This window comes from Ailuropoda melanoleuca, chromosome X (genome assembly GCF_002007445.2).
Source record: "Ailuropoda melanoleuca isolate Jingjing chromosome X, ASM200744v2, whole genome shotgun sequence".
NCBI classification, from domain to species: domain Eukaryota; kingdom Metazoa; phylum Chordata; class Mammalia; order Carnivora; family Ursidae; genus Ailuropoda; species Ailuropoda melanoleuca.
The window spans coordinates 45,940,237-46,084,415 of record NC_048238.1 but is presented as its reverse complement, the minus strand read 5'-3'; the positions used below and the strand labels follow the sequence as shown (position 1 = coordinate 46,084,415).

Sequence of the window (144,179 nt, the reverse complement as noted above, 5' to 3'; positions counted from 1 at the left end):
TGATCACAGCTTTGTAGTACAGCTCGAAATCCGGCATTGTGATGCCCCCAGCTTTGTTTTTCCTTTTCAACAGTTCCTTGGAGATTCGGGGCCTTTTCTGGTTCCATACAAATTTAAGGACTATTTGTTCCAGTTCTTTGAAAAATGTCCTCGGTATTTTGATCGGGATAGCATTGAAAGTGTAGATTGCTCTGGGTAGTATGGACATTTTAACTATGTTAATTCTTCCAATCCATGAGCATGGAATATTTTTCCATCTTTTTATGTCTTCCTCAATATCTTTCAAAAGTGATCTATAGTTTCTAGGATATAGGTCCTTTACGTCTCTGGTTAAGTTAATTCCAAGGTAACGTATGGTTTTTGGTGTTATTGTAAATGGGATGGATTCCCTAATTTCTCTTTCTTCAGTCTCGTTATTCGTGTATAGAAATGCAACTGATTTCTGGGCATTGATTTTGTATCCTGCCACCTTACTGAATTGTTCTATAACTTCTAATAGTTTGGGAGTGGATTCCTTTGGGTTTTCCATATAGAGTATCATGTCATCTGCAAAGAGAGACAGTTTGACTTCTTCTTTGCCGATTTGGATACCTTTGATCCCTTTTTGTCTTCTGATTGCTGTTGCAAGGACTTCTAGTACTATGTTGAATAATAGTGGCGAGAGTGGGCATCCTTGTCGTGTTCCTGATCTTAAGGGAAAGGCTTCCAGCTTTTCCCCATTGAGAATAATGCTTGCAGTAGGCTTTTCATAGATGGCTTTTATGAGATTGAGAAATGTACCCTCTATTCCTACACTCTGAAGGGTTTTAATCAGGAAAGGATGCTGTATTTTGTCAAATGCTTTTTCTGCATCAATTGAGAGGATCATATGGTTCTTGAGTCTTTTCTTGTTGATATGATGTATCACATTGATTGATTTGCGAGTGTTGAACCATGCTTGCATCCCAGGTATGAATCCCACTTGGTCATGATGGATAATCCTTTTAATGTACTGTTGGATTCTATTAGCAAGGATCTTGTTGAGGATTTTGGCATCCATATTCATTAGAGAAATCGGTCTGTAATTCTCCTTTTTGAGGGGGTCTTTGCCTGGTTTGGGGATCAAGGTAATATTAGCCTCATAGAATGAGTTTGGTAGCTTTCCTTCTGTTTCTATTTTTTGAAATAGCTTTAGGAGAATAGGTATTATTTCTTCTTTGAATGTTTGGTAGAATTCCCCAGGAAAACCGTCTGGGCCTGGAGTTTTATTATTTGGAAGGTTGTTTATCACTGACTCAATTTCTTCATAGTTAATTGGCCTATTTAAGAAATCTATTTCTTCCTGTTTCAGTCTTGGTAGTTTATAGGTTTCCAGGAAGGCCTCCATCTCTTCCAGATTGTTTAGTTTTTTGGCATATAGCTGTTGATAAAAGTTTCTAATAATCCTTGCAATTTCAATGGTGCTGGTCGTGACCTCTCCCTTTTCAGTCATAATTTTAATAATCTCAGTCCTTTCTCTTTGTTTTTGGACAAGTTTTGCCAGTGGTCTATCAATTTTATGGATTCTCTCAAAGAACCAGCTTCTAGTCCTGTTGATCTGCTCTACTGTGGTTCTGGTCTCTAATTCATTGATTTCTGCTCTAATCTTGGTCAACTCCTTCCTTGTCAGTGGGTTAGGCCTGTCCCTCTGTTGCTGTTCCAGTTTCTTGAGGTGAGAATATAGAAACTGCATTTTAGATTTTTCTATTCTTTTGAGTGAGGCTTGGATGGCTATGTATTTCCCCCTTAGGACTGCCTTTGCAGTATCCCATAGGTTTTGGACCGTTGTGTATTCATTCTCGTTGGTCTCCATAAATTGTTTAATTTGTTTTTTGATTTCCTGGTTTATCGAGTCATTCTTGAGCAGGATGGTTCTTAGCCTCCAAGTGTTTGAGTTTCTTCCAGGTTTTTCCTTGTGGTTGAGTTCCAATTTCAGAGCGTTGTGGTCTGAGAATATGCAGGGGATAATTTCAATCTTTTGGTATTGGCTGAGACCTGTTTTGTGTCCCAGAGCATGATCTATTCTTGAGAATGTTCCATGGGCATTTGAATAGAATGAGTATTCTTTGGTTCTGGGGTGTAGTGTTCTATATATATCTATGAGGTCCAACTCGTCGAGTATGGCATTCAAAGCCTTTGATTCTTTGCTTAGTTTTTGCCAGGGTGTTCTGTCTATTTCTGATAGTGGGGTGTTGAGGTCCCCTACTATTACTGTGTTCTTATCTATATGTCTCTTTATTTTGGTTAAGAGTTGGCTTGTGTATCTTGCTGCTCCCCTGTTGGGGGCATATATATTAATAATTGTCATATCCACTTGTTGAATACTTCCTTTAAGAATAATATAGTGCCCTTCTGTATCTCTCTCTATGGCCTCTAGTTTAAAATCCAGTCTATCTGATATGAGAATTGCTACTCCAGCTTTCTTTTGAGGTCCATTTGCGTGGAAGATGGTACTCCATCCCCTTACTCTAAGTCTGAATGCATCTTTGGGTTCAAAATGAGTCTCTTGTAGACAGCAAATGGATGGGTCATGTCTTTTTATCCAATCTGCAACCCTGTGGCGTTTTATGGGAGAGTTTAAGCCATTTAGATTGATAGAGATTATTGACAGATATGATTTTAATGATGCCATTTCTCTTTAAAGTCTTTGTATCGGTTGTGACTTGCTGCTCTGTATCACTCTTGGGGCCTTTTTACCTTTATAGAGCCCCCCTTAATATCTCCTGTAGGGCTGGTTTCGTGGTTACGAAATTGGTTAATGATTGGCGATTTTGGAACGTCTTTATTTCTCCATCAATTCTGAATGACAGCTTTGCTGGATAAAGGATCCTTGGCTGCATGTTTTTCTCTGAAAGAGCTTTAAAAATGCCCCCCCAAGCCTTTCTCTCATTCCAGGTCTCTGTAGACAGGTCTGACGTAATCCTGATACCTTTGCCTTGGTACGTGAGAAATTTCTTTGCCCTGGCCGCTTTCAATACTGTATCCTTGGATCTAATATTTGCGAATTGCACTATGACATGCCGTGGCGTAGGTTTGTCCTGGTTGAGCTTGGATGGGGTCCTCTCTGCCTCTTGGACACGAATGCTTGTTTCCCTTGCTAGATTAGGGAAGTTTTCAGCTACAATTTGTTCAAATATCTCTTCTAGACCTCTGTTTTTCTCCACCCCTTCAGGGATGCCGATGATTCTGACATTGGATCGTTTCATAGAGTCAGTAATCTCCCGTAATCTACATTCGTGGGCGTGGATTTTTTTAAGACCAGCTTCTATTTTCGTTTTTTCTTCTACTAACCCATCCTCCAATTCGCTAACGCGTTCCTCTGCCTCGGTGACCCTGGCCGTCAGAGCCTCTAGTTTTGACTGTATTTGGCCCACTGAGTTTTTAATTTCTGTCAGATTCGCTCTCATTTCTGCCCTTAGGGATTCTATATTCTCAGCAACGCTTTCTCTGATGCTTTTTTCAAGTTTACTCATCATCTTGACCATTGTTGCTCTGAATTCCATTTCTGATAATTGGGATACATCCATATGTATTAATTCTGTGGCCGAGGCCAATTCTGTGGCAGAGGCCACAGACTCATTATCTTTTCTTTGCTGGGGGGGACTTCTCCTTCTCGTCATTCTGATGAAGAGAGATTGCAGGGTTGTCCAGAGCCCAAGTGTTGACTGGGACCCAGGCCGTGCGCCCTTGTTTTATAGAGATCTTAGGGATGTGGGCTTCTTCCTTAAAGAGTTTATTTATTTATTTGAGAGAGAGAGAGACAGTCAGCAAGAAAGGGAACCCAAGCAGAGGAGTGGGAGAGGAAGAAGCAGGTTCCCGGTGGAGAAGCCCGATGAAGGACTCCTTACGGAGCGTTGTGATCACACCCTAATCCGAAGACAGGTGCTTGGTGACTGCGCCACTCAGGCGCTCCGGGTTGTGGGCTTCTTGATTTTTCAGCCTGCCTTCTGGGGGAGGGGCCTGCCTGCCAGTACTCAGAAAACCCTGTTTGGGTAGAGTCTCCATGTCCCCTGCGAGGGGGGATGGGGATGGGCACCCTGTGAGCCAGTATTTCCGGGCTTTTGTTCTCTGGCGGCTTTCCCTGGCGGTTTGCTATGCCTCTTCTGAAAATCAGAGCAGCAGTGGCTGAAATTCAGCCTCTGTCTCAGAACAGAGGGATCGCGGATCGTTCTCCACTGATGATCTGGTCACTTTAACTCTGTTTCTCTTGGTGCTGCTCAACTCTGCAGCATCCCGGGCTGTGCGCCCCACACCCGGCATCCCAGCCCTCACTTCCAGGGCCGGCGCGTCTCTGTCCTTTGTGTTTCCAACCCCGCCAGCCACCAGTCGCCAGCCGCCCCGTGCGGGCTCCCGGAGCTCCCCGTCTCAGTCTGGTGTCTCGCGGGTGCTGACCGCGAGTCCGCCTGCTCCCCCGTGCAGGTGGCCCTCCAGCCGCCATCCGCCCCGCGCACGTTCCCAGAGCTCCCGGTCTCAGCCTCGATCCAGTGAGCACACCGGAGCTCCGGCGCTCCGTGAGATGCTTGGTGGCGCACGCTCCCGGCTCACGGACTCAGCCTGCTGTTTCCAGAGTGCGGGTCCGCGGTCCACCTGCTCCCCGGTGTAGGTGGCCCGCCAGCCGCCCTGCGCCGTGCGCTCCTGGAGCTCGCGTTCTAAGTCTGCTGTCTTGCAGGTGCCGTCTGCAAGTCTGCCTGCTCCCCCATGCTGGTGGCCCGCCAACCGCCAGCCGTCCCGAGTGCGCCCCCGGAGCTCCCGTTCTTAGTCTGCTGTCTCAAGCTTGCGGGTCCGCGGTCTGTCCGCTCTCCCGTGCAGGTGGCTACCACTTCCCGGCACCCTGACACGTCGGCTCCCTCCCCCTTCTGTTTAGCTTCCAATATCTGTGCGCGGTTTCACGGCTCCCCGCTCGTACCTCGATACTCAGCGCTGGAGATGTTCATTTGTAGAGATCCAGATGTATCTTCCTGCATCTCAGGCTTATTCCGTGGATGTTCCTGCTGGTCTGGTACCTATCCATCTCAACTCAGGGGACCGGCTGGAAAAGGGGTCTCCTACTCGTCCGCCATCTTAACCTCCTCCCTGGGAGGCACTGTTTTGCTCCATGAAGACTATCCCCCTTTCTGGGCAAGATGAACAAGGCTGAGCCATGCTCTCTAGTCCTGGAGCTGAAAATTTGCACCCCTCACTTTTCATTGAGCCCTCACAGAAAAGCAATAACTCTTGTCTCCCAGTTTCTGTTAGAACTTTGAGTTCACATAAAAAAGACGGTGGTGGAGTAGGGGACCCCTTTTTCAGCTGGTCCCCTGAGTCGAGTTGGATTTGTACCAGATCATTCTGAAAACCCACGGAATCAGCCTGAGACACAGGAAGATACATCTGGATCTCTACAAATGAACATCTCCAGCGCTGAGTACTGAGGTATGAACTGAGGAGCCGTGAATCCACGCACAGATATCAGAAGATAAACAGAAGGGGGAGGGAGCCGACTCACTCGAGCTCTGGGAAGCAGTAGCCACCTGCACTGGGGAGTGGGCCAGACTCCCGGACCAGCACCTGTGAGAGAGCAGACTGAGACCGTGAGCCTGGGAACATACACAACCAGACTGAAAACTGGAGCTCCGGAGTGCTGACTGGAACCAGAATAAAACTGGGAACCTGGGAGCGGGCGTCCAAACTGAAAACCGGAACTCTGAGGCATGCACTCGAACTAGACTGAAACCAGGAGCCCAGGAGTGCACGTGACTAGACTGAAAATCGGTGCTCCAGAGCGCTCACTGGAACCAGATTGCTACGGGAGGCTCAGGAGCCCGTGTGCAACCAGACTGAAAACCGGACTCCAGACTGTTCACTAGAACCAGAATATATCCAGGATTTCAGGAGCGGGTGTGTGTCCAGACTGACAACCGGAGCTCTGGTGCACACAGTCAAAATAGATATCAAACTAGACTGGAACCAGACTAAATCCAAGAACTCAGGAGCTGGCACGTGACCTGACTGAAAACCGGTGCTCTGGAGTGCTCACTGGAACCACACTGAAACAGGGAGCTCGGGAGTGTGCACAGGAACTGGGGGCAGCTAGTGATATTAGAAGCACGAAGGACAGAGACATGCTGGCCGTGGAAGTGAGGGCTGGGAGAGCAGCTGTGGGCGCAAAACACAGGACGCTGCAGGGTTTTTGGCAGCACTGACAGAAACAGAGTTAAAGTGGCCAAGAGAGCTCAGTGGAGAGGGGACTGCGATCTCTCTGTTCTGAGACTGAGGCTAGGATATGGTCACTGCTGCTCTGACTCTCAGAAGAGGCACAGAAAACCACCAGGGAAAGCCACCAGAGAACAAAAGCCCGGAAATAGAAGCTCCCATTGTGCCCATCCTCCTCCCCCCTCACAGGGGACAGGGCGACTCTACCCAAACAGGGTAGCCTGAATATCAGCATGGCAGGCCCCTACCCCAGAAGGCAAGCTGAAAAATCAAGAAGCCCACATCCCAAAGGTCCCTATAAAACAAGAGCACACTGCCTGGGTCCTGGTCAATAACTTGGACTCTGGGCAACCCCGCAACCTCTCCCCATCAGAATGACAAGGAGGAGAAATCCCACCCAATAAAGAAAAGATAATGAGTCTGTGGCCTCTGCCACAGAACTGATGGATATGGATATAACCAAATTGTCAGAAATGGAGTTCAGAGTAACAATGCTCAAGATGATGTGTAGGCTTGAAAAAAATATTAACGATGGGCACCTGGGTGGCTCAGTCGTTAAGCGTCTCCCTTCAGCTCGGGATGTGATCCCTGAGTCCTGGGATTGAGACCCGAATCGGGCTTTGCTGGGAGCCTGCTTCTTCCTCTCCCACTCCCCCTGCTTGTGTTCCCTCTCTAGCTGGCTGTCTCTCTCTGTGTCAAATAAATAAATAATATCTTAAAAAATATATTAACAAAAATATTAATGATAAAATAGAATCTGTAGGGGCGGAAATGAGAGAGAATCTGGCAGAAATTAAAAATGCTATGAAAAATGCAGTCAAACTAGATGCTCTGACGGCCAGGCTAAATGAGGCAGAAGAACGAATTAGTGTATTGGACGATGGGATGGTAGAAGAGAAAGTTAAAACAGAAACTTGGCTCAAACAAATCCAATCTCAACAATGTAGATTACGGGAGATTACTGACTCAACGGTACACTCCAATGTCAGAATTATAGGCATCCGGAAGGAGGTGGAGAAAGACAAAGGTCTGGAAGAGATATTTCAACAAATTGCAGCTGAAAACTTCCCTAATCTGGCAAAAGACAAGCATTCGTGTCCAAGAGGCAGAGAGGACCCCTCCCAAGGTCAACCATGGCAAACCTACACCACGTCACGTCATAGTGCAATTTGCCAATATTAGATCCAAGGATATAGTATTGAAGGCGGCCAGGGCGAGGAGATTTCTCACGTACAGAGGCAAAAATAGCAGAAAAACATCAGACCTGTCTACACAGACCTGGAAAGAGAGGAAGAGTGGGCAGGGTATTTTTAAAGCTCTATCCAAGAAGAACATGCACCCAAGGATCCTTTATCCAGCAAGGCTATCATTCAGAATTGATGGAGACATAAGGAACTTCCAGGATCGGCAGAAACTGACGGAATTCGTAACCACGAAACCAACCCTACAGGAGATATTAAGGGTGGTTTTATAAAAATAAAAAGGCCCCAAGAGTGATATAGAACAGAAATTTACAATCTATAGAAACAAAGACTTCACAGGCAACATGACATTATTAAAATCATATCTCTCAATAATCGCTCTCAATTTGAATGGCCTAAATGCTCCCATAAAATGCCAAGGGTTGCAGTTTGGATAAAAAGACATGACACATCCATTTGCTGTCTACAAGAGACTAATTTTGAACCTACAGATACAACCGGACTGAAACTGGAGGGATGGAAAACCATTTTTCATGCCAATGGACCTCAAAGAAAGCTGGGGTAGCAATTCTCATATCAGACAGATTAGATTTTAAACTAAAGACTGTAGTTAGAGTTACATAAGGACACTATATTTTTCTTAAAGGATGTATCCAACAAGTGGATATGACAATTATAAATATCTACGCCCCCAACAGGGGATCACCTAGATATACAAGCCAACTCTTAACTGCAATAAAGAGACATATAGATAAAAATATGTTAAGAATAGGGGACCTCAACACTCCACTATCAGCAATAGATAGATCACCTAAGCAGAAAATCAAAAAAGAAACAAGAGCTTTGAATGACGTGCTAGACCAGATGGACCTCATAGATATATACAGAACACTACACCCCAGAACAACAGAATACTTATTCTTTTCGAATGCACATGGAACTTTTTCCAGAATAGACCATATACTGGGTCACAAAACAGGTCTCAAACAATATGTAAAGACTGAGATTATTCCCTGCACATTCTCAGACCACATTGCTTTGAAATTGGAACTCAATCACAAGTAAAAATTTCAATGAAACTCAAACACTTGGAAACTAAGAACCATCCTGCTCAAGAAGGATTGGGTAAACCAGGGAATTAAAAATCAATTTAAACAATTTACGGAGACCAACAAGAATGAAAACACAGCAGTTCAAAACCTATGGGACACTGCAAAAGTGGACCTAAGGTGAAAACACATAGCCATCCAAGCCTCACTCAAAAGAATAGAAAAATTTTAAATGCAGTTTTTATATTCTCACCTCAAGAAGCTGGAGCTGGAACAGAAGAACAGGTCTAACCCACGCATGAGAAAGCAGTTGATCAAGATTAGAGCAGAGATCAATGAATTAGAAATCAGGAGCAAAGTAGAGCAGATCAACAGAACTGGAAGCTGGTTCTTTGAAGGAATAAAGAAGATCCATAAGCCACTGGTGAGACCTATGCAAAAGAATACAGAAAGGACCGAAATTAATGAAATTATGAATGAAAGGGGCGAGGTCACAACCAACACCAATGAAATAGGAAGGATCATTAGAAATTTTTATCAACAGCTTTATGCCAATAAATGAAACAACGTGGAAGAAAGGGATGCCTTCCTGGAAACCTATAAACAACCAAGACTGAACCAGGAAGAAATTGATTTTTTAACCAGACTGATTAATTATGAAGAGATTGAAGCAGTGATCAAAAACCTCCTCAAGAACAAGAGTCCAGGCCCTGACGGATTCCCCCAGGGAATTCTACCAAACATTCATAAAAGAAATAATACCTATTCTCCTGAAGCTGTTTCAAAAAATAGAGACAGAAGGAAAACTACCAAACTCATTCTATAAGGCCAGTATTACCTTGATCCCCAAACCAGGCAAAGACCCCATCAAAAAGGAGAATTACGGACTGATATCCCTGATGAATATGGACACTAAAATTCTCAACAAGATCCTAGGTAATAGGATCCAACAGTACATTGAAAGGATTATCCATCATGACCAAGTGGGATTCATCCCTGGGATGTAAGCATGGTTCAACATTCGCAAATCGAGCAGTGTGACAGATCATATCTACTAGAAAAGAGTCAAGAACTATATGATACTCTCAATTGATGCAGAAAAAGCATTTGACAAAATACAGCATCCTTTCCTGAGTAAAACCCTTCAGAGTGTAGGGATAGAGGGTACATTCGTCAATTTCATAAAATCCATCTATGAAAATCTACAGTGAATATCATTCTTATGGGTCATAAATTCCCACAAACATACAATCTTCTAAAACTGAATCAGGAAGAAATAGAAAATCCAAATGGACCAATTACTAGTAACAGAATTGAATCAGTAATCAGAAAACTTCCAAGATCCAATAGTCCAGGGCTAGAAGGATTCACTGGTGAAATCTACCAAACATTTAAAGAAGTGTTAATACTTATTCTCTTTATTCCAAGAAAATTAAGAGGAAGGAAGCTTTCAAATACTATGTACAAGGCTAGAATTGTCCTGATACCAAAGCCAAACAAGAACACCATGAAAAAGAAAATTACAGGTTAACATTCCTGATAAACATGTATACAAAAATTCTTGACAATACATTAACAAACTGCATTCAGTAATTGAACATTAAACATTAAAAGGATTGTTCACCATGATCAAGTTGGAGGTATTCTGGGATGCAAGGAAGGTTCAACAACCACAAATAAATGAACTTGATACACCACATTAACATGAGAAAAAGTAAAAATTATACAATCATCTTGAAATGTGCAGTTAAAGTATTTCACAAAATTCATCACCCATTTATTATAAAAATTCTCTAGGAAACATACCTCTGCATAATGAAGGCCATATTTAAAAAACCCACAGCTAGCATCATACTCAATGATGAAAAAAAGAGAACATTTCCTCTAAGATCAGAACAAGAATAAGGATGTCCACTCTTTCCACTTTTATTCAACACAGTAATGGAAGACCTAGCCCTGGCAATCAAACAAGAAAAAGAAATAGAAAGCGTCCAAATTGGCAGGACATAGAATTGTCACTATTTTCAGATAACATGATAATAAATACAGAAAACCCTAAAGTGTCTGTCAAAACACTACTAGAAATAATAAATGAACCAATAATTTTGTTGGATACAAAATTAATATACAGATATCTGCTGCATTTCTATACACTAATCACAAATTAGTAGAAAAATAAATTAAGAAAGCAATTCTATTTACAATTGCCCCTAAAAGAATAAAATACCTAAGAATAAGCTTAATTAAGGAAGCGAAAGACCTATACTCTGAAAACTATACAACATTGGTCAAAAAATTGAAGACAACATAAACAAACACAACCACATTCCAGGTTCATGAATTGGAAAAAAAATTAATGTTGTCAAATGTTCATACTACTCAAAGCAACCTACAGATTCAATGCAATCCCTATCAAAATACAAATAGTATTTATCACAGAACTAGAACAAATACACCTAAAATTTGTATGGAACCATTAAAGATCCTGAATAGCCAATGCAATCTTGAGAAAGAAGAACAAAGTTGAGGGTATCACAATTCCAAATATCAAGATATACTATAAAGTTATAATAATTAAAGCTGTATTGTACTGGCATAAAAGTAGACACATAGATCAATGGAACAGAGTACAGAACCCCAAAACAAACCCAATATGGTCAACTCAAATATGATAAAAGACAGTAATATAAAGGGGAAAAGACAGTTTCTTCCATAAATGGTGCTGGGGAGACTGGTCACCTACATGCAAAAGAATGAAGCTGGACCACTTTCTTACACAATAGACAAAAGTAAACTCAAAATGGATGAAGTCCTAAACGTGAGGCAGAAAACCATAAAACTCCAAGAAGGAAACAGGCTGTAATCACATTTACATGCCCTTAGCAACATTTTTCTATGCATGTCTCTTCAGGCATCAAAAACAAAAGCAAATATAAACCATTGGGACTACACCAAAATAAAAATCTTTGGTACAGTGAAGGAAGCCATCAACAAAACAAAAAGGTAACCTACTTAATGGGAAATGATACTTGCAAACGATATATCTGATAAGGGGTTAATATCCAAAATATATAAAGAACTTATACAAAACAACACCAAAAAACAAACAAACAAACCAAGAAACAAAAAACAAAACCAAATTATCTGATTTAAAAAAAAATGGGCAGAGGACCTGAATAGACATTTTTCCAAAGACATACAAATAGCCAACAGATGCACAAAAAGATGTTCAACATCACCAATCATCAGGGAATGTAAATCAAAACCAAAATGAGCTATCACCTTATACCTGTCAGAATAGCTACAACAAAAAAAATTCTAAGAATTAACAAGTGTTTGGGAGGATGTGGGGAAAAAGGAATCCTCCTGCACTATTGGTGGGAATGTAAATTGATGCAGCCACTAGAAAACAGTATGGAGATTCCTCAATAAGTTTTAAAAAGGAAAAAAAAAAGCAGAAGAAATGATCCAGTAATTTCACTACTGATTATGTACCCAAAGAAAATAAAAACAATAATTTTAAAAAATATAAGCACCCCTATGTTATTTGGAGCATTATATGCAGTAGCAAGGATATGGAACAAACCCAAGTGCCAATTGATAGATGAGTAGATAGAGAGGTGGTGATACACACACACACACACACACACACACACACACAGAAGAATAGACGAGATTCTGCCACAAAAAAGATGAGATTCTGCCATCTGTGACATGAGTGGACTTAGAAGATATTATACTAAGTGAGATATGCCACACAAAACAAGATAAATACTATTTGATTTCACTTATATGTGGATTTAAAAAAAACCCAGAAAAAATGGACAAGCAAACAAAAAACATAAATACACCCATAAATACATAGAACAAATTGATGGTTGCCAGAGGAGAGGAGGAGAAGGGGATGGTTAAAATGTTTCAAGGGGATTGTGAAGTACAGGTATCCAGTTATGTAATGAATAAATTATGGGGATGAAAGGTACAATATAGGGTATAGTGTCAATGATACTTTAATGGTGTTGTATAGTAACATATGGTAGCTACACTTGTGTTGAGCATAGCATAACATAAAGTTGTCCCATTACTAAATAGTATATCTGAAACTAATGTAACATTGTGTGTCAAACATACTTCAATAAAAAAGGTATTTATCTTTCTCTGACTTATTCTAATTAACATTATATACTCTAGATCCAGTCTTGTTGTTGCAAATGGAAAGAATTGATTCTTTTTTATGGGTTGGGTAATATTAAATTCTATGTATATATACAACATCTCTTTATCCATTCATCTATGGATGGACACAGGTTGCCTACATATCCTTGCTATTGTAGATAATGCTGCAATAAACATAGGAGTACATACATCTCTTTGAATTAATGTTTTTGCTTTCCCACCAACAGTGCATGGGGTTATTTTTCTCCATGTCCACGCCAACACTTGTTGTTTCTCATGTTTTTATATTATACATTCTGACAGGTGAGAGGTAATATCTCATTGTGGTTTTGATTTGAAGTTCGCTGATGTTTAGTGATATTGAGCATCTTTCTATATGAAGGGATTACAAGTACACTTACCACCAGAGAAGGTAAGATGGCAGTGGAGTAGAAGACCCTTGCCTGGCCTTATCCTACAAATACAACAAAGATAACTATAAAATCATCCTAAATACCCCAGAAATTGATCTGAAGACCGGCAGAACAAACTTCACATCTAAAGGTAGAGAAGAGGCCACATTGAAGAAGACAGGTACTGTGGAGACATGCTTTAGGGGACAAATGGATCCTGGCTGCTGTGGAGTGGAGGGAGCCATGGTCATGGAGAAAGTTGAGAAAGAGAGAAGTACACAGGGGAATGCACTAGGAGAATGATTCCCATTAGACATTGGCTTGCAAAGTGAGAGGGACTGACTTTCATGAGTTCTTGCAACCAGAGGGGCTTGAAGACTGAAGTTTTAACCGTCAGCAGGCTGGGCTCTGGGAGAGTCCAGACGCATCGAGGCTACTCTTGGAGAGGAAGCAGGCAAACAACCTGGGGACATGCAGTGTGGAAACAGAAATATGAAGAGCACCTGGGGCACACAGTTGGAAGATTCTTCTTCTCAAAGCATGCCCCTGAGAGGCAGCATTCATGGAGAGACCTCTATGGGAACAAAGGAGCTGGGCAGTGCATTTACCTCCACTGCCCCTCAGCATAAACACAGAGCCACCTGAGGAAAGCACAACATAAACTGGCTGCCTAACTTGATTACATTAAGCCAACCCTGCTGCAAGAAAGTGGAACTGCCCTACTCAGTCACAGTTACCTCAGTTCCAGCACAGTGGGCCCCTCCCCCAGATCAGCATAAACCTCTGCCCACACTTCTTCCAACCAGAGAGTTTTGCAGAACCTCAGTTCCACTAGAGGTGGTGACAGGTCTCATTGAACACCCCACTCACAGCAATAGACATCATCTAAGCAGAAAATCAATAAGGAAACAATGGCTTTGAATGACACTGGACAAGATGGACTTAACATATATTCAGAACATTTCATCCTAAAACAGAATACTCATTCTTTTCAAGTGCACATATGCCATTCTCCAGGATAGATCACATACTATGTCACAAGTCAGGGCTCAACAAATACAAAAAAACCAGAGATCATACATACCATGCATATTTTCTGACCACGACACTAAGAAACTAAAAGTCCATCATAAGAAAAAATCTGTAGACCACAAATACATGGAGGATAATTAACATGCTACTAAACACGAGTGGGTCAATGAGGGGGAAAAAGAAATTAAAAAAAATACATGGAAACAAATAAAAATCCTATGTGGGGAAAACTGAGAGCTTTTCCTCTATGGTCAGGAACAAGACAGGGATGTTTACTCTCACCAATTTTATTCAACATTTCATTGGAAGGTCTAGCCATAACAGTCAGGCAACAAAAAGGAAATAAAGGGCATTCAAATCAGCTAGGAAGAAGCAAACCTTCCACTATTTACAGAAGACATGATACTTTATAAAGAAAACGTGAAAGACTCCACCAAAAAAAAAAAAAAACAGAACCAAAAACCTGGCAGAACTGGTGAAGAAATTTAGTAAAGTCAAAGGATTCAAAATCAACATACAGAAATCTGTTGCATGACTATACATCAATAACAAAGCAGCAGAAAGAGAAATCAAGTAATTGATCACATTTATAATTTCACCAAAACCATAAGATACCTAGGAATAAACCTAACCAAAGAGGTGAAAGACATGTACCCTGAAAACAATAAGACCCTGATGAAAGAAATTGAAGATGACACAAAGAAATGGGATAAAAATATGTGCTCATGAATTGGAAGAACAAATATTGTTAAAATGTCTGTATTACTCAAGGCAATCTACACGTTTAAAGAAATCTCTGTCAAAATGCCACCAGCATTTTTCACAGAGCTGGAACAAACAATCCTAAAATTTGTACGGAACCATAAAAGACCCTGAATACCAAATCAACTTTGAAAAACAAAAGCAAAGCTGAAGGAATCACAATTCCAGTCTTCAAGTTATACTACAAAGCCATGATGATTAAGATAGTATCATACAAAAGATAGATACATAGATCAGTGGAACAGAATGGAGAACCCAGAAATGAACCCAAACTACATGGGAAATTAATCTTTGACAAAGAAAGAAAAGAATATCCAATGAGAAAAAGACAGTCTCTTCAACAAATGATTTTGGGTAAACTGGGTGGCTACATGCATGAAACTGGGCCACTTTCTTACATCATACACAAAAATAAATACAAAATGGTTTAAAGACCTAAATGTGAGACAGTAATCCATCAAAATCCTTGAGGAGAATACTCCTCAAGGCAGTAAACCCTTTGACCTGGGCTATAACATTTTCTCACTTGTTATGTCCTCTGAGGCAAGGGAAACAAAAGCAAAGATAAACTATTGGGATTACATCAAAATAAAAAGCTTCTGCACAGTGAAGGAAACAATCAACAAAACTAAAAAGTAAAAGGCAGCCTATGAAATGGGAGAAGATATTTGCAAATGACATATCTGATAAAGGGTTAGTATCCAAAATCTATAACAAATTTATCAAATAACACCTAAAAACAAATAATCCAGTTAAAAAATGTGTGGAAGACATGAATAGACATTTTTCAAAAAGAATATATACAGATGGCCAACAGAAACATGAAAAGATTCCCAACATCAGTCATCATCAGGGAAATACAAATCAAAACTACAATGAGATATCACCTCACACCAGTCAGAATGGCTAAAGTTAATAACATAAAAAACAATAGGTGCTGGCAAGGATAGGAGAAAGGGGACCTTCTTGCACTGTTGGTGGGAACACAAACTGGTGCAGCCAATGTGGAAAAGAGTATGGAAGTTCCTAAAAAGTTAAAAATAGAACTACCCTATGACCCAGCAATTGTAGTATTTGGTATTTATCCAAAATATACAAAGTAATAATTTGCACCCCAATGTTTATAACAGCATTATCAACAATAGCCAAATTATAGAGAGTGCCCAAATGTCTTTGATGAATGGATAAAGAAGATGTGATATATACATACAATGGAATATTACTGAGCCATAAAAATAATGAAATCTTATCATTTGCAAGGACATGAATGGAGCTAGAGAGTATTATACAGTGCAATATAAGTCATTCAATGTAAGATAAATACCATCTGCTTTTACATATGTGGAATTAAGAAATACAACAAATGATCATAGAGGAGAAAAGAAGACAGCCAAGAAACAGGCTCTTAATTAGAACAAACTAATGGTTACCAGAGGGGAGGTGGGCAGAGGGATGGGTTTAATAGGTGATGGAGATTAAGGAGTGAACTTGTGATGAGCACTGGGTATTGTATGTAATTGTTGAATCACTAAATGGTACACCTTAAACTAACATTACACTGTATGTTTAGTAACTGGAATTTAAATAAAAACTAAAAAAGGGAAAAAAAACAGAGAAAGCAGTAGAAATATTAAATTCAGAGAATTTTTAAAATAATACAGAAATGTTATATCTTCCCGATTTTGCAAATTGTTTTCTCATTACCAATCTCACCCAAACTAAAATCAGAATACTACATAAAATTTAATGTGCTTAGGATACATACAACACTGCAATTTATTCTAATGGAATGTTTGTATTTGAATATCTGTTTACTATTTCTAGTTCAAAGTCATGTAAGGTAGTCATTAACTTTACAGAGATTTGATAAGTGGAAGGATATATTTCCAGGTTATTTTGTGGTGGCAAGAAAATAAAAGCTGTATTAGCAATTAATGGACTAAAGCAAAATGAACTTTAAGAAAAAAAAGAAATGAAACAAATAAACAAAGGGAAAAAAGTGAGAGAAGCAAACTAAGAAATAGACTCTTCACTAAAGAGAACACACTGATTCTACCAGCTGGGAAGTGGGTTGGGGAATTTGTTAAATAGGTGATGGGGATTAAGGAGTGCACTTCTGATGAGCACTGGGTATCATATGAAAGTACTGAATCATTACGTTGTACACCTGAAACTAATGTTACACTCTATATCACCTAACTGGAATTAAAATAAAAATTATTTAAAAAGTTAAAAATATAAACACCCTATGATCCAGCAATCACACTACCATGTATATACCCAAAGAATACAAAGAGGGGGTAATCAGAAGGGGGAATGAAGCATGAGAGACTATGGACTCTGAGAAACAAACTGAGGGCTTCAGAGGGGAGGGGGGTGGGGGAATGGGATAGACTGGTGATGGGTAGTAAGGAGGGCACATATTACATGGTGCACTGGGTGTTATATGCAACTAATGAATCATCTAACTTTACATCAGAAACCAGGGATGGGATGTACTGTATGGTGACTAACATAATATAATAAAAAAAATTAAAAAATGAATTTAAAGGGATACATGCAATTTGCTGTTTGTAGCACCATTATTTACAATAGCCAATTTAGGGAAACCACCCAAGTACAAGTGTCTATCAATTGGTGAATGGATAAAGAAGATGTAAAATACATATATATATATGCACAATAGAATATTACTCAGCCATAAAAAGAATGAAATCTGCCATTTGCAACAACATGGATGGAATTAGAGAGGATTATGCTAAGCAAAATCAGTCAAAGACAAATACCATATGTTTTCACTCATATGTGGAATTTAAGAAACAAAATGAATGAGCAAAAGGAAAAAAAAAAGAGAGAGAGAGAGTGCGAGGCAAACCAAGAAACAGACTCAACTATAGAGAACAAACTGGTGGTTACCAGAAGGGAGATTAGTGGGTGAATGGGTGAAAAAGGTGACAGGCAGGGGCGTCTGGGTGGCTCAGTCAGTTAAGCGTCTGCCTTCTGCACAGGTCATGATGTCAGGGTCCTGGGATCGTGCCCCACCCTGGGCTTCCTGCTCATCAGGGAGCCTGCTTCTCCCACTCCCTCTGCCTGCTGCTCTGCCTTCTTGCTCTCTCTCTCTCTCTCTCTCTCTGTGTCAAATAAATAAATAAGATCTTTTTAAAAAGGTGATGGGCATTAAGTAGTGCACTTGTTTTGATGAGTACCAGTATTGTATGGAAGTTTTGAATAACTATGTTGTACGCCTGAAAGTAACATTATACTGTATGTTAACTAACTAGAATACAAATAAAAACTTAAAAAATAAAAATAAATAGATTCAGTATGACATGTACAATATGATATCATTTATGGAACTTAAAGTATAATACACATTTTTATTCTATATTGCTTATGAATATGTATGTAAATGTATAAAAATGGACCAGGTAAAGATATACACTAAAGCTGAAGCAGTGATTTCTACTTGGGTAGTGAGATGTCAGGGATAGAGAATGACATAGTGGACAACTAGTTATTTCCTAAATACCTTACACCTTCTCATTTCTTTGTACAAGTTGTTCTTTATTCCTGGAATACTTTCTCTATGAGTCTATTTGTCAAAAGACTATCCAATTGCAGGCCAGAAGGAGTATGATGATATATTTGTAGTAGACAGGAGGAAAAACACACACCCTGCCAAACAAGAATACTATACCTTGCCAAACTGTCTTTTCAAAGATGAAAAGGAAATAAATATTTTCCAGAAATGCTAAAGGGATTTCTTAAAATCCCTGGTAAAGGAAAATATGAAGACAAATACAAAATATTGTAACACTGCATAAGTGGCAAGTAATTCACTTTTAATTTTAGTATAATTTTTAAGATCTTATATATTTATTTGAGAGAGAGAGAAAGCATGAGCAGAGGAGAGTGGCAGAGGGAGAGAGAGAAGCAGGCTCCCCACTGCGCAGGGAGACTGACACAGAGCTCAATCTCAGGACCCTGAGATCATGACCTGAGCCAAAGGCAGATGCCTAACCAACTGAGCCATTCGGGCACCCCTAGTATAAAAGTTATAGGAAAAAATTATTAAAAATAATATAATTACAAAATATGTTAATTGATACACAATATAAAAAGATGTAAATTGTAGCATTAGTAAGAATGTGTGGAGTGAGAAGTAAAAGTGTACTCTTTTTATGTTTTTTTATTATATTATGTTAGTCACTATACAGTACATCCCTGGTTTCTGATGTAAAGTTCGATGATTCATTAGTTGCGTATACACCCAGTGCACCATGCAATACGTGCCCTCCTTACTACCCATCACCAGCCTATCCCATTCCCCCACCCCCTCCCTTCTGAAGCCCTCAGTTTGTTTCTCAGAGTCCATAGTCTCTCATGCTTCATTCCCCCTTCTGATTACCCCCCTTTCTTTATCCCTTTCTTCCCCTACTGATCTTCCTAGTTCTTATGTTCCATAGATGAGAGAAACCATATGATAATTGTTTTTGTTTTTTTAAAGATTCATTTATTTATTTTGAGAGAGAGAGTGTGAACAGGGGGAGGGGTAGAGGGAGAGGGATAGGGAAAATCTCCAGCAGACTCCCTGCTGAGCATGGACCCTCCCCCTACATGGGGGCTCAATCCAATGACCCCAAGATCATGATCTGAGCCAAAATTAAGGGTCTGACTCTCAACCTACTGAGCCATCCAGGTGCTCCAAAAGTGTACTGTTTTGTATGGAATTGAAGCTATCATTAGTTTAAAATGGATTTTCATAACTATGACATATTTATGTAAACCCCACAGTAATTACAAAGAAAATACCTATAAAAGATACACAAAGAAAGAGTGAGGAACCAAACTATATCAACGTACACTGGAAAAAAATTAATGAAACACAAAGAAAGACAATAGATGAAAAAACTTGGAAAAGAACTATAAAACAGATGAAAATTAACAAAATGGTGACAGTAAGTTCTTTCCTATCAATGATTACTTTAAATATAAGTAAACGCCCCCAGTCAAAAGACACTGAGTAGCTGAGTGGACTAAAATAATATATCCAACTAGATGATATCTACAAGAGACTCACAATAGATTTATGGATACACAAAGGCCAAAATTAAAGAGATGGGAAAAGATACTCCATGCATACATATATAATCCAACAAAATGACAATAAATATACAAAGCAAGGATTCATAGAACTGAAGGGAGAAATACGCAACAATACAAAAATGGTATGGGATTTCAATACTACATTTAAAAAAATTAAACAAGTTATTCTATTTTAATATCTTTTTTTACAATATGTCAATATGCTTATATTTTCCAACAGTTTTTATTATCGTTTAAAAATATTTTCAGTTGAAACAAAAGCAAGTTACAGAAGAACAAAGGGTATGATTCCATTTATGCAAAGTTCAAATACAGCTACCTATGTTGTTCAGGGAAGCTTTCATAGGTAGTAAAACTATTTTTAGAGTATTGAAGATGGCGGAGGAGTAGGGGACCCCTTTTTCAGCCGGTCCCCTGAGTTGAGCTGGATAGGTACCAGACCAGCAGGATTATCCACGGGAATCAGCCTGAGACGCAGGAAGACACATCTGGATCTCTACAAATGAACATCTCCAGCGCTGAGTATCGAGGTACGAAGCGGGGAGCCGTGAAACCGCGCACAGATATCCGAAGCTAAACAGAAGGGGGAGGGAGCCGCCGTGTCAGGGCGCCGGGAAGCGGTAGCCACCTGCAAGGGGGAGTGGACAGACCGCGGACCCGCACGCTTGAGACAGCAGGCTGAGAAGGGAGCTCCGGGAGCGCACGCGGGACGGCTGGCGGTTGGCGGGCCACCTGCACGGGGGAGCAGGCGGACTCGCGGACGGCACCCGCGAGACAACAGACTTAGAACGCGAGCTCCAGGAGCGCGCGCGCAGGGCGGCTGGCGGGCCACCTGCACCGGGGAGCGGGCGGACCGCGGACCCGCACTCTGGAAACGGCAGACTGAGTCCGTGAGCCGGGAGCGTGCACCACCAAGCATCTCACGGAGCTCCGGAGCTCCGGTGTGCTCACTGGATCGAGGCTGAGACCGGGAGCTCCGGGAGCGTCCGCGGGGCGGCTGGCGGCTGGAGGGCCACCTGCACGGGGGAGCAGGCGGACTCGCGGTCAGCACCCGTGAGACACCAGACTGAGACGGGGAGCTCCGGGAGCCCGCGCGGGGCGGCTGGCGGCGGGCGGGGTTGGAAACACAAAGGACAGAGACGTGCCGGCCCTGGAAGTGAGGGCTGGGACGCCGGGTGTGGGGCGCACAGCCCGGGATGCTGCAGGGTTGAGCAGCACCAACAGAAACAGAGTTAAAGTGGCCAGAACATCAGTGGAGAACGATCCGCGATCCCTCTGTTCTGAGACAGAGGCTGAATTTCAGCCGCTGCTGCTCTCTCAGAAGAGGCATAGCAAACCGCCAGGGAAAGCCGCCAGAGAACAAAAGCCCGGAAATACCGGCTCACAGGGTGCCCATCCCCATCCCCCCTCGCAAGGGACACAGAGACTCTACCCAAACAGGGTTTTCTGAGTACCTGCAGGCAGGCCCCTCCCCCAGAAGGCAGGCTGAAAAATCAAGAAGCCCACAACCCGGAGCGCCTGAGTGGCGCAGTCACCAAGCACCTGTCTTCGGATTAGGGTGTGATCACAACGCTCCGTAAGGAGTCCTTCATCGGGCTTCTCCACCGGGAACCTGCTTCTTCCTCTCCCACTCCTCTGCTTGGGTTCCCTTTCTTGCTGACTGTCTCTCTCTCTCTCAAATAAATAAATAAACTCTTTAAGGAAGAAGCCCACATCCCTAAGATCTCTATAAAACAAGGGCGCACGGCCTGGGTCCCAGTCAACACTTGGGCTCTGGACAACCCTGCAATCTCTCTTCATCAGAATGACGAGAAGGAGAAGTCCCCCCCAGCAAAGAAAAGATAATGAGTCTGTGGCCTCTGCCACAGAATTGGCCTCGGCCACAGAATTAATACATATGGATGTATCCCAATTATCAGAAATGGAATTCAGAGCAACAATGGTCAAGATGATGAGTAAACTTGAAAAAAGCATCAGAGAAAGCGTTGCTGAGAATATAGAATCCCTAAGGGCAGAAATGAGAGCGAATCTGACAGAAATTAAAAATTCTATGAGCCAAATGCAGTCAAAACTAGAGGCTCTGACGGCCAGGGTCACCGAGGCAGAGGAACGCGTTAGCGAATTGGAGGATGGGTTAGTAGAAGAAAAAACGAAAATAGAAGCTGGTCTTAAAAAAATCCACGCCCACGAATGTAGATTACGGGAGATTACTGACTCTATGAAACGATCCAATGTCAGAATCATCGGCATCCCTGAAGGGGTGGAGAAAAACAGAGGTCTAGAAGAGATATTTGAACAAATTGTAGCTGAAAACTTCCCTAATCTAGCAAGGGAAACAAGCATTCGTGTCCAAGAGGCAGAGAGGACCCCATCCAAGCTCAACCAGGACAAACCTACGCCACGGCATGTCATAGTGCAATTCGCAAATATTAGATCCAAGGATACAGTATTGAAAGCGGCCAGGGCAAAGAAATTTCTCACGTACCAAGGCAAAGGTATCAGGATTACGTCAGACCTGTCTACAGAGACCTGGAATGAGAGAAAGGCTTGGGGGGGCATTTTTAAAGCTCTTTCAGAGAAAAACATGCAGCCAAGGATCCTTTATCCAGCAAAGCTGTCATTCAGAATTGATGGAGAAATAAAGACGTTCCAAAATCGCCAATCATTAACCAATTTCGTAACCACGAAACCAGCCCTACAGGAGATATTAAGGGGGGCTCTATAAAGGTAAAAAGGCCCCAAGAGTGATACAGAGCAGCAAGTCACAACCGATACAAAGACTTTAAAGAGAAATGGCATCATTAAAATCATATCTGTCAATAATCTCTATCAATCTAAATGGCTTAAACTCTCCCATAAAACGCCACAGGGTTGCAGATTGGATAAAAAGACATGACCCATCCATTTGCTGTCTACAAGAGACTCATTTTGAACCCAAAGATGCATTCAGACTTAGAGTAAGGGGATGGAGTACCATCTTCCACGCAAATGGACCTCAAAAGAAAGCTGGAGTAGCAATTCTCATATCAGATAGACTGGATTTTAAACTAGAGGCCATAGAGAGAGATACAGAAGGGCACTATATTATTCTTAAAGGAAGTATTCAACAAGTGGATATGACAATTATTAATATATATGCCCCCAACAGGGGAGCAGCAAGATACACAAGCCAACTCTTAACCAAAATAAAGAGACATATAGATAAGAACACAGTAATAGTAGGGGACCTCAACACCCCACTATCAGAAATAGACAGAACACCCTGGCAAAAACTAAGCAAAGAATCAAAGGCTTTGAATGCCATACTCGACGAGTTGGACCTCATAGATATATATAGAACACTACACCCCAGAACCAAAGAATACTCATTCTATTCAAATGCCCATGGAACATTCTCAAGAATAGATCATGCTCTGGGACACAAAACAGGTCTCAGCCAATACCAAAAGATTGAAATTATCCCCTGCATATTCTCAGACCACAACGCTCTGAAATTGGAACTCAACCACAAGGAAAAACCTGGAAGAAACTCAAACACTTGGAGGCTAAGAACCATCCTGCTCAAGAATGACTCGATAAACCAGGAAATCAAAAAACAAATTAAACAATTTATGGAGACCAACGAGAATGAATACACAACGGTCCAAAACCTATGGGATACTGCAAAGGCAGTCCTAAGGGGGAAATACATAGCCATCCAAGCCTCACTCAAAAGAATAGAAAAATCTAAAATGCAGTTTCTATATTCTCACCTCAAGAAACTGGAACAGCAACAGAGGGACAGGCCTAACCCACTGACAAGGAAGGAGTTGACCAAGATTAGAGCAGAAATCAATGAATTAGAAACCAGGAGCACAGTACAGCAGATCAACAGGACTAGAAGCTGGTTCTTTGAGAGAATCCATAAAATTGACAGACCACTGGCAAAACTTGTCCAAAAACAAAGAGAAAGGACTGAGATTATTAAAATTATGACTGAAAAGGGAGAGGTCACGACCAGCACCATTGAAATTGCAAGGATTATTAGAAACTTTTATCAACAGCTATATGCCAAAAAACTAAACAATCTGGAAGAGATGGAGGCCTTCCTGGAAACCTATAAACTACCAAGACTGAAACAGGAAGAAATAGATTTCTTAAATAGGCCAATTAACTATGAAGAAATTGAGTCAGTGATAAACAACCTTCCAAATAATAAAACTCCAGGCCCAGACGGTTTTCCTGGGGAATTCTACCAAACATTCAAAGAAGAAATAATACCTATTCTCCTAAAGCTATTTCAAAAAATAGAAACAGAAGGAAAGCTACCAAACTCATTCTATGAGGCTAATATTACCTTGATCCCCAAACCAGGCAAAGACCCCCTCAAAAAGGAGAATTACAGACCGATTTCTCTAATGAATATGGATGCCAAAATCCTCAACAAGATCCTTGCTAATAGAATCCAACAGTACATTAAAAGGATTATCCATCATGACCAAGTGGGATTCATACCTGGGATGCAAGCATGGTTCAACACTCGCAAATCAATCAATGTGATACATCATATCAACAAGAAAAGACTCAAGAACCATATGATCCTCTCAATTGATGCAGAAAAAGCATTTGACAAAATACAGCATCCTTTCCTGATTAAAACCCTTCAGAGTGTAGGAATAGAGGGTACATTTCTCAATCTCATAAAAGCCATCTATGAAAAGCCTACTGCAAGCATTATTCTCAATGGGGAAAAGCTGGAAGCCTTTCCCTTAAGATCAGGAACACGACAAGGATGCCCACTCTCGCCACTATTATTCAACATAGTACTAGAAGTCCTTGCAACAGCAATCAGAAGACAAAAAGGGATCAAAGGTATCCAAATCGGCAAAGAAGAAGTCAAACTGTCTCTCTTTGCAGATGACATGATACTCTATATGGAAAACCCAAAGGAATCCACTCCCAAACTATTAGAAGTTATAGAACAATTCAGTAAGGTGGCAGGATACAAAATCAATGCCCAGAAATCAGTTGCATTTCTATACACGAATAACGAGACTGAAGAAAGAGAAATTAGGGAATCCATCCCATTTACAATAACACCAAAAACCATACGTTACCTTGGAATTAACTTAACCAGAGACGTAAAGGACCTATATCCTAGAAACTATAGATCACTTTTGAAAGATATTGAGGAAGACATAAAAAGATGGAAAAATATTCCATGCTCATGGATTGGAAGAATTAACATAGTTAAAATGTCCATACTACCCAGAGCAATCTACACTTTCAATGCTATCCCGATCAAAATACCGAGGACATTTTTCAAAGAACTGGAACAAATAGTCCTTAAATTTGTATGGAACCAGAAAAGGCCCCGAATCTCCAAGGAACTGTTGAAAAGGAAAAACAAAGCTGGGGGCATCACAATGCCGGATTTCGAGCTGTACTACAAAGCTGTGATCACAAAGACAGCATGGTACTGGCACAAAAACAGACACATCGACCAATGGAACAGAATAGAGAACCCAGAAATGGACCCTCGGCTCTTTGGGCAACTAATCTTTGATAAAGCAGGAAAAAACATCCGGTGGAAAAAAGACAGTCTCTTCAATAAATGGTGCTGGGAAAATTGGACAGCTACATGCAAAAGAATGAAACTTGACCACTCTCTCACACCATACACAAAAATAAACTCCAAATGGATGAAAGACCTCAATGTGAGACAGGAATCCATCAAAATTCTAGAGGAGAACATAGGCAACAACTTCTATGACATCGGCCAGAGCAACCTTTTTCACGACACATCGCCAAAGGCAAGAGAAATAAAAGATAAAATGAACTTATGGGACTTTATCAGGATAAAGAGCTTCTGCACAGCCAAGGAAACAGTCAAAAAAACTAAGAGACAGCCCACGGAATGGGAGAATATATTTGCAAAGGACACCACAGATAAAGGACTGGTATCCAAGATCTACAAAGAACTTCTCAAACTCAATACACGAGAAACAAATAAACAAATCATAAAATGGGCAGAAGATATGAACAGACACTTTTCCAATGAAGACATACAAATGGCTAACAGACACATGAAAAAATGTTCAAAATCATTAGCCATCAGGGAAATTCAAATCAAAACCACACTGAGATACCACCTTACGCCAGTTAGAATGGCAAAGATAGACAAGGCAAGAAACAACAATTGTTGGAGAGGATGTGGAGAAAGGGGATCCCTCCTACATTGTTGGTGGGAATGCAAGTTGGTACAGCCACTCTGGAAAACAGTGTGGAGGTCCCTTAAAAAGTTAAAAATTGAACTACCCTATGACCCAGCCATTGCACTACTGGGTGTTTACCCCAAAGATACAGACGTAGTAAAGAGAAGGGCCATATGCACCCCAATGTTCATAGCTGCATTGTCCACAATAGCCAAATCATGGAAGGAGCCGAGATGCCCTTCAACAGATGACTGGATTAAGAAGCTGTGGTCCATATATACAATGGAATATTACTCAGCTATCAGAAAGAACGAATTCTCAACATTTGCTGCAACATGGACGGCACTGGAGGAGATAATGCTAAGTGAAATAAGTCAAGCAGAGAAAGACAATTATCATATGATTTCTCTCATCTATGGAACATAAGAACTAGGATGATCGGTAGGGGAAGAAAGGGATAAAGAAAAGGGGGGTAATCAGAAGGGGGAATGAAACATGAGAGACTATGGACTATGAGAAACAAACTGAAGACTTCAGAGGGGAGGGGGTGGGGGAATGGGATAGACTGGTGATGGGTAGTAAGGAGGGCACGTATTGCATGGTGCACTGGGTGTTATACGCAACTAATGAAGTCAAACTTTGCATCGGAATCTGGGGATGTACTGTATGGTGATTAACACAATATAATAAAATAAAATTTAAAAAAAAAAAAACTTTACATCAGAATCAGGGGATGTACTGTATGGTGATTAATATAATATAATAAAATAAAATTAATTATAAAAAAAAATAAAATCCAACTCCCTGTAAATATTAAAAAAAAACTATTTTTAAAAAGAGAGAAAGAGAAAAACAAGAAAATTATGCCACAGAAGTCAAGGCAATGTCTACCTTATGGTAGAGGTTAATCGATCTGGATGTGTTTTTCGGCATTTGTAATCAGGAGGGGATATATGGGGAAACTTCTAGAGAGGTAGAAATGTTCTATTTCTCAATCTGATGACAGAAATCTTCACTTTATAAATATTTATTAGATTATTCACTTATGCTTTTGGTACTTTTCTCTATGCATACATTCTTCCTATTTTAATAAAAGATTAAAAAATAAAATTGCCTTAGCAATTAAAATACATAGGACAAATACTTGTGTTCAACAAAATTAAGAGAATGTCTACAGTAGAAATAGAATACATAGAGGAATTTTGTCTCTAAAATTTAAAATCACAAATGTACTATGTGATAATAGAAATTTAAAGCCATATGCATAGTCATTTAAAACAAGAGCAGTGGGAACAATTTATGGAACAAATATAAATATGCCCATCACAATCTAAAGTTCCAAGGACACTTCATGACTATAGGGAATAAATTAATTTACTAGTCAATAATGGTTTTTGTCCTTTCATTTGTAATAATGGCCATTAAAGTTTGTAATACTAGTGACATGAATAATAAAATGCAACTCATATAGAACACCAGAAAGAACTGTGCTAGCACTACTCACTCAAACCCTAGATTCCCCATGTACAATATTTAATACCGGAAATATTTTTTGGATACAGAAAAAACAATTTAAGAAATACAGACTGGTTCTCTCATACTCACTGAGAGTCTTATTATAATAGGAAAAACTTGCATGATTTAAATGTCATGAAATAATGGGAAATATAACTAGGTGAAACAGAGAAATGTAATCATGTTCTAGGATAGAAAGACCAAGTCTACTAAAGATCTAAATCACTTTCCAAATTACACCGCACATTTCCATTTATTTTTATAACATTTTTAAAAATTTTTAAATTCAAATTCAATTTAATTAACAAATACTGTATTATTAGTTTCAGGAGTACAGTTTAGTGATTCATCAGTTGCATACAACACCCAGTGCTCATTACTTCAGAACTTAGTCAAATGACTATCATCTTAATGAATAACATGCAATTTTTTTAAAATTTAAAGAAAAATGTAATAAAATTTATCCTATCATCTATTAAATCAAACTAAATATTGCTCTACTCCCTTCAAATTTCAAACTGATTAACTATGTCTCATACCTATTTTCATATCTTTATTTAGAGTATTTTCACAGGAATTGTAACAATCATTCAGGTATGATAATTTTCACCTATGAATGAATCTCTTAATGCCTGAGTGAGTTTACTTGCTCTGAAAGGAGTAAGATGTTTATTTCTACCTAAGGCTTTGATGTACTCCTTGAGTGCTAAAAGGCTAAAAATTTCAGCACCTTCAAGCTTGGTTTGCCTGTCTACAGTGGAAGTATCAGCTTCTCATTCATGTTCAGCAAAATCAATGAGAGCAAAATTGCCATGTAGTTTTCCTTTCTTTCTATGAATAATTTGAAAAACGGCATGGCTTTAAGATGAATGTGCATTTGCAGATGTTTGACCAGATGTTCTTCAACTCTTGCCTATGGCAAGGAGTTTCAGTACATCTTCAACACATTTGACCTCCTGTTCCTGTAATCCCACCACTTGAACCTGCTGTTCAACATCTTCTAGCACTCTTAATTTTGTTTTCCTGTTTAGCAAGTCAAACATGTTCCTACCGTAAATTTCAAAAAAATTTGCATATGCTCAAAGTTCTAACTTCTTATAGTTTGGCTTCCTTAACATTAAAAAGACACCTTGACATTTTTTCTATCCATTTATCTGTTGATGTATAGCTGGGCTCTTTCCGTATTTTGGCTATTGTGGACGTTGCTGCTATAAACATTGGGGTGCATGTGTCCCTTCAAATCATTCTGTTTGTCTACTTTGGATAAATACATAGTAGTGCACTTGCTGGGTCATAGGGTAGTTGTATTATTAACTTTTTGAGGAATATCAAAAATAGTAAAATCTTGCCATTTACAATGATGTGGTTGGAACTAGAGGGTATTATGCTAAGTGAAATAAGTCAGTCAGAGAAAGACAAATACTATACAATTTCACCATTATGTGGAATTGAAGAAACAAAAAAAGATAACATTGGGGAAGAGAAGGAAAAATAAAATAAGATAAAAAGAAAGAGGGGGGGCAAACCATAACAGACTCTTGACTGTAGGAAACAATCTGAGGGTTGCTGGAGGACACGTGGGTGGGAGGATGGGGTAATTGGGTGATGGTCATTAAGGAAGGCACTTGATGTAGTGAGCCACTGGGTGTTTTTTTAATTATTATTATGATGTCTTAGTCACCATACAGTACCTCATTAGCTTTTGATGTAGTGTTCCATGATTCATTGTTGCATACAACACACAGAGCTCCATGCAATATGTGCCCTTCTTAATGCCCATCACTGGGTTAGCCCATCCCGCCCCACCTTCCCCTTAAAACCCTCAGTTTGTTTCTTGGAGTCCATAATCTCTCATGGCTTGTCTCCTCCTCTGATTTCCGCCCCTTCATTTTTCCCTTCCTTCTCCTAATGATCTCCCTGCTATTCCTTAGGTGGCACAAATAAGTGAAACCATATGATAATTGGATTTCTCTGCTTCATTTAATTCACTTAGCATATTTCCTACAGTTCCATCCATGTTGATGCAAAAGTTGGGTAATTATCCTTTCTGATGCTTGAGTAATATTCCATTGTATATATGGACCACATCTTCTTTATCCATTCATCTGTTGAAGGGCATCTTGGCTCCTTCCACAATTTGGCTATTGTGCACATTGCTGCTATGAACATTGGGGTGCATATGGCCCTTCACTTCACTACATTTGTATCTTTGGGGTAAATACCCAGTAGTGCAATTGCTGGGTCACAGGGTAACTATATTTTTTAACTTATTGAGGAACCTCCATACTGTTTTCCAAAGAAGCTGTACCAACTTGCATTCCCACCAACAGAGCAAGAAGGTTCCCCTTTCTCCACATCTTCTCCAACATTTGTTGTTTCTTTTTTTTTTTTTTTAAGATTTTTTTTATTTATTTTGACAGAGATAGAGACAGCCAGCGAGAGAGGGAACACAAGCAGGGGGAGTGGGAGAGGAAGAAGCAGGCTCACAGCAGAGGAGCCTGATGTGGGGCTCTCCCAGAACGCCAGGATCACGCCCTGAGCCGAAGGCAGACGCTTAACCGCTGTGCCACCCAGGCGCCCCCAACATTTGTTGTTTCTTGATGTGTCAATTTTTGCCATTCTAACTGGCGTAAGGTAGTATCTCAATGTGGTTTTGATTTGAACTTCCCTGATGGTTAATGATGTTGAACATTTTTTTTTCATATATCTCTTAGCCATTCATATGTCTTCTATGGTGAAGTATCTGTTCATGTCTTCTTTTTAAAAATTTTTTATTACGGTATGGTAGTCACCATACAGTACATATTAGTTTTTGATGTAGTGTTGCATTATTCATTGTTTGTGTGTAACACACAGTGCTCCATGCAATACGTGTCCTCCTTAATAACCATCACCATTCTAGCCCAATCCCCCAACCCCCTTCCCTTTGAAGCCCTCAGTTTGTTTCCCAGAGTCCATAGTCTCTTGAGGTTCATTCCCCCTTCTCCTCACCCCCACTTCATTCTTCCCTTCATTCTCCTACAGATCTCCCTGCTATTTCTTATGTTCCATAAATGAGTGAAACCATACGATAATTGTCTTTCTCTGCTTGACTTATTTCACTTAGCATAATCTCCTCCAGTCCCATCCATGTTGCTGCAAGTGTTGGATAATTGTTCGTTCTAATGGCTGAGTAATATTCCATTGTATATATGGACCACAGCTTCTTTATCCATTCATCTGTTGAAGAGCATCTCAGCTCCTTCCACAATTTAGCTATTGTGGACAATACTGCTATGATCATTGGGGTGCATATGGCCCTTCTCTTCACTACATCTGTATCTTTGGGGTAAATACCCAGTAGTGCAATTGCGGGATCATAGGGTAGCTCTATTTTTAACTTTTTGAGGGACCTCCACAGTTGTCCAGAGTGGCTGTACCAACTTGCACTCTCTCCAAAAGTGTAAGAGGGTTCCCCTTTCTCCACATCCTCTCCAACAGTTGTTGTTTCTTGCCTTGTCAATTTTTACCATTCTCAGTGGTGTAAGGTGGTATTTCAATGTGGTTTTGATTTGAATTTCCCTAATGGCTAATGATGTTGAACATTTTTCATGTGTATGTTAGCCACTCATATGTCTTCTTTGGAAAAGTATCTGTTCATGTCTTCTGCCCATTTTTTGACTTGATTGTTTTTTGGGTGTTGAGTATGAGTTCTTTATAGATATTGGATACCAGCTCTTTATCTGTAGTGTCATTTGCAAATATCTTCTCCCATTCCGTGGGTTGCCTCTTTGTTTTGTTAAGTGTTTCTTTTGCTGTGCAGAAGCTTTTTATCTTGATGAAGTCCCAAAAAACATTTTGGTTTTGTTTCCCTTGCCTTTGGAGACATGTCTTGAAAGAAGTTGCTGTGGCCGATGTCAAAGAGATTGCTGCCTATGTTCTCCTCTAGGATTTTGATGGATTCCTGTCTCACATCGAGATCTTTCATCCATTTAGAGTTTTTCTTTGTGTATGGTGTGAGAGAATGGTCAAGTTTCATTCTTCTGTATATAGCTGTCCAATTTTCCCATCACCATTTATTGAAAAGAATGTCTTTTTTCATCAGGTGTTTTTTCCTACTTTGTCAAAAATTAGTTGACAACAGAGTTGAGGGGCCATGTCTGGAGTTTCTATTCTGTTCTATTGATCCATGTGTCTGTTTTTGTGCCAGTACCATGCTGTCTTGATTATCACAGCTTGTAGTATAGCTTGATTTCAGGAAATGTGATGCCCCCACCTTTCTTTTTTTTTCTCAACATTTCCTTGGTGTTTCGAGGTCTTTTCTGATTCCGCATGAATTTTAGGATTGTTTGTTCCAGCACATTGAAAAATGGCACTAGTATTTTGATCAGGATGGCATTGAAAGTATAGATTGCTCTATAGCATAGACATTTTAACTATGTTTATTCTTCTGATCCATGAGCATGGAATGTTTTTCCATCTTTTTGTGTCTTCTTCAATGTCTTTCATCAGTGTTCTGTAGTTTCTAGGGCATAGATCCTTCACCTCTTTGGTTAGGTTTATTCCTAGATATCTTATGAGTTTTGGTGCTATTGTAAATGCAATTGATTCCTTAATTTCTTTCTTCACTCTCCTTGTTAGTGTATAGAAGTGCAACTGATTTATGTGCGCTGATTTTGTATCTTGCCACATTACTGAATTGCTGTGTGAGTTCTAGTAATTTGGGGGTGGAGTCTTTTGGGTTTCCACATAACGTATCATGTCACTGAGAAGAGAGAGAGAGAGTTTCACTTCTTCTTTGCCAATTTGAATGCATTTTATTTTTTATGTTGTCTGATTGCTGAAGCTAGGACTTCTTGTACTATGTTCAAAAATTGAGGCATGAGTAGGCATCCCTGTTATGTCCCTGGCCTTAAAGGAAAAGCTCTAAATTTTTCCCCATTGAGAATGATACTTGCTGTGGGCTTTTCAGAGATGGTTTTTATGAAATTGAGGAATGTACCCTCTATCCCTACATTCTGAAGGGTTTTAACCAGGAAAGGATGCTGTATTTTGTCAAATGCTTTTTCTGCATCAATTGAGAGGACCATAGGATTCTTGTCTCCTCTCTTATTAATGTGTTCTCTCACATTGATTGATTTGCGAATATTAAACCACCCTTGCATCCAAGGGATGAATCCTACCTGGTCGTGATGGATAATCCTTTTAAAGCATTTTGGATCCTATTAGATAGGACCTTGTTGACAATGTTGGCATCCATATTTATCAGGGATACCGGACTGTAATTCTCCTTTTGATGGGGTCTTTGCCTGGTTTTGGGATCCAGGTAATGGTGGCCTCATAGAATGATTATAGAAGTTTTCCTTCTGTTTCTATTTTTTGAAACAGCTCCAGGAAAATAGGCATTATTTCTTCTTTGAATGTTTGGTAGAATTATCCAGGGAATACATCAGGCCTTGGACTCTTGTTTTTTGGGAGGTTTTTGATCATGGCTTCAATCTCATTACTGGTTATTGGTCTATTTAGGATGTCAATTTCTTCTTGTTTCAGTCTTGGTGGATTATAGGTTTCCAGGAAGGCATCCATTTCTTCCAGGTTGCTTAATTTATTGGCATATGCTTGTTGATAATAGTTTCTCATGATTGTTTATATTTCCTTGGCGTTAGTCATGATCTCTCCTATTTCATTCATAATTTTATTAATTTGGGTGTTTTCTCTTTTCTTTTGGATAAGTCTGGCCAGTGGTTTATTGATCATATTAATTCTTTCAAAGAACCAGCTTCTAGTTTCATTGATCTGCTCTACTATATTTCTGATTTCTAATCCATTGATTTCTACTCTATGATTAATCAGTTCTCTTTTTGTGTATGTTAGGTCTGTTCTTTTGTTGCATCTCTAGCTGTGTAAGGTGTGAGTATAGGGTCTGTATTTTAGATTTTTCTATTCTTTTGAGTGAGGCTTGGATGGGTATGTAATTCCCCATTAGGACTACCTTTGCAGTGTCCCATAGGTTTTATACTGATGTGTTTTCATTCTCATTGGTGTCCATGAATTGCTTAAGTTCTTCTTTAATTTCCTGGCTTACCTAAAAATTCTTAAACAGGATGGTCTTTAGCTTCCAAGTGTTTGAGTTTCTTCCAATTTTTTTCCTGTGAGTGAGTTCCATTTTCAAATCATAGTGGTCTGAGAATAAGCAGGAAATGATCCCAGTCTTTTGGTATCAGTTGAGACCTGTTTTATGTCCCACTATATGGTCTATCTGGAGAAAGTTCCATGTTAATTCAAAAGGAATGAGTATTATGCTGTTTTAGGGTGGAATGTTCTGTATATATATATCTATGAGGTCCCTCTCGTCCAGTATGTCATTCAATTATCTTATTTTTTTCTTTTTATTTTTTTATTTTAATGTTATTTTTTATTATTTTATGTTAGGCACCATACAATACATCCCTGGTTTCTGATATAAAGTTCGATGATTCATAGTTGCGTATACCACCCAGTGCACAATGCAATACATGCCCTCCTTACTACCAATCACTAGTCTATCCCATTCCCCCACCACCTTCCCCTCTGAAGCCCTCAGTTGTTTCTCAGAGTCCATAGTCTCTCATGCTTCATTCCCCATTCTGATTACCCCCCTTTCTTTATCCCTTTCTTCCCCTACCGATCTTCCTAGTTCTTATGGGCCAGAGATGAGAGAAATCATATGATAATTGTCTTTCTCTACTTGATTTATTTTACTTAGCATTATCTCCTCCAGTGTCATCCATGTTGCAGCAAATGTTGTGAAATTGTTCTTTCTGATACTTGAGTAATAGTCCATTGTATATATAGGGACCACAACTTCTTAATCCAGTCATCTGTTGAAGGGCATCTCGGTTCCTTCCACGATTTAGCTATTGTGGACAATGCTGCTATGAACATTGGGGTGCATATGGCCCTTCTCTTCACTACGTCTGTATCTTTGGGGTAAATACCCAGTAGTGCAATGGCTGGGTCATAGGGTAGTTCAACTTTTAACATTATAAGGGACCTCCACACTGTTTTCCAGAGTGGCTGTACCAACTTGCATTCCCACCAACAATGTAGGAGGGATCCCCTTTCTCCACATCCTCTCCACAATTGTTGTTTTTTGCCATGTCAATTTTTGCCATACTAACAGGCGTAAGGTGGTATCTTATTGTGGTTTTGATTTGAATTTCCCTGATGGGTAATGATTTTGAACATTTTTTCATGTGTCTGTTAGCCATTTGTGTGTCATCATTGGAAAAGTGTTTGTTCATATCCACTGCCCATTTCATGATTTGTATATTTGCTTCTCATGTATTGAGTTTGAGTTCTTTGTAGATCTTGGATACCAGTCTGTTATCTGTAGCATCATTTACAAATATATTCTCCCATTCTGTGGGCTGCCTCTTAGTTTTTTGGACTGTTTCCTTGGATGTGCAGAAGCTTTTTATCTTCATGAAATCCCACAAGTTCATTTTATCTTTTGTTTCTCTTGCTTTGAAGATGTGTCATGAAAAAGTTTGCATTGGCCAATGTCGTAGAGGTTGCTGCCTATGTCCTCCTCTAGGATTTTGATGGATTCCTGTCCTACATCAAGGTCTGTCATCCATTTGGAGTTTAACTTTGTGTATGGTGTGAGAGAGTGGTAAAGTTTCATTCCTTTGCATGTAGCTGTCCAATTTTCCCAGCACCATTTATTGAAGAGACTGTCTTTTTTCCACCGGGATGTGTTCTCCTGCTTTCTCAAATATTAGTTGCCCAAAGAGCCGAGGGTCCATTTCTGGGTTCTCTTCTGTTCTATTGGTCTATGTGTCTGTTTTTGTGCCAGTACCATGCTGTCTTTGTGATCACAGCTTTGTAGTAGAGCTCGAAATCCGGTATTGTGATGCCCCAGCTTTGTTTTCCCATTCAACAGTTCCTTGGCAATTCGGGGCCTTTTCTGGTTCCATAAAAATTTAAGGACTATTTGTTCCAGTTCTTTGAAAAATATCCTCGGTATTTTGATCAGGATAGCATTGAAAGTGTAGATTGCTCTGGGTAGCATGGACATTTAAACTTAGAAAATTCTTCTGATCCATGAGCATGGAATATTTTCCCATCTTTTTGTCTCTTCTTCAATCTCTTTCAAGAGTGAATTGTAGTTTCTAGAATATAGATCTTTACGTCTCTGGATAAGTTAATTCCAAGGTAATGTATGGTTTTTGGTGCTATTGTAAATGGGATGGATTCCCTAATTTCTCTTTTTTCAGTCTCATTGTTCGTGTATAGAAATGCAACTGATTTCTGAGCATTGATTTTGTATCCCACCTCATTACTGAATTGCTCTATAACTTCTAATAGTTTGGGAGTGGATTCGTTTGGGTTTTCCGTATAGAGTACCATGTCATCTGCGAAGAGAGAGATTTTGACTTCTTCTTTGCCGATTTGGATACCTTTGATCCCTTTTTGTCTTCTGATTGCTGTTGCAAGGACTTCTAGTACTATGTTGAAAAATAGTGGCGAGAGTGGGCATCCTTGTCGTGTTCCTGATCTTAAGGGAAAGGAAAGGCTTCCAGCTTTTTCCAATTGAGAATGATATTTGCTGTAGGCTTTTCATAGATGGTTTTTTATGAGGTTGAGGACTGTACCCTCAATCCCTACACTCTGAAGGGTTTTAATCAGGAAAGGATGCTGTATTTTGTCACATGCTTTTTCTGCATCTATTGAGAGAATCATATGATTTTTGAATTTTTACTTCTGGTTAAAATCTAAGACACTGATATATTTGTGAATGTTGAACCACCCTTGCATCCCAGGGATGAATCCCACTTGGTCATGATGGATAATCCTTTTAATGTACTGTTGGATTCTATTAGCCAGGATCTAGTTGAGGATTTTGGCATCCATTTCATTAGGGAAATCAGTCTGTAATTCTCCTTTTTGATGGGGTTTTTGCCTGGTTTGGGGATCAAGGTAATATTGGCCTCATAATGAGTTTGGTAGCTTTCCTTCTTTTTCTATTTTTTGAAATAGCTTTAGGAGAATAGGTATTATTTCTTCTTTGAATGGTCATAGAATTCCCCTGGAAAACCATCCGGGCCTGGAGTTTTGTTATTTGGAAGGTTGTTTATCACTGATTCAAACTCTTCATAATTAATTGGCCTGTTTAAAAAAATCAATTTCTTCCTGTTTCAGTCTTGGTAGTTTATAGGTTTCCTAGAAGTCCTCCATCTCTTCCAGGTTGCTTAATTTATTGGCATAATGGTGTTGATTAAAGTTTGTAATGATCCTTCCAGTTTCCTTGGTGTTGGTTGTGACCTCTCCTTTTTCATTCATAATTTTATTAATTTGGGTCCTTTCTCTATTCTATTGGATAAGCCTTCCAGTGGTCTGTCAATGTTATTAATTCTCTCAAAGAACCAGCTTCTAGTCCTGTTGATCTGGTCTACTGTACTCCTCATTTCTAATTCACTGATTCCTGCTCTAATCTTGGTCAACTGCTTCCTTGTGCGTGGATTAGGCCTGTCTCCCTGTTGCTGTTCCAGCTTATTGAGGTGAGAATATAAAAACTTGATTTTATATTTTTCTATTCTTTGAGTGAGCTTGGATGGCTATGTATTTCCCTCTTAGGACTGCCTTTGCAGTATCCCATAGGTTTTGGAACATTGTGTTTTCATTTCATTAGTCTCCATGAATTGTTTAAATTGATTTTTGATTTCCTGGTTTATCTAGTCATTCCTGAGCAGGATGTTCCTTAGTATCCAAGTGTGACTTCCAAATTTTTCCTTGTGGTTGAGTTCCAATTTCAAACCGTTGTGGTCTGAGAATATGCAGGAAATAATTTCAGTCTTTTGGTATCCGTTGAGACTTGTTTTGTGACCCACGACATGGTCTGTTCATGAGAATGTTTCATGGGCATTAGAATAGAATCAGTATTCTTTTGTTCTGGGGTGTAGTGTTCTATATATATCTATGAGGTTCAACTCGACGAGTATGGCATTCAAAGCCCTTGTTTCTTTGTCGATTTTCTGCATGGGTGCTCTGTCTATTTCTGAGAGTGGAGTGTTGAGGTCCCCTACTATTAATATACTTTTATCTATATGTCTCTTTATTCTGGTTAAGAGTTGGCTTGTGTATCTTCCTGCTCCCCTATTGGGGGCATGTATAATTAGAATTGTCATATTCACTTGTTGGATACACCCTTTAAGAGTAATGTAGTATCCTTCTGTATCTCTAACTACAGTCTTTAGTTTAAAATCCAATCCGTCTGATATGAGAAATGCTACCCCAGCCTTCTTTTGAGGTCCATTGGCATGAAAGATGGTATTCCATCCCTTCACTTTCAGTCTGAATGTATCTTTGGGTTCAAAATGAGTCTCTTGTAGACAGCAAATGGATGGGTCATGTCTTTTTATCCAATCTGCAATGCTGTGGTGCTTTATGGGAGCATTTAGGCCATTTACATTGAGACTGATTATTGAAAGACATGAGTTTAATGATGCCATGTTTCCTGTAAAGTCTTTGTTCCTATAGATTGTGACTTTCTGTTCCGTATCACTCTTGGGGCCTTTTTACTTTTATAGAATCCCCCCTTAATATCTCCTGTAGGGCTAGTTTCGTGGTTGCACAATTGGTCAATGACTGGCGATTCTGGAAAGTCTTTATTTCTCCATCAATTCTGAATGACACCCTTGCTGGATAAAGGATCCTTGGTTGCATGTTTTTCTCTGAAAGGGCTTTAAAAATGCCCCCCCCCAACCCTTTCTCCCTTTCCAGGTCTGTGTAAACAGGTCTGATGTAATTCTAATACCTTTGCCTTGGTACGTGAGAAATTTCTTTGCCCTGGCCGCTTTCAATACTATACCCTTGGATCCAATATTTGCGAATTGCACTATGACGTGTGGTGGCATAGGCTTGTCGTGGTTGAGCTTGGCAGGGGTTCTCTCTGCCTCTTGGACATGAATGTTTGTTTCCCTTGCTAGATTAAGGAAGTTTTCAACTACAATTTGTTCAAATATCTCTTCTAGACCTCTGTTTTTCTCCACCCTCTCGGGGATGATGATGATTCTGATATAGGAACATTTTATTGAGTCAGTAATCTCTCGTAACCTACATTTCTGTGCATGGAATTTTTTGAGTCCAGATTCTATTTTAGTTTTTTCTTCTACTAACCCATTCTCCAATTCGCTGATTCATTCTGCCTCTTTCACCCTGGCATAGAACCTCTAGTTTTGACTGCATTTGGCTCATAGAATTTTTAATTTCTGCCAGATTCACTATCATTTCTGCCCTTAGAGATTCTATATTCTCATTAACATTTTCATTAATACTTTTTTCAAGTCTACATATCATCTTGACCTTTGTTATTCTGAACTCCATTTCTGATAATTTGGTTATATCCATATCCATTAGTTCTGTGGCAGAGGCCACAGACTCATTGTCTTTTCTTTGCTGGGCGGGATTTCTGCTTCTCGTCATTCTGATGAGGAGAGCTTGCGGGGTTGTCCAGATCCCAAATTATTGACCGGTACCCAGGCCGTCATCCTTGTTTTATAGGGATCTTAGGGATGTGGGCTTTGTGATTTTTCAGCCTGCCTTCTGGGGGAGGGGCCTGCCATGCCCATAGTCAGGCAACGCTGTTTGGGTAGATTCTCTGTGTCCCCTGAGAGGGGGGATGGGGATCGGCACACTGTGAGCCGGTATTTCCAGGCTTTTGTTCTCTGGCGGCTTTCCCTGTGTTTTGCTGTGCCTCTTCGGAGAGTCGGAGCAGCAGTCTCCAAATCTCAGCCTCTGTCTCAGAACAGAGGGATTGCGGACTCTTCTGCACTGATGTTCTGGCCACTTTAACTCTGTTTGTGTTGGTGCTGCTCAACCCTGCAGCATCCCGGGATGTGCGCCCCACACCGGTGTCACAGCCCTCACTTCCTGGGCTGGCGCATCTCTGTCCTTTCTGTTTCTAATACCGCCAGCCGCCAGCTGCCAGCTGCCCCCGTGCGCTCCCGGTCTTAGTCTGGTCCAGTGAGCGCACCAGAGCTCCGTGAGAGGTCTGGTGGCAAGCGCTCCCCACTCATGGTCCCAGTCTGTTCTCTCACGGGTGCCGGTCGGCAAATCTGCCTGCTCCCCTGTGCAGGTGGCTACCGCTTCCCGGAGCCTGAACTCGGAGGCTCCTTCCTTCTTCCGTTTATCTTCTGATATCTGTGTGCGGTTTCACGGATCCCCGTTTCGTACCTCAATACTCAGGGCTGGAGATGTTCATTTGTATAAATCCAGATGTATCTTCCTGCGTCTCAGGCTGATTCCATGGATGTTCAGGCTAGTCTGGGACCTATCCAACTCGACTCAGGGGACTGGCTGAAAAAGGGGTCCCCTACTCTTCTGCCATCTTAACTCCGAGGATCAAAGCTCTTTTTTCTTTGTTGATTTTCCGCTTAGATGATCTGTCTATTGTGGAGAGTGGAGCGTTTATTATTAACATATTATCTGTATGTTTCTTTACTTTGGTTATATGTTGGCTTATGTAGTTGGCTGCTCCCTTGTTGGGGGCATAGATATTTATAATTGTTAGATCCTCTTGTTGGATATACCCTTTAAGAATAATATAGTGTCTCTCTGTATGTCACATTTCAGTCTTTAGCTTAAAATCTAATTTGTCTGATCTGAGAATTGCTACTCACCTTTCTTTTGAGGTCCATTGGCATGAAAAATCGTTCTCCATTCCTTCACTTCCAGTCTGGATGTATCCTTAGGTTCAAAGTGCGTAGATGACATATAGATGGGTCATGTCTTTGTATTCAATCTGCAACCTTGTGGCATTTTATGGGAGCATTTAGGCCATTCACATTCAGCGTGATTACTGAGAGATACGATTTTAATGTCCTCATGTTGTCTGTGAAGTCATTGTTTCTATAGATTGTCTCTGTTAATTTCTGTTCTGTATCACTCTTGGGGTCCCTCTTCTTTTATGGAACACCCCTTAATATTTCTTGCAGGGCCAGCTTGGTGGTCACATATTCTTTCAGTTTCTGTTGGTCTTGGAAGCTTCTTGTCTCTCCATCCATTCTGAATGACAGCCTTGCTGAATACAGTATCCTTGGCTTCATGTTCTTCTTATTTAGCACTCTGAATATGTCTTGCCAGCCCTTCTGGCTTGCCAGGTCTCTGTGGACAGGTCTGACATTATTCTGATAGTCCTCCCACTGTACATAAGAAATCTCTTCCCCTCACTGCTTTCAAGATCTTTTCCTTGGATCTAAGATTTGCAAATTTTACTACTATAAGTCATAGTGTTGGTCCATTCTCATTGATCTTGGGAGCGGTCCTCTCTTTCTCTTGGACACGAATGCTTGTTTCCTTCTCCAGATTAGGGAAGTTCTCAGGTATGATTTGCTCAAAAATATCTTCTTGACCTCTCTTTCCCCACCCCCATGGGGATCCCAATAATTCTAATACTGGAATATTTCATTGAGTCAGTAATCTCCCTCAGCTTAGTTTTTTGAAATTGGATTCATTTATCCCATGCCACCTCATTTTCCTTCTTTTCCATCATGTTATCCTCTAACTCACTAATTCATTCTTCTGCCTCATTTTCCCTTGCAGTCAGAGCATCCAGTTTAAACTGCATTTCATTCATAGCATTTGTAAGTTCTGCCAGATTCATTCTCATTTCAGCCCTTAAGGAGTCCATATTTTTCTTAATATTTTTCTCAAGGCTATACATCATTTTGATAATTGTTACTCTGAAATCCATTTCTGACATTGTGGTTATATCCATACCCATTAGTTCTGTGGCAGAGGCTACAGTCTCTCTTTCTTCCCTTTTTGGGTGTTCCTCTACTTTGTTATTCTTATGAGGTGCAGTTGTGGGAATGTACAGGGTCCAAATTATTGACCAGGACCCAAGCAAGATGCACCTGTTTTATAGGGACCCTAGGGATATGGGCTTCTTGTTCTTCCAGCCTGCCATCTGGAGGAGCAGCCTGCTGCGCTGATACTCAGGCAACTCTGAGCAGAGTTGCCTTCCCCCGTGTGTGGGGGATGCACTCAGTGAGTACTGGTTTTGGGGGTCTTTTGTTCTCTGGTGGTTTTCCCTGGAAGCTTTTGTGTCTCTTCTGGGAGTCAGAGCAGAAGTGTCCACATCCAAATCTCTGTCTCAGAACACAGAGATCACAGCCTCCTCCTCATTGAGGTCTCCAGGCCACACTGACTCTGTTTCTGTCATTGCTGCTAAAAACCCATAGCATCCTGGGTTGTGCTCGCCACAGCTGCTTTCCTAGTCCTCGTACCCAGGGCTGGGCACATCTCTGCCCTTTGTGCTTCTAAAACCACCAGTCACCCCTGGTTCACATGTGAGGAGCTCCAGGTTTCAGTCTGGGGGGCGGTGTCCTAAAGATCTTTCCGTGCTGCTACTGGTCTGCGAGTCTATGTCTGCTCCCCAGGGCGGGAGGCTTTTACCTTCCTGGCACAAGTTCACAGATGCTCCCTCCCCCTTCTGTTTGTCTTCCGATATCTGACCGTAGACTCTCTCCTCCCCACTTCATACCTCGAGACCAAGCACTGGAGAAGTTCTGTTTGTAAGGATCCATATATCTTTTTACATCTCAGCCTGATTCCATGGGTATTTAGAATGGTCTGATAGATATCCAGTTCGATTCAGGAGACCAGTTGAAATAGGGTCCCCTACTCTTCTGCCATCTTTCCCCTATCATTGCCACCAAGTATTATATGCAACTGATGAATCACTAAATTCTACCCCTGAAACTAATAGTACACTACATGTTAACTAAATTGAGTTTAAATTTTAAAAAAATTAAAAAGACATCTCAAGCTGCTAATGCATAAAAATTTCTTTAGAATAATCTTATTTTGTTCCTGAAAAGTCACCTCCCAAGGTGTCAGTTTTTCCACTTTCAGTTTGCCTATAAGCAAAGCATGTAGCCATTCCACTTCAAATATAGATTCCACTAGTGGCCTAGCTGTAAACCTGTAAAACATTTCATTAGGAGCTGAGTCATCAAAGGTTTAATAAAATGAAATGTTTGGTTCTCTAGGTACCTTGTTAAATCTACTTTTTGTTTTGGCTCATGTATCATCACAACATCTTTACTAGGGATTTTGATTACATCAAGATCTTTCATTGAAGTTCCTTTTTTATTGAGTAGTCATTTTCTTACACAAACACGTATCCTATGTTCGTCAGTAGGGTCTGTGGTTGTTAACGGTCTATAATCCTAACTTCCTCCATAATCTCTGATCATTCACGTAAGTTCATTATTTGCCTTTGTAGCATCAACAACCCAGTCTCACTCTCTTTCTCCCACTCTTATTTTTCCCCCTAAGTTCTTACCATTGTAGTCTCTTTTCTTTCCTTTTTTTTTCCTTTTCTTTTCTTTGTAAGTTTTCCTACTTTTCTCACACAATTAGATATTCTAGGTTGAGGGGGTCCGAATTCCTTTTTTTGGCAGCATGGACTGGATATATATGTGAAATACTGCCATCATGCTGTGCAGAGGAAGACTGCTCAGGAAGCTAACTAGGCTGTGCATGTGTGGAACCAACCACTCTGTTATCTCTTGGAGGAGGGTCATTAGTAATAGAAACCACAGTCTGACGATTCTTAAGAATTTTGTTTAATTTGGCTGATGGTGGTGGAGGTGGAGATGTTCTGTAAAGGGTTCAATTTCTTCATCAGTTACAAGGTTAGGGTTAAATGGAAAGACTTCCTCTCACACCATACACAAAGATAAACTCCAAATGGATGAAAGACATTGATGTGGGGCAGGAATCCATCAAAATCCTAGAGGAGAACATAGGCAACAACCTCTGCGACATTGGCCACAGCAACGTTTTTCATGACACACCTCCAAAAGCAAGAGAAACAAAAGATAAAATGAACTTGTGGAACTTCATCAAGATCAAAAGCTTCTGCACAGCCAAGGAAACAGTCAAAAAAACTAAGAGGCAGCTCACGGAATGGGAGCAGATATTTGCAAATGACACAACAGATAAAAGACTGGTATCCAAGATCTACAAAGAACTTCTCAAACTCAATACACAAGAAACAAAATATACAAATCATAAAATAGGCAGCAGACATGACGAACACTTTTCAAAAGAAGACATACAACTGTCTAACAGACACATGAAAAAAATGTACAAAATCATTAGCCATCAGGGAATTTCAAATCAAAAACACATCAAGATACAACCTTACGCCAGTTAGAATGGCAAAAATTGACAAGGCAAGAAACAACAATTGCTGGAGAGAATGTGGAGAAAGGGGATCCCTCCTACATTGTTGGTGGGAATGCAAGTTGGTACAGCCACTCTGGAAAACAGTGTAGAGGTCCCTTAAAAAGATAAAAAAATGAGCTATCCTATGACCCAGCTATTGCACTACTGGGTATTTACCCCAAAGATACAGACGTAGTGAAGAGAAGGCCATATGCACCCCAATGTTCATAGCAGCATTGTCCACAATAGCTAAATCGTGGAAGGAGCCAAGATGCCCTTTAACAGATGACTGGATTAAGAAGATGTGGTCCAGGGAGGAGTAGGGGTCCCCTTTTTCAGCTGGTTCCCTGAGTCGAGCTGGATAGGTACTGGACCATCCTGAAAACAAATGGAATCAGCCTGAAACATAGGAAGATACACCTGGATCTACACAAATGAACATCTCCAGCACTGATTACTGAGGTAAGAAGTGGGGAGCCGTGAATCCACGAACAGATATCAGAAGATAAACAGAAGGAGGAGGGAGCCTCCTTGCTTGGGAGCTGGGAAGTGGTAGTCACCTGCACTGGGGAGCAGGCGGACTCGTGGACCGACACCCATGAGAGAGCAGCCTGAGACTGGGAGCCTGGGAATGCGCGCTACCAGTCTGAAAATCAGAGCTCCATATTGTGCGCAAATCACACTGAAACGGAGCTCTGGAGCATTCACGGGGTAGGCTGGTGGCTGGCAGTGTTAGAAACACAAAAGACATAGATGTGCTGGCCTTGGAAGTGAGGGCTGGGACGCCGGGTGTGGGGCGCACATCCAGGGATGCTAGAAGGTTTAGCACCACCAAAGAAACAGAGGCCAGAAGAGCTCAGTGGCGAGCAGACTGTGATCTCGATGCTCTCAGACAGAGGCTGGGATTCGGCCGCTGCTGCTCTCTCAGAAGCTGCACAGAAAATTGCCAGGGAAGGCCTCCAGAGAACAAAAGCCCGGAAATACAGGCTCACATTGCGCCCATCCCTATTCCCCCTTGCAGCAGATGGCGCAATTCTACCCAAACAGGGTTGCCTGAGTATCAGTGTGGCAGGCCCCTCCCCCAGAAGGCAGGGTGAAAAATCAAGAAGCCCACACCCCTAAGGTGCCTATAAAACAAGAGCACACAGCCTGGGTCCTGGTCAATAATTTGGGCTCTGGACAACACCGCAACCACTCCTCATCAGAATGACGAGAAGGAGAAATCCCCCCAGCAAAGAAAAGACAAGGAGTCTGTGGCCTCTGCCACAGAACTGATGGATATGGATATAACCAAATTATCAGAAATGGAGTTCAGACTAACAATGGTCAAGACGATGTGTAGACTTGAAGAAACTATTAACAAAAATATTAACGAGAATATAGAATCTCTAAGGGTGGAAATGAGAGCAAATCTGGCAGAAATTAAAAATGCTATGATTCGAATGCAGTCAAAACTGGATGCTGTGACGGCCAGGGTAAATGAGGCAGAAAAACGAATTAGCGAATTGGAGGATGGGATGGTAGAAGAGAAAGCTAAAAGAGAAACTTGGGCAACTAATCTTTGATAAAGCAGGAAAAAACATCCGGTGGAAAAAAGACAGTCTTCAAAAAATGGTGCTGGGAAAATTAGACAGCTACATGCAAAACAATGAAAATTGACCACTCTCTCACACCATACACAAAGATAAACTCCAAATGGATGAAAGACCTCGATGTGAGACAGGAATCCATCAAAATTCTAGAGGAGAATATAGGCAGCAATCTCTATGACATCGGCCAAAGCAACCTTGTTCATGACACATCTCCAAAGGCAAGAGAAACAAAAGATAAAATGAACTTGTGGGAATTCATCAAGATCAAAAGCTTCTGCACAGCCAAGGAAACAGTCAAAAAAACTAAGAAACAGCCCACGGAATGGGAGAATATATTTGAAAATGATGCTGCAGATAACAGACTGGTATCCAAGATCTACAAAAACTTCTCAAACTCAATACACGAGAAACAAATAAACAAATCATAAAATGGGCAGAAGATATGAACAGACACTTTATGAAGACATACAAATGGCTAAGAGACACATGAAAAAAATGTTCAAAATCTTTAAACATCAGGGAAATTCAAATCAAAACCACACTGAGATACCACCTTACACCAGTTAGAATGGCAAAAATAGACAAGGCAAGAAACAATTGTTGGAGAGGATGTGGAGAAAGGGGATCCCTCCCTCCTACATTGTTGGTGGGAATGCAAGTTGGTACAGCCACTCTGGAAAACAGTGTGGAGGTCCCTTAAGAAGTTAAAAAATGAGCTACCCTATGACCTAGCCATTGCACTACTGGGTATTTACCCCAAAGGTACAGACGTAGTTGAAGAGAAGGGCCATATGCACCCGTGTTCATAGCAGCATTGTCCACAATAGATAAATCGTGGAAGGAACCAAGACGCCCTTCAACAGATGACTGGATTAAGAAGCTGTGGTCCCTATATACAATGGAATATTACTCAGCTATCAAAAAGAACGATTTGTCAACATTTGCTCCAACATGGATGGCACTGGAGGAGATAATGCTAAGCGAAATAAGTCAAGCAGAGAAAGACAATTATCATATGGTTTCACTAATTTATGGAACATAAGAAGTAGGAAAGCTATCAAAAAGAACGATTTGTAAAGAAAGGGGGGGTAATCAGAAGGGGGAATGAAACATGAGAGACTATGGACTCTGGGAAACAAACTGAGGACTTCAGAGGGGCAGTGGGTGGGGGAATGGGATAGGCTGGTGGTGGGTAGTAAGGCAGGCACGTATTGCATGGTGCACTGGGTGTTATATGCAACGAATGAATCATGGAACTTTACATCAAAAACCAGGGATGTACTGTATGGTGACTAACATAATATAATAAAAAATATTATTATTAAAAAAATAAGAAAATCAATAAGGAAAAAATGGACTTGAAAACACCATAGAACAAATGGAGCTAATTGACATAAATCATTCGATCCAAAAGCAGTAGAATATATATTATTTTCAAGTGAGCACATAATATTTTCCAAGAGAACTCACATGTTATTTCACAAAACAAGTATTGCGCAACTAATGAATCATTGGACTTTACATCAAAAACCAGGGATGTATTGTCTGGTGACTAACATAATATAATAAAAAAAACATTAAAAAAAGCAAACTCTAGAAGATTGACATCATAACAAGTGTCTGACAACAGCTGAATACTAGAAATCGACAGAAGAAAAACTGAAAAATTAAAAAACATGTGGAAATTAGACAACACACTCCTGAATAATCAATGGATCAGAGAAGAAATCAAAGGAATGTAGAATATACAGGAGTTATAAAATTAAAAATGTGATATATCAAAACTCACAGGATCAGCAAAGGCAACACTAATAGTGAAATTTATACAGATAAAAACCTACATAAAGAAAAAAAAAGGTCTCAATAAAACAACCTAATATTATAACTCGAAGAACAAGAAAGGGAACAAAACCCAAAATTAACAGAAGTAAGGAAATAATAAAAAAGAGAACATAGGTAAAAGAAATAGAGAATAGAAAAAAGACCAACAAAAATAAGTTTTTTTAAGGAAAATTGACAGACCATTAGGTAAATTATGAAAAAAAGGACTTAAATAAATAAAGCAGAAATGAAATAGGAGACACTACAATTACATTATAGAAATTTAAAAAAGCAATTATAAGACAATACGATGAACACTTGTACAATAATAAACTGTAAAACCTAGAAGAAATGGATGAACTCCTAGATATACACAATCTACCAAATCTTAATCATGAAGAAATAATAAATTAAAGCATATCTATGTCTAGTAAGGAGTTTGAATCATTAATTAAAAATCTTGTAATCAAGAAAAGCTCAGAACAAGACGCCTTCTCTGGAAAATTCTATCAAACATTTAAATAAGAATTAATGCCAACCTTCCTCAAGCTTGGAAAACTTGGAAGATATGAGAATGCTTCCAAACTCACTTTGAATGCCAGCATTACCCTAATACTAAAGTCAAAGACACTGTAAGAAAAGGAAATTATAAGCCAATTACCCTGCTGTATGTAGATGGAAAAGCCTTCCATAAAATCCTGGCATAGCAAATTCAACAGCATATTAGAAAGGAACAAACAACTATGACCAAGTGGAATTTAACCTTGGGTATGAGGATGGTTCAATACAAAAACAAATTATTGTAATACACCACATTAACAGAATGAGAAATAAAAACACAGGACCATTTCAACAGATGCAGAAAATGCTTCTGATAAAATTTAACTTTCTTCCATGATAAAAACTCTTAACAAACTGGGAATTTAAGAAAATTGCCACAACATAATAAAAACCATGTAGAAAAAGCTGGCAGCTGACATCATAAACAATGGTTAAAAGTAAGAAACAAACAAACAAACAAAACGAAACAAAAAACTGAAAGCTTTTCCTCTAAGTCCAGGTACAATAAAAGGATTCCCACTCTCACCAATTCTATTCAACATAGTACAAGAGGTTGTAACCCATACAATTGTGCAAGAGAAGAAAAGACATCCAAATAGTAAAGAAGTTAAATTATTTCTGTTTGTAAATTACGTGATCCAACGCATAAAAAATTCTAAGATTCCAGAAACAACACACACACACACTGTTAGAATTAAAAACAAATTCAGCAAAGGTGCAGGATACAAAATCAATATACAAAAATCGCTTGTGTTTATATACACTAATCATGAACCATCGAAAGAGGAAATTAAGAAACATTCTCATTTACAATAGAATCAGTATGAATAAAATACTTAGGAACAAACTTAATTGAAAGAAGTGAAAAACTTGTATACTAAAAAGTATAAAGCATTGATGAAATAAAGAAGACAAAAAAATCAATAAAAGGACATCCCATGTTCATGGAACAAAAGAAAATATCATTAAAATGATGATACTACTTAAAGTGATTTATAAATTCAGTACAATCCCTATCAAATCCCAATGACATTTTTTGTACAGAAATAGAAAAAAATTCATACATTCATATGGAACAACAAAGGACACTGAATAGCCAAAGCAAGTTTGAATAATAACAGCAAATATGAAGACACCACACTGTTTGATTTCAAAATATATTATGAATCTACAGGAAATAAAATAGTAAATTACTGATATAACAGATGTATAGAACAATGGAACAGAAAGAGAGCACAATAAAGCCATGCATACACAACCAACTGATCTTCAACAAGGACCTCAAGAATACACAATAGGGAAAAGATAGTCTCGTCAACAAATGATGTTGGAAAACTGGATATCCACATGCAATATAATAAAACTGAACATTTATCTTATGCCATAAAGAAAAAATCAACTCACAATTGATTGAAGACTTAAAATGTGAGACTTGAAACTGTAATACTCCTAGAAAAACTTAAGGAAAAATATCCATGACATTGATCTCAAAAATGATGTTTTGGACATAACACCAAAGCACAGGAAATAAAAGCAAAATTAGACAAGTGAGATTACATCAAACTAAATGTTCTGCACAATAAAGAAAATTAACAGAATGAAAAGGCAATCTAAAGAATGGAAGAAAATATTTGGAAACCATATATTTGATGAGATGCTAATATCCAAAATATAGAAGAATTTTTTTCAACTTATTAACAATAAACAGCAACTGCAAATGCAATTACACAATTTTTAAAAAGGCAAGGGTTTGAATGCACATTTCTCCAAAGAAGACATACAAATAGCCAACAGGTATATAAAACGGTGCTCAACGTCACCAAGCATCAGGGAAATGCCAATCAAAACCATAAGATATCATCTCATAGTTGTTATAGTGGCTATTACTTTAAAAAGAGAGAGAGAGATGGCTACTTTTGGCAAGGATATGGAGAAATTAGAACCTTCTTTTTCTAAGGTGAGAATGTAAAATTGTGCAGCCACTATGAAAAAAGCATCCACAGAAAGTTCCACAGAAAGTTAAATATAGACCTACCATAAAGTCTAGCAATGCTACTTCTGGATATTTATTTAAAAGAACTGAAATCAGGATGACAGATATTTGCACTCCTATGTTCATTGCAGCATTATTCACAATAGCCAAGAAGTGGTAACAACCTAAATATCCACTGAGGCATAAATGGATAAAGATAATGTGGTAAGTAGGTGTACATATATACTGAGGAACATTATTCATCCTTCAAATTGTAAGGAAATCCTGCCTTATGCAGTAAAATGGATGAACCATAAGGACATTAAGCTATGATAATTAACATGAGGATAGATCTCATGTTAAGTGATTTTACTTAAATTAAAAAAAAATACAAGGAGACATGACTACAATACAAGGTTACAGCCACCACAATATTGGAAAATTTATGAAAACCAGATATAAAGGCTTAAAAATAGAATGTGAACCTGAAGTACAGTCTTCATATGAAATATTCCACTTTGTAACAAAAAATAATATAAATGGGTTAATATATCTAATAGAGTAGTGGAACAGAGAGTCAAGTCAGTGTTAGTAAAATGACAGATTTCACGTCATCAAAGTTGTATTGAAAAAGCTTCTGTGCTTAATGATGTCTAAACAAAATATGAAATTCCTTCCAATGCATGAAGGGCAGTGTTATGACAGTCAAATCAGACTGCAAAATATAAATATCATATGATTCCTCTCACATGTAGAATCTAAAAATAATGAATAAGCAAAAAGAAGAACCATAGCTATAAAAACAGAGCAAACTGATGGTTGCCAGATTGGCATAGGGTGGGAGGATGGGCAAAATGGGTGAAGATGAGTAGGAGATGTAAGATTCCAGTTATGGAATAAGTAAGTCATGGGAATAAAAGGCACAGCATAAACAACATAGTCAATGATATTGTAATAGCATTGTATGTTGACAGATGGTAGCTAAATTTGTAGTTAGCATAGCATAATGTATAAACTTTTCAAATTACTATGGGGTACACCTAAAACTAATGTAATATTGTGTGAAAACTATACATCAAACAATTTAAAAATAAAAATGATTCTGACACACACACACACACACCATATGAATTCAGCAGTATTCATTTTCCACATCAGTAATGTTCTTGATATGTCTTACAAACCCCCAAAGTACTAGAAAGCAAACTCCCATTAAAAAGTAGTGTACTGGGGCACCTGGGTGGCTGAGTCAGTTAAGCATCTGCCTTCGGCTCAACTCATGATCCCAGGGTCCTGGGACTGACCCTGCTTCTCCCGCTCCTCCCCTCTCATTCTCTCTCTCGCTATCTCTGCCTCTCTGTCTCTCTCTCAAATAAATAAAATCTTTTTAAAAAAGTGGTGTACCCTTAAAATATTGTGAATGCTATTAATTTTGAATCCATTTGAAATATATGTTCTAATAATAAAAACAGAGAAGAAGATGGCAGTGGAGTAGGAGAACCCTAAGTTTGCCTTGAGCCACAAACACAACTAGATTACTATCAAATCATCCAAAATACCCTAGAAATTGACCTGAAGACTGATGGAACAAACTCCATAATTAATGGGGCAGAAGAGGCCACACTGAAGAATGTAGGAAGTGCAGAGATGTGCCTTAGGGTAGAAAGGGATTGCAGGTGCTGCAGAGGGGAGGAAGCCATGGTCAAGTAGAAGGGCAAGAGAGAGAGGAACACACAGGGGAACACACAATGACAACGTTTCCCAAAGCCATTAGTTTGGGAAATGAGGGGGGCTGAATTTCATAAGTTCTCACAACCAGCAAGGCTTAAAGCCTTGAGTTTTAAAGGTTAGTGGACTTGGCTGGGATAAAGCACTGCGGGCACTGTGTTGCTCCTGTAGAGTAGGTAGGCAAACAAGATGGGGGCAGACAGCATGGAAACAACAATCTGAAGAGTGTCTGGTACACGGAGTAGAAAGATTATTTGCCTTCTCAGAGTGTATCCCAGAGAGTCAGCATTCATGGAGACAGTGTTCTGGGAACAAAGGGGCTGGCCAGAACCATTTCCTTCCCCACCCCTCAGCATAAACAGAGAAACCGGCAAGGAAGCAGTGAAGCACCCACACTGGCTACCTACCATGCATACACCAAGACCCAGCACCCCCCACACTCTGGTGAGACTTCCCTAATCAGTCAGATTTGCCTTTGTCTCAGATAGGCAGGCCCCTCCCACCTAAGACCAACACAAGGCCCTGCCCACACCATGTCCCTGGACCAGAAGTACTACAGAGCCTCGGTTCTGGTGAAGGTGCAATCAGTGTTCATTTCAAAGGCAGACCTGAGCACACCCAGCTAAAACTCACCACATGCAGTCTGGGGACCAAACACTGCCCACAGCAGGCAAGGAGAGCCTCTGCAGATGACTGGGCTGAAGGATAGAGCAGCCAGAACATAAGAGCAGAGCACATGTAGCACACCAGAGACACTCCGTGGAGTACCAGGCCCTGGGATCTAAATGTCCTCTTTTTCATAAGGCCATTACTTTCAGGGGCAGGATACATAACTGAATTTTCTTTTAAAAAATTTTAAGTTTTTATTTAAATTCTAGTTAGTTAACATATAGTGGAATATTAGTTTTGGGAGTAAAATTTACTGATTCATCCCTTACATATAATAATCAGTGCTAATCACAAGTGCCTTCCTTAATTGTAATAGCCCCTTTACCCCAGCCCCCAACCACCTCACCTTGAGCAATCCTCTTTGTTCTCTATAGTTCAGAGCCTCTATTATGATTTGCCTCACTTCCTTATTTTTTCTTTCTCCTACGTTGATCTGTTTTGTTCCCAAAATTTCACACGTGAGTGAAATCATATGGCATTCGTCTTTCTCTGGCTAATTCCACCTAGCAAAATGTACTCAAGCTCCATCCATATCATTGCAAATGGCAAGATTTCATTCTTTTTATGGCTGAGTAATATTCCATTGTATAGAATCCATATTTTTTCTTACAATATTTTATTTAAATTCAAGTTAGTTAACATAAAGTATACTACTAGTTTCAAGTGCGTTTACTGATTCATCACTTGCATAAAACACACAGTGTTCATTACAAGTGCCTTCCTTAATGCCCATTACCCATTTACCCCATTCCCTAACCCACACCACTCTAACAACCCTCAGTTTGTTTCCTATTGTTAAGAGTTTCTTATGGATTGCCTCCATATTTTTTAATGATTTTTTATTATGTTACTCACCATACAGTAAATCCCCGATTCCGATGTAAAGTTTGATGCTTCATTAGTTGTTATAACACCCAGTGCACAATGCAATACATGCCCTCCTTACTACCCATCACCAGTCTATCCCATTCCCCCACCCCCCTCCCCTCTGATGTCTTCAGTTTGTTTCTCATAGTCCATAGTCTCTTATGTTTCATTCCCCCTTCTGATTACCCCCCTTTCTTTATCCCTTTCTTCAANATCCCTTTCTTCCCCTACCGATCCTCCTAGTTCTTATGTTCCATAGATGAGAGAAATCATATGATAATTGTCTTTCTCTGCTTGACTTATTTCACTTAGCATTATCTCCTCCAGTGCCGTCCATGTTGCAGCAAATGTTGAGAATTCGTTCTTTCTGATAGCTGAGTAATATTCCATTGTATATATGGACCACAGCTTCTTAATCCAGTCATCTGTTGAAGGGCATCTCGGCTCCTTCCAGGATTTAGCTATTGTGGACAATGCTCAGTTTGTTTCCTATTGTTAAGAGTTTCTTATGGATTGCCTCCATATTTTTTTAATGATTTTTTATTATGTTACTCACCATACAGTACATCCCCGATTCCTATGTAAAGTTTGATGCTTCATTAGTTGCGTATAACACCCAGTGCACCATGCAATACGTGCCCTCCTTACTACCCATCACCAGTCTATCCCATTCCCCCACCCCCTCCCCTCTGAAGTCTTCAGTTTGTTTCTCATAGTCCATAGTCTCTCATGTTTCATTCCCCCTTCTGATTACCCCCCTTTTCTTTATCCCTTTCTTCCCCTACCGATCCTCCTAGTTCTTATGTTCCATAGATGAGAGAAATCATATGATAATTGTCTTTCTCTGCTTGACTTATTTCACTTAGCATTATCTCCTCCAGTGCCGTCCATGTTGCAGCAAATGTTGAGAATTCGTTCTTTCTGATAGCTGAGTAATATTCCATTGTATATATGGACCACAGCTTCTTAATCCAGTCATCTGTTGAAGGGCATCTCGGCTCCTTCCACGATTTAGCTATTGTGGACAATGCTGCTATGAACATTAGGGTGCATATGGCCCTTCTCTTCACTACATCTGTATCACTGGGGTAAATACCCAGTATTACAATGGCTGGGTCAGAGGGTCNAGTGCTGTCCATGTTGCAGCAAAAGTTGAGAATTCGTTCTTTCTGATAGTTGAGTAATATTCCATTGTATATATGGACCACAGATTCTTAATCCAGTCGTCTGTTGAAGGGCATCTCGGCTCCTTCCATGATTTGGCTATTGTGGACAATGCAGCTATGAACATTGGGGTGCATATGGCCCTTCTCTTTACTACGTCTGTATCTTTGGGGTAAACACCCAGTAGTGCAATGGCTGGGTCATAGGGTAGTTCAATTTTTAACTTTTTAAGGGACCTCCACACTGTTTTCCAGAGTGGCTGTACCAACTTGCATTCCCACCAACAATGTAGGAGGGATCCCCTTTCTCCACATCCTCTCCAACAATTGTTGTTTCTTGCCTTGTCTATCTTTGCCATTCTAACTGGCGTAAGGTGGTATCTCAGTGTGGTTTTGATTTGAATTTCCCTGATGGCTAATGATTTTGAACATTTTTTCATGTGTCTGTTAGCCATTTGTATGTCTTCATTGGAAAAGTGTCTGTTCATATCTTCTGCCCATTTTATGATTTGTTTATTTGTTTCTCGTGTATTGAGTTTGAGAAGTTCTTTGTAGATCTTGGATACCAGTCCTTTATCTGTAGTGTCCTTTGCAAATATATTCTCCCATTATGTGGGCTTCCTCTTAGTTTTTTTGACTGTTTCCTTGGCTGTGCAGAAGCTCTTTATCCTGATAAAGTCCCATAAGTTCATTTTATCTTTTATTTCTCTTGCCTTTGGAGATGTGTCGTGAAAAAGGTTGCTCTGGCCGATGTCATAGAAGTTGTTGCCTATGTTCTCCTCTAGAATTTTGATGGATTCCTGTCTCACATCGAGGTCTTTCATCCATTTGGAGTTTATTTTTGTGTATGGAGTGAGAGAGCGGTCAAGTTTCATTCTTTTGCTTGTAGCTGTCCAATTTTCCCAGCACCATTTATTGAAGAGACTGTCTTTTTTCCACCGGATGTTTTTTCCTGCTTTATCAAAGATTAGTTGCCCAAAGAGCCGAGGGTCCATTTCTGGGTTCTCTATTCTGTTCCATTGCTCTATGTGTCTGTTTTTGTGCCAGTACCATGCTGTCTTCGCTTTGTAGTACAGCTCAAAATCCGGCATTGTGATGCCCCCAGCTTTGTTCTTCCTTTTCAACAGTTCCTTGGAGATTCGGGGCTTTTTCTGGTTCCATAAAAATTTAAGGACTATTTGTTCCGGCGGCTTGAAAAATGTTATCAGTATTTAGATCGGGATAGCATTGAAAGTGTAGATTGCTCTGGGAAGCATGGACATTTTAACTATGTTAATTTTTCCGATCCATGAGCATGGAATATTTTTCCATCTTTTTGTGCCTTCCTCAATGTCTTTCAAGAGTGATTTATGGTTTCTAGAATATAGATCCTATACGTCTCTGGTTAAGTTAATTCCAAGGTAACGTATGGTTTTTGGTGTTATTGTAAATGGGATGGATTCCCTAATTTCTCTTTCTTCAGTCTCATTATTCGTGTATAGAAATGCAACTGATTTCTGAGCATTGATTTTGTATCCCACCACATTACTGAATCGCTCTATATCCTTTTTTTTTAAAGATATTTTTTATTTATTTGACAGAGATAGTGACAGCCAGCGAGAGAGGGAACAGAAGCAGGGGGAGTGGGAGAGGAAGAAGGAGGCTCACAGCAGAGGGCCTGATGTGGGGCTCGATCTCATAATGCCAGAATCACGCCCTGAGCCAAAGGCAGATGCTTAACCANGGGCATTGATTTTGTATCCTGCCACCTTACTGAATTGTTCTATAACTTCTAATAGTTTGGGAGTGGATTCTTTTGGGTTTTCCATATAGAGTATCATGTCATCTGCGACGAGAGACATTTTGACTTCTTCTTTTCCGATTTGGATACATTTTATACCTTTTTGTTGCCTAATTACTGATGCAAGGACTTCTAGGACTATGTTGAAAAATAGTGCNGTGGGCATCCTTGTCGTGTTCCTGATCTTAAGGGAAAGGCTTCCAGCTTTTCCCCATTGAGAATAATATTTGCTGTAGGTTTTACATAGATGGCTTTTATGATCTTGAGAAATGTACCACCTATANGAGATTGAGAAATGTACCCTCTATTCCTACACTCTGAAGGGTTTTAATCAGGAAAGGATGCTGTATTTTGTCAAATGCTTTTTCTGCATCAATTGAGAGGATCATATGGTTCTTGAGTCTTTTCTTGTTGATATGATGTATCACATTGATTGATTTGCGAGTGTTGAACCATGCTTGCATCCCAGGTATGAATCCCACTTGGGTCATGATGGATAATCCTTTTAATGTACTGTTGGATTCTATTAGCAGGATCTTGTTGAGGATTTTGGCATGCATATTCATTAGGGAAATCGGTCTATAGNTTTGGCATCCATATTCATTAGAGAAATCGGTCTGTAATTCTCCTTTTTGAGGGGGTCTTTGCCTGGTTTGGGGATCAAGGTAATATTGGCCTCATAGAATGAGTTTGGTAGCTTTCCTTCTCTTTCTATTTTTTGAAATAGCTTTAGGAGAATAGGTACTGTTTCTTCTTTGAATGTTTGGTAGAATTCCCCAGGAAAACCATCCGAGCCTGGAGTTTTATTTTTTGGAAGATTCTTTATCCCTGACTCAATCTCTTTAAAATTAATTGGTCTTTTTAAAAATCAATTTCTTCTTGTTTCAGTCTTGGTAGTTTATGAGTTTCCAGGAAGGCCTAGATCTCTTCCAGATTTCTTAATTTATTGGCATAAAGCTGTTGATAAAAGTTTCAAATAATCCTTCCGATTTCATTGGTGTTGGTTGTGACCTCTCCTTTTTCATTCATCATTTTATTAATTTGGGTACTTTCTCTATTCTTTTGGATAAGTCTTGCCAGTGGTTTGTCAATTTTATTGATTCTTTCAAAGAACCAGCTTCTAGTTCTGTTGATCTGCTGTACTGTACTCCTGGTTTCTAATTTGTTGATCTCTGCTCTAATCTTGGTCAACTGCTTCCTCATGCGTGGATTAGGCCTGTCANTTCCTTGTCAGTGGGTTAGGCCTGTCCCTCTGTTGCTGTTCCAGTTTCTTGAGGTGAGAATATAGAAACTGCATTTTAGATTTTTCTATTCTTTTGAGTGAGGCTTGGATGGCTATGTATTTCCCCCTTAGGACTGCCTTTGCAGTATCCCATAGGTTTTGGACCGTTGTGTTTTCATTCTCGTTGGTCTCCATAAATTGTTTAAATTGATTTTGGATTTCCTGGTGTATTGAATCATTCTTGAGCATGATGGTTCTTAGTATCCATGTGTGACTTTCTTCCAAATTTTTCCTCGTGGCTGAGTTCCACTTTCAAAGAGTTGTGGTCTGAGAATATGCAGGAAATAATTTCAGTCTTTTGCCATCGGTTGAGACCTGTTTTGTTTCCCAGAACATGGTGTATTCTTGAGAATGTGCCATGAGCATTAGAATAGAATGAGTATTCTTTGGTCTGGGGTGTAGTGTTCTATATATATCTATGAGGTCCAACTCTTCGAGTATGGCATTCAAAGCCTTTGTTTCCTTTGCTTAGTTTTTGCCAGGGTGTTCTGNAAAGATTTTATTTATTTATTTGACAGAGATAGAGACAGCCAGCGAGAGAGGGAACACAAGCAGGGGGAGTGGGAGAGGAAGAAGCAGGCTCATAGCGGAGGAGCCTGATGTGGGGCTCGATCACATAATGCTGGGATCACGCCTTGAGCAAAAGGCAGACATTTAACCGCTGTGCCACCCAGGCGCCCCTCAAAGCCTTTGTTTNCTCGTCGAGTATGGCATTCAAAGCCTTTGATTCTTTGCTTAGTTTTTGCCAGGGTGTTCTGTCTATTTCTGATAGTGGGGTGTTGAGGTCCCCTACTATTAATGTATTTTTATCTATATGTCTCTTTATTCTGGTTAAGAGTTGGCTTGTGTATCTTGCTGCTCCCCTGTTGGGGGCATATATATTTATAATTGTCATCTTCACTTATTGGATACATCCTTTAAGAATAATATAGTGCCCTTCTGTGTCTCTAACTATAGTCGTTAGTTTACAATCCAATCGTTCTGATATAATAATTGCTACCCCAGCTTTCTTTTGAGGTCCATTTGTGTGAAAGATGGTATTCCGTCCTTTTACTTTCAATCTGAATATATCTTTGGGTTCAAAATGAATCTCTTGTAGACAGCAAATGGATGGGTTATTTCTTTTTATACAATCTGCAACCCTGTGGCGTTTATTGGAGCATTAAGGCCATTTACGTTGAGACTGAGTATTGAGAGATATGCGTTTAATGATGCCATGTTTCCAGTAAAGACTTTGTTTCTATAGATTGTGACTTTCTGTTCTGTATCACTCTTGGGGCTTTGTACCCTTATAGAACCCCCCTTAATATCTCCTATAGGGCTGGTTTCATGGTTACAAAATTGGTCAATGACTAGCGATCTGGAAGGTCTTTATTTCTCCATCCATTCTGAATGACAGCTTAGCTGGATAAAGGACACTTGGCTGCATGTTTTTCTCTGAAAGAGCTTTAAAAATGCCCCCCCCCAACCCTTTCTCTCATTCCAAGTCTGTGTAGACAGGTCTGACGTAATTCTGATACCTTTGCCTCGGTACGTGAGAGATTTCTTTGCCCTGGCCTCTTTCAATACTGTATCCTTGGATCTAATATTTGTGAATTGCACTATGACGTTATGTCATGTAGATTTTTCGTGGTTGAGTTTGGAGGGGTCCTCTCTGCCTCTTGGACATGAATGTTTGTTTCCCCTGCTAGATTAGGGAAGTTTTCAGCTACAATTTTTTCAAATATCTCTTCTAGACCTCTGTTTTTCTCCACTCCATCGGGGATGCTGATGATTCTAACATTGGATCGTTTCATTGAGTCAGTGATCTCCCGTAACCTACATTTGTGTGCGTGGATTTTTTTAAGTCTAGATTCTATTTGAGCTTTGTCTTCTACTAAACCATCCTCCAATTCACTAATACGTTCTTCTGCCTCAGTGACCCTGGCCGTCAGAGCCTCCAGTTTTGACTGCTTGTGGCTCATAGAATTTTTAATTTCTGCCAGATTCACTCTCATTTCCGCCCTTTGAGATTCTATATTCTCAGTAATATTTTCGTTAATACTTTTTTCAAGTCTACATATCATCTTGACCATTGTTACTCTGAATTCCATTTCTGATAATTTGGTTATATCCATACCCATTCGTTCTGTGGCAGAGGCCACAGACTCATTGTCTTTTCTTTGCTGGGCGGGATTTCTCCTTCTCGTCATTCTGATGAGGAGAGGTTGCGGGGTTGTCCAGAGCCCAAATTATTGACCAGGACCCAGGTCGTGCACCCTTGTTTTATAGGGATCTTAGGGATGTGGGCTTCTTGATTTTTCAGCCTGCCTTCTGGGGGAGGGCCCTTCCATGCCGATACTCAGAGAACCCTGTTTGGGTAGAGTCTCTGTGTCCCCTGCAAGGGGGGGTGGGGATGGGCACACTGTGAGCCAGTATTTCCAGGCTTTTGTTCTCTGGCGGCTTTCCCTGGCAGTTTGCTGTGCCTCTTCTGAGAGTCAGAGCAGCCGTCGCCAAATCTTAGCATCTGTCTCAGAACAGAGGGATTGCAGACCATTGTCAACTGATGTTCTGGCCACTTTAACTCAGTTTCTGTTGGTGCTGCTCAGCCCTGCAGCATCCAGGGGTGTGCGCCCCACACCCAGCATCCCAGCCCTCACTTCCAGGGCCGGCACATTCTGTCCTTTGTGTTTCTAATGCTGCCAGCCGCCAGCCGCCCCCGCACGCTCCAGTGTTCCTGGTCTCAGTCTGGTTCCAGTGAGCACACCGGAGGTCTGTGAAAAGTCTGGTGGCACGCGCTCCCCGCTCACAGTCCCAGTCTGTTCTCTCATGGGTGCCGGTCTGCCAGTCCGCCCACTCCCCCGTGCAGGTGGCTACTGCTTCCCAGCGCCCGAACTCGGCGGCTCCCTCCCCCTTCTGTTTATCTTCCGATATCTCTGCGTGGTTTCACGGCTCCCCGCTTTGTACCTCAAAACTCAGCACTGGAGATGTTCATTTGTAGAGATCCAGATGTATCTTCTTGCGTCTCAGGCTGATTCCGTGGATGTTCAGGCTGGTCTGGTACCTCTCCAACTCGACTCAGGGGAACGGCTGTAAAAGTGGTCCCCTACTCCTCTGCCATCTTCCTATTGTCCCAAGATTTCATTCTTTTTGATGGCTGAGTAATATTTCATCGTATATAGATACCACATCTTTATGCATTGATTAGTTGATGGACATCTGTGCTCTTTCCATAATTTGGCTATTGTTGATAATGCTACCATAAACACTGGGGTGGATGTGCCCCTTCAAATCAGTATTTTTGAATCCTTTGCATGAATACCTAGTAGTACATATTGGGGTTAATATAGAGCATGAAATCAGCCATAATTCCTGGCTTGCTAAAATGTAACACAGAGGCTGCTGGGGGCGAGGGAGGGTTTCAGAGAAGGGTGTAGGCCTTTGGAATGCTGAGGCCTGTGTGACCACTCTGCCATTGGAATGCTGCAGGGAGTTGCATTCCCCAAAGCTTTCTTGGCCCAAACAGAGGCCCTGTGATCTAAGATGCATGCATTGTCCCTTATGCTATGTTTAGCAGAACTCATAGAACACACAGATTAGCATATCTTATCTTTCACATAAACAGATACTCCCAGTTTCAGTAAGACCCCTTGTCACACATCATGTGCTTAAGAAACAGTGGTAAGTATTTGTGATTATCCTGAAGGACCAACAAAAGTGTTAGTAAAGGGTCTTTGTCTCTGAGAGTTGACCCCCTTGCCTTCTCCTCTTTTTCACAGCAACGTTTGGAGTAATCTTTCACCCATTGGTATAGGGATTGCTGGCCATATCCAGCAGTACAAATGCTGGGTAGCTCTATATTTAACATTCTGATGAAACTCCATACTGTTTTCCAGAGTGACTGCAACAATTTGCACTCCCACCAACACTGGAAGAGGGTTCCCCTTTCTCTGCATCCTCACCAACTTCTGTTGTTTCCTGTGTTATTAATTTTAGCCATTCTGACAGGTATAAGGCTGTATTTCATTGTAGGTTTAATTTGTATTTCCCTGATGATAAGTGATGTTGAGTATCCATGTGTCTCAGCCATCTGGATGCCTTCTTTGGATAAATGTCTGTTCATGTTTTCTGCCCATTTCTTAACTGGATTGTTTTGTGGGTGTTGAATTTGACAAGTTCTTTACAGATTTTTGATAGTAACCCTTTATTAGATATATCATATGCAAATATCTTCTCCCATTCTGAAGGTTGCCTTTTACTTTTGTTGATTGTATATATCTATCTTGTTGATTGTATGCAGAGACTTTTAATCTTGATGAAGTCCTAATAGTTAACTTTGCTTTTGTTTCCCTTGCCTCCTGAGATGTGTCTACTAAGTTACTAGGGCTGATGTCAAAGATGTTGCTGTCTATGTTCTCCTCCAGGATTTTGATGGATTTCTGTCTCACATTTAGATCTTTCATCCATGTTGAATTTATTTTTGTGTATGGTGTAAGAAAGTGATCCAGTTTCATTCTTCTGTATGTTCTTATCCAGTTTTCCCAACACCATTTGTTGAGACTCTTTTTGAAGGTGGATACTCTTTCTTGCTTTCCTGAAGATTAGTTGACAATAGTTATGGGTCCATTTCTGGGTTTTCTATTCTTTTGCATTGATCTATGTGTCTGTTTTTGTGCCAGTACCATACTGTCTTGATGACTACAGCTTTGCAATACAGCTTGAAGTTACAAATTGTGATGCCTTCATCATTTCTTTTCTTTTTTTAAAATTTTTTATTATGTTATGTAACTCACAACTTTGCTTTTCTTTTTCAAGATTGCTTTGGCTCTTCAGCATTTTTTGTGGTTCCATACAAATTTTAGGATTGCTTGTTCTAGTTCTGTGAAAAATGCTGGTGGTATTTTGATAGGGATTGCACTTAATGTGTAGATTATTTTGAACAGAAATTTACAGAGACACTCTATAGAAAAAAGGACTTCACAGGCAACATGATGACAATTTATCCTTTTTCCATATCTTTCAATAATCATTCTTAATGTGAATGGCCTAAATACTCCTATGAAAAGGTGCAGGGTTACAGATCAGATAAAAAGACATGACCCATTCATATGCTGTCTATAAGAGACTCATTTTTTTAACAATAATATTTTTATTATATTATGTTAGTCACCATACAGTACATCCCTGGTTTTTGATGTAAAGTTCGATGATTCATTAGTTGCATATAACACCCAGTGCACCATGCAATATGTGCCCTCCTGACTACCCATCACCAGCCTATCCCATTCCCCCACCCCTCTCCCATCTGAAGCCCTCAGTTTCTCAGAGTCCATAGTCTATTTTGAACCTAAAGATACATCCAGAGTGAAAGTGAGGGGATGGATAACCATTCTTTCTTGCCAACAGATCTCAAAAGAAAGCTGGGGTAGCAATTCTCATATTGGACAGTTAGATTTTAAGCTGAAGACTGTAGTATGAGATGTAGAAGGACACTATGGCATTATTAAAGGGTCTATCCAACAAGAGGATCTAACAATTGTATATATCTATGGCAGCAACATGGGAGCAACAAACTACATAAACCAACTGATAACAAAAATAAAGAGACATATGGATAAAAATACATTAATAGTAGGAGACCGCCACACTCCACTCAGCAATAGACAGATCATCTAAGCAGAAAATCAACAAAGAAACAAGAGCTTTCAATGACACACTGGACCAGATGGACTTCATTGATACACACAGAGCATTCCACCATAAAACAACAGAATACCCATTCTTCTTGAATGCACATGGAACTTTCTCCAGAAGAGACCACATACTGGGGCAAAAATAAGGTCTCAACCAATACCAAAAGTTTGAGATTATTCCCTGCATATTCTCAGATCACAATATTTTGAAACTGGAACTCAATCACAAGAAAAAAAATGGAAGGAATTCCAACACTTGGAAGGTAAAGACCATCCTTCTTACCAATGTTTGGGTCAGAAGGAAAAAAAAAAGAGGTCGGAGGAGTAGGGTACCCTTTTTCAGCTGGTCCCCTGAATCGAGCTGGAAAACTACCAGACCATCCTGAACACCTGTGAAATCAGCCTGAGACGTAAGAAGATACATCTGGATCTCTACAAACAAACACCTCTAGCGCTGGGCATTGAGGTACCAAGTGGGGAGCGATGAATCTGTGCACAGATATCAGAAGATAAATGGAAGAGGGAAGATACTGCTGCCCTCAGGTGCTGGGAAGCAGTAGCCTCCTCTGCTGGGGAGTGGGATGGACTCACGATTCAGTAGCCACGAGGAAACCAGACTGAAACCAGGAGTTCAGGAGTGCATGTGGGAGCTGGGGGCGGTTGGTGATGTTACAAGCACAAAAGGCAGAGATGTGCTGGCCCTGGGACCAAGGACTCGGAGAAGGGCTGTGGGGCGCACAACCCAGGATGCTGCAGGGTTTTTAGCAGCATCGACAGAAATGGAATTAGAGTGACCAGGAGAGCTCAGTGAAGAGCAGAATGCAATCTGCCTGTTCTGAGACAGAGGCTTGAATACAGTCACTGTTGCTCTGACCCTCTGAAGAGTCACAGAACGCCACCAGGGAAAGCTGCCAGAGAACAAAACCCTGGAAAAACCCGTTCTCACTGTGACCATCCCCCCTCCCCCACAGGGGACAGGGAATCTATACCCAAACAGGGTTGCCTGAATATCAGCACAACAGGGCCCTCTCCCAGAAGGCAGGCTGAAAAAAGAAGAAGCCCACATCCATAAGGTCTGTCTAAAACAAGTGCATCTTGCTTGGGTCCTGGTCAATAATTTGGGATCTGTACATCCCTGCAACCACACCTCACCAGAATGAGAAGGAGGAGGAACCCCAACAAAGGAAAGAAACAGAGACTGAGGCCTCTGCCACAGAACTAATGGATATGGATATAACCAAATTGTCAGAAATGGATTTCAGAGTAACAATGGTCAAGATGATGTGTAGGCTTGAAAAAAAATTAACAAAAATATTAACGAGAATATAGACTCCCTACAGGCAGAACTGAGAGTGAATCTGGTGGAAATTAAGAATGCTATGAATCAAAAGCAGTCTAAACTGGATGTTCTGACAGCCATGGTAAATGAGGCAGAAGAACAAATTAGTGAGTTAGAGGATGAGATGATAGAAAAGAGAGAAAGAGAAGAAATATCACTTAAGAAACTCCACCTTCAAGAAATAAGACTACAGGAGATTACTGACTCAGTGAAACATTCCAATGTCAGTATCATCGGCATCCCCAAGGGGGTGGAGAAAGAGAGAGGTCTAGAAGAGATATTTGAACAAATTGTAGCTGAGAACTTCCTTAATCTGGTGACAGAAACAAGCATTCATGTCCAAGAGGCAGAGAGGACACATCTCAAGATCAATGAGAACAGACTGACACGCCACATACAATTCACAAATCTTAGATCCAAGGAAACAATCTTTTTTTTTTTAAAGATTTTATTTATTTATTCGACAGAGATAGAGACAGCCAGCGAGAGAGGGAACACAAGCAGAGGGAGTGGGAGAGGAAGAAGCAGGCTCATAGCGGAGGAGCCTGATGTGGGGCTCGATCCCATAACGCCGGGATCACGCCCTGAGCCGAAGGCAGACGCTTAAACCACTGTGCCACCCAGGCGCCCCCCAAGGAAACAATCTTGAAAGCAGCCAGGGGGAAGAGAATCCTCACGTACAGAGGAAGGAACATCAGAATAATTTCAGACCTGTCTACAGAGACCTGGCTAACTAGAAAAAGTTGGCAAGACATATTCAGAGCACTAAGTAAGAAGAGCATGCAGCCAGGGATTCTTTATCCAGCAAGGCTGTCATTCAGAATGGATGGACACAAAGGGAGCTTCCACAACCAGTAGAAATTGAAAGAATATGTGACCACCAAGCCAACCCTACAAGGAATATTAGGGGGGGTTCTATAAAAGGAAAAAGGCCCCGAGAGTGATACAGAACAGGAATTTACAATCTATAGAAACAAAGACTTCACAGGCAGCATGACATCGTAAAAATCATATCTCTCAATCATCACTCTCAGTGAGAATGGCCTAAATGCTCCCATAAAATGCCACAGGGTTGCAGATTGGATAAAAAGATATGACCCATCCATATGCTATCTACAAGAGACTCATTTTGAACCTAAAGATACATCCAGACTGAAAGTGAAGGGATGGAAAACCATTTTTTCATGCCAATGGACCTCAAAAGAAAGCTGGGGTAGCAATTCTCATATCAGACAGATTCTATAATAAACTAAAGACTGTAGTTAGAGATACAGAAGGACACTATATTATTCTTAAAGGGTGTATTAAACAAGTGGATATGACAATTTTAAATATCTATACCCATAAAAGGGGAGCAGCTAGACACACAAGCCAACTTTAATCAGAATAAAGAGACATATAGATAATACGTTAACAGTAGGGGACCTCAACACTCTGCTCTCAGGAATAGACAGATCACCAACAGAAAACCAACAAAGAAACAAGAGCTTTGAATGACATACTGGACCAGATGGACCTCATAGATATATACAGAACACTACACCCCAGAACAACAGAATACTCATTCTTTTTGAATGCACATGGAACTTTCTCCAGAATAGACCATATACTGGGTCACAAAACAGGTCTCAACCAATAACAAAAGACTGAGATTATTCTCTGCACATTCTCAGACCACAGTGTTTGGAAACTGGAACTCAATCACAAGGAAAGGTTTGGAAGAAATTCAAAACACTTGGAAACTAAGAACCATCCTGCTCAAGAATGATTAGTTAAACCAGGAAATTAAAAATCAGATTAAACAATTTTTGGAGACCAATGAGAATGAAAACACATCGGTCCAAAACCTAAGGGACACTGCAAAGGCAGACCTAAGGGGACAATACATAGCCATCCAAGCCTCACTGAAAAGAATAGAACAATCTAAAATGAAGTCCTTATATTTTCACCCTTGAGAAGCTCGGGATAATATGGTGATGGGTATTAAGGAAGGCACATACTGCATGGTGCACTGGGTGTTATATGCAAGTAATGAATCCTGGAACTTTACATCAAAAACATGGGATGTACTGCATGGTGACTAACATAACATAATAAAAAAATTTTTAAAAAAGAAGCTGGAGATGGAACAGAAGAACAGGACTAACCCATGTACAAGAAGAAAATCGATTAAGATTAGAGCAGAGATGAATGAATAAGAAACCTGGAGCACAGTACAGCAAATCAACAAAACCGGAAGCTTGTTCTTTGAAAGAGTTAATAAGATCAATAAGCCACTGGCCAGACTTATTCAGAAGAATAGAGAAAGGACCCTAATTAATAAAATTATGAATGAAAGGGGAGAGATCATGACCAACACCAAGGAAATAGAAACTATTAACAACAACTATATGCCAATAAATTAAACAACCTGGATGAAATGGATGCCTTCCTGGAAACCTATAAACTACCGACTGAAACACAAAGAAATTGATGATCTAAACAGACCAATTAATCATGAAGAGATTGAATTAGTGATCAAGCACCTCCCAAAAAACAAGAGTCCAGGGCCTGACGGATTCCCTGGGGAATTCTACCAAAGAGTCAATGAAGAAATAACACCTATTTTCCTGAAGGTGTTTCAAAAAATAGACACAGAAGGAAAACTACCAAACTCATTCTATGAGGCCAGTATTGCCTTGATCCCCAAACCAGGCAAAGACCCCATCAAAAAGAATTACACACTGATATCCCTGATGAATATGGATGCCAAAATTTTCAACAGGATCATAGCTAATAGGATTGAACAGTACACTAAAAGGATTATTCATCACGACCAAATGGGACTCATCCCTGGGATGCAAGGGTGGTTCAACATTCACAAACTGATCAGTGTGATATATCACATTAATAAGAGAAGAGACAAGAACCATATGATCCTGTCAATTGATGCAGAAAAAGCATTTGACAAAACACAGCATCCTTTCCTGATTAAAACCCTTCAGAGTGTAGGGATAGAGGGTACATTCCTCAATTTCATAAAAACCATCTATCAAAAGCCTACAGCAAATATCATTCTCAATGGGGAAAAGCTGACAGCCTTTCCCTTAGGATCAGGAACACAATAAGGATGCCCACTCTCACCATTATTGTTCAACATAGTATTAGAAGTCCTAGCAACAGCAATCAGACAACAAAAAGAATAAAATGTATTTAAATTGTCAAAGAAGAAGTCAAACTCTCTCTCTTCACATATGACAAACTCTGTCTCTTTGCATATACATTATATGGGAAACTCAGAAGACTCCACCCACAAATTACTAGATCTCATACAAGAATTCAAATGTGGCAGGATACAAAATCAATGCTCAGAAATCAGTTGCATTTCTATACACAAACAATGAGACTGAAGACAAAGCATTAGGGAATCGATTCCATTTACGGTAGGACCAAAAACCATAAGACATCTCAGAATAATCTTAACCAGAGACGTAAAGGATCTATACTCTAGAATGTACAGAACACTTATGAAAGACATTGAAGAAGGCACAAAAAGATGAAAAAAACATTCCATGCTCATAGATCAGAAGAATAAACATAGATAAAATGTCTACACTACCCAGAGCAATCTACACTTTCAATGCCATCTCGATCAAAATACCAATGACATTTTTCAAAGAGCTGGAACAAACAAGTCTAAAATCTATGTGGAACCAGAAAAGACCCTGAATTACCAAGGAAACAATGCTGAAGGTATCACGTTGACTGATTTCAAGCTATACTACAAAGCTATGATTACCAAGATAGCATAGTACTGGCACAAAAACAGACACATTGACCAATGGAACGGAATACAGACTCCAGAAATGGACCCTAGGCTTTATGGTCAACTAATGTTTGACAAAGTAGCAAAAAACATCCAGTGGGAAAAAGACAGTCTCTTCAATAAAAGGTGCTGGGAAAATTGACAGCTATATACAAAATAATGAAACTTGACCACTCTCTCGCACCATACACAAAGATAAACTCCAAATGGATGAAAGACCTCAATGTGAGACAGGAATCCATTAAAGTTAGAGGAGAACATTAGTTATAATTTCATCGACATCAGCCAGAGTTACTTCTTTCATGACACGTCTCCAAAGGCAAAGAAAATAAAAGAAAAATGAACTTTTGCGACTTCATCAAGATAAAAATCTTCTGCACAGCAATGGAAACAGTCCAGAGAACAATGAGGCAACCCACAGAATGGGAGAAGACATTTGCAAATGAAAATACAGATAAAAGACTAGTATCTAAGGTCTACAAAGAACTTCTCAAACTCAATACATGAGAAACAAATAATCAAACTAAGAAATGGGCAGAACCTATGAACAGACACTTTTCCAATGATGGCATACAAATGGCTAACAGACACATGAAAAAATGTTTAACATCATTAGCCATCAGGGAAATTCAAATCAAAACCACATTGAGATACCATTTTATGCCAGTTAGAATACCAAACATTGACAAGGAAAGAAACAACAAATGTTGGAGAGGATGTGGAGAAGGGGCACCCTCTTACACTGTTAGTGGGAATGCAGGTTGGTACAGCCACTTTGGAAAACAGTGTGGAGGTACCTCAAAAAGTTAAAAATAGAGCTACCCTATGATCCATCAATTGCACTATTGGGTTTTTACCCCAAAGATAAAGATATAGTGAAGAGAAGGGCCATATGCACCCCAATGTTCATAGCAGCATTGTCCACAACAGCTAAACTGTGGAAGGAGCCAAGATGCCCTTCTCAGATGACTGGATTAAGAAGATGTGGTCCATATGTACAATGGAATATTACTCAGCCTTCAGAAAGAATGATTACCAAACATTTGCAGCAACATGAATAGGGCTGGAGGATATTATGCTAAGTGAATTAAATTAAGCAGAGAAAGACAAGCATCAGATATTTTCACTCATTTGTGGAATTTAAAGAATAGCAGGGAGATTGGTAGGAGAAGGAAGGGAAGAATGAAAGAAGGTAAAGAGAAGGAAGAATGAAACACAAGAGACTATGGACTCTGAGAAAAAAGTGAGGGTTTCAGAGAGGAGGGGGGTGGGGAATGGGGATAGGCCAGTGATGGGTATTAAGGAGGGCAAGTATTGCATGGCGCACTGGGTGTTATATGCAAATAATGAATCATGGAACATTACATCAAAAACTAAGGATATACTGTATGGTGACTAACATAACATAATAAAAAAATTATTATAAAAATACACTAAGATGTACTGTATAGTGACTAACATAATAAAAATTAAATAAATAAAATAAAAATAAAGATGAGGACAAAAAAATATTTGGGCCAACCAGGAAATCAAAGAAGAACTTAAGCAATTTATGGAAACAAATGGGAACAAAAACTCATCAGTCTGATACCTATGGGATACTGCAAAGGCAGTCCTGAGGGGTAAATACATAGTCATCTAAGCCTCACTCAAAAAAACTGAAAAATCCTAAATACACAGACTAACTTTACACCTTAAAGAACTGGAGAACGAACAACAAATAAAGTCTAAGCCATGCAGGAGAAGAGAAATAATAAAGGTTAGAGCAGAGATCAAAGAATTAGAAACCAAAAATACAGTAGAACCAAAAAATGGAATTAGAAGCTGGTTCTTTGAACCAACTAATAATATCAATAAACCACTGGCCAGACTTATCCAAAAGAAAAGAGAAGGGACCCACATTGATAAAATTATGAATGAAAGGGGCAGGATCACAACTAACATTAAGGATATAGAAACAATTCTTAGAAACTATTATCAATGACTATATGCTTATAAATTAAGCAACCTGGAAGAAATCGGTGCCTCCCTGGAAATCTATAAACTACCAAGACTGAAACAAGAAGAAACTGACAACCTAAATAGACCAATAACCAGTAACAAAATAGAAGCAGCAATCAAAACCCTCCCAAAAAACAAGAGTCTAGGGCCTGATTGATTCCCAGGGGAATTCTACCAAACATTCAAAGAAGAAGTAATACCTATTCTCCTGATGCAGTCTCAAAAAATAAAAATAGAAGGAAAACTTCCAAACTCATTCTATGAGGCAAGCATTACCTTGATCCCTAAACCAGGCAAAGACCCCATTCAAAAAGGAGAATTACAGACCAATATCCCTGATGAATATAGGTCTCAAAATTCTCAACTGCAAGTTGGTACAGCCACCCTGGAAAACAGTGTGGAGGTCCCTTAAAAAGTTAAAAATTGAGCTACCCTATTACCCAGCCATTGCACTACTGGGTATTTACCCCAAAGAATACATTCGTAGTGAAGAGAAGGGTCATATGCACCCCAATGTTCATAGCGGCATTGTCCACAATAGCTAAATCGTGGAAGGAACCGAGGTGCCCTTCAACAGATGACTGGATTAAGAAGTTGTGGTCCATATGTACAATGGAATATTACTCAGCTATCAGAAAGAATGAGCTCTCAACATTTGCTGGAACATGGATGGCACTGGAGGAGATAATGCTAAGTGAAATAAGTCAAGCAGAGAAAGACAATCATCATATAGTTTCTCTCATCTATGGAACATAAGAACTAGGAAGATCAGTAGGAGAAGAAAGGGATAAAGAAAGGGGGGGGTAATCAGAAGGGGTAATGAAGCATGAGACACTATGGACTCTGAGAAACTAACTAAGGGCTTCAGAGGGGACGGGGTGGGGGAATGGGATAGACTGGTGATGGGTAGTAAGGAGGGCACTTATTGCATGGTGCACTGGGCGTTATACGCAACTAATGAATCATCAAACTTTACATCAGAAACCAGTGATGTACTATATGGTGACTAACATAATATAATAAAAAAACATTAAAATAAAAAAAAATTCTCAACAGATCCTAGCAAATAGGATCCAACAGTACATTAAAGGATTATCCACCAGGAACTGGTGGGATTTATTACTTGGATGCAAGGGTGGTTCAACATTCCCAATCAATCACTGTGATAGAATACATTAATAAGAAAAGAGACAAGAACCCTATGATCCTCTTGATGCAGAAAAAGCATTTGATAAATTTTATTATCCCTTCCTCAGAAGATTAAAAGTCTTCAGAGTATAGAGATAGAGGGACCATTCCTTAGATTCATAAAAACCGTCTATGAAAAGCCCACAGCAAATATCATTCTCAACGAGGAAAATATTTTCCCCTAAGATCAGGAACATGACAAGGATGCCCATTCTCGCCATTATTATTCAACACAGTACTAGAAGTCCTTGCAACAGCAATCAGACAACAAAAAGATATAAGAGGCATTCAAATTAGCAAAGAAGAAGTCAAACTCTCTCTCTTCACAGATGACATGATATTTTATGTGGAAAACCCAAAGACTCTACCCCCAAATTACTAGAACTTGTATAGCAATTCAGTAATGTGGCAGGATACAAAATCAATGCAGAAAAATCAGTTGCTTTCTTATACAGTAACAGTGTAACTGTAGAAAGAAATTAGGGAATTGATTCCATTTACAATAGCACTGAAAAAACATAAGATATCTTGGAATAAATGTAACCAAAGAGATAAAGGATCTATACTCTAGATACTGCAGAACACTATGAAAGTAATTGAAGAAGAAACAAAAAGATGGAAAACCATCCATGCTCATGGATTGGATGAATAAACATTGTTAAAATGTCTATCCTGCCCAGAGCAATCTATACTTTCAACACTGCCCTGATCAATATACCAATGTCATTTTTCAAAGTGCTGGAACAAACAATCCTAAAATTTGTATGGTACCAGAAAAGACACCAAATCGCAAAGGAATTGTTGAAAAAGAAAAACAAACCTGGGTCCATCACATTGCCTGGTTTCATGCTATATTACAAAGGTGTGGCCACCAAGACAGCATGGTAATGGCACAAAAACAGACACATAGATCAATGGAAGAGAATACAGAGCCCAGATATTGACCCTCAACTCTAAGATCAGCTAATCTTTGACAAAGCAGAAAAAATACCTTGGAAAAAAGATAGCTCTTCAATAACTGGTGCTGGGAAAATTGGACAGGTATATACAGAAGAATGAAACTCAACCATTCCCTTACCCCATACACAAAGATAAAATCTAAATGGATGAAAGTCCTCAATGTGAGACAGGAATCTATCAAAATCTTAGAGGAGAACATAGGTCATAACCTCTTTGACATGGGCCACAGCAACGTCTTTCAAGACACATCTCCAAAGGCAAGGGAAACAAAAGGGAACATGAACTTTTGGGACTTCATCAAGATAAAAAGCTTCTTCACATCAAAGGAAACAGTCAACAAAACAAAGAGGTAACCCACGGAATGGGAGAATATATTTGCAAATGACACTACAGGTAAAAGGCTGGTATCCAAGATCTATAAAGAACTTCTCAAACTCAACACGCAAAACACAAAAAATCAAGTAAAAAAATTGGCAGAAGATATGAACAGATAATGTTCCAAAGAAGACATAGGAATGGCTAATGGACACATGAAAAAATGTTCAACATCATTAGCCATCAGGGAAATTCAAATCAAAACCACATTGAGATACCACCTTACACCAGTTAGAATTGTAAAAATTGACAAGGCAGGATACAACAAATGTTGGAGAGGATGTGGAGAAGGGGCACTCTCTTATATTGTTGGTGGGAATGCAAGTTGGTACAGCCACTATGAAAGACAGTGTAGAGGTTACTCCAAAAGGTAAAAATAGAGCTACCTTACAGCCCAGCAATTGCACTACTGGGTATTTACGCCAAAGATACAGATGTACTGAAAGAAGGGTCACATGCACCCCAATGTTCATAGCAGCAATGTCCACAATAGCCAAACTGTGGAAGGAGCCAAGATGTCCAACAAACAAATGGATAAAGATGATATGGTCCATATATACAATGGAATATTATTCAGCCATCAGAAAGGATGAATACCCACAATTTGCATCACCATGGATGACAATGGAGGGGATTATGCTAAGTGGTATAAGTCAAGGAGAGAAAGACATTTATCATATAGTTTCACTTATATGTGGAGTATAAGGAATAGTATGGAGGATATTAGGAGAAGGAAGGGAAAACTGAACGGGGAATCAGAGGGAGAGATGCACCATGAAAGACCATGGACTCCAGGAAACAATTTGAGTCTTTTGGGGGGGGGTATGGATTAGCCTGGTGATGTATTAAGGAGGGCATATTTTGTATGGTGCACTGGGTGTTATATGCAAAGAATGAATCATGGAACACTACATCAAAAACTAAGGAAGTACTGTATGGTGACTAACATAGTAAAATAAAAAAATAAATAAATACTCCAAATAATTAACAATAAAAAGTCCAAAAAGCAAATTAAGGAAATAGTTCCATTTACAGTGGCATAAAAAGTATTTTGGAAGAAACTTAACCAAGGAGGAGAAAGACTTATAATCTGAAAACCACAAAACACTGCTAAAGAAATGAAAGAGGACATAATTAAATGGAACGATACTTGTTGTTCATTGACTGGGAAACTGTATTATTATTTTAATTTTTTTATTGAAATATAGTTCACGTATCATACAATTCACCCATTTTTAAAAGTTTTTATTTAAATTCCAGTTAGTTAACATAGAGTGCAATATTAATTTCTGGTGTACAATTCAGTGAGTCAACACTTCCAAACAGCACCCAGTGGGGTGACAATATTATTAAGATGTCAACACTATCCAAAGATAATTTAGAGATTCAACACAACCGCCTATTAAAATCACAATGGAAATTTTGGAAAAAACAGAAAATTTATCCTAAAACTCATGTAATATTATGGGACCACCAATAAAGATAGCAATTTTGAAAAAAAAAAAGAATACATTTGGAAGCTTCATATTTCCTGATTTAAAAACTTCCTACAAGGTTGCAGAAATCAAAACAGTGTGGCACTGACATATAGACAAATAGATCAGTGGAATTCAATAGAGAGCCCAGAAATAAAGTTACCTATATTGTCAAATGTTTTTAAATTAGAGTACAAAGACCATTCAATAGGGACAGGACAGTTTCTTCAGCAAATGATTTTGGAAGCCTGGTTATCCACATACAAAAGAATAAAATTGGACACTTATCTTACACGGTATACAAAAATTTAAATCAAAATGGATTAATGTCTGAAACATAATACCTATAACTTAAAAACTATATTTATTTATTTGAGATAGAGAGTGAGTGAGAGAGAGCACAAGCGGGGGGGGGGGGAAGACAGAGGGAGAAAGAGAAGCAGGCTGTCTGCTGAGCAGGAAGCCCAATGCAGGGTTCAATTCCAGGACTCCAGGATCATGACCTGAGCTGAAGGCAGATGCTGAACCAACAGAGCCACTCAGGTGCCCTTATTCTGCTGCTTTTAGATGGAATATTCTACATATATCTATTAAGTACATCTTGTCTAATATGTCATATAAGGCCAATATTTCCTTATTGACTCTCTGCCTTGATAATCTATCCATTGATGTAAGTGGGGTATAAAAGCCCATTACTGTTATTGTATTGCTGTCAAATTTCCCTGTAGGAATGTTAGTCTTTGCTTTATATATTTTGGTGCTCCTATGTTGGGTGTATATATATTTATAAATGTTATATCTTCAGGATGGATTGAGTTTTTTATTATTTGTAATTTCCTCCCTTGTCTTCTACTACACACTGTTTTAAAATATATTTTATCTTTTTTTACAATAATTTTTTACTGTTATGTTAGTCACCATACAGTACATCCCTAGCTTTTGATGTAAAGTCCCATGATTCATTACTTGCGTATAACACCCAGTGCACCATGCAATATGTGCCCTCCTTAATACCCATCACTGGCCTATCCCGATCGCCCAGCCCCCTCCCCTCTAAAGCCCTCAGTTTATTTCCCAGAGTCCATAGTCTCCAATGGTTCATTCCCCCTTCTTTTTAGCCCCCTTCCTTCTTCCCTTTCTTCTCCTACCGATCTTCCTACTTCTTCCTACCGATCTTCCTACTTCTTATGTTCCATAAATGAGTGAAACCATATGATAATTGTCTTTCTTTGCTTGACTTATTATCTCCTCCAGTCCTGTCCATGTTGCCTCAAATGTTGTGAAATAGTTCTTTTTGATGGCTGAGTAATATTCCATTGTATATATGGACCACAAAGATACAGACGTAGTGAAGAGAAGGGCCATATGCACCCCAATGTTCATAGCAGCATTGTCCACAATAGCCAAATTGTGGAAGGAGCCGAGATGCCCTTCAACAGATGACTGGATTAAGAAGATGTGGTCTAAAATATATTTTATCTAATATGAGTAGAGCTAAACAAGTTTCACCTTCATTTACATTTGCATGAAATATATGTTTCTGTCCTCTCACTTTCGGTCTATGTGTAGCCTTATGCCTGAAGTGAGTCTCTTGTAGGTAGTATATAGTTGAGTCTTTTTTTTTTAATTTACCCAGTTACTCTATAAGTTTTAATTGGAAAATTGAGTCCATTTACATTTAAAGTAAATATTGATAAGCATGTACTTATTTACATTCTGTTAATTATTTTCTGGCTATTCTTATAATTCCTCTCTTTTTTTCTTTTTCTCTTCCTTGGTGGTATAATGCATTTCTTTAGTGTTACGGTTAGATTCTTTTCTCAATTATGTTTGTTTACTTACTGTAATGTTTTGCTTTGGACTTACCACGAGGGTCACCTATATCAATCTATGTATAAAACAGTATATTTTAGGATGATAAAAACTTAAACTTGAACACATTCCAAAATTCTACATTTTTACTCCCCAGGAATTCCAGAGAGATTCAAATAAAATAAACCAAAAGAGACCCACACCAAGACACATTATTATTAAAATGTCAAGAGTTAAAGCTAAAGAGGAAACCTAAAAGCAGCAAGAGAAAAGCAACTTCTTGCATACAAGGGAAACCCTATAAGGTATCAGAAGATTTTTCAGCAGAAATTTTGCAGGACAGATGGAGTGGCATGACATATCAAAGTACTGAAAGGAATAAACTTCCTACCAAGAATACTCTACATGGCAAGCTTATCAATCAGAATTGAAGGAGAGGTAAAGAGATTTCCAGATAAACAAAAGCTAAAGGAATTAATCACCACTAAACATGCCTTACAAGAAATGTTAAAGGGACTTTCTCTAAGCTGAGAAGGAATGGCACTAATTAAGTACATAACGAAAACATGAAAGTAAAAATCTGACTGGAAAAGGCAAATATATAGTAACGGTAGTGGACAGATTATTTATAAAGCTACTATGAAGGTTAAAGGACAAACATAGTAAAATTAAAATTAAAATAGTAAATGGATTCATAAAATTTTTAAAAAGGTAAAATGTGACAACAAAAATCAAAGATTAAAAAAAAAAGAATCCTGGGGTGCCTGGGTGGCTCTGTCAGTTAAGCGTCCAACTCTTGATTTTGGCTCAGGTCATGATCTCAGGATTGTGAGATAGAGCCCTGCGTAGGGCCCCATGCTGAGCACGGAGTTTCTCTCTCTCTCTCTCTCTCTCTCTCTCTTGCTCTGAGCCTCCCCCAGCTCATGCTCTTTCTCTCTCTCTCTCTAAAATAAGTAAACAAATAAAAATATTTTTTTAAAAAAGGAATCTTAAAGACTGCCAAGAAAAAAAAAGTAAAAAAAATAGATTGTAATCACCATTAGGTTATCAGTAGATTTCTCAGCAGAAACCACACAGATTAGGAGAGAGTGGAGTGGAATATTAAAAATACTGAAAGATAAAAATGCCAGCCAGGAATATTCTATGGCAGAGTTAACCTTCATAAATGAAAGAGAAATACTTTCCTAGGTAAACAAAAGCTAAGGGAATTCATCACTACTAGTTTTGACTTGTAAGAAATATAGAAAGGAATTATTCAAGCTGAAATGAAAAAACATTAATCAGTGACATGTAACCATTCAAAAGAATACAACACACTGGCACATGTAAAAAACATAGTCCAATTTAGAAAACTCTATTTTATAAGAGGGTGTGTTAACCACTTGACTATTGTATAAACATTAAAGGAAACAAGTATTAAAAATAACTATAGCTACTGTGATTTGTTAACAATTATACAATATAAAAAAGAGGTGAAATGATATAAAAATATAAAAGGAAAAAAGGGTGGAACCACTGTATGTGATAGAATATAAGTTGCTATGAGCATAAAATGGATATGTCATAAAATCTGATATGCGTAATGTAAATTTCATGGTAACAAATAAAAAATCTAGAATAGATGTAGGAGAGATTTTTTAAAAAGAGGAAACAGAGCATATCTGAATGCAAAATCACCAATTTATAAGGATAGTAAGAAATACAGAGAAAAAAATAGAAAAACAAAATGGGAGAGCTATGATGGCAGCATTTTAAGAAGACCCTAGGCTTATCCCTCAAACACATCCCTCAAACACAACTAGATAGCTATCAAATCATTCGGAATAACAGAGAAGTCAACCCAAGGACTGACAGAGCAAACTCTACAACTAGAGGGAGAGAAGAGGCCACATTGAGGAAGGTAGGAAGTGCAGAGACATGGTTTGGGGGAGAAGTAGATCGTGGGTGCTGTAGAGGGGAGGGATCATGGTCAAGGAGAAAGGCAAGAGAGAGAGGAGCACACAGGGGAATGCACAAAGATAACACTTCCCAAAGCCAATACCTGGGAAAATGAGAGGGGCTGATATTCATGAGTTCTTGCAACCAGTGGGGCTTAAAGACTGGAGTTTTAAAGGGTGACTGGCTTGGCTGGGAGAGAATGCTGAGAGTGCTTCCCTATGCTTGGAGAGAAGGAAGACAATCAACTTGGGGGGAAATGGCATGGAAACAGTGACCTGAGGAATTCTAGGGGCACTCGAGTGGGATTTTATTTGCTCTTCTTGGATCTCATCCCTGAGAGGCAGTGTTCCCAGAGATGATTCTACAGGGAAAAAGGAGCTGGGTGACACCATTTCCTTCCCCTGCAGCTCAGCACAAACACAGAGCCACCTGTGGGAAGCAGCCCAGGGCTCACAGAGGCTGCCTAACTTACTTGCACCAAGTCCCTTGCCCCTGCGCCCTGGCATGACTACCCTTCTTGAAAAAACCTTTCTCAGTCCCAGTGCAGTGAGACCCTCCTCCAGAAGACCAGTGCAGGGCTCTGCCCACACCATGTCCTAAAGTCTAGAGTTTTAAAAGTAAGCAGGCTTGGCTGGAATGGAGCCCTGGAGGGCACTGTGCTGCTCCTGGAGAGAAGGCAGACAAACAACCTGGAGGCAGACAGTGTGGAAACAGTGATCTGAAAAACTCCTGGGGCACACAGTAGAGAGATAATTAGCTCTTCTTGGACTGCTTCCCTGAGAGTAGCAAGCATGGACACCCTTCAAGGGGACAAAAGAGCTGGCTGGCATCATTTACTCCCCAGCCCTTCAACATAAACACAGAGCCACCTGAGATAAACAGCACAGTGCCTACATTGGTTGCCTAACCTGCCTGTGCAAGTCCCACACACCAGTAGTCTGGCAGTACTGCCCTTCTTAGTCAAGTTTGCCTCAGTCCCTGCACAGCAGGCCCCTTCCCCGAGAAACAACTTCCCACACCATGTTTCAAGAACAGAGTTCTGCAGGGCTTCAGTTCTAGTGGAAGTTGTATCAGGTCTCATTTAACAAACAGACCAGAGCACACATAGTTAAAACTCACCACATTCTGTCCAAGGGCCAAATACTGACTATTTGAAGAAAAGGAAAGCCTCTGTAGGAGATGGGCATTAAGAATACCAGCCAAAACACAAAAGCAGAGTGCACACAGCACACACCAGACAAATGCTTTGAAGCACTGGGCCCTGAACACTATATCAGTTATTCTATATAAAGTCTTTGGTCTCAGGAGCAGGAAGCATAACAGGCTTTTCTAACACAGAGAAGAAAATGAAGACATAAACAAAATGCCAGGATGGAGGACTTCACCCCAAATGAAAGTGCAAGATAAGGTAATGGCAAGATATCTAAGCATAGTAGATAGAAGGAACATGCCTGATGGAGATTTAAAGCAGCAATGATAAGGATACATGCTGGGCCTAAGAAAAGAATGGAAAACTTTGGGGAGATCCTTACAATAGAAATAATAGAGTTACAAAACTATCTGTCAAAAATGAGAAATACAATAATGGAGATTCAAAACAGACTTGATGAAATGAATGCAAGGGTGGAAGAAGCAGAGGAATGAATAAGTGATATAGAAGATAAAGTAATTGCATGGTGCACTGGGTGTTATATGCAAGTACTGAATCATGGAACTTTACATCAAAAACTAGGGATGTGCTGCATGGTGACTAACATAATATAATAAAAAATATTATAAAAAAAAAGAAGATAAAGTAATGGAAAATAATGAAGCTGGACAAAAGAAAGAAAAATTATGGAACACAGGAATAGACGTAGGGAATTCAGTGACTCTATGAAACATACTAACATTCATATTATAGGAGTCCCAGAAGAAGAAAAGAGAGAAAAGAAGGCAAAAAATGTATTTGAGGAAATGAGAGGTGAAAACTTTCCTACTCTGGGGAAGGAAATAGACATCCAAATCCAGAGGCACAGAGAACTCCCATTAAAATTAAAAAAAAAAACAGGCAATTTCAAGACATTGCAATTAAATTTGAGAAATATAGCAATAAAGAAAAAAAAATCCTAAAAGCAGCAAGACAAAAGAAGTCCCTAACTTAAAAGGGAAGACCCATAGGCTAGCTTCAGATCTCTCAACATAAATGTAGCAAACCAGAAAGGAGTGGCGTAATATAGCCAACGTACTGAATGGGCAAAATCTGCAGCCAGGAATACTATATCCAGCAAGTTTATCATTCAGAATGGAAAGAGAGATAAAGAGTTCCCCAGACCAACAAAAACTAAACGAGTTCATGACCACTAAACTGGAGCTGCAGGAAATATTAAAGGGGATTCTATCAGTGGAAAGGAAAGAAAAAAAATGACAAAGACAAGAAAGGAACAGAAAAAATCCCCAGAAACAGTGACAAGATAAGTAATAAAATGGCACAATTCATACCTATCAATAACTACTCTGAAAGTAAGTGGACGTTCCAATCAAAAGACACTATATCAAAAACTAGTGAAGTACTGTATGGTGACTAACATAACATTATAAAAAAAAGACGCAGAGTGTCAGACTGGATAAAACAAAGAAACAAACAAAAAGACCCATCTATATGCTGCCTACAGGAGACTCATTTCAGACCTAAAGACACCTGTAAATTGAAAGTGAGGAGATGGAGAAATATTTATCATGCAAATGGACATCAAAAGAAAGCTGGAGTAACAATATTCATATCAGGTTCTTGACTCTTTTCTTGTTGATATGATTTGCGAACGTTGAATCATCCTTGCATCCCAGGAATGAATCCCACATGGTCATGATGGATAATCCTTTTAATGTACTGTTGGATCCTATTAGCTAGGATCTTGTTGAGAATTTTGGCATTCATATTCATCCAGGGATATCTGTCTGTAATTCTACTTTTTGATGGGGCCTTTGGCTGGTTTGGGGATCAAGGTAATACTGGCCTCATAGAATGAGTTTGGTAGTTTTGCTTCTGTTTCTATTTTTTGAAACAGCTTCAGGAGAATAGGTATTATTTCTTCTTTGAATGTTTGGTAGAATTCCCCGGGGAATCTGTCAGGCCCTGGAGTCTTGTTTTTCGGAAGGTTTTTAATCACTGCTTCAATCTCTTCATAATTAACAGATGACTGGATTAAGAAGATGTGGTCCATATATACAATGGAATATTACACAGCCATCAAAAAGAACGATTTCTCAACATTTGCTGCAACCTGGATGGGACTGGAAGAGATAATGTTAAGCAAAATAAGTCAAGCAGAGAAATACAATTATCATATGGTTTCACTCATTTATGGAATGTAAGAAGTAGGAAGATCAGTAGGAGAAGAAAGGGAAGAAGAAAGGGGGGGGTAAACAGAAGGGGGAATGAACCATGAGAGACTATGGACTCTGGGAAACAAACTGAGGGCTTCAGGGGGGTGGGGAGGAAATGGGATAGGCTGGTGATGGGTATTAAGGAGGGCACGTATTGCATGGTGCACTGGGTGTTATACGCAAGTAATGAATCATGGAACTTTACATCAAAAACTAGGGGTGTACTGTATGGTGACTAACATAATATAATAAAAATATTATTAAAAAAACAATATTTATATCAGAAAACTAGATTTTAAGGCAAAGACTGTAACAAGGGATGAAGAATGGCCCAATATCATAATAAATGGGACTATCCAAAAGGAGGAGTTAAGAAAGCAAAGAAGTAGGGGGACCCTGGGCTTTCCTCATCCATTGAACACAGCTGTATTGAAGTCAGATCACTTGGAACACCGAGGAAATTGAGGATTGGAAGAAGGTTCTCCATGGATGGAGGGAGACATCAGGACAGGTGCAAGGTGCATGGAAGTGAATTGAAGGAGAGAAAAACTGCCACGCCCCAGAAGGGAGGGACCCCTTTCCATGGGGATAGAAAAGGGAGAGAAAAAGAGAGGCATTGAGAGAGTGTGGCATTGGGTCTACACACAAAGAAAACCTCTCCAGAACACAGCCTGGGGAGCAAGAGGAACTGAGTGTGGGGGATATTTGAAGTGTGTGGAGATGAAACTCTGAGGTTTTGGAAGTGTGTGACTTTTGCTGAAGTGGAACCATGGCACATGCTCCTGGGGAGAAGAACACTGGCTGGAGAGCACACAAAGTGATGTAAGGATCTCCTGGGTCACACTGGGAGAGAACATTCCCCTTCCTGGAGTACATTTGGAAGAGGATACATCACCTCTCCAAGGACAAAAGACTCTGCAGGCACCAACAAATGGCCTTCCATCAGCAGGGGAAAGAGGTATGCACAGAGGTGGATAACCTGGTTGCTGCTTTTTCCGGGTGCTACACCATAGATTCCATGCACCACACAAACGTGGAACTATTTTTCTGGAAAAGGACACTAGACACAGCAGGGCAGGGAGGTTCTACCCCGGGGGAATGGATCAATACCATTCAGGGTCCTTTAAGATTTAGAATTTTGAATCCCAGCCATGCGCTAAATATAAAGGTCAGGAGAGCTGTGGTGCCTGGCATGCTGATGGCCATCACTTTCCTATCAGGGCTTCCTGAACAGCAGGGGGTGTGTGATGGGGATGAGAGAGTGGTGTGTGTCATTTCCCCCTCTGTACCATCACTGTCACACCTGCAACAGCCTGCAGTAAAGGGGCGAGCCACTTACACCAAACCCTACACAGCCCCCATGTGCCTGGCAAGTGTATATTTACTGGGGCAGGACTCATTCTGAAACAGTGCAGTGGGCCTTTCCCCAAGAAGACCAGCAGAGACAGCACCCTTCATGCACCAAATCTATTGATCATACAGTGTTTCAAAGTGTCACCTTCAGTTCTGGTAGAAATAAGACAAGGCTATACTTTTCTTGGTCTATTTCTTCGTTTTCCCCCTTTGGAATAAGGCTTATAGTTTTTTGTTTTGTTGTTTTTTCATAATCTTTCCCCCCACCTTTATTTTTTTTTTAGATCAGACTTCTTTTGTACTTTTCTTTTCTTTTTTCCCTTACCTTTTCTTTGGAGTCAGGCTTATAGTTTCTTGATTGTCTGTTAGGTTTTGGTCATTACTTTTCCTTTTCTCTCTCTCTCTCTTTTTTGAAACAGGCTTTCTTTCTTTCTTTTTTTCTTTCTTCCTTTCTTCTTTCTTTCTTTTGTTTTTTTTCCCCTCCAGATATATTTTAACAAATAAATCAAAGTATACCCAGTTAAAGATAGAAAAATTCCCTACTGCAAACAAGGAGGAACTCTGCTGAGGACTGACCAGTGGGAAAGAGCAGCCAAAATGCAACAGCAGAGTGCACACAGCATACACATGAAACACACCCTGAAGTGCCAGGACCTGAACAGTGTATGACCCCTTTTTAAATATAGCAGTACTCTCAAGTGCAGGAAATATAACAAGGTTTCATAATATGCAAAAGACAGAAACATAGCCAAAATGACAAGACAAAGGAACTCTCCCCAAAAGAAAGATCAAGAGGAAATCACAGTCAGGGACTTGCTCAAAACAGATACAAACAATATATCTTAACAAGAATTTAGAACAATAGTCATAAGACTACTAGCTGGACTTAAAAAAACAGAAGACACCAGAGAAAACCTTGAAGCAGAGATAAAGGATCTAAAAACTAGTCAGGCTGAAATAAAAAATGCTATAACTGAGATGCAAAGCACACTGGATATAAGCACAATGAGGATTGAAGAAGCAGAGGTGAGAATAAGTGATATAGAAGATAAGATCATGTAAAATAATGAAGTTAAAAAGTAGAAGGAAAGAAAACTATTAGAACACAAAGTTAGACTTAAGGAAATCAGCAATTCCATAAAGCAAATATTATCCATAGGAGTGCATCATAGGACCATAGGAGTCCCTGGAGAAGAGCAGGAAAAAGGGGCATAAGGTTTATTGGAGCAAAGGACAGATTAGAACTTCCCTAATCTGGGGAAGTAAACAGGTATCCAAGTCCAAGAGTCACAGAGAACTCTCGTCAAAGTAAACAAAAACAGGTCAACACCATAACATGTCATAGTGAAACGTGCAAAATATAAAGATAAAGAGAGAATTCTGTAAGAAGCTTAGGACAAAACGTTCTTAAACTAAAAGGTAGACAATAAGGTTAACTGCAGACATGCCCAGAGACCTGGCGGCCCAGAAAGGAGTGGAAGGAAATAATAATGTGCAAAATGGGGGGGGGGTGCCTGGGTGGCTCAGCCGTTAAGCATCTGCCCTTGGCACAGGTCACGATCTCAGGATCCTGGGATCGAGCCCTGCATCGGGCTCCCTGCTTGGCGGGAAGCCTGCTTCTCCTTCTCACACTCTCCTTGCTTGTGTTCCCTCTCTCACTGTCTCTCTCTGTCAAATAAATAAATAAATAAATAAAATCTTTTTTTTAAATGTGCTAAATGGGAAACATATGCAGGCAAGAACACTTATCCTGAAAGGGTCATTCAGAATAGAAGGAGAGATAGAGTTTTCAAGACAAGCAAAAATTAAGGGAGTTCCTGAACACTAAACTAGCTCTGCAAGAAATACTAAAGGGAACCCATTGAATGGGAAAGAGAGACCAAATGCAAAAACACTAAAAAGGAATAGACACAATCTACAGGAACAGTAACTTTAGAAATAATACAAAGGCATTAATATCTTTTAAAAATACTCAGAATGTAAGTGGACTAAATGTTCCAATCAAAAGACACGGGATGTCAGAATGAATAAAAAAACAGACCCAACAAAATGCGACTTACAATAGACTAATTTTAGACCCCCAAACACCTCCACATTGAAAGTGAGGGGTTGGAGAACAATTTATCATTCTAATTGACATCCAAAAGGAAGCTGGAGTAGCCATACATATATCAAACAAATTATATTTTAAACCAAAGACTGTGCGATTTGGGGTCTTTTCTGGTTCCACACAAATTTTAGGATTGTTCGTTCCAGCACTTTAAAAAATGGCATTGGTATCTTGATTCACTTGAGAAAATGTTCAACATCATTAGCCATCAAAGAACTTCAAAACAAAATCACATTGAGATACCACCTTACAACAGTTAGAATGGCAAAATTTGACAAGGCAAGAAACAACAAATATTGGCAAGGATGTGGAGAAAGGGGAACCCTCTTACACTGTTGGTGGGAATGCAAGTTGGTATAGCTACTTTGGAAAACAGTGTGGAGGTTCCTCAAAAAGTAAAAAATAGAGCTACCCTATGACGCAGCAATTGCACTACTGAGTATTTACCCCAAAGATACAGACAGTGAAAACAAGGGCCATATGCACCCCAATGTTCATAGGAGCAATATCCACAATAGCCAAACTGTGGAAGGAGCTGAGATGCCTTTCAACAGATGAATGGATAAAGAAGATGTCCTTCTTCATGACACATCTCCAAAAGCAAGAGAAACAAAATATAAAATGAACTTGTGGGACTTCATCAAGATAAAAAGCTTCTGCACAGCCAAGGAAACAGTCAAAAAAACTAAGAGACAGCCCACGGAATGGGAGAATATATTTGCAAAGGACACCACAGATAAAGGACTGGTATCCAAGATCTACAAAGAACTTCTCAAACTCAATACACGAGAAACAAATAAACAAATCATAAAATGGGCAGAAGATATGAACAGACACTTTTCCAATGAAGACATACAAATGGCTAACAGACACATGAAAAAATGTTCAAAATCATTAGCCATCAGGGAAATTCAAATCAAAACCATGCTAAGATACCACCTTATGCCAGTTAGAATGGCAAAAATTGACAAGGCAAGAAACAACAATTGTTGGATAGGATGTGGAGAAAGGGGATCCCTCCTACATTGTTGGTGGGAATGCAAGTTGGTACAGCCACTCTGGAAAACAGTGTGGAGGTCCCTTAAAAAGTTAAAAATTGAACTACCCTATGACCCAGCCATTGCACTACTGGGTGTTTACCTCAAAGAGACAGACGTAGTGAAGAGAAGGGCCATATACACCCCAATGTTCATAGCAGCATTGTCCACAATAGCCAAATCGTGGAAGGAACAGAGATGCCCTTCAACAGATGACTGGATTAAGAAGTTGTGGTCCATATAGACAATGGAATATTATTCAGCTATCAGAAAGAACGATTTTCAATATTTGCTGCAACATGGACGGCACTGGAGGAGATAATGCTAAGTGAAATAAGTCAAGCCGAGAAAGACAATTATCATATGATTTCTCTCATCTATGGAACATAAGAACTAGGAAGATCAGTAGGGGAATAAAGGGATAAGGGGGGGTAATCAGAAGGGGGAAAGAAGCATGAAAGACTATGGACTATGAGAAACAAACTGAGGGCTTCAGAGGGGAGGGGGGTGGGGGAATGGGATAGACTGGTGATGGGTATTAAGGAGGGCATGTATTGCATGGTGCACTGGGTGTTATACGCAACTAATGAATCATCGAACTTTACATCAGAAACCAGGGATGTACTGTATGGTGACTACCATAATATAATAAAAAAAACATTAAAATAAAAAAATGGGTAATCCTAATAAAAAATAAAAAAATGAATAAATAAATAAATAAACCAAAGACTGTAATAAGAGATGAAGAAGGGTACCATATCATAATAAAGGGGTCTGTCCAACAAGAAGTTCTAAAAACTGTAAATATATATGCCCCTAACTTTGGAACAGCCAAATATATAAATCACTTAATAACAAACTTAAACTCATTGCTAAAAATAAAATAGTAGTCGGAGACTTTAACACCCTACTCCCAACAAGGGTCAGATCATCTTAAGCAGAAGATCAATCAATGTGTTTCTTTAATTAGGTTATTAATTCATTTATATAATTGGCTGTTCCCAAGGTAGGAGCATAAATATTTACAATTGTTAGATCTTGTTGGATAGACCCTTTAAGTGTTATAATAATCTCCCTCTTCATCTCTTATTACAGTTTTTGGTTTAATATGTAGTTTTCTCTGATATGAGTATTGCTACCCCAGCTTTCTTTTGATGTCCATTAGCATGATAAATGGTTCTGCACACCCTCACTTTCAATATGGAGGTGTCTTTGCGTCTAAAATGAGTCTCTTGTAGACAGCATATAGATGGGTTTTGCTTTTTTATACAATCTGATAACCTGTGTCTTTTGATTGGAACATTTAGCCTTTTTACATTCAGAGTAACTATTGAAAAACATGAATTTAGTGCCATTGTATTACCTCTGAAATCCCTGTTTCTGTTTACTCTTTCTGTTCCTTTCTGGTCTATGTTACTTTTGGGCTCTCTCTTTGCCTAATGGTTCCTCTTTAATATGTCACGCAGGGTTGGTTTAGTGATGACAAATTATTTTAATTCGTTTGTCCCGGAAACTCTTTATCACACCTTCTATTCTGAATGATGGCCTTGCTGGATAAAGTATTCTTGGCTGCATATTTTTCTCACTTAGCAGCCTGAATATATCATGCCAGTCCTTTCTAGCCTGCCAGTTCTCTCTGAACAAGGCTGCTGCCAGCCTTATGATTCTACCTCTGTAGTTATGCACATCTTTGTCTCTGAAATTTTCAAGCTTCACTATTATATGTCAAGGTGCTGACCTATTTTTATTGATTTTGAGGTGCATAATCTCTGCCTCCTGGACTTGAATGCCTGTTTCCTTCCCCAGACTAGGGAAATTCTCAGCTATAATTAGTTCAAATATATCATCTGTCCTTCTCTCTCTTCCATCTGCCTCTGGGACCCAATTATTGTTTTGCTTTATGATATTGCTTATCTTTCAAATCCTCCCTCATAATCCAGTAGTTTACCTCTCTTTTTCTCAGTTGTTTTTGAAATAAAGAAGGGTATTACTGAGATTCAATTAAAAAAAATGAGGCTGTAACTGCTAGGATAAATGAGGCAGAAGAGAGAATCAGTGACATAGAAGATAAAATGATGGAGAAAAAAAGATCACAACCAACACCAAAGAAATACAAACATTTATAAGAACATATTATGAGCAACTATATGTCAACAAATTAGGCAATCTGGAAGAAATAGATGCATTCCTGGAAACATATAAACTACTAAATCTGAAACAGGAAGAAATGGAAAACTTAAACAGACCCATAATTAGAAAGGAAATTGAAGCAGTAATCAATAATCTCCCAACAAACAAGAGTCCAGGGCCAGATGCCTTCCCAGGGGAATTCTACCAAACATTTAAAGAAGAATTAATACCTATTCTTCTGAAGCTGTTTCAAAAAATAGAAAGGGAAGGCAAACTTCCAAACTCGTTCTATGAGGTCAGCATTACCTAGATCCCAAAAACAATGATCTCACCAAAAAGGATAATTACAGACCAATACCCCTGATGAACAGGGATCCAAAATTTCTCACCAAGATACTAGACAACAGGATCCAACGGTACATTAAAGGGATTATTCACCACCACCAGGTGGGATTTATTCCTGGACTGCAAGTATGGTTCAACATCCTCAAATCAATCAATGTGATATACTACATTCTTAATAGGACAAGATCCTCTCAATAGATGCATAAAAAGCTTTTGACAAAGTACAGCATCCTTTCTTAAAAAATATGCACATATAATAATAAAAATCATTAAAAAACTCTTAACCACAGAGAATAAACTGATGGTTACCAGAGGGGATGTGGGTGGAGGGATGGGTGAAATAGGTGATAGGGATTAAGGAGGGCACTTGTTGTGATGAGCACTGGGAGTATGAAAGTGTTGAATCATTATATTGTATGCCTGAAAAGAATATTACACACTATGTTAACTACTAGAATTTAAATAGAAATTAAAAAGAAATAATTAGTCATGAGAGTTCATTCATACACTGGGGTATTTATGGAATCATTAGACTTGAGGAAGAATGCTTATTGACATGCATATTTTTCTAATATAGTTTTAAGTGTAAAGAATATGGTAGAAAATAGTATTACATTATTATTCTACTACAAATACAATTATACACACATGCACACAGACACATATGCATGTATTAAAAAGCATAAGACTAAATGGATGTACACCAAAAGCGTTAGTGGTTATCTCTAGGTGCTGATTTATATATTCCTCTAACTTCTTCATTTTTTCTAATTTCTCAGTAATGAGCATGTAAATCTTTTATAACTTATCTTTAAAGTTAAAACATAAGTTAGCGGGACCTTAATGAGTTTGAAAATCATTTTACATATCACTTTTCAGGAAAATAGAGTAAAACCCGTTTCTATTTTACTTTTTCTTTAAGTGCTTAAACATTTTTTTCTCTGAGACCTGTATTTTATGCTCCCCAAGAGAAAAGATTTTTATTTCCTCTGGCATCTCCCACCTCTCTCCCCATTCTCTTCTTTATACTGCATTACTGCCTAGAATGCCTAGAATCAATTTGTACACACCAGGGGCACCTGGGTGGCTCAGTAGTTAAGCGGCTGCCTTCGGCCCAGGGCGTGATCTCAGGGTCCTGGGATCAAGCCCCACATTGGGCTCCCTCCTCCACTGGGAAGCCTGCTTCTTCCTCTCCCACTCCCCCTGCTTGTGTTCCCTCTCTTGCTGGCTGTCTCTCTCTCTGTCAAATAAATAAATAAAATCTTTTAAAAAATTATGCACAATGTAGGAATAGAAGGAAAATACTTCAATATCATAAAAACCATATATGAAAAGCCCAGAGTGAACATGTTTCTCAAAGGGGAAAAACTGAGAGCTTTACCCTGAAGGTGAGGAACATGGCATGGATGTCCACTCTCATCACTGTTGTTCAACATAGTACTAGAAGTCCTAGCCTCAGCATGCAGACAACAAAAAGAAATAAAAAGCATCTGAATCATCCAAGATAAAGTCAAACTCTCACTCTTCACAGATGACATGATATACTATGTGGAAAACCCAAAAGACCCCACACCCAAATTGCTAGAACTCATAGAGGAAGTCAACAAAGTGGCACAGAAATCAGCTGAATTTCAATACAATAACAATTAAACAGAAAAAAGAGAAATTAGGGAATCGATCCCATTTATAATCACACCCCAAACCATAAGATATCTAGGAACAGAACTAACCAAAGAGGTAAAGGATCTGTACTCTGAAAACTGTAGCCGGAGGAATGTTAATGTGGGGAGTTGGCAGATGGGGTAACAAGATGATGGGCTTTAAGGAGGGCATGTGATGTAATGAGCCCTGGATGTTATATACAACTAAGGAATCACTGAACTCTAACTCTGAAAATAATAATACACTAAATGTTAATTAATTGAATTTAAATTTTAAATAAAGAAGAAAAAAACACAACGGTCCCAAACCATTTGGATGTAGCAAAAAAAGTTCCTAAGAGGGATGTATACAGTAATATATGACTACACCAAGAATCAAGAAAAATCTCAAATACACTCCCAAACCTTATATCTAAAGTAGCCAGAAAAAGAACGATAAATGAATCCTAAAGCCAGCAGATGCAGGGACATAATAAAGATTGGAGAAGTAATAAATGATATGTAAACTAAAAAATCAATAGAACAGATCAATGGAACCATAAGCTGATTCTTTCAAAAAATTAATAAATCAATAAACCACTAGTCAAACTTATGAAAAAGAAAAGAAAAAAGACCCAAATAAAAAATTTGCAAATGAGAAAGGAGAAATAACAAACAAAATATTTCTATATTTTATAGAAATTTAAACAATTATAAGAGAATATTATGTAAAACTACATGCCAAAAAATTGGATAACCTGGATGAAATGGATAAAGTCCTAGAAACACGTATACTACCAAAACTGAAACAGGAAGAAATAGAAAATTTGAACAGACATATAATGAGCAAAGAAATTGAACCAATAATAAAAAATCTCCCAACAAACAAAAGTCCAGGGATAGGTGGATTTGCAGGTGAATTCCACCAAACATTTGAAGAAGAATTAATACCCATTCTTCTTAAACTATTCAAAAAACAGAAATGGAAGGAAAACTTCCAGATTCATTCTATGAGGCCAGCATTACCATGACACCCAAACAAGAGGAACACTCCACTAAAAAAGAGAACTATAGGCCAATATCCTGATGAACATGGATGTAAAAATTCTCAATAAAATACTAACAAATTAAATCCAAAAGTTAAATAAAAGAATCATTCACCAAGATCAAGTGTAATTTGTTCTGAGCTATAAGGATGGTTTATTATTTGCAAATAAGCCAAAGTGATACACCACACTAATAAAAGAAAGGAAAAGAACTATATGATCCTTTGAATAGATGCAGAAAAGAAGTTGACAAAGTAGGACATCCACTCATGATAAAAACCTTCAACAAAGTAGGGTTAGAGGGAACATACTTCAACATAATAAAGTACATATATGAAAATCCCACAGGTAATAAACTCAATGGGGAAACACTGAGACATTTTCCTCTTTATTAGGAACAAGAAAGGGATGTCCATTCTCACCATTGTTATTTAACATAGTATTGGAAATCCTAGCCACAGGAATCAGATAACACAAAGAAATAAAAGGCATCCAAATCAGCAAGGAAGTCAAACTTTCACTATTTCAGATGACATGATACTCTATATAAATAACCCAAAAGATTCCACCAAAATTTGCTAAAACTGATACACAAATTCAGTAATGTTGTAGGATACAAAATCAGTGTACTGAAATTGGTTGCATTTCTATACACCAATAATGAAGCAACAGAAAGAGAAATAAAGTAATCAATCCCATTTACAATTGCACCAAAAGCATAAGATATGTAGGAATAAGCATAACCAAAGAGGTGAAAGACCTGTACTCTGAAAACTAGAAAACCCTGATGAAGGAAATTGAAGGTGACACAAGGAAATGGACACACATTTGATGTTCATGGATTGGAAGAACACATATTGTTAAAATGTCTATATTATCAATAGCAATCTACACATTTTAAAAACATTTTATTCATTTATTTGAGAGAGAGCATGAAAGGGGGGAGCAGCAGAGAGAGAAGGAAAACCAGACTCCCCACTGAGCAGGGACACTGACTTGAGGCTTGATCCCAGGACTCCAGGATCATGACCTGAGCTGAAGGCAGATGCTTAACTAACTGAGCCACTGAGGCATCCCTTTCAATCTACACATGAAAAGCACTGTAAATGATGGAGAGCAAACTGAGGGTTGATGGAGGGAGGTGGGTGGGAGATGGGCTAGATGGGTGATGAGCATTAAAGAGGGCACTATTGTGATGAGTACTGGGTTTTGTATATAAGTGAGGAGTCACTGAATTCTATTCCAGAAATCAATATTACACTGTATGTTAACTAACAAAATCTAAATTAAAAACAAAGAGAAAAAAATAAAAAATATAGCAATCCCTAACAAAATATCAACAGCAATTTCCACAGAGCTAGAACAAACAATCTTAAAATTTGTATGGAACCACAAGAGGCCCTGAGGAGCCAAAGCAGGAAAATCACAAATGAAAATAGAAACTGACATACCAAAACCTATGGGATACTGCAAAAAAAGTTCTGAGAGGAAATTTATAGCATTAAATGCATATATTAAGAAATTAGAAATATGTAAGATGGGGCACCTGGGTAGCTCAGTCAGTTAGGCATCTGCCTTCAGCTCAGGTCATGGTCCTGGGGTCCTGTGATTGAGCCCCATATAGGGCTCCCTGCTTAGCAGGGAGCCTGCTTCTCCCTCTCCCTCTGCTGCTCCACCTGCTTGTGCTCTATCTCTCTCTATCAAATAAATAAAGAATTTTTTAAAAAAAGAAATATGTAAAATGAATAACCTAACTTTCCACCTCAAAGAATTAGGGGGAAAAAAAGAATAAGCCCAAAGTTAACAGAAGAAAGGAAATAATAAAGAACAGAGTTGAAATAAAGTAATGAAGAAAAGCAGTAGAAAATATGAACAAAAACTAAGATCTGATTTTTTGAAAACAAAAATTGACTATCCTTTAGCTAGACTAAACAGAAAAAAGGAGACTCAAAATCAGAAATGAAAGAGGAGACATTACAGTTGACACTACAGAAATACATAGGATCATGTTACTAATATAAACAATTATTTGTCAATAACATATATACACCATAAGAGATGGATAAATTCCTAGAAACACACAACCTACCAAGTCTGAATCAAGAAGAAATAGAAAATCTGAAGAAATCAATAATGAGTAGAGATTGAATCAGTTATCAAAAATGTCCCACCATTGAAAATCCCATGACCAGGTGTCTTCACTGGTGAATTCTACCAAACATTTAATGATCAATTAATGGCAGTCTTCAAAATATCCAAAAAACTGAATAGGGGGGAACACTTCCAAACTCATTTTCCAAGGCCAGCACTACCTGGACACAAAAGCCTGATAAAGACCGTATAAGAAAAGAAAAAAATATATATCAAATCCCTGATGAATATATATGTAAAAAGTCTCTACAAAAATATAAGTAAATTGAATCCAAGAATACATTAAAAGAATTATGCATCATGATCAAGTGCAATTTATCCCCACAATGCAAGGATTGTTCAACATAGACAAATAGGCCAAGGAGTTAAATTGTCAGAGGTGTAGGGAGCTTTAAGTATGTATCATCCCTCAAATACAACTAGATATTTATCAAATAATTCTGAATACCTGAGAAATCAGAGATCTAAGAAAAAAATGGTGCAAGTCTACAAGGAGAAGAGTGACCACCATTTGGAAGTAGGAGGAGCAAGGACTTCAATCTAGTGTGATATACCTGAGGATATGGTAGAGGGGAGGAAACCTGTTTAAGGAGGCTACTGCAAAGTATAAGCATTAGGGTGCACAATCAGAACTTTTCAGCCGCGTGGCTCAGAAGTTTAAGTGTCTGCTTCAGCTCGGGTCGTGATCCCAGGGTTCTGGGATAGAGAGTCCTGCACTGGGCTCCCAGCAGGAAGCCTGCTTCTCCCCAGCCCTCTCCCCCTCCCCCCTGCTCTCGCTCTATCTCAAATAAATAAAATCTTTAAAAAAAAGAACTTTTAGACATCAGCTACAGTGGGGGCTGTGCCTGATTTAAAGGCATACGGGTGTTTAAGTGGCATGGAATCCCAGGGGTTTTAGTGCGGGCTGAGGATCCCCAGGGCCCAGGAGGAATGCTAGGAACCTTAGTGTGGCAGGCATAGTAGCAGGGAAGCCTTGCTAAGAGCAGTAAGTCTAGGTGCCGGCTTTCTGCTCTATGTTGCCATAAACTATGAACCACTGCACAGTCATGTGATAGCTTTCCTGGGACAGGTCCATCAAAAGGCAGAAGTATGGCAAGACCCTCCCTGGGAGGAACAGCAAGGATCTGCCATGGGAGTCCCTAAAATTTGGAGTTTCAAAACTCAGTTGCATGCCTGAGATATAAATGCTTGGATACAGGCCAGGTGAACACAGAATTCTGATGGAAACCATTGGAAACAAGGGAGACAAGAGTGACTGATTGTTTTTAAGTGAGGGCCCAATGAATAGTGGGGGTGGAAATTTTCAGCTCCAGGACTAGAGAACAGGGCACAGCTATATTCATTCCACCCACCAGGGCTGAAAGCCTTCAAGGAAACAAAACAAAACAAAACAAAACAAAAAGCAAAACAAAGCCACCTAGTGGAGTCTGGAGAAGATTATAGGGAGCCCTGCCTCTGCACTGGAGGTGCATTTCCACTAGGGCAAGTCCACCTGAGAATCAGTGAAACAGGCCCCTCCCCCAGAAGACCAGAACAAACAACTAGGTCTCACCAAGTTTACTGATCACACAGAGCTGTTTGTATATATACATATATGTATGTATTGAATTTTATACATATATAAATATGTATATATGCATAAGTATATATTATATATTTATCATATATAGTATATATTTATACATGTACAAAATATATATCATATGTTTATATACACATACATATACATATATGTATGCATTGAATTTTATGTATTGAATATATTATATATATTTATATATATGTACAAATATATATATCTTATATTTTGTATATTTTTATATATATATACATATACATGTATGTATGTATTGAATTTTATTAGATATACTCTATATATTTTTAAATTGTATACATATATATACATATATATGTAAAATTGGGTGTATATATATGTATGTATATGTAAAAAGTCTCCACAAAATATAAGTAAATTGAATCCAAGAATATATTAAAAGAATTATGCATCATGACCAAGTGTGATTTATGCCTACAATGCAAGGATTGTTCAACATAGAGAATTAGGGAGAGGAGTTAAATTGGCGTATATACATGATTTTCGTTCTTATTTGGGGATGTAGTTTCTTTTAACAAGGAGACCAAAACAAACCCATGATCTAATTTTTGTTGTTGTTGTTGTGTTGTTGCTGTCGTTCTTATTATTGTTGTTTTTCTTTTTCTTTCTCATTTATTTTTCTGGACAAAATGACAAAAGGGAGAAATTCACCCCAAAATGAAGAACAGGAGGTCGTACTCACAGTCAGGGATTTAATCAATATAGAGACAAGTAAGATCTCTGAAAGAGAATTTAAAACAACAATTATAATGACAACAGCTGGGCTTGAAAAAAGCATAGAAGACACTGGAAAATCCTTTACTGTAAAGATTAAAGAACTAAAATCTAGTCAGGCCAAAATTAAAAATGGTATAACTGTGATGCAGTCCCAAGTGGAGGCCATTAAGAAAAAAGTGAATGAAGAAGAATAGCAAATCAGTGATACAGAATATAAAATTAGTAAACTTAGAAAACAAGAGGGAAACAAAACTATTAGACCATAAAGGTAGACTTAGGAAACTCAGTGATTTCATAAAGTGAAATAATATCCATACTATAGGAATCCCAGAAGATGAAGAGAAGGAAAAGGCGGCAGAAGGTTTGTCTTTATTTTATTAATTAATTTTTTTCGATGTAAAGTTCGAAGATTCATTAGTTGCATATAACACCCAGTGCACCATGCAATACGTGCCCTCCTTAATACCCATCACCAGCCTATCCCATTTCCCCCATCCCCCTCCCCTCTGAAGTCCTCAGTTTATTTCCCAGAGCCCATAGTCTCTCATGATTCATTCCCCCTTCTGTTCAACACCCCCTTTCTTCTTCCCTTTTGTCTCCTACTTNTAGTTCTTATGTTCCATAGATGAGAGAAATCATATGATAATTGTCTTTCTCTGCTTGACTTATTTCACTTAGCATTATCTCCTCCAGTGCCGTCCATGTTGCAGCAAATGTTGAGAATTCGTTCTTTCTGATAGCTGAGTAATATTCCATTGTATATATGGACCACAGCTTCTTAATCCAGTCATCTGTTGAAGGGCATCTCGGCTCCTTCCATGATTTGGCTATTGTGGACAATGCAGCTATGAACATTGGGGTGCATATGGCCCTTCTCTTCACTATGTCTGTATCTTTGGGGTAAATACCCAGTAGTGCAATGGCTGGATCATAGGGTGGCTCAATTTTTAACTTTTTAAAGGACCTCCACACTGTTTTCCAGAGTGGCTGTACCAACTTGCATTCCCACCAACAATGTAGGAGGGATCCCCTTTCTCCACATCCTCTCCAACAGTTGTTTCCTGCCTTGTCTATTTTTGCCATTCTAACTGGCATAAGGTGGTATCTCAATGTGGTTTTGATTTGAATTTCCCTGATGGCTAATGATTTTGAACATTTTTTCATGTGTCTGTTAGCCATTTGTATGTCTTCATTGGAAAAGTGTCTGTTCATAGGTTCTGCCCATTTTTTGATTTGTTTATTTGTTTCTTGTGTTTTGAGTTTGGGAAGTTCTTTGTAGATCTTGGATACCAGTCTTTTATCTGTAGTGTCATTTGCAAATATATTCTCCCATTCTGTGGGCTTCCTCTTAGTTTTTTTGACTGTTTCCTTGGCTGTGCAGAAGCTTTTTATCTTGATGAAGTCCCACATTATCAGTCTGGTTCCAGTGAGTGCTCCAGAGCTCCCATTTTCAGTTTGGACACGTGAGCATTCCTGATCTCCTGGTTTTAGTCCGGTTCCAGTGAGCGCTCCGGAGCTCTGGTTTTCAGTCTGGTCATATGCGCATTCCCAGGTTCATGGTCTCAGTCTGCTTTCTCTTGGGTGCCATTCTGCGAGTCTGGCCCACTCCCCAGTGCAGGTGGCTACCGCTTCCTGGTGCCCAAGCGCAGAGGCTGCCTCCTCCTTCTGTTTATCTTCCGATATCTGTGCATGGATTCACAGCTCCCTGCTTTGTACCTCAATACTCAGTGCTGGAGGTGTTCATTTGGAGAGATCCAGATGTATCTTCCTGTGTCTCAGGCTGATTCCGTGGGTTTTCAGGATGGTCTGGTAGATATCCAGCTCGACTCAGGGGACCAGCTGAAAAAGGAGACCCCTACACCTCCGCCATCTTAACTCCGCCCTGAACGTGTCTTTAGATCTAAAATGAGTCTCTTGTAGACAGCATATAGATGGGTTTTGTTTTTTATGCATTCTGACACTCTTTGTCTTTTGATTGGAGCATTTAGTCTATTTGCATTCAGGGTAATTATTGATAAATATGAATTTAGTGTCACTTTATTACTTGCTTTGTCATTGTTTCTGGAGATTTGTTCCATTCCTTTCTAGTCTTTGTCGCTTTTGGTCTTCCTTCCTCATTCAAAGAGTCCCCTTTACTATTTACTACAGGGCTGGTTTAATGGTCATGAACCCCTTTAGTTTTTATTTGTCTGGGAAACTATCTTTCCTTCTATTCTGAATGATAGCCCTGCTGGATAGAGTTTTCTTGGCTGCAAAATTTTCCCATTCAGCATGTTGAATATATCATGCCACTTTCTTCTGGACTGCAAAGTTTCTGTGAAGAGATTTGCTGCTAACGTTATTGGTTTTCCCTTGTGAGGGACTTCTTTTGTCTTGCTGCTTTTAGGATTTTTCCTTTATCTGTATATTTTGCAAATTTAATTACAATATGTCCCGTGTTGCCCTGCTTTTGTTGATTTTGATGGGAGTTTTGTGTGCCTCCTGGATTTAGATGCCTGTTTTCTTCCCCAGATTAGGTAAGTTTTCAGCTATAATTTCTTCAAATAAACCTTCTGCCCCTTTTCCCTTTCTTCCTCTTCTGGGACTCTATGATACAAATGCTATTATGTTTCACAGATTCACTGAGTTCCCTAAGTCTATATTCATGATCTGGTATTTTCCTTTCCCTCTTTTTGTCACCTTATTTTTCATAATTTTATCTTCTATATCACTTATTCATTCCCCTACTTCTTCCATCCTTGCCATCATTACATCCAGTCAGTTTCAAGTTTCAGTTGTTGCATTTTTATTTTGGCCTGACTAGTTTTTAGGTCTTTTTCTTTGTGGTAAAGGACTCCTTTTAGTCTTCTATACTTTTCTGAAGTCCAGCTATTATCCTATGTTTGTTGCTTTAAATACCGGATCAGGCATATTACTTATATCTCTTCTGATTAGATCCCTGGCCATGATCTTTTCATATTCTTTCTTTTGGGATGGATTTCCTCTGTCTTATCATTTTGTCTAGATCTCTGTCTTCTTCTGTGCTAGGAAAGCCTGTATGTTTCCTGCTCCTGAGAGTAACGGCTTTATGAAAAAGAGGTCATATACTGTCCAGGGCCTGGCACTTCATGAAGTATCTCTGGTGTGTGTCGCATGCATTTTGCTGCTGTTACGGCTGCTCTATCCCTTGGGCCAGGTCTCTACAGAGTTTCTCTTCACCTGCAGTGGTGAGTGCTTGGACCTTAGCCAGAGGGTGGTGAGTTTTAACTAGGTGTGCTCTGGTCTCCTTGTTAAAAGGGACCTGAATCTATTTCCACTAGAGCTGAAGCTTTGCACAACTCTATGGTTAGTAGACATGGTGCATGTGGGGGGGTTGTTCTCATCTTCTTGGGGGAGGGGCCACTACTCTTATTTTCAGGTTCACTTGCCCATGAAAAGCAGCACCTGCAGAGTGCAAGGGGGTGGCACTTGGTGTAAGCAGTTTGGGTTGACAGTGTTGGTGCTGTGCTGTTTACTGAAGTTAGTTTATGCTGAAGGGCAGAGAAGAGAAATGGTGCCAGCCCCCTCCCTTATACCCGGAAAGGGGAGTCTCCACCTGCTGCTCTCTGGGAAAGCCTCCCAGAAGGGCAAACAATCTCCCTTCATGCATCCCAGGCATCCCTCAGGTCACTACCTTCACCCTGTCTTTGTCTGACCTGTTTGCCTCCCTGGCAACACAGTGCCCCTGTGTTCTACCCCTGGCGGGCCAGTTGAGTTTTAAAACTCCCAACTTTGGGGACCCAGCATAGTATAGACCCACACTAGTCTTCTGAGGGAGGGTCTTACTGCCATGGGAGTGATGCATGTTTGTCCCAGAAGGGAAGTTGCACCAAAGTGCAGGGACGTGGTATTTGGAGTGAAGCACAGCAAAGGTTAATCACCCTCAGCAGGTATCTCTACACCTATGCTGAGGGGTGGTGGAGGGTAATAGCGATTGCTGGCTTTCTTTTCCCTGAATAGGCAATGCCACTTCTCCTAGATGTGCTCCAAGAAGGGAGTACCACCTTTTCTGTTGTCCCAGGGAACCCTCAGATCGCACCCTTTGTTCCCAGGCTATCTGTCCTCCTCCAGGGGAGCACTGCATCACCCTCAGGGCTCTATAGTTCCATCCCATGGATCTCAAAAAATCCAGTCCTTGAGACCCACTGGTTGTAAAACCTCATGAAAATAAGCCCCTGTCATTTTCCCAATGGCTTTGAGGAAGTGTTGTTCTTGTGTGACCTTTCTGTGCTTCTTTCTCTCTCTCTTTCCTTCTCTCCCTCTCTCCCTCTCTCCCCTCTCTCCATGACCAGGTCTCTCCCCCCCCCCCCCCCCCCCGCAGCACCCATGATCCATTTCTCTCCCAAATCATATCTTCCTACCTCCTACCTTCATGATATGGCCTCTTCTCTCCCTCTAGCTATGCAGTTTGTTCTGTCTGAACTCATATCAATTTCTTGGGTATTCAGAATGATTTGCTATTTATCTAGCTGTGTTCCAGAGACAAGACAAGCCTAGGGTCCTCTTACCATTCCACCATCCTGGCTCCCTCCCACCAAAAAAACTGATCACTTTAAATCATGCTTCAATACTCCATGGTTCGGATAGTCATCTTTTTATACTAATTATCATATTATCAGGGTATTCAATCTTTAAAACACTTCACAAACATCAATTACTTAATTCCTGGTAAGAAAGTTAAGTTTTACCATATTTATCTTAAACCTATAGTTCCTGGAGCATTTGTGTAGGAGAGTATTGCAAAAGATATCAAAGATAAAATTTATTTTCTAGTGTGTGGTACAAATCCAATAAATTCTCCATAAACCTATATCTTCCCTGTTATTATCAACAGAGAATCTTTTACTGAATTTGAATAACCTCAATAATTCTTTTAAAAGCATCTTCCTGCCATTTGGACACTGTAAACCAACTTGGGATAAAACATAAGGGCTTACCAAGGTCAAATATAGTAGTATCCTGGAAAAGTCTGCATTTGTAAAAACTGTCACTTCAGCCTGGGAAAGCAGTCTCTGTTCTTTCATTGATAAATATAAACAATACAACTGGTCAATTGGATTCATTAAACTACAATGTTTGCTGAAGCTTAATTTCCACGTCTTGATCTATTTGCCTTGTCCTGAAAAGCAAGAGTTACTCTAGCCTAGCTAAAAGATACTCATCTAAGACAAGTACCATAGAAGACAGGTTTTTTGAGGGTTTTAAAAACTCAATACATTAAAAAATATAACTCCTTTTTGAAACGATATATACGATGAAAAGTTAATGTCCGAAATACATAATTTATACAGTTCAACACCAAAAAAAAAAAAACAACCCACAATCTTATTAAGAAATGAGAAAAGGACCTGAATAAACATTTTTTTAAAGGAAGACATACACATGACCAACACACAAATGAAAAGATGCTCAAAATCCCTATCAGGGGAATGCAAATCAAAATCCCAATGAGATATCACATTACACCTGTCACAATGACTAAAATAAAATGACAAGAAATAACCAGTGTTCATAAGGATGTAGAGAAAAAGGAACTCTCATGCATTGTTGGTTGGAATATAAACTGGAACAGCCACTATGGAAAAGAGAATGGAAGTTTTTCAAAAAATTAAAAATTGAAATCCCATATGACCCAACAATTATTTACCCAAAGAAAATTTAAAAAACTGATTGAAAAGATATATGCATCTCTATGTCTACTGAAACATCACGTACAATAGCCAAGATATGGAAGCAACTTAAGTGTCCATTGATAGATAAATGGGTAGAGAAGATATGGGGAGTCTCGTGTGTGTGTGTGTGTGTGTAATAGAATATTACACAGCCATAAGAATGGACAAGGTTTTGACATTTGGACCTACAGGGCATTATGCTAAGTGAAATAATTCAGACTAAGAAAGATAAATGCCATATGATATCACATATATGTGGAACCTAAACAAAACAAAACAAATAAACAATCCAACAGAAAGCAGAATCAGACCTAAATACAGAGAACAAACTGATGATTGACACAGGGAAAGGGGCTAGAAGGATGGGCAAAATGGTTGAAGGGTAGTCAGAGATACAGGCTTTCAGTCATGGAATGAAAAAGTCACAAGAATAAAAGTCACAACATAGGGAATATAGTCAGTGATATTGCCATGGGGTTGCATGGTGACAGATGGTAGCTACACTTGTGTTGAGCAGAGCATAGCATATACAGAAATTGAGTCACTATGTTGTACATCTGAAATTAATATTACATTGTATGACAGTTAAATTAAAAAAATTAAAATGGAACTGCACAAAAAGGAATTTTTGTTGATGATCTACTAAATATCACTGTAATAATTTTAAAAAATATATTTGTTAGAATAGGTAATGCCTCTTGAGTGATTACAAACTACCAGTGTTTTACATATAAGAACTCATTTTATGGATGTGGAAACCAAAGCATTGAGGACTTTCATAGGTCACACAGCTAACAAATGAGTAAGAACTAGGATTCAAACTCATACTTGCCTGGCTTCAAAGTCTGAACCAGTAATTGCTATAATAAACTGTCTCCCACTAGACTCAAAGGTACTGATGGTATGATTTAAAGGTTTCCTATAAGCTGTTGGTGATGTCATGGTGGCCTCAAATCTATTGAGTAGAGTAAAGATTTATTAAACAATAATTTCTATCCATGACTGCAGGATCACTGATGATCTTCCCATGTTGAGAAGATCCTTAGTTGTAATATACTTTGGCATATGACAACTGTTATAAATGAAAATTTCTCAGTAGGAAATAAAGTCCCAGATATTCCGGGTAAAACAGTCTTCTACAGCAGGGGTGGGCAAACTACAACCTATGATCAAATCCAGTGCAGCACCTAATTCTGTAAATAAAATTTTACTGAAACACAAGCATGCCCATTTGTTTATGTAATGTCTGTGAGTCTGTTCACTTCACAGTGGTTGAGTAGTTTTGACAGAGACCATACAACCTGCAAATCCTAAATTATTTACTGCCTGAACATTTACAGAAAGTTTGATACCTTCTATAATAACAACTTCTGACATGCACATAAAAGGTAGAGAATATTAATCAGCTTAATATTAGTGCATCTCCTTAGAAAGAAGAAGGGCTAGTTTAAAAAAGCTATCATATATCCTGACATACCAGTTATACTCCCCAATGCCTATCAAAAAGTTATGAAAATACATTGTTATGCCTAATACACCTGCATCATGAATAAAAGATGCAGAATAATGGAATGGGGAGCTTGGGATGATGACAGAGCAGGAGGACCCTCAGCTCACTGCATCCCACATTTTCAACTAGATATCATCCACATCCAAGCAAACAAATTGGACAGTAATCCAAAGAATGGCAAAACAAATTTCACAACTACATATAGAGAAAAAGCTGCAGTTGAGAGTTTAGGAAGGTCAGAATGGCAGAGGGAGGATGCCCCCAGGAAGGAGGGAGCTGCATGAAAGGAGAGGACAGAGAAACTGACCTTTGCAGCAGGGGGCTCCCAGGAGGAAGACAAATCCCCATAACATTTGGCTTCAAAAATCAGAAGGGCCAATTTCTATGAATTTGTAAAACTAGTAGGACTTGGAACCTGGAGTTTTAAAAGTCGGTTGATTCAATAAACACAGAGGCACCTGTGGAAAACAGCTCAGCCCTGACACTGGCTGCCTAACTTGCTTAAACCAAGTCCCACACCCCTGCACTCTGGCACAACTGTCCTTCTCAATCAAGCTCACCTCAGTAGTAGTTATAGATGGAACATACCTCAACATAATAAAGGCCATATATGAAAAACCCACAGCTCATATCATCCTCAATGAGGAAAAACTGAGAGATTTTCCTTTATGGTTAGGAACAAGAGAAGGAAGCAGTCTAAGCATTGTTATTTAATGTAGTACCAGAAGTCCTAGCCTCAGCAATCAGACAACAAAATGAAATAAAAGGCATCCAAATTTGCAAGGAAGAAGTCAAACTTCCACCATTTGCAGATGACATGATACTCTATGTAGAAAACCTGAAAGACTCCACCAAAAAATTGCTAGAACTGATACACAAATTCAGTAATGTTTCAGGATACAAAATCAATGTACAGATATCTGGTGCATTTCTTTTTTTAAAAAAGATTTTATTTATTTATTTGACAGAGATAGAGACAGCTAGCGAGAGAGGGAACACAAGCAGGGGGAATGGGAGAGGAAAAAGCAGGCTCATAGCGGAGGAGCCTGATGTGGGGCTCGATCCCATAATGCTGGGATCACACTCTGAGCCAAAGGCAGACGCTTAACCGCTATGCCACCCAGGTGCCCCTCTGGTGCATTTCTATACACCAATAATGAAGAAGTAGAAAGAGAAATCAAGGAGTTGATGCCATTTACAATTGCACCTGACCATAAGATTTCTACAAAGAATCTAATCAAAGAGGTAAAAGTTCTGTACTCTGAAAACCATAAAACATTGATGAAAGTAACTGAAGACAACACAAAAAAATGGAAAGACACCCCATGCTCATGGATTGGAAGAAAAATATTGTTAAATTGTTTATATTACCTAAAGCAATCTACGTTTTTAATGCAATCCCTTTCAAAATGCCAACAGCATTTTTCACAGAGCTAGTACAAACAATCTGAAAATTGTATGGAAGCGCAAAAGACCCTGAATAGCCAAAGCAACCTTGAATAAGAAAAGCAAAGCTGGAGGCATCACAATTCCAGACTTCAAGCTATATTACAAAACTATACTTATCAAAACAGTATGGTACTAGCACAAAAATAGATACAGAGATCAATAGAACAGAATAGAAAACCCAGAAATGAATCCATAACTATATGGTAAATTAATCTTCTACAAATCAGGAAACAATATCCAATGGGAAAAAGTTTGTAACAAATGGTATTGGGAAAGATGGACAGCTATATGCAAAGTATCAAACCGGACCACATTCTTACACCATACACAAAAATAAATTCAAAATGGATGAAAGACTTAAACATGAGACAGGAAAACCATTAAAATACTAGAGAAGAATGCAGGCAGCAACCTCTTTGACATCAACCATAGCAACTTTTTACTAGATATGCCTCCCGAGGCAAGGGAAACAAAAGGAAAAATGAACTTTTGAGATGTCACCAAAATAAAAAAAAAAGCTTCTGCAAAACAAAGGAAACAATCAACAAAATTAAAAGGCAAATTACAGGATGGATATATTTCCAAATGGCATATCTGATAAAGGGCTAGTATCCAAAGTATATAAATATACTTTATATTTATAAATATAAAAACCAAACTCAACATGCCAAAAATGAAGCACCCAGTTAAGAAATTGGCAGAAAATATGAACAAACATTTTTCCAAAGAAGATATCCAGATGGCCAACAGACATGTGAAAAGATACTCAACATTATCAGGGAAATACAAATCAAAACTATAATGAGATATCACCTCAGACCTCTCAGAATGGCTAAAATTAACAACACAGGAAACAACAGGTGTGGGCAAGGATGTGAAGAAAAGTGAACCCTCCTACACTGCTGATGGGATGCCTACTGGTCCAGCCACTCTGGAAAACAGTATGGAGGTTCCCAAAAAAGTTAAAAGTAGAACTACCCTACTATTCAGGGATTGCTCTAGGTATTTACCTAAAAGACACCAAAATACTAATTTGAATGGATACATGCACCCAGATGTTTATAGCATCATGAGCAACAATAGCCAAATTATGGGAAGAGTGAAATGCCCATCAACTAATAAATGGATAAAAAGATGTGGTATATGTATACAATGGAATACTACCCAGCCATCAAAAAACGAAATATTGCCATTTGCAACAATGTGGTTGGAGCTAGAGAGTATTATGCTAAACAAAATAAGTCAGTGAGGAAAGATAAATGCCGTATGGTTTCACCTATATGTAGAATTTAAGGAACAAAACAAACAATCGTAGGGGAAAAAGAGAGAGGCAAACCAAAAAATGGACTATTAACTATAGAGAACAAAGTGATGGTTACCAGAGGGGAGGTGGGGGAATGGTTTAAATGGGTGATGGGGATTAACCAGTACTCTTTTTGTTGATGAGTACCAGGTAGTTGTATGTAAGTGTTGAATCACTCAATTGTACACCTGAAACTAATATTACACTGTTCATTAACTAACTGGAATTTTAAAACAAACAAACAGATCAGTAGGAGAAGGAAGGGAAGAATGAAGGAGGGTAAACAGAAGGGGGAATGAACCATGAGAGACTATGGACTCTGGGAAACAAACTGAGGGCTTCAGAGGGGAGGGGGTGGGGGATTGGGATAGGCTGGTGATGGGTATTAAGGAGGGCACGTATTGCATGGTGCACTGGGTGTTATATGCAAGTAATGATCATGGAACATTGCATCAGAACTGGGGATGTACTGTATGGTGACTAATATAACAAAATAAATATTATTTAAAAAATAAAAATAAAAAATAAAAATATTTTTTAATTTTTGAAAAAAAATAAAAACAAACAAATAAGTAAATTTCAGCTGACTCAGCAGTGGGCTAGCTGGAAGGATGAGTGATATCTGGGTCTCTGTCCTTAAAGAGACAGCAGCCTGCACAGAGAGGCAACATAAAAGTGACAGTTTACACAATGTCAGGGGCAAATGAGAGACAAATCTGTTCATGCTGATTTCAGAATATATTGGGGGACTTCTAAAACATGGGAGATGGCAGGCACCATTTTCCTCCCCCACCACCGAGTATAAATACAGAGACACCTCCTGTAGGCTGGGCTGCACAGATATTTTCCGCCTAACCCACTAGCAGAGTGCCATGTCCACAAGTTCTCCTGAGGACTTGCCCACTCTAAACCTCCTAGCCTCGACCCTGAACTCAGGGCAAATTTTGTTAAACCTGCACATAAGCCCCACCTAGTTGACGGGTGCACAGTTGCCACCGGATGCCACACATATCCATCTTACTGCACCCTATTGTGTACCTCCAACTGTTATCACATGATGCACTCAGTTGCATGCCCCTCAGCACCATTGCATGTCATGCTCCACTGCATACCCCCAGGCACCCTCATGTGCCTGACCAGTCACAAGCTCACACGGTGTAGCACACACTGTGGGCTGTAACAGCTCCCAGCCAGTGTCCAGAACCAGATCCCACTAGGCCAACAATTGTTGAGCACTGCATCTAGCCTTGTACTACCAGCCACTCCAGCATCCATCCTCTATTTGTCCTAGCACTTTACAGGGTCCAGCATAGGAACAGTAGCACAGCACAAATTTTGCTAACACTCATGCTCTGATTCCAAGTTCTTTAGCAGGCATGCCCCTTCAGAGATGCCCTGCCTGGGCCCCAATAATGCCACAGAGAACAATCATAGACAACAATATGAAGAGAGACAGTGCAAATGAATTCAGTGAAAGGAAAAGTGACTCAGACACAACAACAAGGTGTAACCAACATGCATAGGATACTCTCCTGAAGTGTCAGATTGTGGTGAACAGGGTACACAGCACTGCAGGGCACTCCAGGATCTCTTCTTCCTAAAGTCACTATTTTCAAGAGCAGAAGACACAACTGACTTTCTCAACACAGAGAAACAGACACAGAGAGGCAAAATGAGGAAACAGAGAAATTTATCCCAAATGAAAGAACAGCATAAGGCCAGGCCCAGAGATCTAAGTGGAACAGATATAAGTAACATGCCTGATAGAGAATTTAAAGGAACGATAAAAAGGATGTAACTGGACTTGAGAAAAGAGTGGAAGGCATGAGTGAGATCCTTAATGCAGAGATAAGGAACAACATAGCAGATAAAGGACACAGTAAACAAAATAAGAAGCATGCACGATGATATGAACAGCAAGATGCATGAGCAAAAGGAATGAATTAGTGACATAGTAGACAGAGTAATGGTAATTAATCAAGCTGAAGAAAATAGAGGAAAATGAATTACACAAAATGAAAACATATATATGAAATTCAGTGACTCCATCAAATGTAATAACATTTGTATTATAGGAGTTGCAGAAGAAGAAGAGAAAAAGAGGCAGAAAAATTATTTGAAGAAATTATAGCTGAAGACTTCCTTAATCTGGGGAAGGAAGCAGATATCCACATCCAGGAAGCAGAGAGAAGCTCCAACAAAAGAACAAAGGTAGACCCACACCAAGACATATTGTAATTAAATTTTCAAAATATAGTGATAAAAACAATTTAAAATGGCAAGGCAAAAGCAGTCATTAACTTACAAGGGAAAACCCATAAGGCAAGCAGGAGATTTTTTTTCAACAGAAACCTGGCAAGCCAGAAAGAAGTGGCATGATAAAATCAAAGTGCTGAACAGAAAAAAATCTGCAGCCAAGAATACTCTATACACTAAGGCTATCATTCAGAAAAAGGGGATTTAAAGAGTTTCCCAGAGAGAGGAGTAGAAGACCTTAATTTTGTCTGGTCTCAGGAATTTAGCTAGATAGCTATCAAACCATTCTGAACACCTGCGAACTCAAGTGGAGATAGACAAAAATAGCTGTAACTCTATGAATAAAAGAGCGACCACTTTCTGCAAGGTAAGAAGTGCAGAGAAGTGAATCTGAGGTGATATATGGGAAGATAGATAGACACAATAAACAAAATGAGAAACACACATGATGATATGAACAGCAGGATAGATGAAGGAGAGAACCTCCATCAGCTGGCTACCTGCAAGTGATAGAGCAGTGGAACACAAAATCAGAACTTTTAGAAGTCTGCTCTGGTGAGGGACGTTGCTCAGGTGGCTAAGCGGGGGGTGGAACACTAACTGGGGCAGTGTGGTCTCAAGACCCTCAGGGTCACAGGAAGACTGGGGGTGCCTGAGTGCAGCAGAGCTCCCTGGTATCAGAGCAGGGAAGCCAGCTATGAAGAATGAGCCCAGGAGTACAATCTCAGCTCAGGGTTGCCATAAACCATTATCTGTGGCAGAGTCGGGCCACTGTTCTTCGAGCAGGGGCCCAAAAAGCAGCAGAACTGGGTGCGAATTCTGTTCCTTCCCCAGGAAGAGCAGCGTGGGAATGTGCCGAAGGAGTCTGCTGAGTTTGTAGACTCCACACGGGGACATGTACCTGAGATAGAAATGCTTGGTCACAAGCAGGGTGAGCAAGAGTAACTGATTGCTTTTATCCTAGGGCTTACAGAGGAGTGGGGCCCCAAGTTTTCGACTCTGGGGCCAGAGATTGGGAGGCCACCATTTTCATTCTCCTCCTCTAAACCTGCAGGGAAAAACTTGCAGGGGGTGGGGGGAAGCCACTAGAGCAAACCAGAACAGATTACTTAGCCTGGCTCACAGCAAGGTTGGTGCAATTCTGCCCTGGGGAAAGACATTTGAGAATCAACACAACAGGCCTCTCTCCTCCAGAAGATCAGCAAGAACATCGAGCCAAGACCAAGATTACCAATCAATGAGAACTACAAAAATCCAGTGCTAGGGGAATACAGCACATAGAATTCACTGGTATCCAAGATGTATAAAGAACTTCTAAAAATCAATACACAAGAAACAAATAATCAAATAAAAAAAATGGGCAGAAGATATGAACAGACACTTTTACAATGGAGACATACAAATGGCTAACAGACACATGAAAAAAGGTTCAACATCAATAGCCATCAGGGAAATTCAAATCAAAACCACACTAAGATACCACCTTATGCCAGTTAGGATGGCTAAAATGGACAAGGTAAGAAAAAAAAATGTTGGAGAGGATGTGGAGAAAGGGGATCCCTCTTACACTGTTGGTGGGAATGCAAGCTGGTACAGCCACTTTGAAAAAACAGTGTGGAGGTTACTCAAAAAGTTAAAAATAGAGCTACCCTATGTCCCAGCAATTGCACTCCCAGGTATTTAAAGAAGGTACAGATGTAGTAAAGAGAAGGGCCATATGCACCCCAACATTCATAGCAGCATTGTCCACAATACCTAAATTGTGGAAGGTCTGAGATGCCCTTCAACAGATGACTGGATTAAGAAGATGTGGTCCATATATACAATGGAATATTATTCAGCCATCAAAAAGAACGGTTTCTCAATATTTACTGCAACATGGATGGAAATGGAAGAGATAATGCTAAGCAAAGTAAGTCAGAGAAAGACAATTATCATATGGTTTCACTCATTTATGGAACATAAGAAGTAGGAAGATCAGTAGGAGAAGGAAGGGAAGAATGAAGGGGGGTTGAACAGAAGGAGGAATGAACCATGAGAGACTATGGACTCTGAGAAACAAACTGAGGGCTTCAGAGGGGAGGGGGGTGGGGGAATGGGATAGACTGGTGATGGGTAGTAAGGAGGGCACGTATTGCATGGTGCACTGGGTGTTATACGCAACTAATGAATCATCAAACTTTACATCAGAAACCAGGGATGTACTGTATGGTGAATAACATAATATAATAAAAAAAACATTAAAATAAAAAAAATAAAAAATAAAAAAAGAAGGTACATTCCTCAATTTCATAAAAACCATCTATGAAAAGACTACAGCGAATATCATTCTCAATGGGAAAAAGCTGGAAGCCTTTCCCTTAAGATCAGGAACACGACAAGGATGCCCACTCCCGCCATTATTATTCAACATAGTACAAGAAGTCCTTGCAACAGCAATCAGACAATAAAAAGGGATAAAAAGTATTCACATCGGTAAAGAAGAAATCAAACTGTGTCTCTTCACAGATGACATGATCCTCTATATGGAAAACCCAAAAGACTCCACCCCCAAACTACTAGAAGTTATAGAGCAATTCAGTACTGTGGCGGGACACAAAATCAATGCTCAGAAATCAATTGCATTTCTATACACGAACAATGAGACTGAAGAAAGAGAAATTAGGGAATCCGTTCCGTTTACAATAGCACTAAAAATCATTCGTTATCTCAGAATTAACCAGAGATGTAAAGGATCTATAGTCTAGAAACTACAAATCACTCTTGAAAGACATTGAAGAAGACACAAAAAGATGGAAAAATATTCCATGCTCATGGATCAGATGAATCCATTAAACATAGTTAAAATGTCTATGCTACCCAGAGCAATCTACAGTTTCAATGCTATCCCGATCAAAATACCAATGACCTTTTTCAAAGCACTGGAACAAAAAGCCCTTAAATTTGTGTGGAACCAGAAAAGGCCCGAATCACCGAGGAATTGTTGAAAAGGAAAAACAAAGCTGGGGGCATCACGTTGCTGGATTTCAAGCTATACTACAAAGGTGTGATCACAAAGACAGCATGGTACTGGCACAAAAACAGACACATAGACCAATGGAACAGAATGGAGAACCCAGAAATGGACCCTTGGCTCTTTGGGCAACTAATCTTTGACAAAGCCGAAAGAAACATCCAGTGGAAAAAAGACAGCCTTTTCAATTAATGGTGCTGGGGAAATTGGACAGCTATATGCAAAAGAATGAAACCTGACCACTCTCTCACACCATACACAAAGATAAACTCCAAATAGATGAAGGACCTCAGTGTGAGACGGGAATCCATCAAAATCATAGAGGAGAACATAGGCCGTAACCACTTCAACGTTGGCTACAGCAACTTCTTTCATGACACGTCTCCAAAGGCAAGTGAAGCAAAAGCAAAAATGAAGTTTTGGGACTTCATCAAGATAAAAAGTTCTCCACAGCCAAGTAAACAGTGAAAAAAACAAAGAGGCAGCCCAGAGAATGGGAGAAGATATTTGCACATGACACTACAGATAAAAGGCTGGTATCCAAGATCTATAAAGAACTTCCCAAACTCAATACACGAGAAACAAATAATCAAATCAAAAAATGGGTAAGATATGAATAGACACTTTTCCAATGAAGACATATGAATGGCTAACAGACACATGAAAAAATGTTCAACATCATTAGCCATGTGGGAAATTCAAATCAAAACCACGCTGAGATACCACCTTATGCCAGTTAGAATGGCAAAAATTGACAAGGCAGGAAACAACAGATATTGGAGAGGATGTGGAGAAAGGGGAGCCCTCTTACACTGTTGGTGGGAATGCAAGTTGGTATAGCTACTTTGGAAAACAGTGTGTAGGTTCCTCAAAAAGTAAAAAATAGAGCCACCCTATGACCCAGCAATTGCACTCTTGGGTATTTTTTTCATTTTAGTACTTTTTAATAATATTTTTTATTATATTATGTTAGTCACCATACAGTACATCCCTGGGTTTTTTTGTACAAATTGTTTAATGTCATCTGATATAAAGTTAGTTTTCATGTCTTGATTTTAGTGAATATATGTTAGTTCGTGGAGACCTTTATCTTCAAAAATTATTATTTTATTCCATAAACAAGTTTATTAACTTCATTAGATGAATGAAAAACTGGACATACGTATATTTAATGATCTGTTCTAAAACTGTATTTTCCAGGTTATTCCTCTTCAGAAGAGGATGCTTGTCTGTATTCATTCTTTCGATATACCTTTATATCTCCATAATAGTAGACAGTAACTTTAAGATTAAGGGCATTTAGCAAAATAGTCCAAATGCCTTTTATATGTCAGAAACTCTCCTGGGTCTGGGCCTTAGGCAACTTTAATACATCTAGTTGGGCTCTCAAGTGTTAATGTGTATAGAAGAACATTATCTACAAATGGGACTTCAATAGCTCTGCCTTTTCTCTGGAAGGTGTTTTCATTAGAACAACTTCTTTTTTTAATGTTTTTTTTATTATATTATGTTAGTCACCATACAGTACATCCCTGGTTTCTGATGTAAAGTTCAATGATTCATTTGTTGCGTATAACACCCAGTGCGCCATGCAATATGTGCCCTCCTTACTACCCATCACCAGCCTATCCCATTCCCCCACCCCCTCCCCTCTGAAGCCCTCAGTTTGTTTCTCAGAGTCCATAGTCTCTCATGGGTATTTACCCCAAAGATACAGATGTAGTGAAGAGAAGGGCCATATGCACCCCAATGTTCATAGCAGTATTGTCCACAATAGCTAAATCGTGGAAGGAGCTGAGATGCCCTTCATCAGATGAATGGATAAAGAAGATGTGCTCCATATATACAATGGAATATTACTCAGCTATCAGAAAGAACGATTACCCAACATTTGCAGCAACATGGACAGGACTGGAAGAGATTATGCTAAGTGAAATAAATCAAGCAGAGAAAGAGAAGTATCAAATGGTTTCACTCATTTGTGGAACATAAGGAATAGCAAGGAGATAGTTAGGAGGAAAGGAAAAATGAAGGGAGGTAAACAGAGGGGGAATTGAACCATGAGAGATTATGGACTCCCGGAAACAAACAGGATTTTAGCAGGGATGGGGATGGGGGAATGAGCTAGCCCGGTGAAGGGTATTAAGGAGGGCACATATTGCATGGAGTACTGGGTGTTATACGCAAACAATGCATCATGGAACACTACATCAAAAACTAATTATGTACTGTAGGGTGACTAATATATCATAATAAAAAAACTTTTTGAAAATAAAATGTCCCTGAAAATTTTGGAGAATACACCTACAGATCTTCATTATAACATATAGTATTTATCTTGCAAGTCTGCTTAGGTAAATTCAGTAGGAGGTGATGATGTGTTAATGTGCACAAAATTCAAACAGAAATTTGATTTGACTCTATTCTAATCCTCAATACTCTAAGAATATGCTCCTATGGAAGAAACATTTCTATGAACTACAAAATAAAAACAAAAAACAAAACTAAAAACAGGAAATTAGTACTTGAGGAAGCTGTTCCTAAAATTTAATTCATAATTCCCTCTTTGAACAAGATTTGGGCCTCTTGAAATCTTTATTCCATGCAGCAACTGGGCTTCAAGTGTGTAGGGCCAATTAAGAATGAGGGAAATTAATGTAACATTATGTGTCAACTATACTCAAATTTTTAAATTAATTATTATTTTTTAAAATGGAGGTTCCAGAAACTAGGAGAGTTTTTAAGGAAAGGCAGGCTGCTTTAAACAACAATGCTCCAAAGAAGCTGCTTTTAATTATAATCTTTCAGTGTACAGCTGAAAGTCCAATTCAGATGAAAACCAGAGATGTAAGCCATTGACATCCCTTTGCAGGCACACACCCAACTCTATTTGTATCAAACTGTTTTTATTTCCTGGAATTTCCTCCCACCTCAAAGCCCCTGCTCACTTCACTACCTTACCAAGAGCTACCAATAAGTTTCTGCAGCTAAAGTGAAATCTATGGTTAAAATTCAGCTTCTAATCATCAGAGACCAATTCACCAACTATCCTTTCACCTTCCACACTGAATATACTCATCAAAAACACCAATGAGGGCTCCTTTTCTACACACCTCTAAATGTTGGCATGCCCCAGGCTCAGACTTCAAACCTCTTTTCTTCTTCATGTATACTCTTTCCATAGGTCATCTCATTCAGTCTCACATTTTCATATATCTCTATGCTAATGGCACCTGAAGTGCTGTTGCAATGGGTCCACCTGGATGTCTAATAAGCATCTCAAATTCAATATGCTCAACACAGAACTCTTTTTTGTTGGAATAAATTTATTTCATCTGTCTGTAAACAGGGCATTTAATAGTTATAGCACTTTTAAAATGCATATTAAATCAGATGAGTAAGACTATATCTTAGATGTAACGAAGTGCAGGGAAAGAAATGGACAAATCAGCAAAATTTGTTTTTAAACCTGTACATTATCCACAAGGCCCAAATGATAAAAGCAAATATCAGAACATCCCTAAAGTAGTTCCATTTGAAAGAAAACTTTAATAGGTCAGTTAAAATCCATCTCACAGTAGCAGCATTTCATTTTAATAATAGTATGGCACATGGGCCACTTGGCTGACACAGTCAGTAGAGTATGCAACTCTTAATCTCAAGGTCATGAGTTCTAGCTCCATGTTGGGTGTGAGGACTACTCATAATTAATTTTAAAAAACCAGAATAATATGGAACAGAACACATATGAAACAATCCATCACAGGACAGTGAATTCCACAATAATGCAACTTCATAATAAAAATCCAAGCTGCAAATAAAAACTGGTCCTATGAAGAACAAACTGGACACACTCCAGCAGGTAATGTTGGGATACCTAATGTCCATAATGGCAGGCTTTTACAATTTTACTAAAGAGTAGAGTTGGTATGCAAAGGAAAAGATAGGAACAAAAATCTGAGCTATTACAATGTTGGAATGTCCCTGGAGATTCAATCAGTATGGTTACTGTAAGGTCATGGGAGGAAGTGCCTTTTGCTCTTATTTTGCAATTGCACTCTTCATGTATCCTATAGACAAAAGGTTTGTTCTCTACTCAAGTGCAGCAACAATATGAAAAGCAAACTACCAGGCACTGCATAAAAGATGGAACCAAACCAATTACCTATGTGCAAAGGGAAAGGGTGGGAAAAGAGGAGTGAAGGAAAGATGCATGCACTTTTTCATCCCAACCATGTGCTACAAAAGGAAGACTAAATGAGCTAAGTAAATGCCCAAAGTACTGAAAAGACATTGATCAAATTAGAGATTGTTCAACTGGCACCTTGCTTAATATTATCTTATTTTAGTTAACAATATCCCATTAATTGTTAAGACAAAGTGATGTCCAACTTGGCATGCCTCCTCCCCCCAAATTTCAAAGTATCATGCAAATCATTATTGTGCTGTAATTATTTTGCCAGATAAAGGCTGGTTACAGAAGTGGCTAACACACAAATGATCCAATTGGGCAAGCAGAAATTGTGACATTAGAAAATAGGTAAAGAAAAATTAGCTACCATCTATAGTCTGGTAGCACTGTAACCATAATTGGGGTGGTGATGAAGACAGTGGCTAGGTAGATGGGGAGAGGCTGCTTACACATCAAACCTCCTCAAGTATGAAGTGAGTTCATGCACTTTCTTGTTGTCAGCACAGAACTCTTGGTTTTACTTCTAAAACCCAGCCTCTTTCTTCCCTGTTTCAGTAAACAGCATCACCATCTACTCTGTTATGCACAACAAAAATTAAAAATCATCCTTGGCTTTTCTTTTTCCCTCACTTCCAACATTTGGTCTATTAGCAAGTCTAATCAATTCTACTTCCAAAACAGATTTTGAATCTGTCTACTTTAGTCTCCTCTGCTGCCATCTAAGCCCAATAATCATTTCTTTTTTGTTTGGACCACTGCAATAGTCTTTTAACAGGTTTCAGATCTTCCACAGATCAGACTGACAGGATTGAGATGAAAATGGTTTTTGCTCAATATTCCTCCAACAGTCTAAACTTGCCTCTGTTTCAGGGACTTTGCATTTGCTGGCATGTGTGTCTGGAATTATTTTCTCCTGCATGACTGGCTCCTTCTCATTATTCTAGGAACCAACCCAAAGATAACCCAATATAAGAACTTCCCTAAGGGTTCGATCAAAAGGATCCTCACCCCATACATAATCTAGTCCCTTTCTATTCATTATTCTGTCTTATTTTCACTATAACACCTACCATAAGCTGAAATATTCTTGGCCATGTAATTGTTTACAAGATTCTTATAAATATCTCACCACTAGAATGTAAGCTCCATGAAAGTAAGACATTTTTCATCTTGTTCACAATGGTATGCCTATCTAGTATGTGGTCAATAAAATATCTAATGAAAGGATGTATGGACTTTGAGGCCTAGAAATCACCAAACTGGTAGTGATTCGGGGGGGGATGGTCATTGACCATAGATCACATATAAATAAAAGATAATTTAATTAACTGAGGGGAGAATAAATAACTGAGGGAAAGAGACTGAAAAAAGTTTAGTATGTCTTAGGTACCTATCTTAATGAAGTCATACTTTTGGGTTCATTTATCTCTGGCAGGTCGCTTGAAAAAATATAAAGAATTCCAATATTGTGTTTCTGAAATTTATTCATGTGGCTCTAGGTCATTATTAGCACTGCTGTAAATGGTATCAGAATACCATAATTATCTATTCTTTTGATTGGTATTTGGGTTGTTTCTGTTTTCTTTCCCTGCATTTATGATCCTGTTTCCTTGTACACATGGGTTAGAGTTCCTCAAGATGCGTCTTAAACTTTAATATATATACAAATCACCTGGAATCAGGTTCTGATTCTTCAGGTCTGGGGTGTGGATTGAGATTATGCATTTGTAATAAGATCCCAGGTGATGCTGTTGGAGCTGGTCTCTGAACCACACTAGGAGTAGCAAGGCTTCAGACAGTCTATATATCCCGGAGTAGAATTACTGGAACACAGGTTATAGGTCTACTTTACCAGTAACACCAAACTATTTCCAAATTGTATCAATTTATACTCAGAGTTCATAGTCTTATATATCTTCACCAGCATTTATTTTATTAAACTAATTCTGCTCTCCACAGCAATCTTTTTCCCTGGATGCTTATGTGACCTCCCCCTTCATTTATAAAGTATGTGGCCACCAGAAGGGTTGGATCCATCCCTAACAAAGACAGCTTCTTGTGGTCTACTATCCTCTTTCTTATGTTTTTCCCAGAGGGGTCCCAGTGACCCCAGGAGCCTAACAATGTCCCACCAAGGGGGAGCATTGGGAAGGTAGCTGGATCACACAGTGAATGGGGGGGGAGGATTTTAATCAATTTGAAAGCTTTGCTTTTCTTGATGGCATCATTCCTGCTCACAGACACTGATTTCTGAAGGCAAAATGAGTTAAAGCTATCAGCTGGAAGCTAACTGACTGATCTTTTCAAATTGAGGTAGTAGAGACTAGAAAGAGATTCTGGTTGAACAGACAACAACTCAATATTACCATGGCCAGGAAGGAGGAGAAAAGAATGCTTATAACTTTCAGTCATTCAAAGTCTAGCGCTATTTACACTGGAATTCAAAGAGATGGCTGAAAGAGGGGAGGACCCTCTAACTGTTGGACTTCTGGGTCTGACCACTGCATCTTTACTTCCTTTTGATGGAATTCTGTAAATCCTTGAGATCTTTACCCTTTTCTAGCCATACCCCAGTTAACCTGATTTTTCTTTCATTGATAAGTATTTGGCTAGCCTATACCCAACCCTATTATAGGTGCTAGGATGAGGAGACAAAATAATTCAATTGAATTCCACCCACAAACATTTATTGAGTGCCTTTTATACACCATGGCTGGAATGGATTCTGCCCTCAAAATTCACACACTAAAGGTAAAATTTACACATAGATTAGATAAGCCAATATCAAAAATATCAAAAGATATTTTTTGAAAGGTATATAATCTCCAAAATGGATGAAGTAATACCATATTTCCTCATTTCTAAGATATACATTTTCTTTTTCCTTTCCTTTCCTTTTCTTGTCTTTTTTTTTTACTTTTTAACAGCTCTGATGACTCATCAAGATTCATCTTATACTTGATGTAAACTTAGAGTGTGGCATTTTATTTTCTTGAAAAGTTATTATCAATCCATGTTGTGATTTACAATTAGAAATCTCTTCAAATTAAGGCAAACCAGTAAATGTTACTGGAGTTCCCCATGGACAGTGATAATCTTATGAACAGATCATATTTGATAAATAGAAAGAAAAAGAAAAAAATTCTAGGTTGGAAGGTAAGCACAGGCAAGTCATAGATACCAAGTCTCTTCCTCTTCCAGAGAAAATGGTGGGAAAGCAAAATTCTACACACACATGCATATATTCATTAGTGCAAACAGAAAATTGTGTTGCATAAAAACAGTTGCTGAAAAATATGAAACTTTCAACAGAAATGCCAGTAATCCAAAAATTCAGGGTGAAGGGTTAACTCCTAGTCAAAGTATTTTCTAAAGACTTTATAAGGTCACTGAATCATGGTAGTTGTTTTACTTCCCCTTAAACTGGTCATTTAATAGCTGATCATTTTTAATAGCATAACAGAGACAACCTCCTTGTTTGCCATTTCCTGTACTCTTGTCATAGAGAAGCAGAGCTTTATTTAAGCAAGGGAAACTTTCATAACATTGCCAACCACTTATCCATCTAGGTAGAGAGGGCAAGTCACCCTGGAGTAGATATCATTTGTTCTAAGATTAGACCCTTTGGGTTGGGTATAAAAGTTAGTAAGGAACAGGCAGGTGTGTTTTTGTTTTGTTTTGTTTTGTTTTTAGTGATCGGACAACCACATAGTCATACGGAAAAATATAAAATTAGACTTCTACTTCACATACAAATAAAACACAGATGCATTAGAGATCTCAGTATAAAAAACAAAACTGTGAAACTTTTAGAATACACAAGGGATTCCACCAAATCACAGCAAATCCAGTAAATCACAACAAGGAAAGGTTCTTCAATAATATAGAAAATATGCACAAACAATAAGGAAAAGACTAATCCATTTGGCTAAATCAAAAGTTAAAACCTTCACCATGCAGAAACTTTTATTTTGGTGTAGTCCCGATAGTTTAATTTTGCTTTTGTTTCCCTTGCCAGAGGAGACATATCTAGAAAAATGTTTCTACAGACAATGTCAAAGAAATTACTACTTCTTTTTCCTCTAGGAATGTTCTCATTTCGGGTTTCACATTTAGGTCTTTAATCCACTTCAAGTTGTGTGTGTGTGTGTGTGTGTGTGTGGCGTAAAAGTTTCATTCTTTTACATGTAACTCCAGTTTTTCCACATTTGTTAAAGAGACTGCTTTCCCACTGTATGTTCTTTTTTTTAGTTTAAATTTTAGTTAGTAAACATGCAGAGCAATATTGGTTTTTGGAGTAGAATTCAGTGATTCATCACTTACATATAACACCCAGTGCTCATCACAAGTGCCCTCTTTAATACCCATCACCCAACTAGCCCATCCTCCTCCCACCTCCCTACATCAACCCTCAGTTTGTTCTCTATCATTAAGAGTCTCTTATGGTTTGTGTCTCTTCCTCCTTTTTTTTTCCTTTTCCCTCTTCCCATATGTTATCTGTTTTCTTTCTTAAATTCCACATATGAGTGAAATCAGATGGTATTTGTCTTTCTCTGACTGACTCATTTCAGTTAGCATAATACACTCCAACTCCATCCACATAATTGCAAATGGCAAGATTTCATTCTTTCCGATGGCTGAGTAATATTCCATTATATATATTATACACACACACACACACACACACACACACACACACACACCACATCTTCCCTATCCATTCATCAGTCAATGGACACTTGGGCTCTTTCCATAGTTTGGCTATTGTTGGTAGTGCTGCTATAAACATCAGGGTACATATACCCCTTCAAATCCATATTTTTGTATCCTTTGGGTAAATATTTAGTAGTGCAATTGCTGAATCATAGAGTAGTTCTATTTTTAACATTTTGATGAACCTCCATACTGTTCTCCAGAGTGGCTGCACCAGTTTGCATTCCCAACAACAGCAAAAGAGGGTTCCCCTTTCTCTGCATCCTTGCCAACACCTGTTGTTTCTTGTGTTGTTAATTTTAGCCATTCTGACAGGTGTGAGGTGGTATCTCATCATAGTTTCCACTTGAATTTCCTTGATGATGAGTGATGTTGAATATCTTTTCATGTGTCTATTAGCCATCTGGATGTCTCCTTTGGAAAAGTGTCTATTGAGGTATTCTGTCCATTTCTTAACTAGATTATTTGTTTTTTGGGTGTTGAGTTTGAGAAGTTCTTTATAGATTTCGGTTATTAACCCTTTATCTGATATGTCATTTGCAAATATCTTCTCCCATTCTTCAGAATGCTTTTTAGGTTTTTGTTTGTTTGTTTGTTTCCTTTGCTGTGCAGAAGCTTTTTATCTTGATGAAGTCCCAAGAGTTCATTTTTGCTTTTGTTTCCCCTGCATCTGGCAATGCCCAACTGTATATTCTTGCCTCCTTTATCATTTATTAATTAACCATAAAATGTGGGGTTATTCCTGGACTCTTCTGTTCCACTGGCCTATGTGTCTATTTTTGTACCAGAACCATACTGTTTTGACTACTATTTCTAAGGAAACAATCAACAAAACAAAAAGGCAACCTATTGAATGGGAGAAGACATTTGCAAGTGGTATATACAATAATAGGTTAATGCAAAATATATAAAAAATATATTACAACTCAACACCAAAAAACCCCAAATAATCCAATTTAAAAGTGGGCAGAGGAACTGAATAGACAATTTTCCAAATAAGACATACAGATAGCTGACACACACATGAAAAGATACTCAACATCACTCATCATCAGGGGAATATAAATCAGAACCACAATGAGATATCACTTTATAACAGTCAGAATGACTTAAATAAATAAGAAAAAAACAAGTGTTTCTGAGTATGTGGAGAAAAAGGGACTCTCATGCACCGTTGGTGGGAATGAAAATTGGTGCAGCCACTGTGGAAAACACTATGAAGATTCCTCAAAAAAAAAATAACAAAAAAACAAAAATTGGAATTACCGTAAGATGCACTAATTCTACTATGGAGTATTTACCCAAAGAAAATGAAAACACTATTTCAAAATAATATATGCACCCCTATGTTTATTGAAGCTTTATTTACAATAGCTAAGATATGGAAACAACCCAAGTTTCCATTGAAAGATGAATGAATAAAGAAGCCAGGGTACATGTATACAATAGAATACTATTCAGCCATAAAAGAATGAGAACTTGCCATTTATCACAACATAGATGGACATAGAAGATAAAATGGTAAGTGAAATAAGTCAGTGAGAGAAAGATAAATACCATATATTATCACTCATATGTGGAATTTAATAAACAAAACAAATAAAGAGAAAAAAGAGAAAAAAAACCCAGGCTCTTAAATACAGAGAACAAGATGGTGATGGTTAGCAGAGAGCTGATGGGGGGATGGGTGAAGCAGATAAAGGGGATTAAGAGTACACTTACTTTGATGAGCACTGAGAAATGTATACAGTTGTTGAATTATTATATTGTACATATGAAACTAATATAATACTGTATGTTAATTATGTTTCAGTAAAATATCAAAACAGAACCTTTAAACAATAAAATAGCATAAACAGAATTTTAAAAAAACTAACACTATAAAAGGGATGGAGGTATGTCAAAAGGGCAGAGGAGCCAATCTTAAGGAGCTCCCAAGAGCCAAAGGTGGAACAATTTGAGTAACAAATAAATAACAACAGTGCTGGTGTATAACTTCAAGAATAAAACAAATCTCCATGAGTCCAAACTAATATACATGAATGATTGAATAAATGAATATTTGGGAATTAAAGGACAAATATTTCTCACAGAAAATTCCAATTGACAAATGGAGAGAGAGATTTGGAAGGGAGAAAAAACCCCAATGTTCCTCAGAAAATGGACAGGTAAAATATATTAATTGGGTAGAATACTATCAAGCAGTTAAATGAAAGATCTAGATTCATGTATGTCAACAGGGATAAGTCACAAAGCACATTTTTCAGTAAAAACAAGTTGCAAAAAGACAAGTGGAGTATGATATCATTTTACATAAATGTTTAAAACTGCAAATAATACTATATATTATTGTGGACACATTCATATGTAATAAAATTACCAACACACACGGATGAGAATGATAAATACAAAATTTAGGATAGTGATCACCTCTCTATAGCAAACAGAGGAAATAGGTGAAAAGAGTAGAGCTTTAGTTAGGTCTGTAATACTTATTTGTTTATTTATTTATTTATTTAATTTGAGACCACTGTAGTAAATAAAGATATTGGTACTTAGGCATTAAGAAGGTGGAGTAGTAAGGGGACCCCATGCTTGCCTCATCCTTTGAACACTGCCAGATAAATATCAAATCATTCTGAACACCCAAGAAATCGATCTGAGGGCTGAGAGAACAAACTCACAACTAGAGGAAGAAAAGAGGCCGCATCATAGAGGGTAGTAAGTACAGAGATGTGATTTGGGGGAGAAAAGAATCAGGAGCGTTGTGGAGGGCAGGGAGCCCTGATCACTGGAGGTGGGAACATAGAGAGGGAGAGAAAGATACCAGCATGCAGGGGATTGCACAAGAAAAACATTTTTACAAAACCATTGACTGTGAAAATGAGAGGGGCTGATTACTGAAGTTTTTATAAGTAGTAGAGCTCAAATTCTGAAGTTTTAGAAGTCTGCACTATCACAGGGTAGAGCCTGGCAGGCATAGCAGTACTCCTATGGAGAAGGAGGGCAGAGGCCCTGAAGCAAACAGCATGGTCTCAGGATCCCCTGGATCACATCAGGAGAGACAGTTCCAACTTTTGGAGTGCATTTGGGAGAGGTGGCACTGCCTCTCAGGGAACAAAAGAGCCAAGAGTTGCCATTGTGCTGCCCCGTTTGTTATCTTAGGCACAGAGGCATCTGCTGAGGGCAGCTAACCTGCATGCTGGCTTTTTGTTGCACTTTACCATAAACTCCAAGTCCCTGCACCTTCATGTGACTGCCCTTCTGGGAAAACCTAGCGCCAGCCACAGTGCAGAGAGATGCTCCTCCAGAGGATCACTGTGGGTCCATATCTCACCAGGTCCCTAAAATTTGGAGTTTTGAAACACAGCCAGCATACCTGAGATAAGACACAGGAACACTGTACCACTGGGTGGGCAGATGGCTAGGACACAGACTGGGTGAAGGCAGGGATCTGAGGGATCCCTGGGACACAAGAGGGAAGACTGTTTGCTCTTCTGTGAGGGCTCCCTGAACAGTGGAGGATGCAAACTTCCCTCTATGGTGACAAAAGAGTGGGCCGATGCTATTTTTATCCCCTTGCCCATCAGCACAGAGAGACTTCAGTGAGCAACATAGCACCCAAAGTGGAGGCTTGAGCCATTTACACCAAGCCCCACCCACCTGCACTCTACAGGCACTTTTTAATAGGTCAAGCATACCTGAAAGCCAGAACAGAAGAGGGTCCCTCCCCCAGAATACCAGCAAAAAACATTCCCACACACACACCAATCTACAGACCACAGAGTGTTGCAAAACATCACCTCTAGTAGAAATTGGACCTAGTCGTTTTTAACAAACAGACCAAAACACACCCAGTTAAAACACACCACACAGTGGACAAAGTCCAAACACTCCCCACTGCAGGCAATGAGAAACTGCAGAGGACTGACTTGAGGGAAAGAGCAGCTAAAACACAACAGCAGAGAACACTCAGCATACACCAGAAACACTTCCTGGAGTGCCAGAACCCGGTCAATGTATAGCATCTTAGTAGAGTCATTACTCTCAGGAGCAGAAAACATAAGACGCTTTCCTAATATACAGAAGACAGAGACCTAGGGAAAAAGCCAAGATGGAGGAATTCATCCAAAAAAAAAGTCAAATTCAAAAAGATTGAAATCAATTCATGCATCTTTTCAACAACAACGCTATGAAACTATAACTCAACCACAAGAAAAAATCTGGAAAGAGCACACATACATAGAAGTTAAATAACATGCTACTAAACAATGAATGTGTCAACCAAGAAATCAAAGAGAAAATAAAAAAATACATGGAGGCAAATGAAGATGAAAACACAATCGGTCCCAAATCTTTGGAATGCAGCAAAAGTCATTTAAGATGAAAGATTATATGCTAAGCGAAATAAGCCAAGCAGAGAAAGACAATTATCATATGGTTTCACTCATTTATGGAACATAAGAAGTAGGAAGATCGGTAGGAGAAGAAAGGGAAGAAGAAAGGGGGGCTAAACAGAAGGGGGAATGAACCATGAGAGACTATGGACTCTGGGAAACAAACTGAGGGCTTTGGGGGGTGGGGAATGGGATAGGCTGGTGATGGGTAGTAAGGAGGGCACGTATTGCATGGTGTACTGGGTGTATACTCAACTAATGAATCATCAAACTTTACATCGGAATCTGGGGATGTACTGTATGGTGATTAACATAATATAATAAAATAAAATTTAAAAAATATATATAAATAAATTTTTAAAAAAGAAAAATTTGGAAGAAACTCAAACATTTGGCAGCTAAAGACCATCCTGTTAAGAATATTTGGCCCAACCAGGAAATTAAAGAAAAACTTAAACAATTTATGGAAACCAATGAGAACGAAAACACATCAGTCCAAAACCTATGGGATACTGCAAAGACGGCCATAAGGAAAAAATACATAGCCATTCAAACCTCATTCAAAACTATAGAAAAATCTAGGATACACACTCTATATTTACACCTTAACAAGTGGAGAAGGAACAACAAAGGAGGCCTATGCCCTGCACAAGTAGAGAGTTTATTAAGATTAGAGCAGAGATCAATGATGTAGAAACCAGAAACACAGTAGAGCAGGTCAATGAAACTAGAAGCTGGTTCTTTGAAAGAATTAATAAGACCGATAAACCATTGGCCAGATTTATCCAAAAGAAAAAAAGAAAAGACCCAAATTAATAAAATTATGAATGAAAGGGGAGAGATCACAACCAACACCAAGGAAATAGAAACAATCATTAGAAACTACTATCGACAACTATGTGCCAATAAATTAAGCAACCTGGAAGAAATGGATGTTTCCTGGAAATCTATAAACTAACAAGACCGAAATGAGAAGAAACTGACAACCTAAAGAGACCAATAACCAGTAACGAGATTGAAGCCATGATCAAAAACCTCCCAAAAAACAAGAGTCCAGGGCTTGATGGATTTCCTGGGGAATTCTACCAAACTTTCAAAGAAGAAATAATACCTATTCTCCTGAAGCTGTTTCAAAAAATAAACACGGAGGGAAAACCTCCAAATTCATTCTATGAGGCCAACATTATCCTGATGCCAAAACCAGGCAAAGACCCCATCAAAAAGGAGAATTACAGACCAATATCCCTGATGAATATGGATGCCAACATTCTCAATAAGATCCTAGCTAAGAGGATCCAACAGTACTTTAAAGGGATTATCCATCATGACCAGGTGGGATTCACCCCTGGGATGCAAGTGTGAGTCAACATTTGCAAATCAGTCAGTGTGATACAACACATTAATAAGAAAAGAGACAAGAATCCTATGGTCCTCTCATTGGTGCAGAAAAATCATTTGACAAAATAAGCATCCTGTCTTGATTAAAACCCTTCAGAGTGTAGAGATAGAGGGGACATTCCTCAATCTCATAAAAACCATCTATGAAAAGCCCACAGCGAATATCATTCCTAATGGGGAAAAGCTGAAAGCATTTCCCTTAAGATCAGGAATATGACAAGGATACCCACTCTGGCCACTATTGTTCAACATAGTACTATAAGTCCTAGCAACAGCAATCAGACAACAACAACAACAAAAAAAGGGTATTCAAATTGGCAAAGAAGAAATCAAACTCTCTCTTTGCAGATGACAAGATATTTTATGTGGAAAACCCCAAAGACACCATCCACAAATTACTACAGCTTATACACAAATTCAGTAATGTGGCAGGATACAAAATCAATGCACAGAAATCAGTTGCTTTCCTATACACTAACAATGTAAATGTAGGAAGAGAAATTAGGGAATCAATTAATTTACACTAACACCAATATCATAAGATATCTTGGAATAAACCTAATCACAGAGGTAAAGGATCTTTACTCTAGAAACTACAGAACACTGATGAAAGACATTAAAGAAGACACAAAAAGATGGAAAAACATTCCATGCCCATGGATCAGAAGAATAAACATAGTTAACATATCTATGCCGCCCAGAGCAATCTATACTTTCAAGGCCATTCTGATCAATATAGTAATGCCATTTTTCAAAGTGCTGGAACAAACAATCCTAAAATTCATGTGGAACCAGAAAAGAACCTGAATTGCCAAGGAAATATTGAAAAAGAAACACAAAGCTTGGGGCCTCACATTGCCTGATTTCAAGCTATGCCACAAAGGTGTGAACACCAAGACAGCATGGTACTGGCACCAAAACAGACACATAGATCAATGGAAGAGAATAGAGACTCCAGAAACGGACCCTCAACTTCACGATCAACTAATATTCGACAAAGCAGGAGAAAACATCCAATGGAAAAAAGACAGTCTTTTCAATAAAGGGTGCTTGGAAAATTGGACAGCCACATATAGAAGAATGAAGGTTGACCACTCTCTCACCCCATACACAAAGATAAACTCTAAATGGATGAAAGACCTTGATGTGAGACAGGAATCCATCAAAATCATAGAGGAGAACATAAGCAGTAACCTTTTCGACATTGGCCACAGCAACTTCTTTCAAGGCACATCTCCAAAGGCAAGGGAAACAAAAGGGAACATGAACTTTTGGAACTTCATCAAGGTAAAAAGTTCTCCACAGCAAAGGAAACAGTCAACAAAATAATGAGGCAACCCACGGAATGGGAGAAGATATTTGCAAATGACACTACAGATAAAGGGCTGGTATCCAAGATCTATAAAGAACTTCTCAAACTCAAAACCCAAAATACAAATAATCCAGTCAAAAAAATGGGCAGAAGATATGAACAGACACTTTTCCAAAGAAAACATACAAATGGCTAACAGACACATGAAAAAATGTTCAACATTATTAGCCAACAGGGAAATTCAAATCAAAACCATACCGAGATAGCAACTTATACCAGTTAGAATGGCAAAAATTGCCAAGGCAAGAAACAACAAATGTTGGAGAGGATGTGGAGAAAGGGGATCCCTCTCACACTGTCATTGGAAATGTAAGTTGGTGCAGCCACTTTGGAATACAGTGTGGAGTTTCCTCAAAAAGTTAAAAATAGAGCTAGTCTATGATCCAGCAATTACACTACTGGGTTTTTACCCCAAATCTACAGATGTAGTGAAAAGAAGGGCCATAAGCATCCCAATGTTCATAGCAGCAATATTCATAATAGCCACACTGTGGAAGGAGCCGAAATGCCCTTCAACAGACAAATGGATAAAGAAGATATGGTCCATATATATGATGGAATATTACTCAGCCATCAGAAAGGATGATTACACAACATTTGCATCAACATGGATGGAACTGGAGGAGATTATGCTAAGTGAAATAAGTCAAGCAGAGAAAGACAATTACCATATAGTTTGACTTATTTGTGGAACATAAGGAATAGCAGGGAGGACATTAGGAGATGGAAGTGATAAATGAAGTTGGGGGAAATAGAGGGGGAGATGAACCATGAGAGACCATGTACTCTGGGAATCAAACTGATGATTTTATAGAAGAGGGGGGTGGGGGATGGGCTAGCCTGGTGATGGGCATTAAGGAGAGCACGTATTGCATGGAGCACTGCATGTTATACATAAACAATGAATCATGGAACACTACATCAAAAACTAATGATGTATTGTATGGTGACTAACATAACATAAAAAGAAAGTCTCCATGCTGTAGAGACAGGGAACATACCTCAATATCAGAAAAGCCATATATGAAAAACCCACAGCAAATATCAATCTCAAAGGAGAAAAACTGAGAGCTTTTCCCCTAAGTCCAGGGACGTGACAGGGATGACCACTCTCACCACTGTTGTTCAATATAGTATTATATGTCCTAGTCTCAGCAATCAGACAAGAAGAAGAAATAAAAGGCATTCAAATTTCATTAAAGAATTCAAACTCTTACACTTCACAGAAACCCAAAAATCTCCACCCCAAAATTTCTAGAACTCATATAGGACTTCAGTAACATGGAAGGATATAAAATCAATGCACAGAAATAAGTTGCATTTCTACATACTTACAATGAGACACAAGAAAGAGAAATTAAGGAATCAATCCCACTTACAATTTCACTAAAAACCATTAGATAACTAGGAATTAACCCAACTAAAAAGGTAAAGGATCTGTACTCTAGAAACTACAGAACACATATGAAAGAAATTGAGGAAGACAGAAAGAAATACAAAAACATTCCATGCTCATGTAATGGAAGAACAAATATTGTAAAAATGTCAGTGCTCCCCAGAGCAATGAACACATTCAATGCAATCCCTAGCAAAATACCATCAACATTTTTCACAGGGCTGGGACAATGAATCCTAAAATTTGTATGAAACCAGAAAGGACCCCAAATAGCCAAGGGAATGTTGAAAAGGAAAACCAAAGCTGATGCTATCACAATGCCTCACGTAAGGTATATTAAAAAGCTGTGATGGTCAAGTTTCATTCTTTTGCATGTAGCTGTCCAATTTTCCCAGCACCATTTATTGAAGAGACTGTCTTTTTTCCACCAGATGTTTTCTCCTGCTTTCTCAAAGATTAGTTGCCCAAAGAGCCGAGGGTCCATTCTGGGTTCTCTATTCTGTTCCATTGGTCCATGTGTCTGTTTTTGTGCCAGGACCATGCTGTCTTTGTGATCACAGCTTTGTAGTACAGCTCGAAATCTGGCATTGTGATGCCCCCAGCTTTGTTTTTTCTTTTCAACAGTTCCTTGGAGATTCGGGGCCTTTTCTGTTTCCATACAAATTTAAGGACTATTTGTTCCAGTTCTTTGAAAAATATCCTTGGTATTTTGATCAGGATAGCATTGAAAGTGTAGATTGCTCTGGGTAGCATGGACATTTTAACTATGCTAATTCTTCCAATCCATGAGCATGGAATATTTTTCCATCTTTTTATGTCTTCCTCAATGTCTTTCAAGAGTGATTTATAGTTTCTAGAATATAGGCCCTTTACGTCTCTGGTTAAGTTAATTCCAATGTAACGTATGGTTTTTGGTGCTTTTGTAAATGGGATGGATTCCCTAATTTCTCTTTCTTCAGTCTCGTTATTCGTATAGAGAAATGCAATTGATTTCTAGGCATTGATCTTGTATCCTGCCACATTACTGAATTGTTCTATAAATTCTAATAGTTTGGGAGTGGATTCTTTTGGGTTTGCCATATAGAGTACCATGTCATCTGCGAAGAGAGACATTTTGACTTCTTCTTTGCCGATTTGGGATACCTTTGATCCCTTTTTTTGTCTGATTGCGGTTGCAAGGACTTCTAGTACTATGTTGAATAATAGTGGCGAGAATGGGCATCCTTGTCGTGTTCCTGATCTTAAGGGAAAGGCTTCCACCTTTTCCCCATTGAGAATAATATTTGCTGTAGGCTTTTCATAGATGGCTTTTATGAGATTGAGAAATGTACCCTCTATTCCTACACTCTGAAGGGTTTTAATCAGGAAAGGATGCTGTATTTTGTCAAATGCTTTTTCTGCATCAATTGAGAGGATCATATGGTTCCTGAGTCTTTTCTTGTTGATCACTCTCGCACAACATACACAAAAATAAACTCCAAATGGATGAAAGACCTCAATATGAGACAGGAATCCATCAAAATTCTAGAGGAGAACATAGGCAACAGCTTCTATGACATCGGCCAGAGCAACCTTTTTCACGACACATCTCCAAAGGCAAGAGAAACAAAAGATAAAATGAACTTATGGGACTTTATCAGGATAAAGAGCTTCTGCACAGCCAAGGAAACAGTCAAAAAAACTAAGAGACAGCCCACGGAATGGGAGAATATATTTGCAAAGGACACCACAGATAAAGGACTGGTATCCAAGATCTACAAAGAACTTCTCAAACTCAATACACGAGAAACAAATAAACAAATCATAAAATGGGCAGAAGATATGAACAGACACTTTTCCAATGAAGACATACAAATGGCTAACAGACACATGAAAAAATGTTCAAAATCATTAGCCATCAGGGAAATTCAAATCAAAACCACACTGAGATACCACCTTACGCCAGTTAGAATGGCAAAGATAGACAAGGCAAGAAACAACAATTGTTGGAGAGGATGTGGAGAAAGGGGATCCCTCCTACATTGTTGGTGGGAATGGGAGTTGGTATAGCCACTCTGGAAAATAGTGTGGAGGTCCCTTCAAAAGTTAAAAATTGAGCTACTCTATGACCCAGGCATTCCACTACCGGGTGTTTACCCCAAAGATACAGATGTAGTGAAGAGAAGGGCCATATTCACCCCAATGTTCATAGCAGCATTGTCCACAATAGCCAAATCATGGAAGGAGCCGAGATGCCCTTCAACAGATGACTGGATTAAGAAGCTGTGGTCCATATATACAATGGAATATTACTCAGCTATCAGAAAGAACGAATTCTCAACATTTGCTGCAACATGGACGGCACTGGAGGAGATAATGCTAAGTGAAATAAGTCAAGCAGAGAAAGACAATTATCATATGATTTCTCTCATCTATGGAACATAAGAACTAGGATGATTGGTAGGGGAAGAAAGGGATAAAGAAAGGGGGGTAATCAGAAGGGGGAATGAAACATGAGAGACTATGGACTATGAGAAACAAACTGAAGACTTCAGAGGGGAGGGTGGTGGGGGAATGGGATAGACTGGTGGGGTAGTAAGGAGGGCACGTATTGCATGGTGCACTGGGTGTTATACGCAACTAATGAAGCATTGAACTTTGCATCAGAATCTGGGGATGTACTGTATGGTGACTAACATAATATAATAAAAAGAATCTTTAAAAATAAAAAAAAATTTAAAAAAATAAAAAAATTTAAAAAAAAGCTGTGATGATCCAGAGAGTATGGTCCTGGCACAAAAACAGATACATGGATCAATGGAACAGAATAGAGAACCCAAAAATGGACCCTCAACTCTATGGTCAACTAATCTTCAACAAAACAGGAATGCATACCCAATGGACAAAAGACTGTATCTTCAATAAATGGTGCTGGGAGAATTGGACAGCCGCATGTAGAAAAATGAAACTTGACCATTATCTTATACCATACACAAAGATAAACTCAAAATGGATGAAAGACCTAAATTTAAGACAGGAATCTGTCAAAATCCTAGAGGAGAACATAGGCAGTAACCCCTTCAACCTCAGCAACAGCAACATGTTGCTAGACATGTCTCCAAAGGCAAGGGAAACAAAAGCAAAAATGAGCTATTGGGACTTCATCCAGACAAAAAGCTTCTTCACAGCAAAGGAAAGAGTCAACTAAACTAAAAGTCAACCTATGGAATGGGAGAAGATATCGCAAATGACATATCAGATAACGGGCTAGTATCCAAGGTATATAAAGAATTTATCAAACTCAATACCAAAAAACAAATAATCCAGTCAAGAAATGGGCAAGAGACATGAACAACCTTTCTCCAAAGAAGACATACAAATGGAGAACAGACACAAAAAAATGTTCCACATCACTTGCCATCAGGGAAATACAAATGAAAACCACAATGAGGTACCACCTCACACCAGTCAGAATAGTTAAAATTAACAAGACAGGAAACAACAAATGTTTACGATGTGGAGAAAGGGGAACCTTCTTCCACCCTTGGTGGGAATGCAACCTGGTACAACCACTCTGGAAAACAGTATGGAGGTTCCTCAAGAACTTAAAAACAGAGCCACCCTATGACCCAGCAATTGCACTACTAGGTATTTACTCCAAAGATACAAATGTAGTGATTCCAAGGACAACCTGCACCCAAGTTTCATAGGAGCGATGTCCACCATAGCCAAACTGTAGAATGATCCGAGATGTCCACTGACAGATGAATGGATACAGAAGGCGTGAGATGTATATATATACATATACATATATTTATTTATATATATATATATATATATATATATATATATATATACACACACACACACGCTAAAATATTACTCAGCCATCAGAAAGGATGAATACTTACTATTTACACTGATGTGGTTTGAACTGGCTGTTATTATCCTGAGTGAAATAAGTCACTCATATGATTTCACTCATATGTGGAATATAAGAAACAGCACAGAGGATCATAGGGGAAGTGAGAGAAAACTGAACGGAAGTCATCAGAGAGGGAGTAAAACCATGAGAAACTCTTAAGTATAGGAAACAAACTGAGGGGTGCAGAAGGGGAGGTGTGTGGGGGGATGGGGTAATTGGGTGATGGGCATTAATGGGGGCATGTGATGTGATGAGCACTGGGTGTTACATGCAACTGATGAATTATTGAGCACTACATCTGAAACTAATGATGTACTATATATTGGCTAATTGAATTTAAATTAAAAAAGAATAAATATATATAATATAAAAACTGCAGTCATCAAAACACTATCAATCTGGCACAAATACAGATGCATAGATCAATGGCACAGAATAGAGGCCAGAAATAAATCCAAGATTACACAGTCCATTAATCTATGACATGGGGAGCAAGAACATACAATGGGAAAAAGGGAGTCTTATCAACAAATGGTGTTGGGAAAACTAGACAGCTACATGCAAAAGTATGAAACTGGACCATTTTTTTACACCATAAACAAAAAGAAAATCAAAATAGATTAAAGACCTAAATCTGATACCTGAAACCATAAAATTCATAGAGGAAAATACAGGCAGTAATTTCTTTGACATTGGCCATAGAAACATTTTTCTAGATACGTCTCCTAAGGCAAGGGAAACAAAAGCAAAAATAACTATTGGGACTACACCAAAGTAAAAAGCTTTTGCCCAGCAAAGTAAACAATCAACAAAACAAAAGACAACCCACCAAATGGGAACAAATATTTGTAAATTATATATCCAAAATATATTAAAAACTTATACAATTCAACATCAAAAGCCAAATAGTGGAAGTAAAAACAGGCAGAAGACATAAAAAGACATTTTTCTAAAGAAGATAGACAGATGGCCAACAGATGCATGAAAAGATAACACCACAAATCATCAGGAAAATACAAATCAAAACCACAAGGAGATGTCACCTCACAGCTGTCAGAATGGTGAAAATCAAAACACACCAAAAAAATGTTGGTGACGATGTGGTGAAAAAGAAACCCTCATGCCCCGTTAGTGGGCATGCAAGCTGTGGAAAACACTATGGAGGTTCCTCAAAAATATAAAAATAAAATTAACGTATTGCATGGTGCACTGGGTGTTATATGCAACTAATAAATCATTGAACTTTACATCAAAAACCAGGGATGTACTGTATGGTGACTAACATAATATAATAAAAAAACATCTAAAAAAAAGCCACAATAGAAACAAGAAAAAAAAATTAACAGATGATCCAGTAATTCCACCACTGGGTATTAACACCAAAAATATGGAAACACAAATTTGAAAAGACACATGCACCACTATGTTTATTGAAGCATTACTTACAATAGCAAAGATATGGAAGCAACCTAAGCATCCATCAATAGATAAATCGATAAAGAAACTATGACATATTTGGGGCACCTGGGTGGCACAGTCGTTAAGTGTCTGCCTTCAGCTCAGGGCGTGATCCCAGCGTTCTGGGATAGAGCTCCACATCAGGCTTCTCCACTAGGAGCCTGCTTCTTCCTCTCCCACTCCCCCTGCTTGTGTTCCCTTTCTCACTGGCTGTCTCTATCTCTGTCAAATAAATAAATAAAATCTTTAAAAAAAAAAGAAACTATGACATATTTATACAATAGAATATTACTCAGCCATAAATGTATGAAATCTTGCCATTTACAACAACATGAATGGATCTAGAAGGAAGTGAGATAAGTCAGAAAGAGACAAATACCATATGATTTCACTGGTATGTGGAATTTAAGAAACAAAACAAATCAGCAAAGGGAAAAAAGAGACAAACCAAGAAACGGACTCTTAACTGTAGAAAGCGGACTAATGGTTACCAGAGAGGAGGTGAGGGGGTATGGGTTAAATAGATCATGAGGACTGGGGAGTCCACTTGTTTTGATGAGTACCGGGTGTTGTGTGAAGTGTTAAGTCACTGTATTGTACACCTGAAGCTAATATTGCACTGTATGTTAACATACTAACTAGAATATAAATAAAAACTTTTTTAAAACACAGGAAACAAAGGAGACAAACAAAAAAGACTCTTAAAAAAAGATTCTTAAATATAGAGAACAAACTGGTGGTTGCCGGAGGGGAGAGAGGTGTGGGGTTGGGTGAAATAGATGAGGGGTGTTAAGAGTATATTTATTGTGATGACCACTGAGTAATGTATAGAGTTGTTGAATCATTATATTGTACACCTGAAACTAATATAATACTCTGTTAATATCATTGATTTAAAATAAACAAATAAATATATATATTTTAAAAAGATATATTGAGATATAACTAAACACTTATACCTGTGATTTTGACCTTATTTGGAAATAAGTAATCAAGATGAGATATTCAGAGTGGGTTTTAACCTATTATGACTGGTATCCATATAAAGAACTGGAAACACCTTGTGAAGAGAGGGAGAACTACACACAGGGAGACAAACATGTGAAGATGGAGGTAGAAGTTAGAATTATGCTGTTGCAAACCAAGAAATGTCAGAAGCTGAAAAAGACCAAGAAGGATCTTCCCCTAGGGGCTTTTGAGGGAGCAGGGTCCTGCCAACACCTTGACTTCATACTTGTCACTTCCAGAACTATGAGGGAATAAATATTCTTTGCTTTAAGCCACCCACTTTATGGTACTTTGTTACAGCAGCAAGAAACTAACATACCTAGCATTCATTTATATGTAGATGTATCTCTAGAAGTCTATGCATGTCAGAATGGCTATTTCTTTTTTTTTTTTTTTTAGGTTTTATTTATTTATTTATCAGAGAGAGGGAGAGAGAGAGCCAGAGCACACACAAACAGGGGGAGTGGCAGGCAGAGGAAGAAGGAAGCTCCCTGCTGAGCAAGGAGCCCGATGCGGAACTCGATCCCAGGACCCTGGATCATGACTTGAGCTGAAGGCAGACACTTAACTGACTGAGCCACCCAGGCATCCCAGGATGGCTATTTCTGAATGAGTATGTGTATCTCTGTCGGGGTACCTATGTACACAATCTCTATATAGTTGACCGGGAACATGTGAAAAGATGTGTAATCTGTCAGGAAGTCTCAAAGTAGGTAGATAATTCCTCCAAACTCATCAATTCATTTGTTCATTCCTTCATTCACTCAACAAACATTTTCTGGACAATTTCTATGTGCTAGGCACTAAGGGCAGATATGACTAAGACATACTTAGACTGCTGAGTCTAGTGCTTTGAGAGCCCAGATGGAGAAATAACCTCCTTTTATCTACTTCCTTCTGTTCCATGAGTCCTGTTATTTCTCTGGTCTTCTTCCCATTCAAGATAAGACAATGAAAATAAAAATGTAAATAAGTAAATGTAAAAATAAGTAAATGTAAAATAAGTAAATGTAAAAATCAGTAAAAAGTAAATCAAAATAAAAAAAAATCAAAATGTAAAAAAGTAAATGTAAAAATCAAATCCCAGACGACAAGTGCTAGCTGTGTAACTGTTTATTTAGTTAATTTCTCTGATTCTAGATTTCTTCATTTGTAAAAAAAAAAAATAGAGAGGGGAATAATATTTCATAGGGCTATATTAAGAAAATTCAGAAAAGTAATATTTATTTTGGGCTAACAGTGCCAAGCACTCAGAAGCCAGCTCCCTTCTGCCATTTGAATATGCAAGAAGTAGCTGTTTTGTTTGAGTACTTTTCCACAAAAAGAATACACTACTTCTGGCTGGCAGAAGGGTGCATGGGTCATAGGATCTGAAATACAAATCTGAGATTACCAAGGTCACACTCTGTTTAAGCCTACCCAGTTTATGAGGATGCTATTCCCACTTTATTTTGAATCAAAACAGGACAAATTTAATATTACCATCCCAAATCTACATTTCAAGACAATATAGCCAAAGAAAAAAACTTTGAAAAAAAGTTGAAGTTACCATTACTAACTCTTAGCTACTGATGGCTACTATTACATCCAGAGCCCAGCTGCCAAGGAAGGCTGCAACTGTGTAGATTCCAATGATCCTTAGAGAGTCTTCCCCTGCAAGTTCTCAATTGTCATAGAGTTTCTAGCCTTCAAATTACATCAAGTAATCTATTAACCTTAAGGCGCCCTGAGTTGTAGGGTCTGGCAAAATAATAGTTTGAAGGATTTCTCTGTGGAAAGCCTTAAATTCCCTATTTCATAAAGCCAGTAAGTTGACATTGCCCCTATTCCACATTGGAGATGGAGGACCTCAATCCTCTTCAGACACAGCTGGTGTGCTTCAGGCCCTGAAATAAGAGAATATGTTGACTTCATTTACATCTCACTCTCCAACAACTTTGAACATTATTTCCAACTCTCTGAATCAGCCTCACTCCTCCCTTTTGAATGAATAAAAACTACGAATGCTGGAATCTATTGCCTAATAGCTCTTCAAAGTTTTCATGCACTTGTTATGAAACATTTCCAACCAAAACAACTTAAAACTATTTTCAAGGAAATTTAAAAATAAATATAGTAAAACAGTGTTGCTGAATAAATTCAGCAAAACAATGTTGTAGTCAGATCAGACAAAAGCTCCTTGGAGATTCCCATAGGCTGAGGTGATGTAGGAAAAGCAGTTCAACATCAAGGAATTGCTTCAAGAAGCAATTGCAGAGGTGTAGGATATAAGTACAGGATGGGAAGTAGGAGCTAGGTTTAAGACTAGACTCTACCACTTAGTAGTTGTATAACCCTGAGAAAATCACTTAACAATTTTAAGCTTCAATCTCTTCATCTGTTAAACAAAAACAAAAAAAAAACATTGGGATCAATAAACTTTGATATACTTTAGATTTTTCCTACACAAAATGTTATCCACCCAGAAATATCTGCATCACCTAGAAACTTGTTAGAAATGTAGAATCCCCTCAGGTCCCACCGCCAACTTTTTGACTCAAAATCTGAATTGTAAGCAGATCTATAGGTGATTTATATACAATAAAGTCTGAGCAGTGCTGACTTAGGTGAAGTGGAAGGGAAATGAGGGAATTTGTGTAAAATCATCAGGAAATCAGGAGGCCAAAATTAGTGGTAGGTATGAATGGGAGCTTAAGAAGTATAGAAAAGTCTTGGAACTATTACTGTGGGGCTGGATGAAAGAATGGTGAAGCAGCTAAGATATCTTCTCTGAGATTAGAAAGCCTGTGTTTACAGCGAGCCTAATCCACATATGTTTGTATGTATGTATGTTATTTTGAGTATAACTGACACACAATTTTACATTAGTTTCAGGTGTACAACATAGTGAATTGACATGTTTATATATTATCTTTTTTTTAAGGGAGAAGGAATGAGAGGGGATAGCGAATATACAAATACTACCACTTACAGGTTGAACATTATATTTTAGGTACTTTTTATGTTTTATATGACCATCATAACAATTTTACTAGATAGGTATTGTCAAGAATTTAGAACATTGTCTTACATATAGTAATTGTTCAAAAAATGTTAACTGCTATTGTCATTTGCAACAAATACTGTCTTAACCTGCCAACTGAAGCAGCTAGAGGAAGGAGAGGGAGAATCAAAGTAACAGGCCCACTTTATTCATTTTATTGCAACATCAAGAGGAATGTGAAAACAAAATGTTTGCCCAGATTTCAAATACTCTAAATTCCTCTTTCTAGGAAGTTGTCTGGCTTTGGTTCTGAGTTCTTCCCACTTCACGCTAAAGAGCATAGACTCTTACTCAAAATAAATGACCCTTAGCTTGAGGAAGTCAGGATAATTCTATTTATAAAAGGCAAAGAAAATCCCAAGAAGAGGCAGCAGGACCTAGACAGAGAGATTGGATTCCTTTGGAAGTAGTCCATCCCGGGATCTTGAGAAAAGTTTAATCCAGGACAGCTTACTTTGGTACTTTTGGGAGTAGAAGAAGTTTCCTCTCAACACCCTCTAGGGCTAGCAATCCCTGCACCCCAAATCTCTGGGCTGAAAGTGGAATCCTTCAATACCAACTGCCACTTTGGTAAGGAGTATCAGGAAGAGAATTTTAAAGTCATTGAAAAAAAATCATTGAACCATGAAGTGTCCCAAGCCTCAAATGCGAACCACAAAACTTGGAAAATTCCTGTGATTCAAGGGAATCCAAGAAAGGGGAACACAGTAAATCCCCGTCATCTTGTCTAATTCTCAAGCCCAATCATTACATTTATGAATGAAACTTTTGCTACTTCTCTAGTACTGGACATATCACTATCAGTGGCTTTACTTTAGATTTCCCACATTCTCATACAGGACTGTTAACTCTTTAAGAATACACTCACTCATAGCTGCATTGTCCACAATAGCCAAATCATGGAAGGAGCCGAGATGCCCTTCAACAGATGACTGGAATAAGAAGCTGTGGTCCATATATACAAATGGAATATTACTCAGCTATCAGAAAGAACGAATTCTCAACATTTGCTGCAACATGGACGGCACTGGAGGAGATAATGCTAAGTGAAATAAGTCAAGCAGAGAAAGACAATTATCATATGATTTCTCTCATCTATGGAACATAAGAACTAGGAGGATCGGTAGGGGAAGAAAGGGATAAAGAAAAGGGGGGTAATCAGAAGGGGGAATGAAACATGAGAGACTATGGACTATGAGAAACAAACTGAAGACTTCAGAGGGGAGGGGGTGGGGGAATGGGATAGACTGGTGATGGGTAGTAAGGAGGGCACGTATTGCATGGTGCACTGGGTGTTATACGCAACTAATGAAGCATCAAACTTTACATCAGAATCAGGGGATGTACTGTATGGTGATTAACATAATATAATAAAATAAAATTAATAAAAAAAAAAAAAGAATACACTCACTAGGGGCGCCTGGGTGGCACAGCGGTTAGGCGTCTGCCTTCGGCTCAGGGCGTGATCCCGGCGTTACGGGATCGAGCCCCACATCAGGCTCCTCCGCTATGAGCCTGCTTCTTCCTATCCCACTCCTCCTGCTTGTGTTCCCTCTCTCGCTGGCTGTCTCTATCTCTGTCCAATAAATAAATAAAATCTTTAAAAAAAAAAAGAATACACTCACTAGGCCTCATTCACTGGCCTTTAGGCCATTATATAATAATTGATTAGGTGATTTTAAGCTACTGGAGGAAGAAAATCTTGTGGGAGTCAAAGTGCCAAAAAAAAAAAAAAGCCAATTAAGAGTGTTCTGGCAATTTTGGCCTCAAATTGCTTTGCACAGTAATGGGAACAGATTTATCACAGGAAAGGACCAGGCCGCTGCGGGTGCTTCGAACCCTGCAAGCTCCCAAAACAACAAGACTTACCCTGGCAAGCAGATCAGATAGGTTAGGTCTACAGTAGATTGAGAGACCTCCAAGAGAATGCAGGAAACTACCACAAAGTCAGTAGGGCCAAAATAATGTTTGGTACAGGGGGCATATTTGGAAGTGTCTGCTCCACACGTAATGATCCCCTTATAACTCCTCTCTGATTTACAAAGGTGTGCTCCTAGCTTATATTGTATGACCCTAGCCTCCTGCCAAGAGCTGATTTCTTTAGGTATAGGCAAACTGACTCAAGTCTATCAGTGCTCTGTTTTCTGTGACTTGGGTATTGGAACTAATAGAGCTAGCCATTGCCTTTCCATATGACCAAACTGTAATATATGAACTCAGGAGATGAAAAAGCTATCTCTTGCCCACTGTGTGCTTTAATCTGCTAAGAGAGAAGAAACAGGCAGATACGAAGAGGGAAGCAAATATGAGACACATAAAGAAAACCAGTTCCCAACAACTCCCCATTTGCAAAACTCAGTTCATTCCGAAGATCCAGTGACATTTATCTTGCACTTAAACAAGTTCCAGATGGGTCTTATCCTTTGCAACCAAACAGAAATGAATAAATAAAATGCCTAAATGGGCAGATGCTGCTCAGTTCCTGGTAACTGTCACCATGCAGCAGTGATGCCATACATTTGAAGTTTTTTAAGAAAGCTGCACACCTATATTTAACATGAAATCTTCTACATTTTATACACTGGTAATGAAATCAAACTTTGGGAAAACAGGGTGTATCTGTGGCCTGAATATGGTTTGTGGGCCTTTAAATTGTGACCTCAGTCAGCAAGCTACCTGCTTTACCTGTTGTTTCCTTACTTCTTTGATCTTCCATCTGTTACTATCTTTTTCATATGCACCCATGTGTGCAGGGCATTATACTGCTAACAGGGTCTAGAGTTAGTGACCCACTTTGATCTCTTTCTTTCTTGGTCTTGCTGGCTAGCTAGCTAAAGAAATCATAATGATTAAAACCGTGGATTTGGAGCCAAGCTACCTGGGTTCAAATTCCAATTATTAGCAGAGTTTTCCCAGTTTCCTCATAAGCATGGTCAGAAATCTGGGGTGTTGGGGCACCTGGGTGGCTCAGACATTAAGCGTCTGCCTTCGGCTCAGGGCGTGATCCCGGTGTTCTGGGATCAAGCCCCGCATCAGGCTCCTCCGCTGGGAGCCTGCTTCTTCCTCTCCCACCCCCTTGCTTGTGTTCCCTCTCTTGCTGGCTGTCTCTCTGGCAAATAAATAAATAAAATCTTTAAAAAAGAAAAAGATCTGGGGTGCTGTAATTTCTCCATTTATCAAATGGAAATAATAAATCCAGTGGTACCTGTCACATTTATTATTGTTGTAGTAGTTGCTTTATTATTACTGATTATTAATTACTACTTGATTAGCTGAATAGTAGCTATTTTTACCAGTCTGGGCTCCCAGAAAGTACGGGTCTCACCCTTTTTCCCTAATCTACAATGACTCTTGGAGCTCAATGAGTGCTCAGGTTTGTGTTTACCTTCTAGCCACAGTAATTTTGTTGGCCTATATTGACTGACCCTCAATACCAAATATAGCTCTAGTTTCTCTTTAGCACTAGAAGCAGCTTTTTATGCAATGCCTAATGTTTTGAATAAGAAAGAATGAATATGGGGGAAAGTGTTTCTAATTCTATACCTATAAAAAACAGAGACTCCTTTATTTATGATTGTATCCTGGATTCTGTCTACCTCTTCAGTCTTTTTTCCTGCCACTGGCCCATAACCTTCTTATGCTCCAGCCATAATGAAACATTCACTATTTTCTAAAGACAGCATCTCTATGGAACCTCCATCCATTTACATATGATGTTCCTTCAATCTACAATGCCCTTTCTTTTTTTTTTTTTTTTAAGATTTTATTTATTTATTTAACAGAGATAGACACAGCCAGCGAGAGAGGGAACACAAGCAGGGGGAGTGGGAGAGGAAGAAGCAGGCTCACAGCAGAAGAGCCTGACGTGGGGCTCGATCCCATAACGCTGGGATCACGCCCTGAGCCGAAGGCAGGCACCCAACCGCTGTGCCACCCAGGCGCCCCTACAATGCCCTTTCTTTCTCTACTTTCCTACCTTAAAAAATCCTATTTATCCTTTAAGATTCAACCATCACCTCTTCCAGGAAGTCTTCTCTGACCCTTTCACCCCAGTGAGCCCACATCTTTCCTGTTCATGTTAATAATTTGCTTGTCAGTTTCCCAATTTCTCTTTCTTTGAGTTTATTCAACTACTCTCTAATCCTCAGTGTCTTTGTCTACAAAATGGGAATAATCCTATTGTGAGTTTAAAAGAGAAGCATGCAAAGCGAAATAAGTCAAGCAGAGAAAGACAAATATCATATGGTTTCACTCATTTATGGAACATAAGAAGTAGGAAGATCGGTAGGAGAAGAAAGGAAAGAAGAAAGGGGGGGGTAAACAGAAGGGGGAATGAACCATGAGAGACTATGGACTCTGAGAAACAAACTGAGGGCTTCGGGGGGGGGAATGGGATAGGCTGGTGATGGGTCGTAAGGAGGGCACGTATTGCATGGTGCACTGGGTGTTATGCAACTAATGAATCATGGAACTTTACATCAAAAACCAGGGATGTACTGTATGGTGACTAACATAATATAATAAACAGTATTATTATAAAAATAAATAAAAGAGAAGCATGCAAAGGGCTTAGCGCAGTCCCTAGCATATACTAAGTGATCAACAAATACTGGATGCTAGGTAGAGCTTACTCTATCTCCCAAATGAACTCCAGGGCAAGGTTGAAGTCTTGTATTTTTGTATTCCCAATCTGTAGCACAGAGCTAGCCACATAGAGGGTTCTCAGGGTATGCATGCTGAATGAGTAAATGAGATGAATGAATGAATGTTGCTTCTCCCTTTCAAAATCATCTGCCTTTTATAAGTGGAAATGGTTAATATAGATAGCCAAGTTTAAATAAGTCAAAGCTGCAGATCACATTCTGCTAGAGCAAAAAGAAAAAAAAGAGCACTCTGAACATTTTAAAACATTTTCTGCTTTATTACCATGCCATCGCTCACCAGAAAAAGTGTCCCCAGCTCAGGGAGCTATTAGAAAGACCAGTTTTCCAAGGAACAAAATACTGGCCATCTCAGCATCAGGTGACACTAGCTATATAATAACATTCTTTGAGTCCTAGCTGTTTCCATGAGACACTATGGAGGAAGAATATTGACGCTGCTGCTTCTCCTGCAGCTGCTATTGTCCTACCTATATTATCATCACAGGCAGAGTTCTCTAACCTTACCCTTTCCTTAACTTTAATTCATCCTCCTCTATCCCACATTATGTTGATGTTCATTACCTGCCTTTGGCTATACAGTTCTTCCCGCTTAGAATACCCTTTCTCATCCACTCAGGCAACCCAAACCCTACCTAAACTTCAAGGTGCAGCTAGGCTCCACAGAGAAGATAATACTTGATTTGGGTATCATGATATGCATAGGAGCTTACCAAAAAGAGAAGAATGGAGTAGAAGGAAAGGTGGAGGTGGGGTAGTTCATATTGTAAGAGGGAGAAGGACATTTCTGGAAATTCTAATAGCATAAATGAAGCATGGTGTTTGTGAGAGACCTTTTTTTTTTTCTGTTGAGAAGTTGGTTGTTTTTTTTAATAATTTTTTTATTATATTATGTTAGTCACCATACAGTACATCCCTGGTTTCTGATGTAAAGTTCGATGATTCATCAGTTGCGTATAACACCCAGTGCACCATGGAATACGTGCCCTCCTTACTATCCCATTCCCCTACCCCCTCCCCTCATGTTTTGTTCAAGTAGTAGCAGTTTGTTTAATGTGGCTCCTGTGATGAGGAAAAGTCATAGGCAATAAACATGAAAGGTGGTTGATGACAAACTGAAGCGTCTTACTAAAAGGCAGGAATTTAATCCTATAAGTGATGGGGAATCTTTGAAGGATTCTGAACATAGGACTGGCAAGATAAAAACATGTATTTTAGAAACATCTTAATATAGAGACTAGAGTCCTTATTAGTTTGCTAGAAATGCCACAACAAAGTACTAAAAACTGAGTAGCTTAAACAGAAATTTGTTGTCACAGTTCTGGAGGCTAGAGGTCTAAAACCAAGGGGTCAACAGGGTTAATTTCTTCTGAGGGCTGTGAGGGAAGAATCTGTTCTAGACCTCTCTCCTTGACCTGCAGATGGCTTTCTCCCTATACTTCTTCATATCATCTTCCTTCTCTTGTGAGTCTGTCTTTGTGTGCAAATTTCCCCTTTTTATAAGGACACCAGTCATACTGGATTAGGGCCTGTCCTAATGACCTTATTTTAACTTGATTACCTCTGTAAATACTCTTTCCCCAAATAGGGTCTCATTCTGTGGTATTAGGAATTAAAACTGAAAAATATTTTGAGGGACATAATTTCATCTTTAACAAAAGCCGTGGAGATTAGAGGCAGATAAAATGACAGTAAAAGAGCTATTTTAATGGGCCAGATCAGACATATTGAAAAATTAAGCAAAGACACGGCAAGGTGGGGTAGGAAACACACAAAGATCCTAGAAGCAGAATCTGGAAGGTGAAGAGAAGAAAGAGTAATAGATGACCCTAGACTTCATCGTTTGGTTGATTATGTGACTGACAGGGATAGGAATAGGAGTGAAGGGTTTGATGATGAATTCAGTTTTAGACATATTAAGTATGAGGTGTCAAGATGTCCACTTAACAGATAAATAGGTAGGTCCAGGCTCAGGAAAAACATTCAGCTTGGAGATGCAATTTGTCATACAGGCCATCATCAGCATATAAATGACAGTTGAAACTCTTCAGTGGATGAGATAACACACACA

At 39.1% G+C, this 144,179-nt stretch overlaps 1 pseudogene; it reads right to left on the bottom strand.

Annotated features, from left to right (window-relative positions):
* Window positions 1-28,195: 28,195 nt before the first annotated feature.
* On the bottom strand, window positions 28,196-101,977 carry LOC105242186 (annotated as a pseudogene).
* Between the last annotated feature and the right edge of the window lie 42,202 nt (window positions 101,978-144,179).